The sequence below is a fragment of the Microtus pennsylvanicus genome, chromosome X, assembly GCF_037038515.1.
Source record: "Microtus pennsylvanicus isolate mMicPen1 chromosome X, mMicPen1.hap1, whole genome shotgun sequence".
NCBI classification, from domain to species: Eukaryota; Metazoa; Chordata; class Mammalia; order Rodentia; family Cricetidae; genus Microtus; species Microtus pennsylvanicus.
The window spans coordinates 86,446,308-86,587,154 of record NC_134601.1 but is presented as its reverse complement, the minus strand read 5'-3'; the positions used below and the strand labels follow the sequence as shown (position 1 = coordinate 86,587,154).

Below are 140,847 nucleotides of genomic sequence, written 5' to 3'. Positions count from 1 at the left end.
GGGGTGACATATTATCAGTGGCGATGGGGTTGCTTTTTGTTGCTGTTGTTTGGTTTGGGTTTTCTGAAAGGTGATGGTGTTTGGGGATTTGTTTTGTTTTTGTTTGATTTTCTTTCTGAGACAGTCTCCTGTACTCCAGGCTGGCTTCAAATTCCCCAGGTAGCCAGAGCTGGCTTTGAACTGATCCTGCTACTTTCACTTGCAAAACGCTGAGATCCAGACACGTGCCACTGACAGACACCATTTTGTTTTGTTTTGTTTTGTTTTTCTTGGGAGGCACAGCTGAGTTATCCAGTGTTGTTCCTTTTATAAAGATAGAACAGATTGGGACGTGTTAAGCAGCTGAAGAGGATGGATTCATAGACAGTGAAAATTGGAATGTGTAAGTGAGCAAAAAGATAAGGCTTAAAATCACATAACCCTAGGACAATTATATAAGTTAAACTCATGATGAGATATAAATAGCTGATCCATAGTCTTTTCTTGCTGAACTCCCCAAGTCTGTCTTCAGGGTACTGACTTGGGGTGTATATAACTAAGCAGTGGCTGTCAAGGCGTGGTCCCATCCATCACAGACCCCATCATTGCCTTGGCTCCACTCTGTCAAAAATAAAGTGTCCTAATATGTTGTCAGAACCGTGTGAAATCTCTTCCTGATACTGTTCTTAATATTAGGGAACACGCATTCTTCATACATTTTTCACACCAAAACTAGTTTATCACCCCAAACTCCTTAAGGTCTAAAAAATGGATGAGCCAGGCAAAGTTTGTGCAACCCCTTAATCTCAGCACTCGGGAGGCAGGGGCAGGTGGATCTCAGGAGTTCAAGGCCAGCCTGGTCTACAGCGCAAGTTCTGGGACAGCCAGGGCTATGCAGAGAAACCCTGTCTCAAAATCAATAAGTCAGAGAAATCAATAAGTCAGAGAAGGACATTGTTACTCTTCTGGTGGCAGAAAAGATATTTAAAAGAGATGTTTGTGCTATCAGACTGCTGAAAAATAGACCCCAAAGAATTAAAATTTTCCAAGGAATCACGTGCTGGCTGAAGGGAAAGGCTGAAGCCCTACTCCCAGGCAGAGGAGGAACTTACATTGTCTTTCTTCCTGTTACATTTATTTGGGTTGTGTGTGTGAGTGTGTATGAGTGTGTGTGTGTGTGTGTGTGTGTGTGAGAGAGAGAGAGAGAGAGAGAGAGAGAGAGAGAGAGAGAGAGAGAGAGAGAGAGAGAGAGAGAGTTGGTGGTGGTGTTGAGAAAGGATCTCAGTATGTACTCCAGGCCAGCCTCAAACACATGTCCTCCTGTCCCAGCCTTCCAAGTACTGGGATGGCGAGCATGTACCATCATGTCTGGCTAGCATGGTCTTTTTCTCAGAGAAAATTTTTATGGGGTAGAAAGAGGAGAGTAAAGGGCAGTAAACTAATTAAACCCTTTGTTGTAATAAATAAGATGATGACAGCTCTTAGCAGCTGTGTCCCATACATACCCAAAGACTCACAGACATGTATATTTTTTTACTTTTTCCTGGGAGGCTGAGTTACCAAGTGATGTCAAGCAAAGCACAATTATTCTCTGGAAAGTACACACATATACAAGTTGCCCTCTCTATTGAGTTTTCCTTGACTTGAGGAATCAGGACTAGAGAAAAAATAAGAAATCTCGATTTAAAATCTCTAAATTATAAGGAGTTTCACTCACGTGCCATCTTGCCTGCAGGCAGAGATAATTCTCTGAAACAGATACCTATCCATCTTCCTGTACCCGGACTTTTCTTCTTCTGAAAGATTTCAAAATCTCCTTTTGGTGTTGGGCAATCATAATGACATAATAACTCTCTCTCTCTCTCTCTCTCTCTCTCTCTCTCTCTCTCTCTCTCTCTCTCTCTAATTCAGACTATCTGAAGGAAATAGCAAATCAAAAACTCTGGGATTTGGGGTGCTTGTGTCCTCAGGAGCAGAGAGGAGGTAGTGGGTGTGGGTATGAAAAAAGAGTTAATGCAATGATGAGAACACAATGAAGCGCACTCGTGTGCATGATCTGGGACCCAAGAGAACCTGGATTTTCAGATTAGCAGCCTTCTATGGAGCCCCGTCTCTTCACATAGTCTCCCATCCAGCTGCCTGTTACTCTGGATCTTTCTCTTTCTCATTAAGTTCATCTAACCCTAATTTCACCTGGCACCTCCCTGAAGGTGGTCTCTAGCTTCAACTAAATCCCTTCTGAAAATTGTCAGTCCCCTCTCTTTGTTGACAAAGTGCTTTTGAGCTGTTCGACTTATCTACGTAAGCTGTTCGATCTCTTTACCTCACCAGAGCATCTCTGGATCACCTGAGGATATGGACTGTCTGAGAAAGAGCCTCGTGACTTAATTGCGTGGATAAACTATGGATGTTTACGGGGGTTGCTAAAGCCTTAGGCCTTCAGCTGGCCAGAATAAGGCGTTCAGCTCCCAAACAGATGTCCGTTAATTATGTAATTACTTATCAAGTGACAGAAAAGTACTGTCACATTTAGCCAGCTGTCTTCTAATAGGTGGCAGGCATTATTGTAGGCACTTCAAATGTGTTTTTTAATTCAGCTAATCCTCAAAATAATCTAACAAAAGTACTAGTTTTATATCAGCAGACAATAATAAGATAAACATTAAACAATTTTCTCCAAACCACCCAGGTAGAAAGTAGAAAAGTCAGGATTTGAACCTGAGTTGTTTGGATTTTGAGTTCAGATTTTTAACATGGCCATAAGAAATGAAAAATTCAATCTGTGATTTGCCTGAAGATGGAAAGCGGAAAAGATTGGAAGGGTAGGAGGAAGACCCAAAAAGGTGCAGTGGGGAGGGTTTAGTGGCACTAACTGCTCACTAGCCTGCTGGTAGAAATTGCCTTCCTCTGTGGCTCCTAGACCTTTTGGCTAAGATCGAGTGGAAACTGCCTCTTCCTGCCTGGACACTGTTCTCTTTGGTCTTTAGCCCAAATCTTGTGTCGAGCTTTGTCTTTTTAATAACTCTGAGAGCTTCAAGCTTATTTAACTTCTACCCATCCTTCAAAGTCCAGTGCAGTTTCTACTCGTCCATAAAAGCTTCCATATTGATCCAACCTATCTGTCCTTCAAAATGTCTTCTGTGCTTTGTGTGTTACGTCCATTTGTCTCTGACTCACATATGTCTCATCTTACCATCCAGACTGTAAACTCCCCGAGGGAAAGGGACTTAGATTTCTATTTCTCTTACATCTTGTAGCCTCCACAATTCCTCTCCTGGTGCACAGCAAATAATAGGCCCTCCGTCAATATTTGTCAGTTGACTGATTGGCTGAAAAGGTCAGCAACTACATCTAATCTTGGTGAACCTCCACATCATTTAGTGGAGAACTATGAACTCAATGTGTACTCAATAAACAACAATATTGCAAAATCTTTCAAAAAGGCTTTCTGGAGTGTCTGCAGTGGGCAGAGGCTAACGCTGTAGGACCAGCAAGGAAAGGCAGGCCAGTTTCTCATCAGAAGACTTGTTCTGAAGTCTTCTCTCGCCGCTGTAGTGCTGCTTACTGTCTCCTTTATTGGAATTCCTGCTGCTTTTGAAATCACATGCAGTTACCCCTTCCTTGTTTTGTCTCCCTCAATTTGGCTGTGAGCACCTCAAAGGAAATGACCGGCAGTGTGCTAGAAGCACTGTGAGGAAAGGACAGACACCTTGGAGTCTCCCTAGCCAGAAACTTCCTACTAGAGCCACAGCCCTGATGTAGTTCTTATTTAACATGACTTCCATTATTCAGGATTAAATGAGATTAAAAAAAAACACACACACGGGAAGAACCACGTAGTGATAACACATGCCTTTAATCCCAGCACTTGGGAGGCAGAGACAGATGGGTCTCTGTGAGTTCGAGGCCAGCCTGGTCTACGGAGTTGGCCAGCCAGGGCTGTTATACAGAGATCCTGTCTCAAAAAAAAAATACAGGAAGAAAAACAGGTTCAGAGGCAAAAAATAAGTTAAATTTTTGACTGCACATAGCTTAATATAGTTACTAGAGAGCCAGACAGAGACAAACAACTAAAATGCAAGTTTCAGCCTGAGGAGAGAGGAGGTCAGGACTGAAGATAAGCGTTTGGGAGTCTTGGACATAGACAAGTCAGTTGAAACACTGAGATTGAATCAGCCAAGGATGACTGGGGGTGTGGGGGTGTAGCTCAGTGACAGAGACTTGCCTAGCATTTGAGTCCAAAAAAAGACTGTCAAGGACAAGAGAAGACTAGAGCCAAAGACATAGTTTGAGAAGTTCTCCACTTGAAAAAAAATCAGTGAGGTTAAAAATACACTGGAACACACACACACACACACACACACAAGACTTGGGGTCGACAACAGAGTCAACAGAGAATGAGGCAGGAAAGAAAATAATGCTAAGAAAAAGTTAGCTTATCTGGTGATTTAAAAGGCAACCCTCTGGTACTCTTGTGGGGCTTGAAAGCATCGAACCACGTGCTAGACGAACATGCTACAGCTGAGCTATGCCTTCGCTACCAAATCCAGACCTCTGCTGGCCTAACAGCGATTCCAGTGAAGGGCTGATTTCTGCTTATTCTTGTTACCCCTATGTCCGATCACAGCTCCCCCACTGTACACACATGCTGAGTAAATAAGCATATGGGTGAACTGCACCCACAAACAGAAGACTGGCCTCTGGAAGCCCCAACAAACTGAGCTCAGTCACCAGTCCCCAGGATGCTGCTAAAACAGGGAAAGAGTGACCAGCAGGACCGTGAGAGCTATTCAATGTGGCCACACTGTAAGAGAAACAAACACATCAAGTGAAGCAATGAGCATCCCTCAGGGCCACCTTCTGGGGTCTTTTTTTTTTTTATTGAGAAAATGAAGAAAAAAAAAAAAACAAGTTTCCACCTCATCCCAGCCTCCCCTTTCCCTCCCCCTCCTCCCACCCTTCTCCCCTTCCTCCCACTCCTCTCCCCCTCCCTCTCCAGTCCAAAGAGCAGTCAGGGTTCCCTGCCCTGTGGTAAGTCCTAGGTCCTCCCCCCTCCGTCCATATCTAGGAAGGTGAACATCCAAACTGGCTAGGCTCCCACAAAGCCAGCACATTGCGTAGGATCAAAACCCCGTGCCATTGTCCTTGGCTTCTCATAAGCCCTCATTGTTCGCCATGTTCAGAGAGTCCAGTTTTAACCCATGCTTTTTCAATCACAGTCCAGCTGGCCTTGGTGAGCTCCCAGTAGATCAGCTCCACTGTCTCAGTAGAATTCCAAAGGAGAGCTAGGTGGTGGTGGTGCGTGCCTTTGATCCCAGCACTTGGGAGGCAGAGGCAGGTGATCTCTGTGATTTCCAGGTCAGCATGGTCTACAGAGGGAGGTCCAGGACAGGCCCCAAAGCTACAGAGAAACCCTGTCTTGGGGAAAAAAATTCAAAAGGGGACAAGAGGTATGCATAACTAAGCAGTGTTCTTAAAGGAGGGTCCTGTTCCTCACTGAGCCAGCTCCTGGGCTCCTGTCTGAGCCTATCCTTCAAAGTGCTCTGACAAGCTGTCAGAACTGTGTGAAATCGCTTCCTGGGAGGCAAGTTCCTCCTCTGGCTGCCACCAGGGCTGGAGCCTTTACCTCCTCAGCTTAGGATTCTGGAGAAATCTTAATTCCTTAAGGCTTGTTATTGAAATGGTCCAATGGGCAAAGAGAGGAACACAGTATCTTCTCTCCGGCCAGAGCGGTTGAAAGGAGAGAAGGGGGAAAGCTAAGCTAGTTGACCATGTTTCTCTGAAATACGAGGAGAACCAAGGATGACACGGAGAGCTGTGCAGATGAGGGCTCTTATTTATTTCTTCCTGGGAAGGGAGGCTACGACTCTCACAATTCTGAATAGAGAACACTTACAAAATATGAACACAAAAAGACAGAGAGAAAGACCCAGAGAGACAGACAGACTACCTGGAGGCTCCTGGGAATGAGGAAAAACGGGCAGATTTCCTGAGGGCAGTTACAACCTGAAATAAGCCAGCAGTGTGGGGTGAGTTTCTCATTTTTATGGCCCTTGCCCTAGGGCAGGCTGCAATTCAAGCCAGAGCTCTAGACTACTGAAGAAAAATCTTTCCTGCCTAAAGAACCAAAAAAAAAAAAAATTGAGCCTGGGACAAGCTTTAGAGAATGAGGGGATGTCCTATGAAGGAAAGAAACTCTAAATTAAATTATCTGGATACCTTTTTCTCAAGATTTACCCAGAACTGTAAGATGCATAGAGCCACTTCCAAGTTTGTTGCAGTCCACACAGTTCCAGATGACACCAACAAAGCAATACTGAGCTGACCTGCCACACAGCACAGACAAGGAGAGTGCTGTGTGAGTCTCACTGAGCTGAACATCTCCTGGAATAAGGGTATCCACATCTTCAGAGAAGGGAACAAAATCCAAGGGCTCTGTGCCACAACATTCACAAATCCAAGAAGACTTCAGTATTGTTCGGTGGATGGGGGGGGACGAAAGTGAGACTCAGTCTCAAGGGAAAACACAACTAACGGAGGTCAGTCTTGAGACAGTGATACTCAAAGAAAGAGAAATTCATTGGTAAATAAGGCTTTTTGCTTCTTTGTTTTTTAAGAAAAAGAAATCACAAGAGAGAAACAGAAAGCATGAAACTGAACTAAATGGAAATTCTAGACGTGAAAAATGTAATATATAAAGAGAGAAATGAACTGGATGAGCTTAATAACATGAAGAAATAGCAAGGGGGTCAGGAAACTTGAAGATAATAGAAAGTCTATAATCTGAGCCCATCCTGGTGGTGCATGCCTGTAATCTCAGCACTGGAGAGGCAGATCCAGAAGACTCAAGGGTATAAGGCCGTTCAGGGCTCTGGAAAGGGACTGAGGGCAAACAAAAGAGAACAAAAAAGTGTCAAATCTGATGGAAAACAGCTTGAAAAAAAGGAACAAAGCTCTCTCAGAAAGTTGTAGAATAGTATCAAAGGTCTGGATATGGCTACTTTTGCTTATTCTTGTTACCACTAAGTCCTACCCCAGCTCCCACTTATGTTGAATAAATGAAAGAACCAAGGCATGAATTGCACGGCCTGCCACAAACAGCAAGTGATGCGGTTACTAAACCTTCTGGGATAAAAGTCTCAACTCTAGAAGCCCCAACAAGCCAGGCTCAGCCACCAGTCCCAGGATGCCAATTCAAGAGAGAAGTAAACCGCAAAAGGCAGAGCAGAGAGTGTTCAAGGTGTCCGCATTGTGAAGGGGCTTACTGGGGTTGTGACAGGAGAGTCCAGTTTGAATAGAAGGCAAAAGGTATGAATAACTAAGCAGGTCCCGGACAGAACTAACCCACCATTGTCTGGGCTGCGGTTGGTTGTCTGAGCTGGGAAATCTCCCCGCCCCCTTCCTTAAAAGGTGTTGCTGGCGACGTGAACGCACCCAGCACCCACCTTGTTTCTTGTCCGCTCACTTTCAGGGTTTTCTCTTTACCTTCAGTCCGCAGCAATTTGACTATAATGCAACTAGAGGTGGTTTTCCCCCATATTCTGTTTGAGTTTTGCAGGGCTTGAATTTGCAAATGCCTACTTTTTGCCAAGTTAGAGAAGTATTCAACCTGCATTTATTTCTTCAAGTAATTTTTTTTTAACCATTCACACTCTATCTGGTAGAACTGTCCCACGTGTTTTGTTTTGGTAAAGTTGGAGAGTTAAATACAAGGCCTTAAACATGCTAAGTAAGTGTCATACTACCAAGACAGCCTTGTTTAGTGTGCTCCCAGCCCAGTGAAATTGTCTCAGAAAAACAAAACAAAATAAAATAAAGAAAGCAGGGAGGGAGAGAGGCAGGGAGAGGGAAAGAATGATCGACCCAGATGACCAAGTGTTTGTCTGTCACGGAGTATACAATTTAATGGAGTTCACTAGTAGCCAACAAGTAGTTTCAGTATGATAAGGAAATCTGGAACGAGGTGGGAGAGTGTCAGATCCTAAAGAAACTCTGAAAAACCAGCTCTCTGTGGTCCTATTAGCATACCAAAGTTCAGGCTGGCCTCCAGGCTCACTCAGCACCTGGGGCTCTCCTCAGCTCTTCTCACCCTGCCCCCTACCCTAAACTTCTCCCGCTCATGGGCTTCCCACCAGCTTCTCATTCCCATATAGCCCGGCATTTCAGCCTTCTCTTGGTTCTCCATTGTCTTCCTCTTTTGCCTGCCCTCATGCTTGTCTGTCTGTCTGTCTGTCTGTCTGTCTGTCTGTCTGTCTGTCTCTCTCTCTCTCTCTCTCTCTCTCTCTCTGTGTGTGTGTGTGTGTGTGTGTGTGTGTGTGTTCTTCTCTTGCTCTCTGTCTCTCTCTGCTCATGGCCTGGCAGTCTGCTGGCCCTGTTCTGTCTACTACTTTCTGTCCTGATCCAGACTCTCTCCCAGATGCCTCTGGCTGTACTCTCCCTCATCTCTACAGTAAAAACCGGCCCCTTGACCACACCGTGAAGCAGTCATGTCCTCATGTTATACAGAGAGTAAGGTATAGAAAAGAGGATCACTCAATTGTCTGGACAGGGAACAGGAGGAAAGGTTTACATCTCAAATGGACAAGTGTTGGACAGCTAGAATCAGTCCCCATGGAGATTGTCATATATATATATATATATATATATATATATATATATATATATATTATACAATCTCCATTATATATATTATAATGGAACATTATATATATTTGTTCTGGGAAATAGCAAAATTTGTTTTGTTTTGCTTTGTTTTCAAAACTCTGCTTCATCAAGATGTGAAAAAATGAAAAGGCTATGGAAGCTCCTTTGATTCCAGATATGGTGAGGGGGAAAAGCCACCAGGAAACTCCCCAGGAAGAGAAGGTCAGATCATCTTCGTGGCCTCGGCCTTCCCCCGATGGCTGGTGGATGAGGAAGGTAAATATCTGCTCTAAGCAACACACAACTAGACACGCACAAGCATAGAAGGAAACCATCAAGAGGTGAAGAGCCACTCAGCTGGCCAAGATGAAGGTGTAAGTCTAAACAAGCATTCTGTGTCGCCTTAGATAATGAGGTCATGCTGGGGACCGCAGCTGCAGGATCTGGCCTGACTGACAGGCAATTCTATAAATGTACCTATTTGTCTCCTTATCTTTTCTGGTATAGTTTGTATAACTTACTAAAGTACTGATAAAGTTTTAATGAATCCTTTTAGGTTGCAAACCTTGATTTGTCATTGTTAGTTGTTTAAATCTAAAATGTCTGAGCTGAAAGAAATAAAGCTCACATATTCAATCCTGGAAGAGAGAGAGAGGAGGAGGAGGAGGAGAGAAGAGGAGAGGAGAGGAGAGGAGAGGAGAGGAGAGGAGAGGAGAGGAGAGGAGAGGAGAGGAGAGGAGAAGAGAAGAGAAGAGAAGAGAAGAGAAGAGAAGAGAAGAGAAGAGAAGAGAAGAGAAGAGGATCTAACTCAAACTTGGGACAATCTAGAAGGCATAACCATAAACTTTAAACATAAGATTTAAAACCTTATGTTTTAAACTTTTAAAAATCAAAGTTCCTTCCCCTAGTGTATGAGTAGTGCATCTATTTATTTATTTATCTGTCTATTTATTTATTTGTTTGTTTTTCTAGCCAGGGTTTCTCTGTGTAACAGTCCTAGCTGTCCTAGAACTCACTCTGTAGACCAGGCTGGCCTCGAAATCACAGAGATCCACCTGCCTCTGGCTCCTGAGTGCTGGGATTAAAGGTGTGCACCACCACCACCTGACACAAATTATTATTTTAGGGCTAGCAAGATGACTCAGTAAGTAAAGGTGCTTGCCACCGGGCCTGGTGACCTGAAGGGAAGAACTGGCTCCATGAGCTGTTCTCTGACCTCCACATGTGGTGCACACACACACACGCACACACACACACACACACACGTAAATGAGTGTTCTCTGACCTCCACATGTGGTGCACACACACACACACACACACACGTAAATGAGCTGTTCTCTGACCTCCACATGTGGTGCACACACACACACACACACACACACACGTAAATGAGTGTTCTCTGACCTCCACTTGTGGTGCACACACACACACACACGTAAATGAGTGTTCTCTGACCTCCACATGTGGTGCACACACACACACACACACGTAAATGAGTGTTCTCTGACCTCCACATGTGGTGCATACACACACACACACACACGTAAATGAGTGTTCTCTGACCTCCACTTGTGGTACACACACACACACACACGTAAATGAGTGTTCTCTGACCTCCACATGTGGTGCACACACACACACACACACACACACACACACACACACACACGTAAATGAGTGTTCTCTGACCTCCACTTGTGGTGCACACACACACACACACGTAAATGAGTGTTCTCTGACCTCCACATGTGGTGCACACACACACACACACGTAAATGAGTGTTCTCTGACCTCCACTTGTGGTGCACACACACACACACACACACACGTAAATGAGTGTTCTCTGACCTCCACATGTGGTGCACACACACACACACACACACACGTAAATGAGTGTTCTCTGACCTCCACATGTGGTGCACACACACACACACACACGTAAATGAGTGTTCTCTGACCTCCACTTGTGGTGCACACACACACACACACACACACACACACACACGTAAATGAGTGTTCTCTGACCTCCACATGTGGTGCACACACACACACACACACACACGTAAATGAGTGTTCTCTGACCTCCACTTGTGGTGCACACACACACACACACACACACACACGTAAATGAGTGTTCTCTGACCTCCACTTGTGGTGCACACACACACACACACACACACGTAAATGAGTGTTCTCTGACCTCCACATGTGGTGCACACACACACACACACACACACACACGTAAATGAGTGTTCTCTGACCTCCACTTGTGGTGCACACACACACACACACGTAAATGAGTGTTCTCTGACCTCCACTTGTGGTGCACACACACACACACACACACACACACACACACACACGTAAATGAGTGTTCTCTGACCTCCACATGTGGTGCACACACACACACGTAAATGAGTGTTCTCTGACCTCCACATGTGGTGCACACACACACACACACACACACGTAAATGAGTGTTCTCTGACCTCCACATGTGGTGCACACACACACACACACACACACGTAAATGAGCTGTTCTCTGACCTCCACATGTGGTGCACACACACACACACACACACACACGTAAATGAGTGTTCTCTGACCTCCACTTGTGGTGCACACACACACACACACGTAAATGAGCTGTTCTCTGACCTCCACATGTGGTGCATACACACACACACACACACACACACGTAAATGAGTGTTCTCTGACCTCCACATGTGGTGCACACACACACACACACACACGTAAATGAGTGTTCTCTGACCTCCACATGTGGTGCACACACACACACACACACACACACACACGTAAATGAGTGTTCTCTGACCTCCACATGTGGTGCACACACACACACACACACGTAAATGAGTGTTCTCTGACCTCCACATGTGGTGCACACACACACACACACACACACACGTAAATGAGTGTTCTCTGACCTCCACTTGTGGTGCACACACACACACACACACACACACACGTAAATGAGTGTTCTCTGACCTCCACTTGTGGTGCACACACACACACACACACACACACACACGTAAATGAGTGTTCTCTGACCTCCACTTGTGGTGCACACACACACACACACGTAAATGAGTGTTCTCTGACCTCCACTTGTGGTGCACACACACACACACACACACACACACACACACACACGTAAATGAGTGTTCTCTGACCTCCACATGTGGTGCACACACACACACACACACGTAAATGAGTGTTCTCTGACCTCCACATGTGGTGCACACACACACACACACGTAAATGAGTGTTCTCTGACCTCCACTTGTGGTGCACACACACACACACACACACACACACACACGTAAATGAGTGTTCTCTGACCTCCACATGTGGTGCACACACACACACACACACGTAAATGAGTGTTCTCTGACCTCCACATGTGGTGCACACACACACACACACACACACACACACACGTAAATGAGTGTTCTCTGACCTCCACTTGTGGTGCACACACACACACACACGTAAATGAGTGTTCTCTGACCTCCACTTGTGGTGCACACACACACACACACACACACATGTAAATGAGTGTTCTCTGACCTCCACATGTGGTGCACACACACACACACACACACACACACACACGTAAATGAGTGTTCTCTGACCTCCACGTGTGGTGCACACACACACACACACACACACACACACACACACGTAAATGAGTGTTCTCTGACCTCCACATGTGGTGCACACACACACACACACATGTAAATGAGCTGTTCTCTGACCTCCTTGTGTGGTACACACACACACATGTAAATGGATACAAAAAAGGAAGCTACAAAATCTCATTTTAATACCTACTTCAAGTCAGATACCTAACAAAACACTAACAACACAGAACTGATGAGACATCCAGCCTACAGAATATATTTAAATTTATATTTATGAAGTATCAAATTTATATTTATGAAGCCCTACAGTAATTTGAAAACCAGCTTATTAGTAAATGGAAAAGACAAGAACACAAAATTTTATGTATGATGTGATTACAACAGTCATTCAAAATCCATATGGAATGAACAGCTGATCCCAGAAGGGAATACAAAAACTCTGGCTGTGGGGCTGGAGAGATGGCTCGGGGCTTAAGCGCATGTACTGCTACTGCAGAGGACCTGGTTTTGATTCTCAGCATCCATGTCGGAGAACTCATAACTGCCTATGAGTCCAACTCCAGCTGGACCTGACCCTTCTGGCTTCCAAGGGCACTTACAATCACATGAATATGCATACACATAATTACAAATAATTTTTAAAATACTGACTGTAGTTTTCAGTGGGTAGTGTATTAGTATGAACTTTTTAAGTACATTATAGGTTTTTCTTAGTCAAGATGTACTACTTGTGCCAGGTTGTGGTGGCGCACACCTTTAATCTCAGTACTGAGGAGGCAGAGGCAGGCGGATCTCTGTGAGTTCAAAGCCAGCCTGGTCTACAGAGTGAGAGAGGACAGCCAGGGCTACACAGAGAAACCCTGTCTCTAAAAACAAACAAATTAATAAACAAATGGATAAATAAATAGACATACTACTCATACAGTAGGGAAGGAACTTTGATTTTTAAAAGTTTAAAACATAAGGTCTTAGGATAAGTGGAAGGGCCCTGGTCCACCAAACCACTATCACAAGTAAGTGGTGCTGTGTTTATGCCTTTCTCTTTAACTTATATCTTTTTAAATTTATTTATATTTTCTATGTGCATTGGCATTTTGCTATGGGTATCGGGTTCCTTGGAGCTGGAGCTACAATGTGGGTGCTGGAAATTGAACCTGGGTCCTCTGGAAGAGCAGTCAGCACTCTTAACCACTGAGCCATCTCTCCAGCCCCTTTAACTTGTATCTTAATGGCCTGGTATCACTTACAGGTTAACTGAGTGCATGATTTTATTGAAGGATGCTGTAAAGCTGAACCCAGCGGGGAAAAAAAGAAAGGGGATCAAGAGTGGAAATGGCCAAAAGCAGAGGGAGAAAAGGACTAAGCAGAGATCAGAGAAAGTAAACATGAAAGTGCAGGAAATGGAGGCCGGGGGTGGAAAAACAAGAGGATAGGTACACTTTCTATGCCCATATGAGAGGAGCTAGTAATGAGTGTTTATTACAGGCATAGCTAGCAAGTTTCATACCATTTTATTGTTGTCTGTATTAAGACTATATGTATCCATGCCTTTAAACCTCTTCCTATTCCTCCCAGGAGCAGGCTGTGTATTTCTTCAGCCCACATGAGCTGTCATAGCTGCCTGATACTACTAGATCTGGACATTGTGGAGCCCACTCTGGAAGCAAATTGTATAGCCTTGCGTGCCTGTGTGCGTGAACTAGAGATTTTGCAGGCTATCTGGAAGAGCCCGGAAACCTCTGGTGATAAAGGAGATCTAGCTGGGGACTCAGGGAGCCCCAGAGGCATTTACAGACAGCAAAAACACCCGTCAGTTCCCTCTGGATCTCAAGCCCGTTTATGACACACAACCAAACTAGCTGAACAATGCTGACTCTTAGCCAAGACCATTTCTGTAAGATGTTTATACTTTTCTGTTGACTTTGGGACATACTCTGTCATCCTCCAAGCTTTCAGTGAACTAATGGAATGACTGCTGGGGCTTGGTTTAGTAAATGTCAAGTAAAGGTGTTGGGGTGAATTTCTACATAGACTAGTTATTTCCCAGAAAGACAGATGTTCCAGGAACCTTGTCTTTTCCATAGATAACACATGTTTTGACCCATAGAGAAGCCAGGAAAATAGAGACAATCCTAAAAGACCAGCACGTACAAGGACAAAGACAAGATCTTAGTGTCATCGCCCTGACCTTTAGAGGGTATTGCAATTGCCTCAAAGTTCTGATGATGCAACTTATAAAATAATTTTACCCTTACCATCCAACCGTGGCCTAAGTTAGATTTAAAAAATCTCCAGCTAAGTACGTTGATACATGCCTGTAATCCTGGCACTGAGATATGGGCAGGGGATAGGGAGTTCAAAGTCATTCTCAGCCATAGTGAGCTTGAAACCAGCCTGGGTTACAGAAGATTATATATCAAAGAAAAAAAGTCTCCAGCTTCTCAGTTGCGCTGGCCACATTTTAAGTATTCAGTGGTGATATGTGGTCACTTGGCTATCTCCTTGGATAGTACAGATATGGCATTTTCATCTTCACAGAAAGTTCCACGGAAAAGCTCTGTGAATCTAGATGTCCAAAGTTATGTTAGGACCAAGTCTCTGCATTTGCATGATGAAGGAGTTTGTTTTTCTCACTTAGGTTGTCTGTTTGCAACTGGTGTTGCAGAGTGATAAGGAGTCAAGCAAGGCATCTTAACAGATGAACCCTCTTCCCATAATGTAAAAAGTGAGAATTCATCCGGGAGTGGTTAAATAAAATATGGCAGATTTACTAAATGGTATAGAACATAAAAGTTAAGGGGAACAAAGTATATATATTAATAAGGATGGACCTCAAAAGTATCTGTATGGGAGGGACACAACTTGCTAAATGTAATTATTGATGCAAAGAAAAACACAAAGCAATGGCTATAGTTCGAATGTGTTGGAAACGTATTGCCTAATTCAACCAATTCAATAGTTTTCACAGATGAGACTTGAGAAGTGATAGGTAGGGAGGCCTCTGCCTTCACGAACGGACTAAAGCCATTATCATGACAGTCTCTTTGACACTATGGGAACGGCAACCTTAGGAAGGCTGAGTGCCTTCCCTGTCCCTCTTGAGTGCCCTCTAGTCTTGTGACCCCTTTCGCCACCTTATGGTGCAACACAAAGGCCCTCTCCAGGTGCAGTCTTTGATCTGGGATGTTTCAGCCTTCAGAACTGAGGCCAAAGCTTCTACTTCTTAGAAATGACTGAATCTGGGATGTTCTGGTACAAGCTACAGTAGAGAATGTACTGAGACAACATTGCTTCATTTTCCCTGTGCAAGAGTGAAAGTGGAAGAGCTGAGTACATGAGGTCCAGAGATCCATCCAAAAATAAAAACAGGTACACTCGGGACAGGAGTTTCTTCAGGGAGGAGCGGACAAAAAGGTCTGCGGGCTACAGGGCCAAAGGGACTTTTAGTTTTATTCTATAATGATCAAAATTGTCAAGAAAAACTCATACATGCATACTTGCGTGATTACCATTATCAAAACGGGACCCAAGCTGGTGTGAGCACAAATACGTAAAAGTGTGATGAGAAAAACAAGGGAAGCTCGCCAACCTTAGTGGTCGTTGTGTTAAAGTGCAGGATTGGAGTTAGATTCTTCATTTTCATTATTTAAAAAGAAAAAAGAACCCTTTTCAGTTTGTACTGTAATGTTTATATAATAAAAAAATTTAAAGAAGAAACTTTATGCTACTAACATAGTTATCTTACCATAAGAGGTACAGCTCTGTTCATATTTAATTATTATTTTTATTGGGGGGATGCAGAGAGACCAGGAGGACAACTCTGTGAAGTCACTTCTCTTCTCCCAACTTTATGTAGGTTCTGGGGATTGAACTCAGGTCGGTGGGCTTTCATAGCAAGTACTTACCTTGTTGAGCCATCTCACTGGCCCTAAGTACAAAGAAGAGACTGGCTCCTGGCACATGGTTAGTGCTAGAAATATCAACTCAACATCATTCAAATAAAACAGTTTGTATCATCCTTGGTGACAGGCTCCAAAATTCAATTGGTCAAAAGAAAACCTACTCAGTAGCTAATCTGTACTAGCAGGCACAATGGAACACTACAGCTCCTAAAGCCAAAGCTTCCATTGGGACATTTTGAGACTTCCTTTTTAGACATACACAGACCACATGACTGGTTATGGGCTTTGCAACCAGTTCAAATAAAAAATAAAATCTCTCCTTTGTGGCGTGAAACTCAGTTTCAAAAGAAACTGCGTAAAAGAAAAAAATCTGGATTTACCTGCACCCTACCTCCATAGGGACATGAGGTAAACTTCCATGCAGGCAACAACACTAGCCGGGCTTCTCAACTTTCAAGCCAGAATGGTAACCCAGTCACCAGGCCACCTGTTCATGTGACTCCCAAAACATATGGATCCTGACTGGGCCAACACTAGGTCTGGACTTCCCCAGAGAATAAATGGAAGTTGGCCTCTGAAGTCCTGTCAAATGCCTGACTCTGAGAAGAGATATTTATGGAATATATTGTAAGGAACATTCTATCCACACACTCCTTTAGGTGGCATTTTAAGTTGTGTCCTCAGACCAAGTTAGAGCACCAGAAGGTTACATGCTTGAACCATCTGAGCTCAGTCCCAGCAGAAGTGTTTTAATGTTATGCCCTGGCTTTCGACCAGGGTAGTTATGAAAAAGTAATATGGAAATCTCTTCTGCACATTATTAAACTGCTACTGAGGACATTGTCCCCTACGTTAGTCCCACAAGAGATATTTCTTATAGAATTTAGTGCCAGCAATGGCCCATTATGTAGCTGTTAAAAATTGTAATTATGGAAGACTAAATGTGAAAACCTGTTTATGATATATTCATAGAAAAAAGCAGGACACAAACTGGTACATAGACTCTAATTGCAGCCATGTGAAATTATGTGTGCCCATGGGCAAAGACTGAAAGCTGATAGGAAGGACAAAATTATACGAGGGCGATGGGACTTGAAGTATTTTTGTTTTGTAAAAACAATTTTGTTTGCTCTCGTTCTGTCTTTTCAATTGGGAAAAAAAAAGATATTAATGACAGAAAAGTCTCCTTCTCTCTTTCCCCCTTTCTCTCTCCCTATCCCTCTCCCTTTCCCCACCCTGTTTAAGGAATGCTTATCTTCTTTCTTCCTGACAGTCTTGTGTAATTTGTTGCACACCAGGTTCTTGTTCCTATGCCTCTGGTTTGCTGGTTAGAGGCTTAGGACTGTGGACTCTTCAAACCCCTTGAAAATTTTGCCTCTAGGAAGAGGCAGAATCTAAAGTAGTTTCCCCAGTTTGAAATCTACACAGAAGCCAGTGAGACCCTGGTTTGTCTGTTTGTTTGACTGATTGATTTTTTTTTTTTGAGACATAACTTCTCTGTGTAGCCCTAGCTTTCCTGAAACTCTCTGTGCAGACCAGGCTGTCCTCTAACTCACAGAGATCCATGCCTAAAACCAATAACGTTTTTAATTAAAAACTTCTAAGCCATGTGTGATAGCGCACACCTTTAATCCCAGCACTCAGGAGGCAGAGGCAAGCGGATCCCTGTAGAGACCAGCCTGGTCCAAGAGTGAATTCCAGGATAGCCAGGGCTGTTACACAGAGAAACCCCATCTCAAAGGAAAAAAAACTTCTGCCTATCATTTTCAATAAATCTTAACCAAAATTATGAACCGAAAATAATAAACTAGTCTACTCTCTTAACTGGTTCTTTTCCTGTAAGTTTAAAGCATGAGCATGTGCTCATGTTCGGTAAGCTCGTCCTGTCCTGTCTTTTCTGTATGACACATAAAACCCATGGGCCTCACACATGCTAGGCAAGCACTCTACCACTAAGCTATACAATTCAGTTTTTCTTTTTCCTATTTTTGTGTTTGTACCCACAACTATCTCAAGTCTTAAAAAGAAGGAAAAACAAGCCAACAAAATAGAAAAGAAAAAAAAAACCAGCCAGTGTCATTGCCCATACCTGTAATCACAGCATTTGAGAGGTGGAAGAAGGAAGATTAAGGTCTTCTTCAGCTACCCACTGAGTGGCAGGCCAGCCAGAATCATACGAGACCATCTCAAAAAGAATAGAAAAAAAAACTGCTTGAGGCTAGAGAGATTGCTCAGCCATTAAGAGCACTTGTTGTAAAGGACCTGGGTTCTGTTCCCAACACCCACATGGAGGTTCACAAGGCCCTTTTCTGACCTCTACAGGCACCAAGCACACATATGGTACACATACATGTGTGCAGGCAAAACACACATAAAACTAACAAACTAAATTTTTAGCAAAGGGAAAAGGAAACGGAAGGAAGGAAAAATTGAAAGCAAGAAGGAAACAGTAATCGCATTTAGCTTATTTAGTTGCGTATCTTAAGCTAAATAATTTGTGTAATACACTTAGGAAAGGCTCAATACTTAATATAATCCAGTAAACATTACTTATTAATATCGGTGTAACTTGCATTATTACTCAATTAGTTCTTAACATGACCAGGATGGCAACTATCCCTGTGGTTACTACCAAACTCCTAGAAAACCTCAAGTGAGGTTTTCGGAGCTAAATAGGGTACCAAGAAGTGAAGAAATGTCTGTCTTTGTTCAAATTAATAGAGCCAGTTTGGCAGCAGGCTTGGGGGTGGCGCCAGAGAAGAGTGGGCAGTGGCAGCAGTGATAGCAGTGATAGAGGCAAGACAGCCAAACCCCCATGACCTTCAAGGGAAAGGAAGAAAATGTAACAAATGGGATCCATTTGAGAGCATGGGCTGTGGGAGAACAGCCTTTGCCTCCCAAATCCTGCTGTGTCTTGTTCATCACTCAAACAGCCTCCTGTTGCTCCACTTTCCTCCTCTACATCTCTTCTATTCTCCACTGCCTCCTTGCTGACTCTACTTGACTGCTTTTGTGTTGTTTTTTGTTGCATTTGACTAGTTGGATTTTGCTTGGTTGGTTGGTTGGTTTGGTTTGGTTTGGTTCTGTGTTTGAGGCAGAGTCCCTCTGTGTATCCCTGGTGGGTCTGGAGCTAGCTAGCTAGATCAGCTTAGCCTTGAACTTGCAGTGAGTGATCTTTTTTGCTTCTGCCTCATAAGCACTGAGGTTGCTTGACTAACATTATTCTAACACTCCCACAGCAATGAGTTGTTACCCTGACCTTCATAGCTTCAAAGCCATGTTTTCTTTTTCTTTATCATTCCGCCAATCCTTTTGCTCACTATCCTCAAACATCTGGTTCTACAGCATATCATTTACACACACACATGTATGTGTATCTCCAGGGTTATGCCATGCACGGTGGTGCATGTCTTTAATCCAAGAACTTGGGAGCCAGAGGCAGGTAAATCTCTCTTTATATAGACAAATCTCTATAAGCTCCAGACCAGCCAGGGCTACACTGTGATACCCTTTCTCAAAAATAAAGATATGCTTTTATCTTGTGACAGCTTGACAAATTTCTGTTGATTGATGGAAGAGTTCGAAGTCTGATGAGGGAGACAATAATACTCCCATGAGATAAAAAGTCATGCAACCACAAGCACAAAATTAAAAAATATAAACCAAGTTTATAGAGGCTCAGGAGGTACAAAGTAAATAAGTGATTTGTCAGGTTGGGCTAGTTAAGAAAAGTTTCTAAGAACACTCAAGTGTTGACATTTGAGTTGGAGATTTAAGGGGGTAATGGGCATGAGTTAGTAGAGAGGTGGACCTTTTCAAACAAATAGACCAAGGAGACAATGCAAGACATAACTCAAGCCAGGACAGATTCTTGCCCCACCCTACCATTTTTCCATCTCAGCAACTCTACATGATCTGACACCACACCTGCTTCAGTTAGAGGAGCGCTTCCTGTAATGTAATGCCCACTAGACTCTTGGCCATCAAATTTGATATTCACAAAGCACTTATTAAAGACTCTAGGTGGGGCTGTAGGAGGAAGAAGCATATGCAGAAGATGTTTACAGTCATTGTGAGCAAGTATTTCCCATCTCCCTATCCCAGATCTCATGTAGGAGCATATGGCCTTCTGTATACAACAAAGGTTGTGCACAGGAAGGAAACAAATCAATGTTGGAGAAGGGCAAAAGAATATGGAGGGGCTAGGAGATAGTTCAGTGTTCGCTGTACATGCCTGAGGACCTTAGTTCAAATACTCAACATTCAGGTAAAAACAGGCCTTAAGGTATGTGTAGATACCCCCAGCTTTGTGAAGAAGGCAGACAGGAGAGTCTTCCTTGCTGGCTAGTCAGTCTTGCTAATCAGTTAGCTCTGGTTTAAAAAAATAAGGCGAAGAGTGAGTGATCGAGGAGGACACCTGATATCAACCTCCAGCCTCCACCCACATATATGCACAAATATGCATGCGCGCACACACGAATATATGCACATTAGTTTTTAAGAATATGGCAAATCCAGCCCCTCCAAATGTTTCTTCCTCTTGCAGTCCCTCCTGGAGTCCTTGATAAGTGCTTCGTGAGTATCAAATTTGACAGTCAAGAGTCTAGCGGACAAAAACAAGATGATTTCTCATACCCGGAGCAGGCTGATACCACCACATTGAACGCCCAGAGTGTCAAGACTGCTGAAATATCATGGTTGTGTCAACATTTTTCCTCACAGGAGGAGAATCTTTTTTTTTCTTCTTTTGAGACAGGGTTTCTCTGTGTAACAGCCTTTGTTGCCCTGGAACTCACTCTATAGACCAGGCTGGCCTCGAACTCACAGAAATCCACCTGCCTCTGCCTCCCGAGTGCTGGGATTAAAGGTGTACAACACCACCACCTGGCACAGGAGGCAGAGAATCTTAACCTGACAGAAAATCAGGCAGGTAAGATGCCTCAGTGAGTAAAGGCACTTGGCCCCAAGCACCTCACAACCTGAGATTGATCACAGGAACCCACATGGTGAAAGTAGAGACACCATAACACCACACACACACACACACACACACACACACACACACACACACACACACACACATTTAAAAAAACCTTCATCGATGACGAATGCCTCTGATCCCATCACTGGGTGCTGCAGCCTGCACAGCCTGGATGCCGAGACTGGCGGGCGGTGCAGGGATTGAGACACGGAGGCTTCTTTTCAGGTGGAAGAACATCAACCTTTATTTTGTCCTGAACTAAAGCCTTTTATACCTCTACTGCTTCTGTGGAAACCCACTGGCCAGAATAAACACAAACATTCTTGTTAATTACAGAACACAGGAAGTTCCACTGTTGGTCAGGGGGAGTAAGGGCAGCTGGATCACAGCAACTGGGGAGGCTGAAGCAGACAGATCTCTGTGAGTTGGAGGCCAGCCTGATACACAGAGAGAGTTCCAGGACAGCAAAAGCTATACACAAAAAAACCCTGGCTCAAAAAGAGCCAAAAGAAAAAAAACTATTTTTTTAGTTAACTGTATAGGTGCTGGGGGAAAGCCCTATTATACTAGGACTGGAAAGGTAGAAGCAGGGTGATCAACAGTTCAAGGCCAGCCTGGGTTTGTTGTTTGGGATTTTGTTTCCAAAAAACAAATGAGTAAGGAGAGGGAGAAAAGTATATACAGCAACAATTCAAACAGTAAACAAGTTATAGTCTCTCTAGCCTTGCTATCTAGCAGAAAAATTGCAATATGACCAGGCAAAGAAAAAAGTATTTATTTAAAAGTTGTTAAATACCTAAGTGTAATATGTAATTCTTGATCTTTTTGTTTATTCATTTGGCCAACGTTAACTGTGACCCAGAACTGAGATCACACAGACTTCTGCCCCCAAGGCCTCACAGTTTACCGTAAGAAACAGAGCAGCAGAGATGCCCTGCAGCTATAGAACAGGAGCTTGCCAGAGGTGCTTTAAAATGCACGTAGGGAACAACAAGCTATGCAGGAGGAAAACCTGAAACAATGGATGGGATTTTTCCCAAGATGGAAACTGGAGGGAGGGATGATAAGGGCCATCAGTTTCCTTGACTTGATTGCTGAGATCACCAGCATTTTCATCTATAAAATGGATATAACAGCAGTATCCACTTTGCCTGGTTATGTGAGGAGTAAGGGAGCTAACATTTGTGTGGTGGTTTGAATATGGATGCCCCCCACAGGCTCATGGGGACTGCTCTATTTGAAACTATTTGATCAGAAGAATTAGAAGGTGTGGCACTGTTGGAGGAAGTGTGTCACTGAAAATGCCACTTTGAGCCCAAGCTGTGCCTACTGTCACACTCTTTCTCTAGATCAACAGACAAGGATGCAGCTTTCAGTTACTGTCCCAGAGCCGCATGGGCCACCATGCTCCCTGCCATGATAATAATGGACTCCTCTGAAACTGGAAGCCACCTCCCAATTTTCATAAGAGTTGCCTTGGTCATGGTGTCTCTTTACAGCGATAGAACAGTGGCTAAGACAATTGGTAAAGTAATTAGAACAGTGACTGGCACAAGTTTTATTTCGAATTACCAGGTGTTTCTTAGAAACAAACTGTAGCAGGGGTAATGGCAGTGTTAGGCTAGTAGGGGTGATGAATGAACAGAGCTCCATTTAGGATGATGAAGCCATTTAAACACAGAGATTGTTGGTGTTGGTTGTTGGGGGTTTGGTTTGTTTCGAGAGCTCAAGTTGTCCTGGAATTCACTATGTAGATTAGGTTGGCCTCTAACTCACAGATATCTGTCCGTCTCTGCCCCCTGAGTGCTGCAATTAAAGGCAAGCACCACTGTGCCAAAGCCCTTAAACGCAATTATAATGCCTCCATTTGGGATTTGGAAGTAGCAAGTTACGGAACTGGAAAGGTGACCAGCAAGTGTGATTTGGAAGGCGGTGCACACTCAGGACAGCTGCTAACCAAGGTTAAGAGTAGCAAGAGGAGTGGGTGCAGGAAGAGATTTCTTAAAGAGTTCAGTTGGGGATCTGTTGAATGAGAAGCTGTTGAAGATCGGGAAAAGGAGACTATCAATATCTCATAGGGGGCCAGCAGAGCCGAGGGAGGAAACTGGCTAGAGATACGTCTGTGAACTGCACACGGAGGATGGATGGGGGGGGGGACCACCACCATCAGTTAACACCATTTCTTATGCTATACAAGTTCCCCACTCACCTCCCCAGCGTGAATGTATTTTATTTTCTAATCAGTTCCCTACTTGTTGATACTCATTCGGCTTTTTATAGGGACAATACTTTTCATTTTGCTTTCTGAAGACGGGAAAGTCTAGCGCCTCTCCAAACAGTCACTTGGGCGACCCTGAAACTCGAAGGAGAGGGTGGTAAAGGAAGGAATGAGGAAAATGATTTTTAAGAAAAGAGAGTCCGGGACGACCTCTAATTATTAAAGTTCCACCTCCCCCATATCCTGCCACGCGCCGCGGTCCTGCTGCCGATATCGGACTCCTGGTCGCAAGGTAAGACGGGAGATGTAGTCCTCGAGACCGACCTGGGTGGCACGACTGAGGAACTCTGTTTCCCAAGTGGCTCTCGAGGCGCGTGCGCAGATGGCTGCCCCAGCGAGTGGTAAACAGAGACGTCAGGCGGGGGCTGCTGCTTGGAGCAAAACAAAAGGGAAACCCGGGGGGCGGGGGGTGGGGGGGTCCGATAGGGGATTCTGTGCGGGAAAAAGGGAGGCTGGGACTGCAGGAACCTTGACCCTATCAAGAGTGACCTGGAGGGAAGAGGAGGGGGGAGGGCGAGCCAGGGGAGGGACAAGTGACGCTAGGGAGTGGGGGCGTGGGGGAGGGCAGCGATCCGGGTGGAGGAAATTTGGGAGGAGTGTCCGGGGGGCAGCAACTTGAAAGGGGGAGGGAACTGCACTGAGACGTTCGGTGATGGGAGCGCAATGTATGAGGGGATACGGTGCCTCAGGTTTAAAAGAGCAGGAAGCTGAGTGAGAGGGTGCAGAAAGTGCCTTCGCTAGGCGGAGGTTACAGGTGGTGCCTCAGAGTAGCGCTCTGAGGCTGCAGCCTGTAGTCGGAAAGGAGTTCGGAGAACTGAGTAGAACGGACAGTTTGGGGGTTAGAATCCTGAGACAAGGGAGAAGTTCTGGACTTTCTTAGAACTGGCAGGAATGTGCCTCCTGGCCCTCGATGCTTCCCCACTGAGGGGAGGCATGGTGAGGGACTGTGGCAGGCTCCACTGAACGCTGAGCTGCAGAGGTTCAACTCCACGTATGGATCCTGAGAATAAGAAGTCAGCCACAGAGGCTGCCGCGATCATAGACCTCGATCCCGACTTCGAACCCCAGAGCCGTCCGCGGTCCTGCACCTGGCCCCTTCCTAGACCAGAGCTCACTACGGAGCCACCCGAACCGTCCGAGGTGGAGCCCAGTCTGGGACAGAAGGTACACTCGGAGGGACACTCCGAACCGACCCTGTTGCCCTCACGGCTCCCAGAGCCGGCAGGGGGCCCCCAGCCGGGAATCCTGGGGGCTGTAACAGGTCCTCGGAAGGGAGGCTCCCGCCGGAATGCCTGGGGAAATCAGTCATATGCAGAACTCATCAGCCAGGCCATTGAAAGCGCCCCGGAGAAGCGGCTGACACTTGCCCAGATATACGAATGGATGGTCCGTACGGTGCCCTACTTCAAGGACAAGGGTGACAGCAATAGCTCGGCAGGATGGAAAGTAAGTATGACCCTTACCTTCACGCCATCCACCCTTGGACCCCTCTGGGTACTCTCACTCCGGGGCCCCAGTTACCGCCTCTCCACTCCGTTGGGAAGCCCAAAGATCCACCTTCAATCTTCAGTTAGACAAACATTTACTTAGTACATAGTATATGCCACGCTCTGAGCTTGAAGCGGGAGGATCAGCGATGAATAAGACACTGTCCCTGCTCTGAGGAAAATCGAATTCTCTACTCCCTCCTCAGCACTTTGGCTTGAGCTGCTCCAAACATCTATTCCCACAGAGAAGTCTTTATCCTATGTACAGCAGGAACTGTGTGGATTCTCCACCCGCACCTAGCCTTCCCTCCTCCCTCACCTCCCACCCAACACCTTTTGGTCCATTCCTGCGGGATTACTCGGATTCCCTGCTCGCCTTCCAATACCTCAGTGAACAGGAACTGTTAGAGGATTGCTCTGCCCAAGAGGGAGTGGGCGGTGAAGGGGGAAAAGAAGGGGTTGGTATCCACGAGGAAAAGTAGCTGATACTGTGCACTAAGGAAAAAGACTGTGAGCTGCTATCTGCCTCAGTTTACCTTCTACTGTCGAAAATTCTTCCTCGTAAGGAACTATCCAAACTCTCGGGGAAAGTCTTTGTTGTTGAGGAATGCTACTCGTGAGAAAGGAGGTCTCTGATTTTAGAGCCTAGGTTGGAAGTTCTCATGGTCTTTCTTGAAGAAACTGGGAAGGTCGCAGATGATAACTGAAATCTGCCAGAGACATGAGGCTCTAACCACACAATGAGGGAATCGGAGCGTTCAACCCATAGCAGTGCCGTGTACCTCTGTAGGTGGTTAGGGTTAGCGTACCAAGTACAGGGGACAGAATGAACGGAGGAGCTCTCCGTAGATGTTAGAGCGAGGGAACAGATCTGCAGTATGCGCAGGGGCCAGACAGAACAGAAGATGGGACAGCTGACTGAGACCCTTGGCACTATTTCTGGGTAGACTGCCATGTCACAATCTCAGGCTCACAAAGAGCTCCCCTCCTTGGACCCAGCCTGCGCAGCTGTTTTTCTTTTCTCTTAAGTTGACTTTCCAGGGTAGAATGACCAGGAGTTAGTTGCTTGTTATACTGTGGGAGTAATCCCTCCTTGTGATTTATGCTTAACACAACCTTTATAGTTTATGAAATCTTTTTTTTTTTCTTTTGGTTCTGGGAACTGAACCCAAGGCAGCGCGGTTGCCACTAAGCTGAATCTATAACCTGTGAAACAATCCGTGAAATAATTTCAGATTTTTTTTTTGTTAGTCTCGGTGGCAGCTTAAGAATCTACATCTTGAAATTCAGGCACTGGAAGTTAGGTGCTACTTTCATTGCCAGACCTAGTTAGATGGGGTCTAGAGCTTCCAAAAGCCCCCCCCCCCCAGCAGGAAGCTTCACACTTCCCTGGTGTTGTGCCAAGGTCACTCCCACCCCACCAGGGGGCGGCACTCACTTGAACAAGAACGCTTAAGTTGGTGGCTTAGTGAGCAGTTTACCCCCCCCCCCCGCTCCCCCCTCCGCTCCCCCCCCCCATACACACACCTCAAAGAGTTCTAGGCACCTGGGAACTGACCTCTCCTACCTGCTTGTCCCAAGGTCTGACAGAGAGGTGATGTGGATGGAAAGGTAGCTTAGTAGTTAATCCTTGCACAGCGTGTGTGAGTCTCTGGGCTTGACCCCAGCACCACCATACATGCACGCGCACACACACGTGCTCAGTTACTGAGTCGGTGTGGATGGACGGGCTCAGGGAGGCAAGAAGTCTTACCCTAAAGGACCCTGGCACAAGAAGCTGGTCAAGCCACGTTCTTTAAGACAAGGGTTACCATTCAGAGAGAAATGGTTTCTCTCTATATAGAGCCTCCGTTTCTTTCTTTTATTTATTTATTTATTGGTCTTTCGAGACAGGGTTTCTCTGTAGCTGTGGAGCCTGTCCTGGAACTAGCTCTTGTAGAACAGGCTGGCCTCAAACTCACAAAGATCCGCCTGCCTCTACCGCTGGGATTCTTCATGGTTCTTATCATGCAGCTTCCTCCTGAACTTACTTCTAAAGTAAAGAGCTCCACGTGGGAGGTCAAAAGACCTTTAAGGTGGAGGGATTATTAGACGACTGGGGGAGGGGGGACTGGGAAGGAGCTAGAGAAGTGATGGGAGGTGGGGCAGACAGCATATACCAGCCAGTAAAAGCAAGCAGCACCAGAGGCTCAAGAAGTATCAGTCTCCATCTTGTACCATGGACTACTAGGAGGAAAGGTATATTTTTCTAAATGTCACCAGCGAAGCAGAGTAAATAATAGGTAGGTTCCAATACCCAAGACACCCGAGAACTGACAGAGCCTCAAGGAAAATCTCACTATAGATATTTAGGGGCTACCTACCAGTTAGACAAGTATTGATTATATATTGTGTACTTGATACGCTGTGGCCTTGGCACTCTGAGGGGGCACTGTTGGGAACATTGGGACTGGGGGCTACTATTGGGAACAGTGGGACTGGGGGGCATTGTCCGTGCCTTTGGTATTTACAGTTCACAAGACTAATTACATGAACCCCTAAACCATGTCATATAGATTGGGGAAAACTGGAAAACAGATGAAAATATACTAGACAAGAAATTTGGGTATGGGGGATAAGCAAACACTTTTATTAAAAGGCATAGGATTTAAGCTTGGCCTCCAGTAGAATTTTGAGAGGGAAATGTCTTCCTAGGAAAGAGGGACAGAGAAATTACACCTCATGAAAGTATTGTGTGTGTCCCCATTGGCAGAAAGAAGACTGGGATTTTTTTCCTTCTGGTGTTTTGAGAAAGGGCCTCCCTCACTCTATAACTCTGGTTGTCCTGGAACTTGGATCTGTAGACCAGACTGGCCTTGAACTCACAGAGATCCCCTCTCTGCCTCTAGAGTTCTAGAATTAAAGGCCTAGCTTGGGATCTCAGTCTTAGAGAGTTATCTGGCTGACCTAAAGGGGGTCTAGAGAAGAAAGGAGTACCAGCTGAACTGAACTTCTAGCACTTTAAGCTTATTCAGAGAACCAGCCAAGGACAGGTCATACCCAGGCTGGTATGGCCACCATCCTGTACCCTCCACCATCTTGTATCCTCTACCCAAGCCTGCACATCAGGAAAAGAATGGTACTATGGAATGCTTTTTCCCAACTGAGTCTATTTTTTCCAAGGTCGAGTACTCCCCCGTGCCCACCAACCCAACCCTACACCCAGAGATCTGAAAGGAGCTATTCTAGGGTAGATAGCTGCTCTCCCTGGAGATTAGGTTGTTACTTTGTCTCCCTGTGAGAAGTCTGGGGGAGACACTGAGCTTGGGAAATGTGTATTTCTCCCCTGATTTGACTTTTGAGTCTTCTGCTGCTGTGTCCCAGCCTCCCCTTAGATAGGACTACTGGCTACCAACCTCCCCTACACATACCTCATGCCTCTTTTCTACACCTCTGTCCCATCCAGAACTCCATCCGTCACAACCTGTCCTTGCACAGCAAGTTCATCAAGGTTCACAACGAGGCCACTGGCAAGAGCTCCTGGTGGATGCTGAACCCCGAGGGTGGCAAGGGTGGCAAGGCGCCCCGCCGCAGGGCTGCCTCCATGGATAGCAGCAGCAAGCTGCTCCGGGGTCGCAGCAAAGGCCCCAAGAAGAAGCCATCGGTCCTGCCAGCTCCACCTGAAGGTGCCACTCCAAGGAGCCCTCTAGGCCACTTTGCCAAGTGGTCAAGCAGCCCTTGTTCTCGAAACCGCGAAGAAGCTGATGTGTGGACCACTTTCCGTCCACGAAGCAGTTCAAATGCTAGCACTGTTAGCACCCGACTGTCCCCAATGGGGCCAGAGTCTGAGGTGCTAGCAGGAGAGGAAATGCCAGCCTCGGCCAGCAGCTACTCGGGGGGTGTTCCTCCCCCCCTCAGTGAAGATCTAGAGCTGCTGGATGGGCTCAATCTTGCGTCTCCCCATTCCCTGCTGTCTAGGAGCAGTCTGCCTGGCTTCTCCTTGCAACATCCTGGGCTTGCTGGCCCCTTACATAGCTATGGTGCCTCTCTCTTTGGCCCAATAGATGGGTCTTTGTCAGCAGGAGAAGGGTGCTTTTCAAGCTCCCAGTCTCTAGAGGCCTTGCTCACCTCTGATACACCACCACCTCCTGCTGATGTTCTCATGACCCAGGTCGATCCTATTCTGTCTCAGGCTCCTACACTTCTGTTACTGGGAGGAATGCCTTCCTCTAGCAAGCTGGCTACTGGAGTTAGCCTATGTCCTAAGCCGCTAGAGGGTCCAGGTCCCAGTAACGTGGTTCCCAACCTTTCTGTGATGGCACCACCTCCAGTCATGGCAGGGGCTCCCATCCATAAGGCCCTGGGGACCCCTGTGCTCTCATCTCCTACTGAAGCTACCAGCCATGACAGAATGCCTCAGGATCTAGATCTTGATATGTATTTGGAGAACCTGGAGTGCGACATGGATAACATCATTAGTGACCTCATGGATGGCGAGGGACTGGACTTCAACTTTGAGCCAGGTATAGCAGCCCCTGATCACTACAGCATCTCTGTTCTTGAATGCTCAGCTAATTCTATGATCTGAGCCAGAAGGAGCATTAGAGCTGATAACAGGCGTTCCTGGAGAGTTGGAGGGAGGATGGCATATTAGCATAGCATCACTTCTAAGTGGGACTTCTGGCTCCTCATCACAGAAGGGGGAGGTGTGCGGAGGGAGGGGAGGAAGTATCTGCTTGGTATAAGTCTGGATAGTGCCCCCAAATGAATCTTTTATCTTGTCCTCCGTTTCTTTTTTTTCCAACAGATCCCTGAGTCACAACCAGAAGCTTTGTCCCCTGCTTCAGAGGTGGAGCCCGGCCTGTCCTTACCCACTTTTTCCCCTTGAGCCCTCACCTAGAATTTGGAACCCTGCTTTCTAGCTAGGGTTAGGAGGTCACACACATGAGTGCTGAGGGAATCATAAGGCTATGGCATATAGGGATTGTGGAGGAGGGCGATGGGAGGAGAAAGGGGAGAGGGCTTATTCTCACTGTGCCAATTAGGGGGCAATTATGGCCCTTTCTCAGGAGCCATCATTGATTTCCCCGTTCCCACCTCCTAGGCCTTGTAGCAGGGGCTAGCAATGCTGTTAGAACTGTGAAGTCACCAGTGGCCTTATTACCCCTGCCTTTGGAAGCAGGATTTTTTCTTTTTTTTTCTTTTTCTTTTTTTCTTTTTTTTTTTTTTGTAGAGAGTCTTACTAGAGCTGGGCCAGGCCAGGTTGGGCCTGGATTTTTATGCAGTGGGGTGGGGGGGTGGGGGGGTTAGGAGACCTAGAAGGGCCAAGTTTTGAGCACTGGAGTGGCTCACCAGGCCAAATCACTTTTGGAAGGATACAGATAACAGACAGGCTTTTTATAAACTTTTAAAGAAATATAAACACAAATATAGAGATTTTTAACAGTGGTGAGGTGCTAGTAATGGGGAGAATGCTTTTTTTTTCTTTCTGAAGGCTTTGGCATAGTGACATGATACAAACACTACAAATTCTAGGAGGGAGACACAGGAAGCTGGGGAGAGGTGGGTAGCAAAGGCGACTGGAGGGAAACCCTCCCTTTTGGACCAGGTCTAGAAAAAGTTGCATGCATATTTAGGTTAGAGTTTAAGGAAAGAAACCTAAGGCAAGCCCCTGCATCCTCTCCACTTGTGCCTAGAAGGTCCTGTTGTGGAGTGGGCACTCTCTGACTACCAGAGAGCATCCGAGGCCTGAAATTGGCTTAGGGCCTGGGAGGGGCGTGAAAGAACGAAGGATTTAGGGTAGTAAAGTTAGGTACAGAGACCTCCCTGTTCAAGGCTTGGGACAGCTGTCCCTGCCCTTCTTCCCAGTCATGGACTGCCAGGGTTCTGTGGAAGACTGTGTGGTGGCAGGCTGGGCTGTGGAGAGGAACAGGGAAGGGGGAGCTTGGGGAGTTTGGCTGAGGGTCTGGGAAATGAGCAGGGATGGGGGGAATGTGGATCAGGTTTACTAGCACCTGCCAGAGAGGCCATCTGGGGCTCCTCCACCCCAGCCCCCAAGCAGCCCCTCCCCCTAGCGTCCTTTGCATTGTCCCCTCCCCCACCCCTGCTGTGGGTTCCCATCATTTCCTGTGTCAGCGCCTGGCCTACCCAGATTGTATCATGTGCTAGGTTGGAGTGGGGAAGTGTGTCAAATCAATAAATGAGTTCAATAAATGTCTATAATCAGATCTGGTTTCTGGTTTCTGCAGCCTTGCTGCCCCCCTCCAATATAGGGGAGGGAGGCGGAAAAGCAAAGGGCAGTTAGTTGAAGGGCGGGTGGGGAGGGACTGCCCACAGGCTGGGAGGTGGGGGAATTTCAGCCTGGGAGGTAATGGAGTGTGGTGGGGGAGGGACACCTAACCCCAGCCGGAGTGGGCGGCTGCAAGATAGGCCTCCCCCGAGGGGAGGTAGTCTGGTTTGAGAAGACCCCACCCCCTTCTCTGGCCCTCAAAGGCTCATTGTACTAAAAGTCTAGTAACCAGACTTCACAGTCATTCCTCACCCCCCACCCCACAAGTGTTCACTCCAGCCCTCTGTTGACGCTCAGGTCCACCCTCAGCGTCCCTGGTGCCTGCAGCCTACTGAAGCCTTTGTGCAGATATGGGGAGAAGGAGTCTTTCTAGAAAAAGAAGGCCTCACATAAAATTCCACTAATTTCATGCTCTCCCCTGGTAGTTGCTCTCAGTTGGTCATTTATTGAGTTAACGATGTCTCTTGAGAAAGTCTGCTCTAGTCTTATAGAATGGTCTGCGGGTGGGAGCCGGCCCATCTTCATCTGATCGTCCAGCTTTAGACTAGAAAAGAGAAATAAAGCTATTAATATCGAGGCTCTGCAGGAAAGGTTTCTACTGTCTAGGGCCGAAGGAAGGAGAAGAGAGGTTGGAGTCAGGTGATGAACATAGACATGAGATTTAGACAGGAAATTCTGAGGGGTCAGCAGGGCACAAACCTTCTGTTGACTGCTTTGACTAGCGCTCTGCTGGGTTCCACCACCCTTGGGGGATCTTGCTGGAAGATTTACGGAGGATTCCATGGCTGCCAATCTCTTAGCCTCTAGAGTTCTAAGCATCTTTATTCGGCTTCTCTCCAGGAAGTCACATTGTGTGCGCAGGGACTCTAGAAAACAAGAAAAAGCAGCATCACCTCTGAGGAAGAGATATGGAACCCACCATGACCCTCCATCATTCCGTTGATTAGTCAGGGTAACTTGACCTACAGAGGAAGTAAGGAGAGGGTGGTGTTTGGCTGGCTCCCACAGGTGGTTGGGAAATGGAAAAGACCAAGGACATGGGGGAAGGAGTGACATGTATAGTTAGTTTAAACTAGACAACCCCCTAAAGAGTTGACCTAGACCCTTGTCCCCCTTTTCCTAAGCTCCTATGATCCCACCTACCCCAGTGTGCTAGCCCTACCCCCACATTCATACCCTCCCTTCCCTGATAGACTTCTCCACATCCAGCTTCGGCTGCCTTTATCTCAAAATCCTCTGGAGTATCAGGGTTACCAGTGTTGGTACTATGCCCAGCACACAGCTACATACACAGCTTCCTATGCCCTTCCTCCCCCATCACATGCCTTACCAACTAGTTCAGGTTCTGGATTCTTCAAGAGTGGCACAACAGCTTTGTAGGAATTCTCGATCCTGGTGCCTGTAAACATAGCATTGTGCTCTTTCCAGCCCCTGAGACATACCAAGTTTCTATCCTTTTTTTTTGGTTTTTTGAGACAGGGCTTTTCTGTAGCTTTGGAGCCTGTCCTGGAACTTGTTCTGTAGAACAGACTGGCCTCGAACTCACAGAGATTCGCCTGTCTATGCCTCCCTAGTGCTGGGATTAAAGGCATGCACCACCACTGCCCAGCAAGTCTCTGACTTTTTGAAGCCCATTATTTCAGGATTCTTCACTAAATATTTACTTGAGCTCGTGCACATTTCCCTCCCCTTTGGCATAAACCTACAAAAACCGTAGGATGAAGTAGGGCGACATGATATATATATGAACCTAACCTACTGCCATCAAAGCAATGTCCCTTCTTTGAGCTGATTAGACATGGTCAATTTGGATCTGGTTAAGGATACCCTATTTTATTTACTAATTTGTTGTCGGGGGGAGGGATAGGATTTCATATAGCCCAAGTCCACTTTGAACACCCAATGTTCCTGGCTCCAACCTGTGGGTGTTTTCTGAGGCAGTGTCTTGCTATATGGCCCAAGCTGGCCTCCAACTCTCAATCCTCCTTACCTCAGTTTCTAAAGAATGTATTTATGTTGTGTGGTGGTGCACACCTTTGATCCTAGCACTTGGGTAGCAGAGGCAGGCAGGGAACTAGGGAACTCTGCGAGTTCCAGGACAGCCAGAGCTGTTACAGAGAGAAACTGTGTCTCAGAAAAAGAAAAAAAAAGAATGTATTTATTTTGAGGCAGGGTCTTATGAAACCCAGGCTGTCCTCACAGTTGCTGTATGGTTAAAGATGACCTCAAACTTCTGATTCTCCTGTCCCCACCTCCCAAGTGCTAGGATTATAGGCATGCCCCACCACATAGAGTGTGCGCTGGGGATGGGACCCAGAACTTCATGCATGCTAGGTGAGCACTCTGCCAACTCAACTGAGCTACATTCCAGCCAGCCCTGCTTTATGTTTGTTGCTGTTGGCGTGTGTGTGTGTGTGTGTGTGTGTGTGTGTGTGTGTGGTGTTTGGAATGAGATTGTGCTATGAAGCCCAGGCTGCCCTGAATTGAATTTACAATCCTTCTGCCTTAGTTCCCCGAGTGCTGGGATTACAAGAGAAAGGGGCCTTATTTTAATCCCTTTTGTGGGACTCTATGGCGAATACCCCAAGCCTCTACCTGCTGCTCCACGCTCTACTTTACAAACGTAGTAGGTATTTCGTGCTGTAAGGAATTTGGTGGCGTAGTCCCCAGGTGTCTTTGTTAAGAAAAGTAACTTCATGGTCCCAGTTTCATCACACAAATCGATGGTGTCTAAAGGAAGGCCACGGGGTAATTGAGACAAGTAAGAAGAGAGAACGCGAGTAAAAAGGGCTAGTGACCCAGTACAGAATGGGCTGGAGTTGAGGAGGGCTCAGGGATGTGAGGATAGTTCTTGTTGCTGGGACGAAAGTTTAGATGCCGGAGTCAGCTTATGGCTTCTGACCTTCAGCCGCTGCTCCTCCCCAAAGTACTTACCTGTTTTACGCAACCCCATTTTCTTTCGAATGTAATGTAGCAACAGGAGAACAGAGCAGTTGCTGTTGACCAGAAACTCTTGGTTATCTAGAAGAGATGGGACAGAGGTATGCGGGCCCTTCTCTGGGTCCATCCCCTCTGTGATCTCTGCCGTCCTCAGCCCTCCCCAGGTCCATGCCCAGACTTGCTCTGTGCTTGTCCCTCACCTCCATGTTTGATGAAGATAAACATGCTATCAAGATCATCTCACTCTTCAAAGATCTCCTGGTGAGTCATGCAGAGGGCAGGTGTTCTAGTGGCCCCAGGCACCTGAGAGTGCCCATAGGGTTGGATGACCAAAGGGGCAGGTGTTTCTTACAAGGTGAAGAAGGCCCAGACCGGGCAGACAAGAGAGTGCTTTTGGCAGCTAGGGATGATCAGCATCTGGAGGGGTGGGGTCTGAGGCTGCAGCTGGAGGATTGTGAGGTCAGAAGGGGCACACAGACTAGGTGAAATGTGACCAAGAGGCGAAGACACTGGCTGGAATCTGTAAAAGAACTCTGAGGAGCTGGAACAACACGGCAAATGCAACTCTAAACTGGCCCCCAGAATAAGCCCAGAAATTTAGCAGAGAGAAGTAAGTTAGAAGAACAGTCCTCCCTTTCGTTACTTTGTAGCGCTCTTGCTAGGTACTACCAATTGTCTTTTTTTCCCTACCCTTACACCGTCCCTCCCAACTCCATGCTTCCCCTGCTTCCGGACCCCACAACAGACATTTCCGATGATCATTGGTAGAAACTTTATTTCTTGTTGGTTCCCGAACAATTGAATGGTAGGTGGGAAAGGGGAGAAAGGATCCTGTAACAGAGAAGGGCCATGCTGGGCATGGTCATACATGCAGATAACCGGCACACTCTGGAGGCTGAGGTGGGAGGGTTGCCTGAGTTATAGGCCAACCTAGCCTACATAGTGAGTCCCCAGCCACCCAGGGTTATAGGGTAAGACTGTCTCCAAAAACAGGGGAAGGTGCCAGAAGGGGGTGGGGGTGGGGCTTGTGCAGGGAAAGGGGGCAAGGGGCATTTCTCAAGTAGGGCATATTGAGTGGACGAGCAGCTACATGGGGGCATGAAATTGAAATTTAGCCACAGGGAGGAAGCAATGGGCATTGGATTCAGACTGGCAAGATGAGCAGGGGGAAGTTAGCATCACTTAGGGTTCCATCAAGGGATTGAGTCTTAGGCTTCAGGCTTCAGAGAATAACACGGAGGAGGCCAGTAGGGGCTATGCAGACTGCAAGGAGACCCTCCAGGCCCCTCTCCTAGGGCCCCTCCTTTGGGAGGAATCTCACTGACGAGGCAGAACCGTTCACTGTAGTCTGGCTGCAGACTCTCAGTCAGCCCTTTAGACACACCACTCCAGGCCTAAAGACAGATATCCCCAGGTCAGAGGTCAATTAAAGGCAGGAAGCAAAAGACCTATGCTTGGGGCCAAAGGAGCCCTCACAACTCTGCAACCATTGTGATTACAGAAAGGATACCCAAGTTCCAGGGCCCCTAATACCACAGTTGCCATCTGCATCAGAAATCTCTTTTGCTCTGTCTCTTTGCCTAGCCCACCACCCTCCACTTGGTCAGCCACATCCTGATGATGCAGGCCCCCTCCTGCCTCCACTCTGCCCCCCTCACAGTCTGTCTCGCTAGCTGCTAGCTGGCAGTTGGCAGCTGATAGCCTGCAGAATGCGTATGGCGGTGTTCTCACCGAAAAGTTCCCGTTGTATTCAGTAACCAGATCCTCTAGATTCTTGATGGTGGGAATTCGAGGCATTGCCCTGAGCAGAAAGAGGGGGGAGCAGAAGCATTAAATTAAAGCTCCTTTATGACCCTGCATTCAACTGGTCAGCGTGGAACCTATAGCTTCCTCTCCAAGCCCTCATCATAGCTCTTGATGCTCTCCCTCTGCCAATCCTGAAATAACCCCGCCACCCCCCACCTCATTTTCAGGGCTTCCTGAACTCTCACCGTTCCAGCCAACAATACACAAAGATCAGGGTAATAATCAATCCCATGGAGCCAACGGGGATGAGCACAGCTTCCAGGGCAAACACGGAAGGATTCTCTGTAGAAGAAAAGGAAAGGAAAATGAGCCTTGCGTTTGTGGCACTCATAAGACATGGATGCCAGGCACCCTGCCAAACACACTCCTTATGCTTACTTTCTCCACAGCTCCTGAAAGGGAGGAACAGTGTTTATCTACATTTTACAGACGGATAAACCAAATCAAAGAGGTCAGCCCTGATCCAAGGGCATCTCCACTATGCAGATTCTATGGAATGCTGTCCAGACCTCCTACACATTCCATATTCCCTTTGAGCACCCTTTGGCCTCCTTGGGGAGCCACTCGCCTACTCTGGCTGCACCCCTTCTCATCCCTACATAGAAAACGCTGCTTCATAATGATTGAGTTTGAACAGTGGGTGGAGGTAGAGGCTTAGGAATAGCGAGATAAAGCAAACAATAGTGGTAGTGTGTTACAAAGGTTGGAATACTGGGTTTATGATTTAGGGGTCATGTATTTGGGTCACTTTACCCTTTGCCGTTTGGCTTCCCCAGTGAATAGGTTGGCTCCATTTACTCCAGTGTTGAGCACTTCCACAGAGTGGGTTAAAGCGGCTCCGAACCCGGAATGTGTACAGTTTCTGCCCATCCACACTAGGCAGGGAGAATCTAGGGTTCTGATCCACTATTTGTTCCTGGGGAGAAGAAGGATGGGGGAAAGATGGTTGTCTATAAAGGAAGAGAGAATGGAAACATTCTTGCCTATACCTTAATGTCATCTTCTGATTCTTCCAATTTATCTTCGGGTTCTTCTGACTTCTGGTTCTTTCCAGTTCCAGGAAAACAAAACAAGAAACTGGTTCTGGTTCCTCCCAGGTCTACTTCGCTTCTTTCCTGACTACTCACAACGCGCTGGTCCCTTTCCTAACTTGGCTCAGAAGTGGATCTCCCCTCCAGATCCACTCACTGTTTCCCTCATGTCTGCATCAGGAAGAGGACGGGTGGGAGAGTCAGAGCGAAAGCTCACTGGCGGTGATAGAAGAAGAAATGAAGCCAGGCGGTGGCGCACGCCTTTGACCCCAGCACCCAGGAGGTAGAGGCAGGTGAATCTCAGTGAGTTTGAGGCCAGCCTGGTCTCGGAAAACCAAAGGCAAAAAGAGAAAGAAAGTATGGCTAGAGGAGCTGGGAGGCAGAGAACTGGAGCTTAGCATTAGGTCCTTCTATCTGGCTAGTTGAGTCCTTTCTCCTCTCTTGCTTGGCCTTAGCTACCGCATCCACACCCGCAAGTCTCTCACCGTCCAGCTTCGATCTCTGTCACTCCGGTACTGCACCAAGTGTTGCAAACAGTGTTCCGTGTATGTGCTTTTCCAGCTCAGCTCTAGCTGGGATTCACTCAGGTTGTAAAGTGTTAGATTCTCTGGAGCCCATGGGATCACTGGAGATATGTGTGCGTGTGGTCATTGCCCTGGCCTAGACAAGTCAGGATCTTGGAGGTAATTCTCCTTATCCCTCCCCTTCCCCCATCCCAAATCCCTATCTTCTCCCTTCTGCCCATGGCCAACAACGAGGAAGGAAAAAAATCCTTAAAGTTAAGTGCCCTCAAACTCCCTGGCCTCTTGGTTACTTCTTTCCTGATTACCAAGATTCTGCAGGTTTAGCTTCTGTTCAGCCTGCCTCTGGGGTCTCCGGGGGTCCTGGAGCTGGACCACAAATGTCTGGTAGAGCTGGATCTCCTCTTTTTGTATCTGACAGCCGGAAGTAATCTCTTCTGAGAACAGATAGTGGCGACACTCCCGGAATTTATTATCAAATCTCTGGTACCTAGAGAACCATAAGAAAGAAGGATGACGGGGCAAACGTGGGCGCTGCATACATCCATAGCCTAGCCTCATCTCATGGGAACTGACAACTTAGCCCATGAGAAACCAGTATGGTGCCTGAGAAGCTGGCTACCCTCTTTTTGGATTCCCATGCAGTCTCTCTCAGCTAGTCCACCTTCTTTTCTTTCCTGTGCTACCCACCCTCCCTTCTCATACCTATAGTGCAGAGTCAGGTTGGTTGGCTGGGGCTCAGAACTGCTATTCCAAGTACAATTCATATACTCGACATTGAACACAAAGCATTGAACCTCTGGGAGGGGCCGAGGAGGGACACTGATGTATCCATGGAAGAAACCTAATTTGGGAACAAAATGAAGTAGTGGAGTAGAAGAAAAGAAATCCTGATCAGAAGAAGCAGAGTGAGGCAGAGAGCCCTTCCCTAGGCCCTCCCCGCTCTATTCTTTAGAGTCATTATAATGGCCACTATCAGGCTCCAGATTTCTTCCATACAGTCCTTTCCCCATAGCTTTTCTCCTCTCAACAACCCCCTCTGGTCCTAGATTTCCTACCAGTTTTGGTGTCTTCATTTCCACTGGGCATGAGAACCGTGGCGCTCCACCCTTCCCCTAGCAGGAGCAGCTGAAGCAGTAAGAAGGATCTAGGTGGCAATAATGGTTTCAACATGGCGCTTGCTCCTCTTTCTCTCGGTGTAGTGGTGTAGTCTGTGTGGTTTGAACTGGTTTCTGAAAACCCCGCCCCACCCATACATTTCCTTTTGTCGTAGCATCCGGTGGAAAGAACCTTAGAAACCACGTCTGTGGGGGGGTGGGGTGGTAAATGAGTTCAGTGACATAGGCTAAGTCCTCTGGGAGATTGGGTTCTGCTGCAAGGTGATGTTAGGTCAAGATTAAAACTTGATCAACAACAGTGTCGCAGAGTTAAGAATCTTCAGGCCACCTAGGTCAAAGAAGGAGCTGCTGAATCCCCACCCCCCACTACACTCCATCATTCCCAATCACCTTCTCCACTAAGTTATCTTTTAGAGTAGAGGGTCTGAACACCCCTCATTCTGTGTTATGATCCTTCCTTGACTAAGTCACCCTTAAACCTCTATCAAAGTTCTACAGTCTTGGGAGGATGGAAAATGCTGGCTTGATTCATGTGGGCACATATATAGCTGTCTTTCCTCTGACCTAACCTGAACTAGAATAGCCACCCCTGGCTGTTGCCTGAGCTTGGTCCCTCTTAACACTGCTAGAGCTGGCTTCTCAAATGAAGGAACAACAGTACTAGCTTCAGGCTCCTCCATTCCCTGCACATCTGCTTCTCTTCCTGTCTTTCTTGTCCTGGTTAAAGGTATCATCACCTGCCAAACTTGAAACCTCAGGATCCTCTTCATATCCCCCTTCTCTCCCATGCTGAGAATCCAATCAGCCCTGGTTTTGTGGTATTTCTCCCAGCAGTTTCCTCTTTTCTGGTACCACAGCCACTGCACTAAATCAACCTCTCATTACCTCTAAGTCATGATTATCCCTGTCCCCTTTCTAAAGGGCCTGCTCTCTATCTAGTCCTTTCTTCATTCCGTGGCTAGATTTACCTTCCCTCAAAGCACAGGGTTGATTAGAGAAGCCATTTACTGAAATTGTTTATCCAGCCAACATTTATTGAGTCTTTATTATGTGCTAGGTACAGTGTTTATGTTCTGAGAACATAGGACAAATAAGATGTCATCATTTTAGAAGCTCATAGATAAGTGGGAGAACATATAAATAATACAATCTACTGTAATGAGTTCTCCAGAATAGATGTGGAGATTCTCTGAAACACAGTTGTACAAAGGTCGGAACCAGCCAGATGCTCTTTTCCTAAGCCTGATTTGCTACTCCATTTTCTCTCTGGTAAAATTACACTCATTTTTTTCAGATTCTGCTTTAAAAGCATCTCTTCAGTAAAGTGCCCTTGAACTACCCTCTTTCCATCTTGGTCAATTTAGTTACTTCTCTTTTTCTGGGAAAGGTGGGGTGGTGATGGTGAGACAGGGTCTCATGGACGCAGCTGGCCCCAAACTTGGTATGCAGTGAGGCCAGCTTTGAACTCCTGATCCCTCTGTCTCCCTCTCCTAAAGTGCCCAGAATTACAAGGAAGTGCCAGCATGCTTGGCTTGTGATCCTCACCTTAACCATACCTTCTAAAAACCCCTTTGGTCAAAGAAAATCACCAATTTGGAGTGCACATGTCTTTTGGGAGGCTACCATTTGGCCTATGACAGAGGGGGTTATTCACCTCAGTCTTCAGACACTATCCATAGCCTTTAGGATTAAGATTCCATATACTATACTAGCCACACTGCATGCATGTTTGCATACTCTTTGATTTAGCTACTGCCTAACATAGAGAAGGATCCCCTCTTAGAATGGCCAAAATCTACCACCAAACCTGAGTTACCAGGGGAATCAACAGGAAGCAATAAGAACTCTCATTCAGTGCTGGTGGGAATGGAAGACTCCAGGTTAATTCCCCCTTCTTGATTTTGTTTTGTCTTTTTGAGACAGGTTTCTCTGTGTAGCCCTGGCTGTCCTGGAACTCGCTTTGTAGACTAGGGTTGCCTCTATCTCAGAGATCCACCTGCCTTTGCCTCTCAACTAAAGGCATGCATTACCATGCCTGGCGGCATTTTTCTACCCTCCCCTTAAAGCTCTCTGTACTTATAAAAAAAAAAGCTCGCTGTACTTTGGGTGATAATGATGTACCAATGTAGAATATGAATTCAGCAGTTTAACAAAATGTACCACTCTAGGGTGAGATGAGGAGGCCGAGGGAGTGAACTGGAGCAGTTTCAGCTTCACAGCAATATTAAGCAAACGGAAGTAACTCTACCTTGCCAGGAACCTGAAATTGCTCCAATTTTTTCAAACAAAGTCTCAAATTCACTGTGTAGCTAAAGGTGATCTAGCATCCTGGTCTTTCACCTCCAGTCGAAAGTGTTGGGATTACAGGCATGTACCACTATCTTTAGCTGCCATTTCTGTCTTTGCAGGCCTTCAGAGGTGACTCAAAAGTCACACCAGTAGATTTTCCTCTACGCAATAAGATTATAGGTTTTTAAGGCGGCCTTTGTAATTCTCCTCCAGTGGCCCCACTGCTAAGGGTTTAGACTTGTGGACCCTTATCAGTATTTCACTTGCTACTTATTCATTCATTCGTTCATTCGTTAATTCATCTATCTATCTATCTATCTATCTATCTATCTATCTATCTATCTATCTATCTATCTTGCTGTTTATTTGTTTGAGACAGAGTCTCTCTATGTAGCCTTGGCAGTCCCCAAACTCTCTATGGGCCTCAAACTCAGAGATCAGTCTGTCTCTCTCTCCAGAGTGCTAGAATTACGGTCATTATATCACCATGACCAGATACTTATTTTGTGTGCATGTGTGCATATTTGTGAGAACAAGTAAGTTCCTTCCAGCATATGGGTCCTGGGGATTGAACTCAGGCTATCAGGCTTGGTGGCGAGCACCTTTAGTTGACGAGCCATTTTGCTGGCCCTGATTTTGGTACTTCAATTATGGCACTTTAATGTTTTTTTTTCTCTAAAAAAAATACCATAATAGACAGACTATCACCTATGTAATACTGGGCACACAAATTTTTTTTAAAGATTTATTTATTTATTATGTGTACAACATTGTGCCTGCATATATGCCCACACGCCAGAAGAGGGCGTCAGATCTCATTACAGATGGTTGTGAGCCACCATATGGTTGCTGGAAATTGAATTCAGGTCCTCTGGAAGAGCAGGGAGTGCTCTCAACCATTGAGCCATCTCTCCAGCCCCCTGGGCACGCAAATTTTCACTCTTTGAAAACCAGCTTCCTTGAGCCAGGTATGTTGGTACACCTTTAATCCCAGCACAGGAGAGGCAAAGGCAGGAGGATCTCTGGGACTCTATATGGTCTAGATACAGCAAGCTCTAGGACAGCCAGTACAACATAGTGAGACACCACCCCCCGCCCTCCCACCCCTGTCTCAAATAAAGAAAACCAGCTTCTGCCAGGTGGTGGTGACGCACGCCTTTAATCCCAGCACTCAGGAGGCAGAGGCAGATCTCTGTGAGTTCGAGGCCAGCCTGGTCTACTAGAGCTAGTTCCAGGACAGGCTCCAAAGCTACAGAGAAACCCTGTCTTGAAAAACAAAACAAAACAAAAAAAAAAAAGAAAAGAAAAGAAAAGAAAAAGAAAACCAGCTTCCTCATCCAGAAAATGGAGACACAAACAGTTCTTAAATCACGGGGAGTATGGATTAAAGGAGATAATGTCTAAAGCATGTGACATAGTAGGTGTCTCTCACTACAGCAAAAGTTCTTTTCTTTCTTTTCTTTTTTGTTATTTGTTTTTTTGAGTCGGGGGTTTCTCTGTGTGATAGCCTTGGCTGTCCTGGAATTCACTCTGTCACCCAGGCTGGCCTCAAACTCACAGAGATCTGTCTTCCTCTGCCTCCTGAGTGCTGGGATTAAAGGCGTGCACCACTACCACCTGGCAAGTTCTTTTTTAAATTTATTTTTAATTTTTTAAAATTTATTTTTAATTTAAAAAAGATTAATGGCTGGGTGGCGGTGGCGCATGCCTTTAACGCCTTTAATCCCAGTACTTGGGAGGCAGAGGCAGGCAGATCTCTGTGAGTTCGAGACCAGCCTTGTCTACAAGAGCTAGTTCTAGGACAGGAACCAAAACCACAGAGAAACCCTGTCTCGAAAAACAACAACAACAACAAAAAATTAATAATTTTTTAGATTTATTTTGTTTTTATGCATACTAGTATTGGATTGCATGTGTGTATATGTATGACATGCGTGCGTGGTGCCTGTGGAGGTGAGAAGAAGACGTCTGAAACTGAAGTCATGAAGGGTTGGGTGCTACCATGTGGGTGCTGGGAGTCCCATTTAGGTCTTCTGCAAGAGCAACAAATGTTCTTAAGCACTGAGCCATCTCTCCAGCCCTAGATGTATTATTATTATTTGGTTTTTCTAGAGAGGGTTTCTCTGTGTAGCTATGGAGCCTGTCCTAGAACTCATTCTGTAGCCCAGGCTGGCCTTGAACTCACAGAGATCAGCCTGCCTCTGCCTCCTGAGTGCTGGGACTAAAGGCGTGCGCCACCACTGCCCAGCTCCAAGATTTATTAATTTCTACTCACTGTGTTTGAGTGTTTTGCCTGCATGTCAGTCTATGCACCATATGCCAAAAGGTTCCAGAAGAAGGAGTCAGAACCTTAGGAACTGGAATTATAGGCTATTGTTAGGTCATCAGATAGGTGCCATGAATTGACTCCTTGCCCTCTGGAACAGCAGGCAGTGCTCTTAATCCTTCTGCCCTCTGCAGGTCCTCTTTTTTAAATTGATTATTTATTGAGACAGGGTCTCACTGTGTCGCCCTGGCTATCCTGGAACTCACAGAGACTGCCTGCTTCTGCCTCAGGAATGCTAGGGTTTAATGCCCTTTGCCACCAAGCCTGGCAAATATTCTTTTTTCCATTTATTTATTTGTTTGCTTATTGTATGTACGTACGTGGAGGTCAGAGGACAGGTTGCAAGAGTCATTTCTCTGCTTCCATCATATAAAAAGGAAGGAGTCTATTCTGGTACTATGCAGTGGCAAAGATCTTCTGCCTTCTGGCTGGCCTTTAAATTGGAAGTGCATGGACACTTTGTGGGTTCATAGATGCAATTTTTCATGATAGAAAATATCTGATACTTTGTATAAACACTGTTCTGTGAAGAACATGACCATTTTCTCCTCTTCCTTTTCCCTTTTCCTTTTGATAGGGCCTGGAAGCTTTAGGGGGCAGGTGGCTCTCTGGGCTTTCTGTGAGTTCTAGGCCAGCTTGCGCTATATAGAGAGTTCCAGGCCACCTGTGGTTACAGTGGGGTGACCCTGTCTCAAAAAGGAGGTGTGTGTGTGTGTGTGTCACTATGTAGTTAGGGCTGGAAGTGAACTTCCCGGTCTACTGAGTTGTGGGAATTACAGGTGTGCAACACACTAAGCTACACCCTTTGGTCTTTTTGAGATAGGGTGTCAGTATGCTGCTGTGGACGGCCTGCTGACATCACCACATCTGTCTCTGTGTTGGCATTTTTTGTTTGTTTGTTTGTTTGGTTGGTTGGTTTTTTGGTTGTTGAGACAGGGTCTCTCTTTGTGTAGTCCTGGCTGTCCTGGAGCTAGGCTGGCCTTGAACCCAGAGATTCTCCAGTGCTGGGATTAAAGGCGTGTGCCAGCAACCTGACTTTTTTTTTTGTTTTGTTTTTTGGTATTTTGAGACAGGGTCACATTACATAGACTTGGTTGCCCTGGAAGTCACTATAGACCAGGCTGGTCTCAAACGCACAGAGTAAGCCTGACTAAGGGTTAATAAACAACAGAAAACAAGATTAGAAAGTTTTGGTGTAGAGGGGCTGTAACTGCCGGGGGGGGGGGGGGGGGGGGGAGAGATGAAAGCAAGCATTTCAGCTTTATACAAATGTTTTCTTTTTTGAGACAGGATCTTTTGTATCTCGGTCCATAGGTGCTTTCTTAAACAATGGTAGTCTCTAATCTTTACGACTGTCGTTTAAACGAAGTATTAGCATACCCATTATCCAGATGTGGAAACTAAGAAACTCAGTGATTAGTAAAAGAAGCAGTTATTAACCAATCCAAACATTCCTGAGCACTTATTTTAGGCCAAGAACTGAGTGAGGCGACGGGAATCCAGTTCCAGTTAGAGCTCAGCCCAGCGGCAGCCTTCCCCATTTCAGTTCTGCACCTCCAGCACAGGCCATGCCGGTGGATTTTTAGTGGGTGAAATTGACTTTCCCTCCTAGGGCCCAAAGCTCCCGGGCTGTGCTCCGCCCCGCGCTGGCGAGGCCCCACCCCCTCTGCAGTCAGTATTGTCCGACGGTACCCAGCGTCCCTCGGCAGTTTCCGGCAGTAATCGAGAGTTTCTAACGTGCCCCGCCTCCGCCACCCCCCTTCTTTCGGCCTCAGTCCTCTCCACCGCCGCCCGGCTTGCTCCCTCCCGTCCTCGGCCCTCCGCCCCTTCCCTCCCCACCTCGCCTGGCCCTGCAGGCGCCTCCGGCGGTACGGGCTGGGCAAGATGGCGGCTTTCGGGATCTTGAGCTACGAGCACCGACCCCTGAAGCGGCTGCGGTTGGGGCCTCCCGATGTGTACCCTCAAGATCCCAAACAGAAAGAGGTGCGTTCACAAATCCAGGTTCCCGCGGGGTCCGGGCAGGTGATTAGTATAGGAAGAGACACTGACAGTTCAGGGAAGGGGGGGCGGGGCGATTAGGTGAGAGCAAAAGTCCCAAAAGGGGGAAGAGTAGAGTGGACTGGTGCCGGAGTGTAGGGGCTGCCGGCAGTTCCGGTTGGTGTGCAGGCAATGGCTCGCGAGCCACACCAGAGGTGCCCCCCTCCACACTCGTGCGGGCGCTCACACACAAACCTCAGAAAGTTGTTAGGGCCAGCTTGGTGAGGTGCCTGCAAGGGAAGAGTGCTGTTGAGGTCTCTCTGGGGGATGTGGGAATCTCATTGACTGTGGGGGTGAGGGTGGGGTCCGAATGAACATTAGGGCTGGGCTTTAAATAACAACCTCTTCTACTCGGAATCCTCCTCCCTTTCTTCCCTTCTGCCCTTTTTTACACCCTCTTCTCCAAGGCTAATGGGGGTGAGCTAAAATGCTGTTTTTCTGCCTTAGGATGAACTGACGGCTTTGAATGTAAAACAAGGTTTCAATAACCAGCCTGCTGTCTCTGGGGATGAACATGGCAGTGCCAAGAACGTCAACTTCAATCCTGCCAAGGTGAGAGAACCCTGCCAGGCTGAAGGAAAAGGGTGGAAAGCATCTGAGAAAGAGCAAAGGTTCTGGGTTGGGAAAACTTAAAGGGATAACCTAAATGGCAGAGTTCATAACCCAGGGCAGCTGCCAACCTGGTGCTCCCTACCACAGTGGCACCTGGCTACCCCTTCTTACCGCACTGAGGTACACTTTTCTTCCTCTAGATCAGTTCCAACTTCAGCAGCATTATTGCCGAGAAGTTACGCTGCAATACTTTCTCTGACACCAGTCGCAAGAAGTCCCTCATGAACCAGAAGGACAACTTCTGGCTGGTGACTGCACGATCTCAGAGTGCTATTAACACCTGGTTCACCGACCTGGCTGGCACCAAACCACTCACAAACCTAGCTAAAAAGGTGAGGTGCTGTTTCTCGTTCTTAGGGTCAACGTGGGGAATGTGTCAGGTACCTACCTATGTTCTGATACTAAGCTACGTGGTATCAACTCCTGGGGTAATAGAGACCTCACTGTTTGTGATGTCCATCCAGGTCCCCATTTTCAGTAAAAAGGAAGAAGTGTTTGGATACTTAGCCAAATACACAGTGCCTGTGATGCGGGCTGCTTGGCTCATTAAGATGACCTGTGCCTATTATGCAGCAATGTCTGAGACTAAGGTTAAGAAGAAAAATACTGCTGACCCTTTCACGGGTAAGTGACTGCATACCTGGTGTGCCACTGATGGCTTCAAGGAGTGACAGACGCCTTAGTCTATATTCCTTGCTTCTGCGTGAATCTCACACTCACTCAGTTGGTAAGCATGGAGTGATTTGCTTATCTACCGTGGTCAGGTACTGGGCTGTAAAGATGACCAGCATATAATCTCTGCTCTTTGGATCTTAGTGGAGATGCGAAGGCATATGTAGCATAATTTAATATAGAAAGTGGTGAATGCCAACAGAGTAGGCAGACGATTCTCTGCGACTTCAGTGGACATAGTGATTACTTGCTTTAAGGAGGTGGCATTTGTCTCCAGGGTAAGAAGATGAATAGAGCTCGGGATTGTGGTGATTGTGAGTGGAAGCAGGGGAGACAGGAGTATTCGAAGCCTAAGAATACTATCAAATAGCTCCCTTTTCCGTATTTTCTTTAGAATGGACTCAAATCATTACAAAGTACTTATGGGAACAGCTACAGAAGATGGCTGAATACTATCGGCCAGGGCCTGCAGGAAGTGGAGGCTGTGGTTCTACTATAGGACCCTTGCCCCATGATGTAGAGGTGGCAATCAGGCAGTGGGACTACAATGAGAAGCTCGCCATGTTCATGTTTCAGGTAGGCGCAAGGGCATGTCGTACATGGCATTGACTTACACCTTACCCTGTGTTGTCGGTATAGAATGGAATTTGCCCATTGCCTTGCCCTCACTGTGGTTCTCTTCATCCTTCCATTTCCTTTATCTGCCTTACCTCTAATAGTTCCCTGCTATCCATAGGATGGAATGCTGGACAGACATGAGTTCCTGACTTGGGTGCTTGAGTGTTTTGAGAAAATACGCCCTGGAGAGGACGAATTGCTTAAATTGCTGCTTCCTCTACTGCTTCGAGTAAGACCTAGACCTAGAGAGGGAGTGTTTGAAGGGATCCGAGGAAGGGTTAGGATCAGAGCAGTGTCTCTTGGAGAAAACTAGGGGCTCTGTTGGTCATGTCTTCACAGTACTCAGGGGAATTTGTCCAGTCTGCCTATCTGTCCCGCCGCCTTGCCTACTTCTGTACCCGGAGACTGGCTCTACAGCTGGATGGCATGAGCAGTCACTCATCTCATGTTATATCTGCTCAGTCAACAAGCTCTCTGCCCACCACTCCTGCACCTCAGCCCCCAACTAGCAGTACACCCACGACTCCCTTTAGTGACCTGCTTATGTGTCCTCAGCACCGGCCCCTGGTTTTTGGCCTCAGCTGTATCCTTCAGGTAGGTACTAAAGGGCCGAAGAAAGTGTAAAGAACTAACAGCGCTCATCCTGGAGAATGGGGTGAGTCCAACTCAGAGGTGGGAGCTGGCACTGAGGATTCAAGAATTAGTGTTTCTCTGCTTTTTTGTTGTTTGTTTTTCCGAGCTGGTCCTGGAATTTGTCCTGTAGACCAAGCTGGCCTTGAACTCACAGAAAACTGCTTGCCTCAGCCTTCCAGGTGCTAGGATTAAAGGCATTCACCACCACCACGTGGCTGTTTCTCTGTAATAGGACGATCCCTTTTAGAGGTTTTGGAATTTTCTCCCAGAACTAAGTAGTAGGCCCAAGGCTTCTTAGGAAAGCGCTGAGAAAAGTGTTCACAGTCCCAAACTTAGAAAGAAGAGGCAGGAGGATTGTGAGTTCAAAGTCAGCATAAGCTCCATAGCCAAATGAACCCTTGTCTGAAATACTATACAAATAATTAAAAAGAGGAAGGTGAGGAGGAGGGGATGATACTTGCCCCAAGGACTCAGTCATAGTAAACCTAATTCAGATGGGAAACCTAAGGGAGGTGACTCGGAAGTGGGGATTCTAGAGAGGCATCCATGCTAACTGGGTTTGACTTATCTGTTCGTCTGGCAGACCATCCTCCTGTGTTGTCCCAGTGCTCTAGTTTGGCACTACTCATTGACTGATAGTCGAATTAAGACTGGCTCTCCACTTGACCACCTGCCCATTGCTCCCTCCAACTTGCCCATGCCAGAGGGTAATAGTGCCTTCACTCAGCAGGTAAGTTTAAACACTACCTTGGTATTTCAAAGTTGCGATGCGATGCTAAATTGTTTTTCCAGAAATAGTGGTTTGGGGGCTGCTACTGTTTTATGTTTCTGCTTTGTTTTTTGAGACAGACTCTTGCTAAGTAGCCTTTGCTGACCTGAAAGTTGCTCTGTAGACCAGGAAGGCCTCGAACTTAATGGTGATCCTTCTGCCTCTGCCTCCCAAGTGCTAGATTACAGGCAGGCATATACTACCATGCCCAGCTTTCGGCTATTCTTCTTTTAGCTTTTTATGTATCTGTTTCCTTAAAGCTTTTTTAAAAAATTATTGCAGGTGCGTGCAAAATTGCGAGAGATTGAACAGCAGATCAAGGAGCGAGGACAAGCAGTTGAGGTTCGCTGGTCTTTTGATAAGTGCCAGGAAGCTACTGCAGGTGGGTGTCAGAGGGCAGAAGCTAGGAAAGGATGGCGATGGGTGCCTAGACATCTGAGACTCCGAATGCACGAAACCTCTGGCTAACTCCCCTCTGCTGTTTGTTTTGTCCTCAGGTTTCACCATTGGACGGGTGCTCCACACTTTAGAAGTACTAGACAGCCATAGTTTTGAGCGCTCTGACTTTAGTAATTCTCTTGACTCCCTTTGTAATCGAATTTTTGGACTGGGGCCTAGTAAGGATGGTCATGAGGTGAGTAAGAGAAACAGAAAGAACAAAACCCTTGCAGGAGAAGCAGTCTGGATAAGGGTAAGGTTAGTAACACATTGATAGTAGGAGACCCCTGAACTGATGATCTTCTTGGTGCCTGGTCCCAGGATGTTTTTAGGTGGGGCCTATGTTTTTGAAAGAGGAACTCAGTTCTTTTGTCCCCAGCCTTCCGTTACTTATCCTCATCAAATCCTTTGCCTGCAGATTTCCTCAGATGATGATGCTGTGGTATCATTATTATGTGAATGGGCTGTGAGCTGCAAACGCTCTGGTCGGCATCGTGCTATGGTAGTAGCCAAGCTCCTGGAGAAGAGACAAGCCGAAATTGAGGCTGAGGTTAGAGGCTAAGAAAAGGGAGTGAGTTGCCCAATGGAAAGAATAACTAGGTTTGGACACATTGGAGTGATTGATTGAGATAGAAGTGGGACTGGGACTGGACCTGAAGGATTGGAAAGAACCCATAGAGAGCTCTCGTCTTGGCACGTACCTGTAATTCCACCATGTGAAAGGTTTATATAGAGGATCATGGTTACAAAGCCAACCAGGCCTAGCTAGAGGGACTGTCTCAAAAGTTAAAAAAGCTGAGTGTGGTGGTGGACACCTTTAATCCCAGCACCTAGGAGCCTGAGGCATGCAGATCTCTGAATTTGAGGCGAGCCTGGTGTAATTTGGAACAGCTAGTGCCACATAGACTCTGTTTCAAAACAAAGTTTTAAAAAAATGCTGGGCCGAGCCATGGTGGTACACACTTTTAATCCCAGCACTTGGGAGACAGAGGCAGGCAGATCTCTGTGAGTTCGAGGCCAGCCTGGTCTACAAGAGCTAGTTCCAGGACAGGCTCTAAAAGCTACAGAGAAACCCTCTCTTGGGGAAAAAAAAAGCTGGACATGGTCTTGCATGGCTTTAATCTCAGCACTCATTTGGGAGGCAAAGGCAGGCCAATCTCTTATGAGTTTGCGACCAGCCAGAGCTGCATAGTGAGACCTTGCCTCACGAAACTAAATAAGCAAATAAATAAAAGTGGTAGAGACCTTACAGGGAACGTTAAGGACATAAGGCACAAATAGAAAAGAGCTGATGGATTAATTGGTTAGAGAAGAGATCAAGGCTGTAGTTGGGAGGTGGCAAAGGAAATGAGAAGTATGGGATGGAGGCAAGACAGGTGACTCTCCTGAGGTTACACAGTCAAGAGTGAAGAAGCAGGGAAAAGTCACTCCTCACTTTGTTCTCTCATCTTGCAGCGTTGCGGAGAATCTGAAGCAGCTGATGAGAAGGGTTCCATCGCCTCTGGTTCCCTTTCTGCTCCTAGTGCACCCATATTCCAGGATGTCCTCCTGCAGTTTCTGGATACACAGGCTCCCATGCTGAGTATGGATACCTATAATCTAGTTACCTTGCCTAAATTCAGTTATAAGCTATGTACTCAGAAAACTTGAGGAAGGACCTTCTGGCACTGGACAGTAGTGGTGCACACCTTTAATCATAGCACTAGGGAGGTAGAGGCAGGTGAATTTCTGAGTTCAAGGTCAGTCTGGTCTACAGAGCAAGTTTCAGGACAGCCAGGGCTACACAGAAAAACCGTCAAAAAAGCAAAAGCCAGGCAGTGGTAGCACACGCCTTTAATCCCAGCACTCAGGAGGCAGAGGCAGGCAGATGATCTCTGAGTTTGAGATCAGCCTTTTGTACAGAGTTCCAGGATAGTCAAAGCTACACAAATTCTGCCTCAAGAACACAAAAAAGGACCTTCTGGTCTATACTTCTGTCTTTGACTCTGAAAAATTACTTTTAGGCATAATTCTATTCCTTGATGGTCTCACAATTTTCATAGAATAGAGAAATGCAAAGAATAAACACAAGAACATTTGAGCAAAGCATTTTTCCTATATGCACAGGAGCAATGATAGTCTGTTCATTCTGAGGTGGTGGTGGACAGCATGAAGTGATGTAGCCACCTGTTTTTTAAATATTTGAGTATGGTTACTTTTCCTGCATGTATGTTTGTGCACCATGTGCGTGTCTGGTACTTGCAGAGGCCAGTGGAGGGCTTTGGATGCCCTGGAACTGGAGTTTATAGACAGTTGTAAGTTGCTATGAGGGTGCTTGGAATCAAACCCTCTAGAAGAGCAGCCAGTGAGTGCTCTTAACCACTGAGGCATTTTTCCAGCCCCACCAACCATACTTTGTATGTCTAGGCAGTTTCTGGATTTTTTTCCTCCTGTTCTTGCCTCAGGGATATCTCTGTAGTATTCTAAGAGCACCATTACTGAAGCATGTCCCTATCTCTTTTTGTCCCGTCTTGTGTTCTGCTAACTTAGCTTTCCTCATTCCTTTCTAGCTGATCCCCGCAGTGAGAGTGAACGAGTGGAATTCTTTAACTTAGTACTGCTTTTCTGTGAACTGATCCGACACGATGTTTTCTCCCACAACATGTACACCTGCACTCTCATCTCTCGGGGGGACCTTGCATTTGGAGCCCCTGGTCCTCGGCCTCCTTCTCCCTTTGATGATCCTGCAGATGACCCAGAGCGCAAGGAAACTGAAGGCAGCAGCAGTAGCAAGCTAGAGGTGTGTGTCCTTTTCCTTGCTAGTAATTATTACATTTTGACACTCCCATTTTCACAGCTTCTAGAAGCTTCCGAGCATCTCTTTTACCCAAGAATGGTATTAGAACTTCGTGGTTTATAGAATAGTCTCATGTCAGTTTCTCACTTGCTCTTCACGAAAGGTCGGTGACGTACTCCTGCCTTCCTTTTAAAGCCGATGGAAACTGAGGCTTTGCTTACTGGTTAAGTAACTGGACAAGGTTTGAATGCAGAACTTGGGCTTTCCTCCTGCCTCCTTGATTCAGTTCTCAGTGAACTTCCTGGACAGTGAAGAAGCACTCCGTGGGACTAAAGCAGGGAGTTGTTTTTGCATTTAAAGCTGCATTTAAGAAATGCAGTTTGTTGTGTGCCTGCAGGATCCAGGGCTCTCTGAATCTATGGACATCGACCCTAGTTCCAGTGTGCTCTTTGAAGACATGGAGAAACCCGATTTCTCAGTAAGATCCTGAGCATGGAAGAATCTAGCACCTTGGTTCTCCCCTTACGCCTCCTTTGGGAATTTCTTTGCCTCCTTTGCTTCTCCTGAACGTGCTGCCTTTCGCCCTCTTAGTTGTTCTCTCCTACTATGCCTTGTGAGGGGAAGGGAAGTCCATCCCCTGAGAAACCAGATGTCGAAAAGGAAGTGAAGCCCCCACCCAAAGAGAAGATCGAGGGGACACTTGGGGTTCTTTATGACCAGCCACGACATGTGCAGTATGCCACACATTTTCCAATCCCACAGGTACTGTTCTCCAACATTTGTGATGGCTTGTTTTGAGCCCAGATTTTCATCCAAGGAATTTGCTGAGGGGCTAGACCTGTTCCCAAGGGTGTTGGGTGTGTTTGAGAAGGGGCTTGAACATGGGAGTGTTGAGAGATACAAAGCATGCTCTTAAGAGGAGGGCAGGAAGCCGGGCGGTGGTGGCGCACGTCTTTAATCCCAGCACTCAGGAGGCAGAGGCAGGCGGATCTCTGTGAGTTCGAGGCCAGCCTGGTCTACAGAGTGAGTTCCAGGACAGGCTCCAAACAGGCTCCAAAGCTACAGAGAAACCCTGTCTCGAAAAACAAAAAACACAAAAACAAAAACCAAAAAAAGAGGAGGGCAGGAGACCTGTGATGGAGTCTGACGGTGCTGCTGGGTGCAGGAGGAGTCATGCAGCCATGAGTGCAACCAGCGGTTGGTCGTACTGTTTGGGGTGGGGAAGCAGCGAGATGATGCCCGCCATGCCATCAAGAAGATTACCAAGGATATCCTGAAGGTTCTGAACCGCAAGGGGACAGCAGAAACTGGTGGGTTTGAGCCTCCTTAAACAAAAGTCTCCCCCAAAGAATGCCCTAGTCAGTCTTCCTATGCCCAGAGTAGGGCACTCCCCAGTCATGTCCCAATATTCCGTCTCTTGGAGTCTCCTGAGAGCTCTAGTCCTTTTGAAACTTCCCCCTCATTCCCCCCTCTACAGACCAGCTTGCTCCTATTGTGCCTCTGAATCCTGGAGACCTGACATTCTTAGGTACCTCACAGTAAGCCCCTTACTGCCCTCCCTCCGCCCCTCCTTAACCTAGCACCTCCCTGTACACGTTCCTCTGAGGTCCACATAGTCTGTGGTCCTTTATTAAACCTGTGCTTCATTGTCCCATTTGTCCCTTGCCCCAGCCCTTCCTTGACCACCCTTCCCTTTTCTCTTCCTACCCTCATTCCCCCTTCCCCTCCTCCCTCCCAGCACAGTCCCTTCTCCACACCTCCCTACCCGACCCCTCGTCAACTAGTTTTCTTTATTGTCCTGACTCATTGCTTTCACCTGTCCCCGCAGGTGGGGAAGATGGGCAGAAGCGCCGCCGCAACCGGCCAGAAGCCTTCCCCACTGCTGAAGATATTTTTGCTAAGTTCCAGCACCTTTCTCATTATGACCAACATCAGGTCACGGCTCAGGTGTGGGCCTAAGCCAGCCCCCTTCCCACCTTCTGGCCTCCTGTCTTATTTTCCTTTTTGTCTTATCTTCCCCCCACTAAGCAGGCTAAGCCTGCTGGTCTCATCCCCTTCCGCCATCATCCTCTCCTCTGTCCCTAGGTCTTCTTTCCTTCTATTCCTGTCTCACTCACACTGCCCTTATCAGGTCTCCCGGAATGTTCTGGAGCAGATCACGAGCTTTGCCCTTGGCATGTCGTACCACTTGCCTCTGGTGCAGCATGTGCAGTTCATCTTCGACCTCATGGAATATTCTCTGAGCATCAGTGGCCTCATCGACTTTGCCATTCAGGTGGGGACGTTGGAGCAGAGAAGGGAAGAAGAAGGAATCCATGCTCGATAGGGTCCCAAAGACAAAAGTAGAGGCTCCAGGCAGTTTCCCGGGCTCTTCAGATGGCCCAAAGACAGCACAGTGGGAGTGGAACATGAGCTAAGAGGGCCAGAATAGAGACTTAAGTGCTCCCTGGGGAGCCCAAGAGACAGATTAGAGCTTTGGGTACAGAGCATCCTCTCCCTGTGGAGTTTACAGCATGCTGGCCTGGAGACTGCTTAGAGATACTGCTAGCGGACACAGGACACTGGCACATGGGAACCTGACCCTTCTCTGCTGAAGTGACTCCGGCAGGAAGGGGCACAGGCTTGGCCATGGCAGCTTCCTTACAGAAAATGGGTTACGTCCAAAGAAAGGGGCCTCTTCTCATGGTTCATCTCCATTTCTCTGATAGCTGCTGAATGAGCTGAGCGTGGTTGAGGCCGAGCTCCTCCTCAAATCCTCTGATCTGGTGGGTAGCTACACAACCAGCCTATGCTTATGTATCGTGGCTGTCCTTCGACACTATCACGCCTGCCTCATCCTCAACCAGGACCAGATGGCACAAGTCTTTGAGGGGTAAGCAGGGTTTCAAAGTAACTGAAATGTGTGGGATTCTGGTGAATGCCAGTTAGAAATGGCCTAGGAAGGACATGTGGGGCCACACAGTGGGGCAGAGTCTGCTACCAAGGTAGGGTAGAATAGTTTTCCCAAGACTCTTAAATTGGTTTTCAGGAGCCCCGTCCCCTGTCTACCCCTGTTGATCCTCCCTCCCCTGCTCTGTGACAGGCTCTGTGGCGTGGTGAAGCATGGAATGAACCGCTCAGATGGCTCCTCTGCAGAGCGCTGTATCCTTGCTTATCTCTATGATCTGTATACTTCCTGTAGCCATTTAAAGAGCAAATTTGGGGAGCTCTTCAGGTAAGAGAGGTGAAGAGATAGGAGAATGGGGCTAGTCCTGCCTCCTTCCCATTACCGCACACCTCAGCACCCAGCTGTCTGTGCGGGATCACTTATGCACTGTGTCCTTTACCTGTGACTTCCTTGCTGAAAGTGAACCTTCTTCCTCCTTGCCTTCACAGGCCACTCTTTCTTAATCACATGTGGTTTCCTTCCTGCCATGTCTGCTGTGGCCCAGCTCCCTTTTTCTTCTCCCAAGGTCCTCCATCCTTCACTCCTTTTTCTTTTCTCCCCTATCCTGCCCATCCCTGTACCCTACCAGACCTACTTCAGTACTGCTATTTCCTTTCCCTACCCCTGCAGTGACTTTTGCTCAAAAGTGAAGAACACCATCTACTGCAATGTGGAGCCATCAGAATCCAATATGCGCTGGGCACCGGAGTTCATGATTGACACTCTGGAGAACCCTGCTGCTCACACTTTCACCTACACGGGGCTAGGCAAGAGTCTGAGCGAGAACCCTGCTAACCGCTACAGCTTTGTCTGCAATGCTCTCATGCACGTCTGTGTGGGGCATCATGATCCTGATAGGTATGGGGCATACTGCGTTGAGGAATAGGCATCATGCCGCCACCTGATCTGAGAGATGCTGACCTTCCATTGTTACTGGGGCAGAGACAGAAAGTTGTGAATCTGACGTTTTGTAGAGCAAGACTTTTCCTGAGGGCTTTTGTACTTCTCCCTAGGGTAAATGACATCGCAATCCTGTGCGCGGAGCTGACCGGCTATTGCAAGTCACTGAGTGCAGAGTGGCTAGGAGTACTTAAGGCTCTGTGCTGCTCTTCTAACAATGGCACTTGTGGTTTCAACGATCTCCTGTGCAATGTAGATGTAAGCCTTTGGGTGGGGTCTTGCTATTTGGTAGCGATCTGGCCACACTCAAGACCATAGAGGGTCAGAGTTGAGTCGAGTGGAGGCATGGCACACTGGCGAAGTCTCCTTCCTCCACACTGAGTCACGGTGTCTGGCCACTTTTTTCAGGTCAGTGACTTGTCTTTTCACGATTCCCTGGCTACTTTTGTTGCCATCCTCATCGCCCGACAGTGTTTGCTCCTGGAAGACCTGATTCGCTGTGCTGCTATCCCTTCACTCCTGAATGCTGGTAAGGTTCCAGTTCAGAACTCCGAGAATGTCAGTTCCCCGCCCTGTGCTAATACGTACTCCATAACCAGCCTCTTCTTGGGGAACGCCCTGCTGTAGTTCCTTGGCCAGCGCTTGTTGTACTTCAGGCTGGAAGGCTCCAAGGGCCTATTTTGAAATTGCAGCCCCGATAACACCTCCACACTGTGTGTGTATCTGGAAATGGAACCCAATAACTCCCTCATGTGAGCCTGAGCTTCAGCCCAGCCTCTGAACCTTTTTGGCTTTTGCCCCTTCAGTTGTATAACATTTCTGTGCTCTGCTGCTCCTTTCACCTCACTTGCATTTCATCTTATTCTTCCTCCCAACACATATACACATGCATAGAGTTTGGCTTCGTTCTTTTCAGATCTGCTGTCTGTCTTTTAGCTTGTAGCGAACAGGATTCTGAGCCAGGGGCCCGGCTTACTTGCCGCATCCTCCTCCACCTGTTCAAGACACCACAGCTCAATCCTTGCCAATCTGATGGAAGTAAGTGACTCTGATTGGAGCCAGGCAGCTAGAGAAACTGTGGCTCTCCCAACCCGCTGCTTTTTCTTCTGCTTCCCCTGACTGTGGCTCCCTTACAGACAAACCTACTGTTGGAATCCGGTCCTCCTGTGACCGCCACCTGCTGGCTGCCTCCCAGAACCGCATCGTGGATGGAGCTGTGTTTGCTGTTCTCAAGGCTGTGTTTGTACTCGGTATGCAAGGGGGTAGGAAGAGAGACTTGCCAGAAGTGTGTATAGGGTGGAGTGCCAGCAAAACTACAGGGACAGTCTTTCTCCCTCCCAAAGGTGGTCTCTCTGGCCTTTGGAGAAAAGGGGAGGGAGATAAATATATTTCTGTTTCATAGGGCAGCATTTGGGGAATTTCTGCCTCTGTGGGACAGGGCAGGTCTCCACACACCATTCTGATCACACTCTGCCCTCCCTATCTCCCACCCATGAACCACAGGGGATGCGGAGCTGAAAGGTTCAGGCTTCACGGTGACAGGAGGAACAGAAGAACTTCCAGAAGAGGAGGGAGGAGGTGGTAATGGTGGTAGGAGGCAGGGTGGCCGCAACATCTCTGTGGAGACAGCAAGTCTGGATGTCTATGCCAAGTACGTGCTGCGAAGCATCTGCCAACAGGTTAGTCTCACCTTCCCCCACTCCACCTAAATGCTTCCATGTAGTATAGCCTTGTTTCTAGCCCATGAGCACACTACCTCCCTGCTATACATCGGGTCCTTTACCTGCCCCTGATACAACTTCCTGGGATTGCCTGCAGTCTTCTAATTATCATTCTCCTTAGGAATGGGTAGGAGAACGCTGCCTTAAGTCACTGTGTGAGGACAGCAATGATCTACAAGACCCAGTGTTGAGTAGTGCCCAGGCCCAACGCCTCATGCAGCTCATCTGTTACCCACATCGACTGCTGGACAATGAAGATGGAGAAAACCCCCAGCGGCAGCGCATTAAGCGTATTCTCAAGGTAGGTCAAGCTGCTGGGTTGCTGGGAGCAGCAGCAGGATCCTACTGGGAAACGGTGGAACTGTTCAGTAGGTAGGAAGATGAATGAGCATGCAGGAGAATGGTAGCAAGGAAAACAGCTCCAACATGGTCTTACAGAGCAGATCTGCGGTCTGGTCTAGACTCAGGAGTTAGGCTGTTAGGTGATGACTGCACAGTCTGCAGTGAGTACAGCTCGCCTGTGGCAAGAATTGCCTCAGGGAGGCCCGATTCTGCTTTGCATGGATGGCACTTTGGTTGTGATCCAGTAAGTGAACAGGAATCGCTACTGTGGTTGAAAATGTACTTCATGCTCCGGTACTCTGTGCATGGCACTGTGCATTCATTTCTTTCATTTGATCTTTATGGCCCTGTGAAGTGAATAGGAATATCCTTATTTAACCAGTGAGGAAACTGAGGCTAGTGAGGTTGCTTCACACGAGCTAGGAAGTTTAGGGCCAGGATGAGGACATAGGTGTGCCTGTGTCCTTTCACTTCATCGTACCGCTTGCTTCAGACATATGGCTGATGGGGGGGCGGAATAAGGCCATGGAGGAAGAACTAAAGGAATGAGGTAGGTCTCTTTAGCTGGAGGGAGATTACCTACCAGTAGCTTTCCAGTCTCTAAAGGACTTTGTGTGCCCTGTAAAGGCCCTGTGGGGGCTCTGAGGAGCTGCTGTGAAACACCAGAGTCAGGTTTCAACCTTAACATTAAGGATTTAAAGGTTAGGCATGAAGCAGAACTTGGTGAGGTGCTAGGACAGGAATCTAGGGGGATATGGAGTCATTTTTAACCATATGTAAAATATGCTTGTTTTCAGTGATTTTGGATTCTTATTTAAATGTAGTCTTTCCTAAAGACAGGGACACAGAGGACCCTTTCCAACTTCTAGGAATCTGTTATGGGGGATTAGGAATTAGCCCTAAAACAGTAGGTCGTCATCAATGATGACTAGTGTGGGAATGGATTTTTAACCACCAGAACTTGGACCAGTGGACCATGCGCCAGTCCTCCTTGGAGCTACAGCTGATGATCAAGCAGACCCCCAACAATGTAAGTAATGTTTCCCAGGCTCACCTGCAGTTCCCCGTGTCAGGGATATCGGTCATCATAGAAGAACTGAGGTCCTACCCTCAAGCTCCTGACTGAAAGAGATAAGAGGCCGTGAGAATGGCAGACACATGGAGCTGTTGATAAGGGAAATGGGTTGAGAGTGTTGGTGCTTTCAGCTGTGAAAAGTATGCCTAGGGTAGGAATAGAGCCTGTTTCTGTGGCCACGGATGTAAGGAGGTTTGCAAAGGAGCAGACAGTGGCGAACTGTAAGAATACAGAGGTACAAGAGGGCACAGCGGACAGTTATGTCCCTACTGTGGACCACCACAATGCTCTCTCTCCTTCAGCCTCCTCTCCCATCTCTCCTGCTGTGTTCCCCTCACTACTAGCTGCCTCTTTAGCACTTTTACACCTTTTATCCTCTCCAGGAGATGAACTCCCTCTTGGAGAACATTGCCAAGGCCACAATTGAGGTTTTCCAACAGTCAGCAGAGACAGGGTCATCTTCTGGAAGTACAGCAAGCAACATGCCCAGCAGTAGCAAGACCAAACCTGTGCTCAGGTGTGTAGAAAAATATTAGAATTTATCTCAAAATGGTGATGCTGGGCGTGCACAGGGAAAAATGATTGTTCAACCTTGCCTACCTGGCTCCCCTGAAACCCATGTCCTCTGTCTTCTAGCTCTCTAGAGCGTTCTGGTGTGTGGCTGGTAGCTCCTCTCATTGCCAAACTGCCCACCTCAGTTCAGGGCCACGTACTGAAAGCTGCTGGGGAGGAATTGGAGAAGGGTCAGCACTTGGGTTCCTCTTCCCGAAAAGAACGAGACCGACAAAAACAGAAGAGGTAAAGAGACTCTGTGGGTAAGGACTGAAGAGTAGGAAGGAGAGGAGACAGCAGGCCAGGGAAGGAGAAACTTTGGGGCTCAGGGTAGAGAATAGGCCTCATGAGAAAGTGACACTTGGGTGGAGTGTGGTAGTACATGTCTCTAATCCCAGCACTTGGGAGGCAGAGGCAGGTAGATCTCTGTGAGTTCAGGGCCAGCCTGGTCTACAGAGTGAGTTTCAGAACAGCCAGGGCTACATAGACCTGTTGCGACAAAACAAAACAGGAAAGGAAGGAAGGTATAGTTGTTATTTTACTCTTAGTCTTTTCGGCTTTTTTGCTTTTTTGGGGGCCCACCACTCAGCTCCCAAATAAATCACATGGCTACCTAGCTCCCAAATAAATCACATGGGGGCTTAGTCTTTCTTATGAATGCTGGCCTTAGCTTGACTTGTTTCTTGCCACCTTTTCTTACCTTAAATTATCCCATCTATCTTTTGCCTCTGGGCATTTATCTTTCTCTGTTTCTATATACCTTTCTTTACTTCTTACTCCGTGGCTTGTTGCATAGCTGGGTGGCTGGCCCCTAGTCTCTTCTCTCCTTTTCCTGCTCCTTGATCTCTCTTCCCAGATTTCTTCTCCTATCTATTCTCTCTGCCTGCCAGCACCGCCTATCCTTTCTCTTGCCTAGCTATTGGCTGTTGAGCTCTTTATTAGATCAGTCAGGTGTTTTTGACAGGCAAAGTAACACCTTCACAGAATTAAACAAATGCCACATAGATGCAGCACATCTCTGCATCCTTAAACAAATGTCCCACAGCATAAACAATTGTAACACATCTTCAAATAATATTCCACAACAGGAAGGGAGGGAGGAAGGAAGGAAGGAAAGAAGAGAGAAAGAAAGAGAAAGAAGAAGAAAAAGAAAGGCAAGAAAAGTGGCAAGGCAAGAGCTGAGTGGCATGGCTTAAGCAGGAGGTCACACCTTAGAGTAGAATCTAGGGTGCCATGGGTAAAACCATGTTTGCTGCCAGCCCTGAGCTCGTTTCCTAGGGTCCACATGGTAAAAGATAAGAACCAACTCCTGCGAGTTTTCCTCTGACCTCCAAATATGCATCATGTCATGTGTACAAGGATAGCTACCGGGAAAACCAAAAAATAAAAGATACATAGAAAACAGAAATGTAAAAAAAAAGTTTTAAGAGTAGAATCTGGGACAAGAAAGTTGGGAGGTGCTTGACCCGCAGTCTCCTGTCTGCCCTTCCCCTCCACGCGGCTCTAGCATGTCCCTGTTGAGCCAGCAGCCTTTCCTATCACTGGTGCTGACGTGTCTGAAAGGACAGGATGAGCAGCGTGAGGGACTCCTTGCCTCCCTCCACAGCCAGGTGCACCAGGTATGGCTATCTGGGCCATGGAGGTGGTGGCATCGGGGTGGGGAAGGATGCACCTGAGAGTCCACTACATGCTTGGACCTTTCATTATTTTCTGATTAAAAAAAAAACATTTGGTGACTTGGATTAGAAAGGAGAAGATTCCTGGGTACATGTTAAACTCGTTTCTATCCTAGATTGTGATTAATTGGCGAGAAAACCAGTACTTAGATGATTGCAAACCAAAGCAGCTAATGCATGAGGCCCTCAAACTGCGGCTCAACCTGGTAAGGGGGAATCTAGGGTGAAGGAAGAAGGGGTGGAGCTGGAAATACAGTTAAGAAGCCCCAGGTTGGGGAGGACAGGTTTGAGAATGGAGGCACTAGGTTTTTTGAGGTCTTCCAATATTAACCCTGTTGTATTTCTAAAGGATGCAGGACCTTAAAATGGTTAGAGGAACTGAATCCCTGTGGCCAGGATCCAATAGACTGAATACCCTGTGTGCTTGCAGGGACCCTGCCTCAGTATTCGACACTCTGCCTGAGCCCTAGAAATACTAGAAATCTATTTTGGAATGGTGAATGTGATTATAGAATTTATTTAGTACAGATCCCATCTCTTTATGAGTAAGGAAACAGATCCCAGTATCTCAAATTCAGCCACTGACCCAAGGTTGGATAGTAAATCATAAGTACAAATGACGGGACAGGGCATCAGGGGTCTCGGCTCCCACCCACCCAGGTTCTAACCTAAGCTTTTCTCAAACACTTATCACCTTGAACCATCTGACTGATTTGTGGTCCTGGCAGGTGGGAGGCATGTTTGACACAGTGCAGCGTAGCACCCAGCAGACTACAGAGTGGGCTCAGCTCCTCCTGGAGATCATCATCAGCGGCACTGTGGACATGCAGTCTAACAAGTGAGCATCCCCAACCCTGCAGGCCATGCCCTGGAGTCTCTAGCGCATACCAGCTGCAGGAACCACTGACTCCATGACCCTGGGTTCCCCACACATTCTCAGACCCCTTAGGATAACATGAGTATCCCTTCCTGCCTGTGACCTCTTGGGCCATTTTTTTTTCTTAACCTCTTCTCTGGTTTTTCTCCCTACGGCCACAGTGAGCTTTTTACTACTGTGTTGGACATGTTAAGTGTGCTTATCAATGGAACATTGGCTGCAGACATGTCTAGCATCTCGCAGGGCAGCATGGAGGAAAACAAACGTGCATATATGAACTTGGTGAAGAAGCTTCAGGTGAGCAAGGGAGACAAGAACAAGGTTTGGGGGTGCTGGAAGCTCAGTGCCTTCTACTCTCCTGCCTCGGTTTACAGTGTAGCCTGGGAGTGGGGAGTGAGATGACTTGTTTTAGTCTGAGCCCTCTTTCTTCCCATTTCCTGTCTTTTTTTTTTATCTGTGCAATAGGGATTTACTCAATGCCATTACTTTTTTTGAATTTACTTTGTTTGTTTGTTTGGTTTGAGACAGGGTCTCATTTGGTAGCCCAGGTTGTCCTGTAACTGACTACATAGCTCACACTGCATTTGAACCCATAGTAATTTTTCCTGCCTCAGCCTCATGAGTGCTGAGATTAGTTTTGGTTTTTGAGATGGGTGGCTTTTTATATAGCCAAGGTTGGCCCACAAACTCAAAATACTATTGCCTCAAGCCTCCCAAATGCTGGTATAATAGTTGTACACCACCATGCCCAGCTCTGAGTATCTTCTTTTGTGATAATTTATTTAACTTTTATTTTATATGCATTGGTGTGAAGGTATCAGATCCCCTGGAACTGGAGTTACAGACTGTTTTAAGCTGCCATGTGGGTGCTGGGAATTGAACCCAGATCCTCTGGAAGAGCAGCCAGTGCTCTTAACCACCGAACCACCATCTCTCCAGCCCCCTGAGTGTCTTCTTTATGTTCTGTGCTACTCCTTGAGACTTCCTGTCCCTCTTGTTCTGTATCTTTGAACTCATGACCTATTTTCCTGTTCCTGCAGAAGGACTTGGGAGAACGCCAATCCGACAGTCTGGAAAAGGTTCACCAACTGTTGCCACTACCCAAGCAGAACCGAGATGTCATTGCCTGTGAGCCACAGGGCTCCCTTATTGACACCAAGGGCAACAAGATTGCTGGCTTCGATTCCATCTTCAAGAAGGAGGCATGTTCTCTTGTCTCCCGTGACCTCTACCTTACCCCCTACACCCCATGTTAATTCTGATCTCACAATTCCAGCTAACACACCAAGTTCAGGAGCCCATTAGGCTGTCCCCAATAAAACCTACAAACCATCTGGGACTTTAAGAAAATCACTTAGCTTTCCTTCCCCTTTATGTCCCCTTCTTTTGGAGTCTCCCTTTTTTTGGACTCTGCTTTACTTCCAACTGTCTCATCCTGACCCTCTCCCATTTTCCTTCCTCTCTGCCCACCTGTTCTCTTGTCCTCTCACCACCCCACTGACACCCTATCCCTTTTCTCGTGTCTGTTTGCCCAGCTCAACTTCCTTTTTTTTCACGTCAGTTTCAGTATATGGGTTAAAAAATTTATGTATATGGGTGTATGTATGCCACTTATCTGTGTAGGTCCCCACAGAGGTCAGAAGTTGGAGTCTCTGGAGCTGGAGTTATATAAGTGGTTGTGAGCCACCTGAGTGGATTCTGGGAAACACACCTGGGTCCTATGCAAGAGCAGCAAGGGCTCTTAACCACTGGAACATCTATCCAACCCTTAGTTTCAGAATTTTCTTGATTAACCGTATTACTCTGCATAGAAGAGGAAGAAAAGGGAATGCAAACTTTAAATGCAAAGTGAAACCCCTTAATATTCACATTCTCTTGATTTTTCTTTATCAGTCTCTCTCTTCCTGCCCTCCCTGTCTCTCTACCTCTCCTGTCTTTTTCTTCTCTCTCTGATTGCCTTTTTTTGCCGTCTTTAGTTTTTCCTTGTCTCTTTTCTCCTCTCCTCTCCCTTCTCCTCTTGCCCCTCCCTCCTCCCTCTCTGGCTTCTTCCTATCCCTCTCATCTTCTGTCAGCCTCTGACCTCCCCATCATGTTTCCCTGTCTGCCCCTTCAGTACCTCTTTTTCTCCTGGCCTCGCCCTTCCCCTTCACACCTTCCCCCTGCAATTCAACAGTGTCCCAGCAAAAATGTTCTCTCTTGCAGACATCTGTATCAGTGTTTGTCTTTCCTCTTCTCATCTTGTCCCTTGATCTACTTACAACTCTTTCCTTGTTTGAAAACTTGTCCACAGATATTTTTTTTTTTTTTTTGGTTTTTCGAGACAGGGTTTCTTTGTGGCTTTGGAGCCTGTCCTGGAACTAGCTCTGTAGACCAGGCTGGTCTTGAACTCACAGAGATCCGCCTGCCTCTGCCTCCCGAGTGCTGGGATTAAAGGCGTGCGCCACCATCGCCCGGCTTGTCCACAGATATTTTACCCTTTCTTTAAGTTCTCAAGTCCTGCTTCCTGTTTTCCAAGTCTCAACGGCTCATTGTTTCTCATTTTCTGGAGCAGGGTCTACAAGTTTCTACCAAACATAAGATCTCTCCCTGGGATCTTTTCGAGGGCTTGAAGCCGTCCACAGCGTCGCTCTCCTGGGCCTGGTTTGGCACAGTCCGAGTGGACCGCAGAGTGGCGCGAGGGGAGGAGCAGCAACGGTTGCTCCTCTACCACACACACCTGAGACCTCGGCCTAGAGCCTACTACTTGGAACCACTGCCACTGCCCCCAGAAGATGAGGAGCCACCAGCCCCTGCCCTACTAGAGCCTGAGAAAAAGGCTCCTGAGCCCCCCAAGACTGACAAACCAGGAGCTGCTCCTCCCAGCACCGAGGAGCGCAAGAAGAAATCCACCAAGGGCAAAAAACGCAGCCAGCCAGCCACCAAGACTGAGGCCAGTTCCCCATCCCTCTCCAACCCCTCTTCCTGACTTTGTGTAGTCGGGGTTAAAGTTGCTGGTTTAAGGGAGGTATGGGGTGTATGGAGAAGGGGTGCCATTAGAATCGTGATAACAGTGACTGTATCAGTACCGCTCTCCGTACACCCTTCTCCCTCACCCCCTCCAGAACTGCTATAACCCACTTACCTTTGTCCTCTGCACCCATGCAGGACTATGGCATGGGCCCAGGTAGGAGTGGCCCCTATGGTGTAACAGTGCCTCCAGACCTTCTGCACCATGCAAATCCTGGTTCCATATCCCACCTTAACTACAGGCAGAACTCCCTAGGCCTGTATACCCAGAATCAACCGCTACCTGCTGGTAAGTGCTACTCACTAGGAATGGTGGAGTTGAACATTCTTTTCTCCCCAGGGGAGATGTGGATGGCTTGAACTGTTTTTGAAAAAAGTTGAAGGGATGAAGATCTCAGAGAGGACAATTTGCTCTCCTTTCCAGGTGGCCCTCGTGTGGACCCATACCGTCCTGTGCGATTACCAATGCAAAAACTGCCAACTCGACCACCTTATCCCGGTGTGCTATCCACACCGGGTATAACTGCTGTCATGGGCCTAGAACCCACATCTTATAAGACCTCTGTGTACCGGCAGCAGCAACCCACAGTGCCCCAGGGACAGCGCCTTCGCCAACAGCTCCAGGCAAAGATAGTGAGAGGGGCAGTAGGGAGGACTGTCAGGGGGAGGGGTTTTAGTGGGTCACAGGCCTGAGGAGATACTTGGGACCTTCACAAGAACATGCAGGGTAGGAGGTATAGAAGAGACACGGCAGAAAGCATTTCCTGAATTTGACTTCTCCGTTTCCTCTTTAGCAGAGTCAGGGGATGTTGGGACAGTCATCTGTCCATCAGATGACTCCTAGTTCTTCCTATGGTTTGCAGACTTCCCAGGTAAATGCCTGGGACTATGAGCATCAGGGAGAGGGCAGCAAGCTGCTGAACACCCTCATGCCCAACTCTGTCTCATCCTTCCCTCTAGGGCTATACTTCTTATGTTTCTCATGTGGGACTGCAGCAACACACAGGCCCTGCAGGTACCATGGTGCCCCCCAGCTACTCCAGCCAGCCTTATCAGAGCACCCACCCTTCTACCAATCCTACTCTTGTAGATCCTACCCGCCACCTGCAACAGCGGCCCAGTGGCTATGTGCATCAGCAGGCCCCAACCTATGGGCATGGACTGACTTCCACTCAAAGGTACCCGAAGTAGTGGTGAACTGGGAAGGGACACTGAGGTATAAGCAAACATCTGATTTGGGAAATCCCATACTTGAGGTAATAGATGGGCCTGAACTTTGGGAGCCACGAGGAATAGTAATCTTGTCATATAACCATTACCACAAACAACTGGAGTTGGAATGGACCCTAGAGACCAATAGTCTCCCATTTGCAACCTTGTCACTTCCTTGAGGATCAGAGAGAAGAAACAAATGTAGCTAGCTTTGATAAGAAGGGATCTAGAGGGGCTGGAGAGGTAGCTCAGTGGTTAAGAGTACTGCCTGCTCTTCCAAAGGTCCTGAGTTCAATTCCCAGCAACCACATCGTGGCTTACAGCCATCTGTAATGAGATCTGGTGCCCTTTTCTGGCCTGCAGGCATGCATACAGGCAGAACACTGTATACTTAATAAATAAATAAATCTTTAAAAAAAAAAGAAGGGATCTAGAGGTTTTAGACATAGGAAACAATAAGGAGTCCTAAGTCCGGTATTAAACAGTTAACTCTAGGGCTAAGGATATGGTTTAGTTGATAGCATGTTTATCTAGTGTCATGAAGTCCTAAGTTTGATCCCAAGCACAACATAAAACCTGGTGTATTGATGCACGCCTGCAATACCAGCACCTCAAGAGGAGGCTCAGAAATTCAAGGTCATCCTTGGCTACATAATGAGTTTGAGGCTAGCCTGAGCTACATGAGACCCCTGTCTCAAGGGAAGAAAAAGTAGTTGAACTCTAGAATGGTCTAACAAATGAATTTCATGGATAATTTTAGTTGACTCTTAGTTAAGACTTGGGTAACTGTCACAAGGCTCTGCACCTTAGGATTCAGAACACTCTAGAGTGGACTGATGAATTGCCTGCTGTGTAGCCAAAATTGTGTTAGGACTAGAGTGAAGAAAGATAGTAAAAAAAAAAAAGTACAAGGTTCCTCACCCCAAAGATTTTTTTTTACCCTAGTTGAGAAGTAGAGGTCTTATGTAGAAGATACCGTGCAGAAGAATGTTTAGAGAATGGTATGAACAAAGTCATAATAAGGTGTTCAGTTGTGCCAAGAAGTAAAATGGGACTTGAGAAGAGATGGGCTACTGCCAGTGTAGATCAGAAGCACTAGAAAGATCCGTGGATTCGAGCTGGTCATGGAAGGATAGCTGTGATTGGGATGTGTAAAGAAGGGGGAAACAAAGGGCATTCCAGGTAAAGGAAGCAGCATGAGCAAAACCATGGGAGTGGGTTGAGTGTCTGAAGACAGAAAGGAGCGGAGCTTACATGTAATGTGAAACTTGTTCAAGGGAAGGAGCAGGAGCTAGGTTAGAGGGGGCAAGTTGACATATGACATTACATTACAGCATTGAGACACAACCCCAGAAAGGACTGCTTTGCTCAGGGGAGTGATAGGAGCTTGGCGTAGCCACAGATCACTGTGGACAGAGTGTAGGGGAAGGTGGGAGAGGACGAGCGAGGGAGCCCAGCTGCAGATTGTCAGGGATGGGCAGATTTGGGTAAAACGGGCATATGGAGTAGCAGAACAACTGGGGGTGTTTCTGGGGCACAACAGCAACCATAAACCCCTTGATAGGTGTTTATAGAATGCTTATCATGTGCAGCCTGTTTTTCAGAAGAGAAAAATAGCTAAAAGAGAATCGAAAAATTCCTGAGCATTAAGGTTATGAGACAGTAAAATGGAGTATTGTCTTTGTGTTTTATTCCCTGACCTAGAAATCTGTCAGACTCCAGAAGGGCTCCTCTAGTTAGTGCCAAGAGGAATGAATACAATGACTTGTTAGTTTCTTTCAGGTCAGGGACCCAGGGTTTGTACCACCCCCTTTCTCTGGCCTGTGCTTTGACCTCTGGACCTCTTGTCTTTGGAGGTTTTCACACCAGACACTGCAGCAGACACCCATGATGGGTACTATGACTCCATTGAGTGCCCAGGGTGTCCAGGCAGGCGTCCGTTCAACTTCCATCCTGCCTGAGCAGCAACAGCAGCAGCAGCAGCAACAACAACAACAGCAACAGCAGCAGCAGCAACAGCAGCAGCAGCAACAGCAGCAGCAGCAGTATCACATCCGGCAGCAGCAGCAGCAGCAGCAGCAGCAGCAGATCCTACGGGTAAGGCCCTGGGATTGTGGCTGAGTCTTAGGCGCCCAAGAAGGAAAGGGTATATTCTTCCCACACTGGCCCCAAGATGAAACATGATGTAATGTGCTAGGCACCAGCAGAATGGGTATGGTTGTACTTTTTGTTTTCTTTGGTTTCTTTAGGCAGGGTCTCATACTCCTTCCTCAGCTTCCTGAATACTAGAATTTCAGGCCTACACCACCATATTGGGTTTGAACATGGTACTTAGGTGGCTTCCTTTCCCCTCTTTTTCATTTCCTGAGTATCATAATGAAGGGGAAATTGGACACTGTCTGCCAAATACACTGTTTGGGTTCTTTCAGATGTGAACCCAGAATTCCCTCACTGTTCCTTGGCTCTAACTTCCTTTTCCCTTCCTGCTCCCATTTTTTCAATACAAAGTCATAGCTTCCTTGCTCTCCTTAAAATTATCTCTTGTATGCTTATAGCAACAGCAGCAACAGCAGCAGCAGCAACAACAACAGCAGCAGCAACAGCAGCAACAGCCACAGCAGCCTCAGCAGCCGCAGCAGCCGCAGCAGCCACAGCAGCCACACCAGCAGCAGCAGACAGCTCCTCCCCAACCCCAGCCCCAGTCCCAGCCCCAGGTAGCTGCCGAACTACAGCCACAGGCTCAGGGATGGCTACACAGGATGGGCACACAGCCATCCTATGCTAGGAACAGTGTGTGACAGGGTAGCGTCGGGAGGTCAGGCACAACACTAATAGGTTTAGAGGTATGGGTGAAGAAGGAGGTGGAAGATTGGAGTTCCATCTTCCACTTTCCATTTCCACCCAGTTCCAGCGCCAGGGGCTTCAGCAGACCCAGCAGCAGCAACAGACAGCAGCTTTGGTCCGGCAGCTTCAACAACAACTCTCCAGTAAGCCTGCCTCCTTCCCAAGAAGAAGCTGGGGAAGAAGTGGGGATGGGGTCGGCAGAGGTGGCTGAGATGCTGGCTTCAGGCCCAGATGGAGTTCCTTCCCCATTTCCCTTTCCCTTCTTCATGAATCTGAGCCCTGATTGGTCTTCCACCCCCTGACAATCTCTCATTTTTCACAGATACCCAGCCACAACCCAGTACCAACATATTTGGACGCTACTGAGTCACCTGGAGGAACTGCTTGTACACTGGAAGTGGCCCAGCCTTTCTGCTTAATTCCCAGTCCCGTTCCTGGGCGAGCTCCAGTAGTGGTTGGAGCCCTTCCCTCAGGCTCCATTTTTAATGAATTTTTAGTATTTTTGTTAATGTGAAGCATTGAACTGTCGGGTTTTGTATATTATTTATATAGAGACCCCAGAGCTGTTGCACCCAATACATAGAGCTTCTTTGCAAAGGAGGTGTGTGGATCTGCACATACAAGAGTCTCCTGAGAGTGTCAGGGAAAGGATGAACAACTCAGCCTTCGTGCCTTCCATATTACCACCCCCCAGCTCACTCTACTCTCTCCATTTCGGAATTCTAACTGCTATCCTTTCTTCCTGCTCAAGCAACCTGCAGTGAGCTCCAAACCCTCAGTCCTTTAGGGCGGCTTACCTCCTCAGCTAAACAGTACAGCTTCTTCAGAGCTGTCTTCCACTGCGGATAAAACACTAGAAGAGGGGTTCGTTAGACTGGAGAGAAACCGGTGGAACCCTGTCATCCTTTCACAACACCCCGGATACTTGGTCCCAGACAAGCTGAGAGTAGGAGCAGAGATGCCAGACCTTTCCTTTTGTCCATGATAGTGTGGTCCCCATCATACACCAAGCTAGCTAGAGAACTTCCCTAAAGGTGACATTTCTGGGCTGAGAAGTTGCTCTCCAGGGGTGTGTGATGTCAGATAGGTGACAGAAGTCCGGAGTATCTCTAGCGGGAAGAGAGGCCAGCAAAAGGCCACACCTGCTTCTCTGGCCTGCTGCTAGAACTTCATGTTTTTACACAACCCACCTTGGCAGTTTCCCAGGGTAACTGTTGCTCGCTCCCAATTCAAAACTTCCTTCCAAGTCACTTTTGGGACAAGGGCTGGGCCGTTCTCACTGTCTTTGTGGTCTCTCTGCCTTGGGCCTTAGACCCGAGGCTGTGCTAGAGACCCCAATTGCTTTATGACAGTGCTGATTTCTGGTCTACCCAGCTGGGGCTGGAAAAGGACTACACCAGCCAGGTGGTTGAGTGACATCTGGAGGGGACCCTCCAGCTGTGATTGCACCCTATCACTGGGAAGTGTTCAGAATGCTGATAAAAGCGGGAGTGCCAGTCAGTCAACATCCAAGTTCATTTTAAAAGTCCCTCTGAGCCCACAAAGCTCTCCTACACATGGGATTTATCCAAGTTGTGAGTAAGGAATGGGGCTCCCAGGTATGGTAAAGCCAACACATGTGAAGCATATTTTTCCTGACTCTTTCTATCCTGGCATAGATAGTCCCGGAGCCCTAGTGGGTAGAAGTTTGGCTGGGATAAAGGACATTCAGCAGGGATTTGGGTGCTAGGTACATTACATACAGAAGCTAGGTAAAGACATTGGCCATTGGGGTTGGGGTAGAAGCCACAATGGTCAGGCAACTAGTATGCTGGCCGTCGGAGTCTAATCTGCCTTAGTAGAAGCAGAAGTGGATGACATTGACCTCTGGGAGGGTAACAGGATGAGGGTGAAGTAGCCCCACCGGTGCTTGCTGCCTGGGTGGTGCTGAGGCTGAGGAGAGGTGATGGCTGCCAAGTGAGGTCTCTGTGGCAAGAAACGGATTTTCTGCATACAGTACCTCAGTTTCTCCCTGTGTGTCAAGGTCTCAAGCTTTGCAGCTAAAAGTTTGGACTTGCAGTCCTGGAAGATCATCTACCTGTCTGATAGCTTGGGATATGAGGTGTGGAGGGGGTAGGGAGAGTGCGAGCAGAGCTTGCTTGAACATGGAATGGGGGTATTGGGCCATGCCCCAGGACTTGAGCCATCACTGGCACAAAAGGAGTTAATGCCAGGGACCGCGCCCCCCGTGTCCGGGCACGCGCAGCGCGCCCCCTCGGTGCGCGGGCACAGCAGCCAGGCTGCCGGAGAGCTGATCTCGGGGATTCGGGTGCGGAGCCCTTGGCCTGGAGGCGATATGGGTGGTCCTTGGCCGGGTTCAGTCGTTTGCAGCCGCCTGGGGAACAGGTGAGGCCGCCTGCTCCGGTCTCTCATCCTCTAGCTGCCCATACCTTTCCCCAATCCTGTCCCCTCCCAATCCCGGGTCCCTCCACCTCCCCAGCCAGTGGCTCCCATCCTTCTCAACCCCATGTTCTCCATAGGTACCCCTGACCTCCCAACCCTCCCTCGCTTTGCTTTTCTCTTCTACCTCCTCCCTAAATCCTGCATCCCTATCATCCTCCCGCCCATGGTCTCTCTATTTCTATGGTCCAGCCTGCATGCTCACCAAAATACCCCTAACGAGAGCCCCCAGCCCCATTCTAGTATTGCACATTGCCAATACCCCCTCCCCTGCAGTGCACCCCCATCCCCCTTCCATCATAGCATCTTATAGCCAGGTTCCCTCCCCCACTCTCTGCAGCCCCCCCACCCAACGGAGGCCTTTATTCTATCCTCCCCATTCTAGGGCAATTTCATCCTCCAATACCATTCCAAACCCACATAGCCCCCAATTCTGCAGTTCTCAACACTGGTCCATTCCAACACAATGCCCCTTACCCAACACCGCTCCAGCCCCCAAAGTCCCCTTAGATGCCATTCTCATCCCAGCATTGCTGCCTCCCCTTGTCTTCTCCCAAATTGCAAGTTGGACCAGAATGGAGATCTTGGCCTTGGGAACTCACAGTGGGTCCTAGGGTACAGAGGGCATTTGGGGGTCGGTTGGTTTGTCTAGGTGTTCACCAGAGGGAGGGGCTGCAGCGAACTGACTCAATAGGGGAATTTGGCATTTGGCGCCGAAGGGTTACTGGAAAAGAAGGCCTCTAGAAAGGGTTAATGGAATTTATGAGGTGGGGGCAGCATCTAGGGGGTTAACGGAGGGGGGGTGCTGGCAGGGAAGCCGTGTGAATGAGCGGTCTGTGCCCCAGAGTTGCCATGGAGACGGTGAATGGGGGGATTGTGTGAACTCAGCTGCGGACTACCCCCCCCATATACACACCCACCCACTCCCTCCTGCCCCACCTCCCTCTACCCCTTCCTTCCCCTTCCCCTCCTCCTCTCCTCCTCTTCACCCGGGTGCATTCTGGGCAGTGTCTGGGATCTCCCCACCCCATACTTTGCTCCCCATTTCCTCTGAGCCCCCATCCCTTTAGTCACTTTATCTGCCTGCCTGCTTTCCTGCCTCTCTCTCTCTCTCTCTCTCTCTCTCTCTCTCTCTCACACACACACACACACACACACACACACACACACACACACACACACCACACACACATTCCCCTCCCTTGGTGGCCGTTTGCCGGTCGGTCGTTCCCAATTTCCCTCCCCCACCCCTTCAGCCACTTCTTAAAGGAACATGCCTGCAATCTTGGAAGGCGGGAGAAAAGGGGGGGAAAACTAAATGTGTTTCTGTGTGTGCGTGTGTACAAGTGCGTGCTTGCATGCTCATTGTGTGCATGTGTGTCCATGCGGGACACACATGTCCGTGTGCCTGTGTATATGTGTTGACTGTAACTGTGTCAGAAGACCTGTGTGTCTGAGTGTGTTGCTATTTCTGTTTCTGTCTCCACCTATGTGTCACCATTATGCCGCTTGTGTCTGGATATTTACCTATGCGGGTATGTGTGATTTTGTTTCAGTAGGTCTCTGTGTGTGTGTGTGAATGTATCACTGTGAGGCTCTGGCTGTGTGAGGCAGTCTGTTTTGGAATGTGGGACTGAATGAGGGGATCTCTGTGGGTTTGGAATGTATGTCTCTACCAGTGAATATTGCAGTGTCTGTGATCCTGGCTTGGTCCCTCACTCCCTCTTTGAGTCTTTGTGAGTTTATTTCATGAGTTCCAAGTGTATGTCCCTACACCCTGTTGTTTATTTTACACTAGACTAGCATCCACAATGCCTAGCGTGCTCAGCAGACGGATTTTTGCCTTTGGTTCTAGCATTGGCTGTGAATGAAGAGCTAGACAGCAGCAATGACAAAGGTTTAAGGACTTGGCAGCTGCGGAGGCTGGGGAGAACAGTCAAGGAGGGGCGAGGAAGGGTCTTTGGACTTAGGGAAATAGCTGTGGTGCTCCCTGCCCTGCCTGAGGGGAAAGGGCATATCTCGGTGGGACCCTCTGCCTGGCTGCAGCTTTTATTTTCTTGTCCTGGAATGAAGTTGGCAGCCATACTGGAAGCCGTACTTCCAGCTCTTCCTATCACTGCATGCTCTGACTCCAGAAGACCATGGTGAACTCCACTAATGATGGAGCCAGAGTCGGGAACTGAATTTGCAATGGCCACAACTGTCACTCTGTTCATCTCCTTAGATTTTTTTTCCCAACCATGGCCAGGCACATAAAATAGCTTTGAAAAGCAATGGGTCGTCTGTGAGTGCCCGGAACCCTGGGCATGTGAGACCTCTAATTGTGGGAAAATAGGCTATGCCCACCAGGGTCCCAAAGACTGATTGTCCAGCCCTCACAGACCATCTTGGATGACACATGCTTCCCTCTTTCCACAGGCCTGTCTGGCCCTAAGGGAGCCCTCTTTCGAAGTGGTGGTGCTTGGACGACCGGCTCTCTGCTCTCTGCGTTGCTGGGCACCTGTAGGTGTCCCTCGAGAGCTCAGTTTTGAGGTTCAAGTCAGTGTGGCCATGAAGGGGCTGCCTATTGGGCTGATGCTGTGACCCCGGAGTCTGCCTCTCCTGCCAGTACCCCTGCCCGGAACATGTGGCTGCAGCTTGGCCTGCCCTCGCTGTCCCTGAGCCCCACGCCCACAGTTGGCCGGAGTCTGTGTCTCACGCTGTGGTTCCTCAGTTTGGTGCTGAGGGCCAGTACACAGACCCCAGCACCCACAGTCAATACTCACTTTGGGAAGCTAAGGGGTGCCAGAGTACCATTGCCCAGTGAGATCCTGGGTCCTGTGGACCAGTACCTGGGGGTACCCTACGCAGCTCCCCCGATCGGCGAGAAACGCTTCCTGCCCCCTGAACCACCCCCATCCTGGTCAGGCATCCGGAACGCCACACACTTTCCCCCAGTGTGCCCCCAGAACATCCACACAGCTGTGCCCGAAGTTATGCTGCCAGTCTGGTTCACTGCCAACTTGGATATCGTTGCAACTTACATCCAGGAGCCCAATGAAGACTGCCTCTACTTGAATGTCTATGTGCCCACGGAAGATGGTGAGTGCTGCGGCCAGGCATTGTGCCCTCCTTGCCTCCCGCCTGCCCTGTTGTGTTTGTGGCTTGCATGTGGTTGTGTGCCCTGCAGCATGCGTCTGTCTGTCTGTGAAGATGCTTCTAACCATCACTCCGCTTGGCCTTTCCCCTCCCTGTTCTTCCTCTCCCAGCATTGTCCGAGCTCCCATGTATGAGTGACACTGGTGCCAGAAGGGGGCTGGCCAGGCCTGAGAGCTTTGACAGGTCTAGGTCCAGTGCTGGATGGGGGTACCCTGGGGGAGTATGGGTGACTGCTGGCAGCTGCCCGCGGGAGGATGCTGGCTCCACCAGGCCCCCCTGTTGCCATTTCCACCTGCTTCAAAAGGTGGTAGGTGTGTGTGGCTGAGGGAGCTGGGTGTGTGTGGGGGACAGGGGGGCAAGCCTGGTTGGAGATGCTTAGGTGCCTCCTCTTCCACTAGCTGATGCCTCCTCCCGCGGGGGTCACATTAAGGTAAGTGACAGAAACAAGGAGATGGTGGGACAGGCTCTCTGCCATGCGCCGCCGCTGCAGAGCAGCTCAGCTCCTGGGGCCTGGGTGGGGGGGATGCATGCCCCTGGGCAGAGGCCTCCTGTTATTTTTTAGTTTTTTATTCATTTTACAGTAAAGCGGATTTCCAAGGAATGCGCCCGAAAGCCCAACAAGAAAATTTGTAGGAAAGGAGGTAGGTAGCGAGCCGGCGGGGAGGGAGAGAGAGAGAGAGGGAGGGCTGCTTGCCCACCTGCCCCTGCCCCTGAGGACCCAGCCTTCCTTCAAGTAGCCCAAGTTGAGAGGGTTGTAAGCAGACTTAAGGTCCCAGGCTTAAGGTTCCACCTCCTCCAAGGGCCCTGGCTGTTTTGCCTAAGGCAGGTTCAGAACAGAAGCAGAAAGCCCATCGCTTCTAATCTTCCCAGCTTCCCTAAGGAGTGTGCCGAAGATAGACCCAGTGCTTCTTTTGGTAACACCTCAGAAGAAAGCCGGCAGTCAAGATGGAGCCAGAAGCTCCACCTTCCCCTGCAGCCAGTGCAGATATGAGGACCATCTCTCCAGTACTCAGTCCTGGGTTGAAGGTCTATACTTGAACCTCCCCCACTGAAACCTAGGAGAAACTCGGGTACACAGATTTAGCTGCTCTTGTGTAGCGCCCTCCCTGCCCCTGCCTCACCACCTCTGACCAGAGCTGAAGGAGTCAGGCTACTCCCGTGGCAGAAACTGGAAACCTCGGCACACTGGAGACTCTAAAGAAAGCCAGTTTGAGATTCACCCTCCTGATGAAGGGATTTGTTTCCCCATATTGCAGTGTTTCCTGTTTGCGCACCACTTTATGTTTTCTGCCAGGGTTCTTATATTTACCTCATAGATTCCTCTCCACATTAGGGAAGCAAGCAAGGCAGGAAGCAGTATTCCGATTTTACAGATGAGGAACCGAGCCCAGGGGAGTGACTTGCTGCACAAGGCCCTGTTGCCAGTCTAGAGCAGATCTGAGGCCAAAACCTAGGGCTCTTAGCCCTCAGGGAATGTTCTTTCCACTGTAGCCCATGGAGGTAACTTCCACCTGACCAATGCCACCTCCCTAAAGCATAGATCAGAAGTGACTGGGTTGGGTCAGTCGACTCTGGTAACAGCCTAAGGAACAACGACAACCACAACTCAACCCTTACAAGCCTGGCCTTTGTTTTCCTCTGATGCTCTAGGGCAGGGTTTCTCCCGTGTCATCATGATTCTTGGGATGGAACAATCCCTACTGAATGAGAATCTCTAAGGACAACCGTAGAATCAGCACATTCTATAGCTCCTGATGTGGAGGGCTTTTGATGCCCACTGGAGAAGGGAGTCCGACTAGCTGCCCTTAAGAACAGTGTTTTACCTCTCTTGACATCCAGCCCAGGCCCCTCCTGCGCAGTAGGAAGTGAGCAAAGGCTCTCATGCAAATGAAGGATTTCTCTAGTACAGTCTGCCCCCAGCAGCAAGAACGCTGGCCTAGGAAGCACAACCCCTGTGACCTAGCCTCCGCTGCCAACTCATATGTCACTCTTTTGATTCTCTCTCATTTTTCTTTGCTTTGCTGTGTTTTGTTTTGCTTTTGGAGGCAGGGTCTTGCCATGCAGCTTGGGCTGGCCATGAGCTCTTTATATAGCCCAGGCTCAGAGGTCAGTCTTCCTTTTTTTTTTTAAGAGCCTCCATTTCCACATGGAAAGGCAGAAAGACCATCGTGGCTGTAACCTTCCATTAACCTGCACGTGTATTTAGGGAAAGGGTTTCGAAGCTGCTCTCCTGAGGTACTACTTAGTGGGGTGCAGTGGGATGAGGAAGAGATGGTATTACTATTAGCCACTGCTTAGGAAGGTCTTTCAGGGCTCCAGGAAGAGCCTATAGCAGGCCAAGCTCTTACTGAGATTTTGGCCAGATTGCTGACTGGAAGCCACCACGCAGTGTGAATATTTTGCCAATTTTAACTGTGGACGATGGGCAAGGTGCTGTTGGGATGTGAACGGAGTTTAATCATTGTTTGGAAGACGCTCCTAGGCTGGTATTACAGCTTTGCTGGATTTCTTAAGTCCGTAGGCACTGGGAAGGGGGCTTTAGACAGGATAGGGCAGGTCATTTGTTTAGCTGTTCAAATTAGTTCCCTATCCTGGGTCTGTTAGCCATCTGAAAAAGCTACAAATCTTGCCTCTTTGGGCATACAGGGTGCGTGTGTGTGTGTGTGTGTGTGTGTGTGTGTGTGTGTGTGTGTGTGAAATGGACAGGACAGCTGGGGTGGCCTCTGTAGGATCCTACCTGGTGCCATGTCTGGGAGTGGTACCTGGTAAAGCCATGGCAGCAAGGAATTGTTCATCAAGGACATGCTGAAGGAGCAAAGACATCTGTACAGGGGAGACTGGGGCAAGGCTGGGGTGATGTAACAAGCCAAGAACCCCCAGAGCTTCTCAGAAGGAGTTCCCGAAGTGAAGGGTATCCTGGGAAGGACCTGCCCTAGCCCTGCCTCCATGGAGTTGAAAGGAATTTATGTTTAGGAAGGAGTGATTCTGCTGGGTGGCTGATTCACTGTGCGGCCATGTCTCATTGAGATTCTGAGGGCAAGACCAGCAGGTGCTGAGCTAACGTGTTAAGACAGTAGGTGCCACCGGAAGTTCAGGAAGCCAGAAGTTATTTCTACTAGAGCTGGGTTTTTGCCTGAGTTGGAAAAGCATCTTGTAGCATAAGGGTTGTTACTGTTTTGATCGATAACTCTAAGGATATTCAGTCACCAGAGTGCAGACCAACAGAGAAAGAGGGCCCTCTGCTTGCTCCAGGTTCAAGGTATCTGTGATCATGGAAGCAAGAGGGTAAGGTGTGGTACCAGCAGAATTACTTCCATTTTGACACTGACCAGCAACCAGGCAGTAGTAGATCGTGTCTTTTTACAGCCATTCTAAGATGTTCTTCTAGTCTCCTCAGAACTAGAAATGGTGCCAGCCAACCCTCCCAGGTCCTAAATCTCTTCCTTCCTCCTCTAGTCTCTTTCCTCTCCTCTCCTGTCATGCTCCACCTCTTCTCTCATCTATTTCTTCGTTCCCTTTCCCTCACCCCTGAGAGGTGGCATGATGCAGTGGAAAGACCATAAGGGCTTCGGAGTCAAGCAGACCTGGGTTTGATCCACACTCTAGCACTTCCTAGCTGTGTTATCTTGAGCAAGTCACTTTACCTCTCTGAACCTCAGTTTCCCCATCAGTGAAAGAGGAATAAAAATGATGCCGACCTCACTGGGATGTGAGGATCAAGCAGTAGAAGTAGAATATGTCTGGCGTGTGGTAGATGTTCAGTACTCAGCATATGGTAGGATCCATTTCTCTCTCTCTTTCTCTCTCTCTCCTCTCTCCCTCCCTCCTCCATTCCCTTCTCCTCCCCTCCTCTCCTCCCCCTCTGGCTCTCTCCTAGAGCAACACTTGCTGCTCTTAAAAGTGGTTCCTATTTACCATTATCAAGAGCAGGGGATGCCCAGTGAACAAGGCCAGAGGAAAAATTTCATCTCCCATCTTCTCCTGCGGGAATCAGGGTCAGCTGAGGCCGGGCTTGAATCTGCCCACTGGGACCTGGGAGCTCAGACCCGGGGTCCCGGGTAATCACTTCCGCCCTAAGTATATCACATAGATATCCGCAGATGCTGGCAATGTCACTCCTCACCTTCAGGACCTTTCCCTGCCCTCCAGCTCATCCTGCCTGTGCCTACACATGCAGCCCTTCCATCCATCCGAAATGAAGTTTCCACAAGTGGGCCTCCGGCTCTGTGCCCCAGCCCACCTGCTGCTACCTCCTTCCTAACTAAATAAACTTGGTTGGGGACAGGGAGGCGGGGCAGGGAGGTGTAGGGAGGTCAGCACAGCAGAGGCCTGCAACACCATCATCCTGATGAAGGTCTGGGCCTCAGCCCACCCATTCCCTCAGTTCTTGCCATCCCTCCTGCCTGTCCTGGGCCCAGGCTCAGAGCTGGCTTGCTGGGCCACACTGCAGTCATGCTGTTTTTGAATTCTCTCTCTGTTTTGTTCTCTGTTCTGTGCTGTTGTGTCTCCCCGTGTCTGGTCCCCAGGATCCGGCGCTAAGAAACAGGGCGAGGACTTAGCGGATAATGACGGGGATGAAGATGAAGGTATTTGGGGGCTGCAGGGCGCGGCGGCTGGTGCATGGCACAGAGCCCCTCCCCTTCTCAATGGGGAGAAGCCCCGTCTGTCTGTCTGTCCGTCCGTTGGTGTGTTTCTGTTCCTGTACAAAGCCGCTGGGCTGTTCCTTCGTCTTTGGCCTTATTGGCCACTGGGACTTCTGGGGTAATGGATAGATACGGCTGGCAGGAGCAGGAGACTGACCATAAGTAGAGCCATAGGGAGGGCGTCTTCCTGGCCCTGGCTTCTGCCCCTCTCCCATCTTCTATGATTCATGGGCACCTGCCCATATGTGGTAGCAGAAATGGTGAAGGGCAAGCAGGGCCAGGGAGGGTGGGAGGAGGCACAAGTAAAACTGGGCGGTGACAGGGTGTCTGGGATTCACTAAGGAGGCCTCTGGGTCTCGTGAGGAGCCTAGCTCCCGGGAGAGTGGCCCTGCTAGGATACACCAAGGGGCAAGGGAGGGACATTCAAGGCTAGCACTTTCCCAGCTTTCTTCCCCAGAAGAAAGATGGCCACAGGGCCAGAGGTTGCAGTAGGTTGGGGACAGAACCAGAAAAACTGTGGCCTAATGAGCCAGGCTGTGGCCCAGATACCACAGCCATCAGCAGATGAACTAAGGTTCTCGAGTAGTGATGGGACCAGCCTTCCTCCATGAGGTAACAAGATTGTTTGTGCTGCAGCCGAGAGCAGTCCCTTCTCCACCCATGCTCTGGGCCTGCCCCTTTGGAGGCCCTGGAGGGGCCAGGCAGTTCAGGGGATTCACTGGTGACTGGCAGGGCTGTGCCGGTGTGGCAGAGAGCGGGCCAGCTCACAGACTGACAGGTGACAGACAAGCCAAGGTCGGGTCTGGAGCCTTCTCTTGACTGCTCCAGCCCAACACGGTGCTGACTGGGCTCGGGAGGACCCCTTGCTGAGCCCTCAGGCACTGGCCTGAATAGAGACTTCTATATCTTAACTCATGCCACGTTCTGCTCCACCCCAGTGTTTCCAGCTAAGTTTGCCCAGGAAGAATGGGGGATACGGGCATGTGGTTAAGAAACCATGTCTATAAGGTTCCCCCACCCCATCTCTACCATCCACTCCCCCCCTTTCCCCACCTTCCTGTTCTCTCCCTGTGCCACCCCTTCTCCCCACCCTTTTCGTCTTTGTCTGCACTGGGGGGGATCCAGCTGCTGCCAATGGCCGTTTTTCCATGTAACTGGTCTAGTCCTGGGGGTTTCAGGGCTCCCCAGCTCCTGCTTTCTAAAGCCATGTCAGGTCCCAGGACTCCTGGGTGCGCAGGGCAGGAACTCACCTGGTGCTGCTAAGGGATTACCAAGCCCTTGTTATTCCTTACTATCCCAGAAGCCAGCTGTGGTCACCCAGGCCAGAGGAATTATGCCCACAGGGCCATTTTCAGTTGGGGGGGTGCTTGAAACTCAAATCTTTCAAAATATTATACAGGTTCAGCTCTCTGGCCAGTACTTGAACTCTGGGCCTAGCAGCCCCGTGAGTCCTGCCCTTAGAGATGGCGGTGGTGTCCTGGCACCTGGAATAGCTTTGCTGCCCGCACCCCCCCCAGGGCTGGCGGGGGTAGGGGAGCAAGGGCATCCTACCTAGCCTGTGTCTCACCCCTTCTCCTTACAGACATCCGCGACAGTGGTGCTAAGCCTGTCATGGTCTACATCCACGGAGGTTCTTACATGGAAGGGACAGGCAACATGATTGATGGCAGCGTTCTTGCAAGTTATGGCAACGTCATCGTCATCACCCTCAACTATCGGGTCGGGGTGCTAGGTATGGTTCTCTGCCAGGTGCCTAGAAGGAAGGCTGGCTTTGAAGGGAGGGGAAAAGAATTTGGGGGAAGTTGGTTCTCTAACTGCTGTTAATGACCAGTGACCAGGGGCTTTCTTTCATCCCCAGGTCCCATTTCAGAATATTTAGATGCCAATGGAAATTCAATTCAAATTTTATACTTTTTTTAAAAGGTGGGGTTAGACAGGGTATAGCTTAGGCTAGTCTTGAACTCCTGATCTTCCTGATTCCACCTCCCCAGTGCTGAGATTTTGGGCATGGGCCACCAGGTATGGTTTAAACTTTGCACCAACTCTCAAGTCAGGCCTCTATTACCAGACCTCTGCTTGGCTGGGTTTTGTAGGCCCTGTTAGTTTTCTGGAGTCTTATCTTCATGGCTACCCACCCAGCCCCACAGTCCTAAGTACATATGCACATACAGATATGCCTTCTAATCCACCCTGTAACCACACACCCTTATACACTCACACATCACGTCCATCCACCCACTCCCACGCATACAAATACTTTTCGCTCCCTGAAGCACATGCGCAGACAGCTCCAGCCTCCTCCTACACAACCCGCACAGAGCGAGACACATCCAGTCTCGCTCACACATATCCATAGACCCACACACTATATGCTCCACATGCACACCCCACACAGACTTCTCCCACCTTTCCTATATATACACACGCTCTTAAACATGCTGCGCTGCATCTTTTAGCCACAGCCACGCCATAAATACCATACACTCCCAGAGTCGCAAGTTTTGCTGCCCTTCTATTGCACCTTACATAAACACCTAGACTCTGTACATCCACACCCAGATTCCACATAGTTATGTATACATAGCTATGCCCTCCACTAGCCCTACATACACACCACATACAACACATGCACAGCACACATCTGTATCCTCCCACACGGCTCACTTGTGCATTCACTTCACACATGATGTGCTTCACATATGCATACACCTCTCTTTCCCCTACTCTACATAGCACAAACCAACATTCTTTCTCTTTGCATGCATTTAGCTTCCTACGTGTCCACAGCACCCACCCCACAAATTTACAGCTACGCGCGCGCACACACACACACACCCTCTGCTTCCACACCAGTTACCATTCCAATTCACTAGACATATAACCCCTCATACATGCACACCAAATAGACCCCTCCCTCCACATACCTAGTTGGATGCACATGTCTACAGTCTTTCCACATATTCTCTGCCAAGATATACCCAATACATACACATGTGCTCACCCCTTACCGCTCAAATACTCATACATCCTTGTACCTAGAGCTGCATCTGCACACACACACTTCTATCTACCCTAGCCACATTCAGACTCCCTCGTGTACATACGTGTACACACACATTTATCTCTTCACTCTTACCCATTATGTGTGCCTATCCATACCCACACACATGTATTGGCCAAAGCCTCTCCCCATGTACCACCGTGGATCCTACCTACCACATACTCTGGCTGTTTGGGTGCTTTAGGCTGTTTCTCTATCTTGTTTATGCCTCCTTTGATGACTGCCAGGATCCATCGGTAGCCAAGGTCTTGAGGTAAACAAACACCCAGAGGAGGTTACAGAGCATATAGGCCCTTGCTCCCTTTTAGATGATCATCCAGCTTCCATATTCTGGTGGTGGCATGAGGAAGCCATCTTCTTCCCTGGGGGATTGTGTCCTCAAGAGTTTCTGTGGGGGTCTGTGGGCCCAGATGTTGAATCAGCAGTTTGTGTGCTTGCTGGGCAGGAGCTTGTTTGAATTTGCCTATATTGCTTTGCCAGTTCCAGGCCCAGCGGCCCCCATGGCCCTGCATTTTGCTTCTGGGCGGGGTTATATGCACAGAATGGCAGTCTCCTCTTGACTTACCCACAAGTCTGTGTGGGATATACACCTATTTGGTGTCGATCTGGAGAAATGAAGCTAGGTGTGGTGGTGCATGCCTTTAATTCCAGCACTTAGAAGGCACAGGTAGGTGGGTCTGTGTGAGTTCAAAGTCAACCTGGTCTACATATCGAGTTCTAGAACACCCAGGCCTACATAGTGAGACTCTATCTCAAAAACAAAACAAAACAAGAAACAAAGGAAAAAAATACCAAACCTCTAGGGAAATGATACGCCTGAAAAATGCTTTAGATTGTGTCTTCTTCGGTGGCTCCCTGGGATCTTGGGTATGGAACACGTAGGGCACCTCTTTGGTCTCTTCATGATCTGATGGGCTTTAGATTTCATGCTTCTTCCATGTCCCCCTGTCTTCCTGTACTGCCTCAGACACCATGGCAAGGCTCCTGTGTCCCATTGAGAAAGGGGATCTAAGTGTCATTGTACCACAGAGGTGACTGTAAATTCACACACTAGGGCCACACAGTTCTGAAAGAGCAACAAAGGCACAAATGTAACCGCAGACAGACAACATACATCCACACACAGTAACCGCAGACAGACAACATACATCCACACATAGTAACTAGTAGCCCAAAGCAATTCGCTGATTTCTTTCCTCTAACTAAAAGAAAATACTCGATTCAGTGGCTTTCAGGAATTCTAAATACGAGAGTGCGTTTTACAAGGTGTCCTGGGATGTGCAGAGAATACTAAGCATATGAGCTGATGCTATGTTAGCAGAGCGGCAAGGAACGGAAGAAAAGAAAGGACTGGAGGAGAACGAAAGTGAGGTGAAAGTAAGGAAAAGAATAAAATGACAGATGAGAGAAAAGAAGTTGGGAGTGCCACTGGGATGTGAGGCAGAGAGGAAACACCAGCTTTCGGTAGGATTCAAGGTCTCCATGGAATCAGCCAGGAGCTGTGGGCTGCATGAACGGTGGCTGGTCGGGAGCCCTCTGTGTGCTGTCCTGGTTGGAATGTCCCTCTTGTCTCCTCAGCCACTCTACTTTTCAGCTTCTCTATGAGAACTCCTTACACTCTCCTGAGATTATGGATCTTCATCAAAACAATACAGACACACACATGTAATTTTTGTTTTTAAAGACTGAGTCTTGCCAGGCAGTGGTGGCACACACCTTTAAGAGGCAGGCAGATCTCTGTGAGTTGGAGGCCAGCCTGGTCTACAGAGTGAGTTCCAGGACAGCCAGGGCTGGTACACAGAGAAACCCTGTCTCAAAAAAGCAAAAGCAAAACACCCAACTAACCAACCAACCTAACCAAACAAACAAACAAAAGACTAAGTCTCACCGAGTAGCGCAGGCAACCTTAACCTTGAGACCCTCCTGCCATGCATCTAACTACTGGGAATAGAGGCACACATCACCACACTCAGCACACTAGTAGTTAAAAAGAGGACTTGGCAGTGCCCCCTGAAGCTCAGCCATGGCACTCAGGCTAAGAACACTGACTTTAGCACCTCCTCTCATCTGGGTAATCAGAGAAGTACATCCTTGAGCTAAGCAATTAGTGTTACAAAGAACACTACTCCACACTTCGACAGAGTTCTGGGCTGAGATCCGGTCAGGAGTTCCCAACCACTCCCTACATCCTCTTCAGTGCCTGTTCTGGAACACAAATATAATCAATAAGCCACTGATTGCCTTCTGGGTACATACAAGATGTTTTTGTCTCTTGGCACTCGCTGTAGAACATGAGTTTGTTCCTGATGCTTGGGGAGCTTGCTGTGTAGCTGAGGCCCTGTTGTTTTATTTTCCAAAGTATATTTAAAAAAAAAAGCAGGTGGCCAGTTTTGGACTCCAGTTACATGCATTCACTTGCCTGCCCTCCCACTAGCATCTCCTGAGCACTGAGTACAGCCAGTCCATGGAGAAGCTTCCCTAAGAATCTTGAGAATGTCAGCAAGTTAATTCCGGGAGATCTCCCCCAACCCCTGACCTGCCAAGCCAGAGGGGTAGCTGTTATTTGAGACACTCCCACTGGACTTGGGGCCAACAAAACAAAAGGAATCCTCCAGGATATAGGATGTGGGTATATCTAGAAGTAGTGGATATACTGAGAACATACAGACTTGCCAAGTTTTATTCGGGGTTCCAAAATTCACTTAATTCCACATCATTGCTCAGGTATCTTCCAGGCAAACTGACTGCATGGTGAGTGACAGTCCTGGAGTGACACAAATACCTAGTTTTGATACAATCTGCCAGATTCCTCCATCTTCTGTTGACAAGCAGCTTATGTATACTGCAGTATAAACTTGGGTTCAAGGAGGCTGACTCAGATTTATTTTGACAACTTGTGGAGTCGGGTATTGGAGTCTTTATTCTCACACAGTTTCTGTGAATGGCCACAATTCTAGGAAGCAATCGATGAGTGGCTTCTTTCTTAGACTGCAAGGCTTTGTGCACTCCTGGTCAGTCATTCTTAACCCATCACCTTCTGAGCCTGCTGGCTAGGGTACTAGAAGAACTCTGTGCAGTGAGGATCAATGGCTGGCCCCAGCCACATACGTCACTATTCCTTCTCTGGAAGCTCATGAGGTGTGAGGGAACAGAGGTATGGCCAAACCCTCTACTTGGGCTTTTCAGGCAGATCTCTGACTGTGTGAATCTGTCTCCCTCCCTCCCTCTCCCTCCCTCCCAACTCCCTGCTTTCTCCCTAGGATCTTGCCCTGTAGTCCAGGTGGCCTTAAACTCACTCCATGAGGCCTTGAACTCAAACTTCTCCTGCCTCTGCCTTCTGAGTGCCATGGAAGTGTGCCCCAACCATGCACAGCAAGGACAGACAACTTTAACATATCTCACTGAACATGCCTTGACAAAGACTGGAGCCAAATCGGCTATTGTCTAAGTGAAAGAAAGGGAAAAATGATACAGGGGAGTGAGAGGAGAGAAGGCAGACACATGATAAATTTTGCTAGCACACCTCAAGGCTTAGGTAGTTGAGATGGGTGTTGGCTGGCATAGGGTTTTTTGTTGTTTGTTTGCTTAGTTGGTTGTTGGGGTGTTTTTTTTTGCCACCACCCCCAGCCCAGTATAGGTTTTAAGATTCACCGGAATCACTTGCATTTTTGAATGGGACTTCCCACAACAGAGATGCTGCCCACCCAGCCCCATCTGAAGGAACTAGAGTCCTTCCACTTACTGTTGCTCAAGCTTACTCTAATCTCCTCTCCTTTTCTTATCTGGAACTTGGGGTTATGAAAGACATGTTCCAAGGTTCTGGGGGGAATTAATAACTACTTACATACTTAATTTTACCAAAGGAAATTAATAACACCCTCAAAGATGGTAAAATGATTTTTTTTTTGCAGAAGCTAGGCATAGAAAGACCTGGGAAAGACAGAGATGTGGTTTCTGCCTGCTTGGCTCTGCTCTATTTGAATTAAGCTTTTGCCTGCAGACTGCCAGAAATGCCAGCCAGCTCTCTGCGAGCTGTGGGCTCTTCTAACATGGCCCTGAACCAAGCTGATTCCAGGTGCTGCGAACAGGCTTTTAACTGCAGAGTCAAAGAATACTGATCCAAGTTTGGATTTCCAGTGTGTAGGAGCACAGCAATTACACCCACCTGGAAAGGACCCTTCCAGAAGCCTAGGGCAGGAGAAAATAGACGGAGCCTTCCAAGGAACCCAGGGATCAAGGAGGAGATAGAGGAACGAGGCAACAGGATCAGCCTAAAATGGGAGGGGGTGATATAGGGCATCTCTGTGGGATAGCCAGCAGGTGGGCGGGAAGGTAGTCTCCATGGTAACAAGTCTCCACAGCAGCAAATCCCAGCAGGTGGGTGGGAAGGTAGTCTCCATGGTGACATGTAGTCTCCTCAGCAGCAAATCCCAGTGGGTGGGCGGGAAGACCTGTTTCTGTGGTAACGCAGTGCACTGACTTCCTCGTCTCTCCACCAGATGAAAAAGATGATCTGACCCAGTGGCTTCTCAACTTTAGCAGGCATCAGCAGCACCTGGAGAGCTTGTTAACACAGACCGCTGGGCTGCATCCCCTAGAGTTTTTGATTGCTTAGGTGTTGGAGGAAGGGAAATGAGGACCTGCCCTGAGAGTGATGGGAAGGGGGCCTTACCAAATCCCTGGGAAGAATTGGAGCTGGACAGATTTGCACGGGGTGGGCAAGGGGAGCTTAGGGAGTGCTGCCTGTGTGCTCCTCACTTCAGAGAGAGAAAGAAGGGGAAAATGTAACTGTAGCTCTACCATGTGCTTGCCTTCTGCTCATTTTATCCTCGTTACAACCCTTTGAGGTATTTTTATCCCCATTTTACAGAAGAGGAAACTACAGCCCAGAGATTTTAAATAACTTGCTGAAGGCCACATGTCTAAGATGCTGAATTTAACCAAGGGCTGTTTGGCTCCAGGGTCCTTGCTTTCTGCACCGTATCTTGCCTGATGTCAGGATCACACCCCCAGATACTACATCAGGGCAGAGAATGCTGAGTTCTGGCCACTTGCAGGCCCTTCAGTTGTTTCCTAGAGGAAACAACCACTTCAAATGCTCTGGCCCCTCTGTCCAAACCGGATCATGGGAGGGAAGCAGGGGCTTTACCCTGCCTGTATTGGTGATGCTGGACCTTGCAAAAAGAAGCAGCGGTTTGTGTTAGCATTATTGAGGTGGGAAGTGTTACATGGCTGCATGCATCCCCTCCATGTGACACTTTCCCAAATCCATTCCGTGCCATCCTAACCTAAGTCCTGCATCCCTTCACCTTCATTCTCCTCTGCCTTCTGTTGAATCTAGGTTTCCTAAGCACCGGGGATCAGGCTGCCAAGGGCAACTATGGGCTCCTTGACCAAATCCAGGCCCTCCGCTGGGTGAGTGAGAATATTGCCTTCTTTGGAGGAGATCCCCGTCGAATCACGGTCTTTGGCTCGGGCATTGGTGCATCCTGTGTCAGCCTCCTCACACTGTCTCATCATTCTGAGGGTGAGTAGCTCTTGAGGACCAATGTAGAAGAGTTTGATGCTGGTACACCTTGAGTTTCAGGTATCCCAGGCTCCAGAATGCCTGGCTTCAGATCCCAGATGTGCCCAGGAGAATCAACCAGGCCTTTGCCACCAGTTCCGTGTCCCTTGAGGGGGAGGGGGTGGGAAGGCAATTGTTCGTGCAGAGAGAGCTACTTCTCCTCATGCGGAAGAATAATCTCCATTTGCACCCTGAGAACGATGTGCGGCTCACATGGGAGGCTTATTTGGGAGAACGGGAACAGAACGCCTCTCTGAAGGGACAATAGTTCCTTACAGGCGAGGAAATCTTTCCGTATGAGGGGCATGTTACTTCAGAGTCAAAATCTAAGGTGAAAATTGGTTTCTAGGTGTAAGAAACACTCATTGTCTACCTTTCTTGGGGAAAAAGTCTGAACAAGAGGAGAAATGGTCTAGTATGAGAGATGGGTCTGAAGTGAGACTCTGGCCTAGGACATCAGCTGCTCTGAGGGAAGCAGACCGTTGTTAGACCAGAGACTCCCTCCAGGGCTCTACCCCTCACTTAAAGAACACTCACTTTTACCCTGTTTCTGATGTGGGTCCCTCTCTCTGCCAGTGACTTTCCGAAGGACTTGCATAAGCCCTATTTTGCTAGGCAGGGGAATGTTCTCTTTCCATCTAGACTATAGAGAACAATATATCTCTGAGAGGCAAAGCTGAGCTTCTTATGGAGAAAAATTGTCCTTGAAACAAGTGCCCTTCTCTAAAGTGAGGAAAAACGTGAGTGAGAACACATTTTTATAGTTGAGATTGACCCCGTGAGGGAGCACTCTTTCAAGAAGCCTGACCATCTTTTGAAGAAGGCTTGTCTCTGAATGCGAGGAAGCATTGTTACTACACCAGAAGCTATGTCCCTGTGTCCCTCTAGAAATGACACTGATGGAAAACTAAAGTGTCGCTTGCATCTGCAAAGAGAGGGAATGGGAAGTCGGGCGTGGTGGGGCATACCTGCAATCTCAGTGCCTAGGAGACTGAGGCAGGAGGACTGCCGCAAGTTTGAGGCCAGCCAGGGTTACCTGCAGGACTTTGTCTCAGAAAAAGAAGGCACACACACACACACGCACGCATGCACGCGCATGCACACACAGACAGGGAGAGAATATGAATGAATGAATGAATGAATGAATGAATGGAAGGAAGGAGACCTGAGTTACATCCCCAGCACCACCAGAAAGAGTATCTGTTTCTAGGTGAGAGTAGAGAGAACAGAGTCCTCTTTTTTTTCCCCTAGAGGAGGGTGAGATGACTGGCTGTAAGGGTGCCCGTGTCTGGAGAGAGGCCTGGCACCTCTTCTGACTGGAACAACACTGTGCTGTGTATCTTAAGGGGGATTGTGGCTCTAGAGACCTGGCCTCTTTAAAGATTTGTTCTCTCCGGGTAGAGGTGTGGCTCAGTGACAAAGCACTTGCCTACCCCGTGGGATGCTCTGGGTTTCATCCCCGCACTAATAAATGTATCATGGAGGAGATCTGAGAAAATGGCTCTCTCCCCCCCTCTCTCCCCCTCCCTCCCTCCCTCCCTCTTTCTCTCTCTCGCTCTCTCTCCCCCCTCCCTCTCTAACCCATACTTCTCTCCTCCTCTCTGCTCATGCAAAAGCATCTTTCCTTTGGCCCTGAGTATGTGAGAGCCAAATTCTCCCTTGGGAGTATTGCAGCTAGAGAAAGATAGTTCTTTCTTTTGAGAGCTGGAGGAATCTTCTTTTTGAATTTGGGGGATGGGGTCCCTCTAGCTATGGGGAATCTGGATGTGATATGTCCATAGCTTCAGCAAAAGAGGATCTGTGGAGAATCCACACTGCTAGGGCACGTGCCAGGAGATTCTCAGACCCCAGGGCCTTTGCTCTTGGGATTCATCCCTCAACTCCCAGAATGTGGGGCTCTCTCCTGCCTGCATTTCTCATCTCTCATGAAAAAGACCCCTTTGTGGTGTAAGCGCCAGCTCTCTGGTGGTGCGTTGGCACAGAACTGGGCCCAGCTGGGCAGGAAGCAAGAGAGAGAGACAACGAGTGATAAAGAGAGGAAAGAGCATAAGGAGGCCCATTTCTGGGCCCCAAGGGGTTAATTCTTCCTGGCATTTCCTTTAACCCCCAAGTTGCCAGCCCCTATACCAGGACTGGGAAACTGTGTGTATGTGGCAGGGTGGTGGGGGGAGGGATCCACAGGAAGGGAATCAAAGGAGCTCGGCAGCCCCACTCTGGTTCTGCCCTGCCATCTCCTCCTTCCTAGCCAATCCACAGCAGAGGGTGACCTCAGTGAGAAAGGATAAAAGGTGTTTTATGCTCATATGTGACATGACAGCTCTGACCCAGTGCCACCTGTATTCTATAGGGCTTTTCCAGAGGGCCATCATCCAAAGTGGCTCTGCTCTATCTAGCTGGGCTGTGAACTACCAACCAGTGAAGTACACCAGTTTGCTGGCAGACAAAGTGGGCTGTAATGTGCTGGACACCGTGGATATGGTGGATTGTCTTCGACAAAAGAGCGCCAAGGAGCTGGTAGAACAGGACATTCAGCCAGCCCGCTACCATGTGGCTTTTGGCCCTGTGATTGATGGTGATGTCATTCCTGATGACCCTGAGATCCTTATGGAACAGGGAGAATTCCTCAACTATGATATCATGCTAGGTGTCAACCAGGGTGAGGGTCTCAAGTTTGTAGAAGGGGTGGTAGACCCTGAGGATGGTGTCTCGGGCACTGACTTTGACTACTCTGTCTCCAATTTTGTGGACAATCTGTATGGCTACCCTGAGGGTAAGGACACCTTGCGGGAGACCATCAAGTTTATGTACACAGACTGGGCAGATCGTGACAACCCTGAGACCCGCCGTAAAACCCTGGTGGCGCTCTTCACTGACCACCAGTGGGTGGAACCTTCAGTGGTGACGGCTGATCTGCATGCCCGATATGGCTCACCTACCTACTTTTACGCCTTCTACCATCACTGCCAGAGCCTCATGAAGCCCGCGTGGTCAGATGCAGCTCATGGGGATGAAGTGCCCTACGTCTTTGGTGTCCCTATGGTAGGTCCCACTGACCTTTTCCCCTGCAACTTCTCCAAGAATGACGTTATGCTCAGCGCTGTTGTTATGACCTATTGGACCAACTTTGCCAAGACTGGGTGAGTAGAAAATGGGGTGTCTTCTTTGGGACCCCAGCATGCTCCTCTGCCTAACCTCTTCTATTACCTCCCTTCCTGTGCAAGTCCCTAGATCTTGCTTGGTGACACCTTTATTCCCCTTCTTGTCACGGTTCTGCACTATTTTCCCTCCTTCAACTTTTTGTTGAAGGAGGTAGTAGAGTTCTTGTTTAGCATGCCCCAGGCCCTGGTACCCAGCACCACCAAACAATAATTGTGTCTGTTGAGGCATCTGAACTGAACAGGAAGGCATTACTGGTAGAATCGTGGGAGTCAAGGTTAGCTGGCCAAAGGCAATATGAAAGGGGAAGAACGCGCACTTGGAAAGAGTCTTCCAAGGGCTCTTGATAAAACTGGGCAGCTGAAAGGACTGATAGATACTCAATGGCGTGTGAGAAGACAAAGCATTAGCACAGCCTGATGGCAGCGGATGAGCTCAGGGAAGAATGAGAGGTTTTCATGCTGCCTGCCATGGGAACTAGTTCAAGCCCTGGGGAAGAAAGGAGTGGGGGCGGCGACAGGACCCTGAAAAACATGGGAGCGGTGGGAAATTTTAGAGCGGTGGGTGTGAAAGGAAGGAGGCTGGGCCTTTTCCTTTCTCCAGGTAGCATGGTGACCCTAGGTTTCAATGTGGTATTTCAGGGATCCCAACAAGCCGGTACCCCAGGATACCAAGTTCATTCACACCAAGGCCAACCGCTTTGAGGAAGTGGCCTGGTCCAAATACAATCCCCGGGACCAGCTCTACCTTCACATCGGGCTGAAACCAAGGGTTCGTGATCATTACCGAGCCACCAAGGTAGCCTTTTGGAAACACCTGGTGCCCCACCTGTACAACCTGCATGACATGTTCCACTATACATCCACGACCACCAAAGTGCCGCCCCCGGACACCACCCACAGCTCCCACATCACTCGCAGGCCCAATGGCAAGACCTGGAGCACCAAGCGGCCAGCCATCTCACCCGCCTACAGCAATGAGAATGCCCCTGGGTCCTGGAATGGGGACCAGGATGCAGGGCCACTCCTGGTCGAGAACCCTCGAGACTACTCCACTGAACTAAGTGTCACCATTGCCGTGGGGGCCTCCCTCCTGTTTCTCAATGTGTTGGCCTTTGCTGCCCTTTATTACCGTAAGGACAAACGGCGCCAGGAGCCCCTGAGGCAGCCTAGTCCCCAGAGGGGAACTGGTGCCCCTGAATTGGGAACTGCTCCAGAGGAGGAGCTGGCAGCATTACAGTTGGGGCCCACTCACCACGAATGTGAGGCTGGCCCACCCCACGACACACTGCGCCTCACAGCATTGCCCGACTATACCCTGACCCTGCGGCGGTCCCCTGATGACATCCCACTCATGACCCCCAACACCATCACTATGATTCCCAACTCCCTGGTTGGGCTGCAGACCTTGCACCCCTATAACACCTTTGCCGCGGGGTTCAACAGTACTGGGCTGCCCCACTCACACTCCACTACCCGTGTATAGCTCTAGCGCGGAGCACAACCCATCTCCCAGCCCCCTCCCTCCCAGCCCCACAAACACACATGCACACACATACACATATATGTACACGCACGCACCCACACCCTACAGCAGACCCATCTGCACAAACACAGACAGATGTGGACATGCACCCGCATGTACAAAAACACAAATCCAGAAGTGAACCTGAACAGGCCCTTCAAATGGGGACACATATGAGTCCTTGGTACCAAGGGCCCATGGAATAGCAGCTGGAGCCAGATCCCTGAACCCGACCAGACACTCCTGGGGCCCTGGAAAGCCACAGCCGGACACTCCCTTGGTGCTCGCCTTCTTGGAACTGCACCGTCTAACCAACTGCAGACTTGGGAGCTTTCAAGAGCAGGATAGCTCTTCCTCCCCCAGACTTGGTCTTTTCTCTGGGTCTTGTTTTTGTTGATTTTTAAAAAAATTGGAACCAATGTTTTTCCAGCCCGTTGAATGCTAAGCAGCTCTGGAAGGGAGGGCTTGAAGATCAGGACTCTCTGGTTCTGGGACTCCCAGTGTTGCTTCATACGACCAGACCAAGGAAAAGGACCCTCCAAGACAGTAACAGATGGGAGCAAGACTATGGGGTGAAAGGAGGAAGAGGCTAGCAATGGATGGGGCTGGAGGGCCATCAAGGACAGAGCACCAACCTGGCTGTGGCCCTGTAGAGGACTGCAGCATCAGCCTGGCTAGACCAGGGGAGCCTAGGTTCGGTAAACTAAGTACTGTGGAGGCCCGGATCTTATTGGACCTCTGGGTATATAATCTGGGTTCTGCCTCTGCCCTTGGGGAAATGATATCAGAAATTTGCCCCCTTTTCTTTACAGTCTCTTTGTGTCTGTCATTTCTCTTTCAAAACAGCGGTGGTTTTTTTTTGGTTTTTGGTTTTTGGTTTTTTTGGTTGTTGTTGGCTTTTTCTTTTCTTCTTCTTTTTTTTTTTTAAAGAAAAGTTCTTAAAACACTAACGGAAACCCACGGAGTTTGTCCTTTGTAAAAATTTTAAACACAGTGTCTTGATATAAAAATAAAAAATCCAGTTAGCACTCCCAACCTGCCTCCCGTGCACAGGCCTGCCCGAGCAACCCCTGGAAGCCAGGCGCCTGCTCAGGCTGGAAGCGCAATCCTCCAGCAGCCTGAGACCTCCTGCCTGGTAGCTCCTGCAAGTCCGGGCTGTGCTCTACTTGCCCTGGGCCCCCTGCCTAAAGCCTCTCTGATGCTAATCCATGCTGCTCTACCACCCTCCTGCCCGCAGCGCTCAGAGTTCCTGCAGCTGAAACCTGTCATCGCCTCGGGCCTCCTAATGAAACAGCAAAAATAATACTTCCTTACTCCTCTGCCACCAGGCCACCACCACTGCTGCCACCACCTCCTCCGATGCCACCACTACCATGGTCATCACCCTGCCCCCAACTCGGACTGGGGGCTAGGGGGAGGCTTGACCTCTGACCTGCTGAAATTCTTTCTCCTTTGGAAATGCAGTACACGTGGCCTCTGCCTCCATTGACTTACAGAAGGGCCAATCTCCTTCCCTCAAGGGATGCAGGTTTCCTTTTCTGTGAACTGGAATAGCAGAAGTCATCAGAGATCAGTTTCTCTCGGGGACTGTCACTAGTGGCTCCCTGACAACTCTGGGGGATGGAGTCAGGAAGAGGTCCCATAGGGTTAGTTAGCATCATGGGGTTTTCTATTGTCCTCTGTGACTCGAAGGGCTGAACTTGAAATCTGTTCATCAAGTGTGACAGTTGGGCAAGGCTGCTGATACCTCAGAAGCCAGGAATAGAATTTGTTCAAAGTGACCCTGAGAAAATCAGGAGATGAGCCATCCCATGGCAGGCTGATGTGCAGAGGGAGCAAGGGCGGGTAGTGCACACAAAGACCCAAAGCCAGGACTACTAGGCTAATGTGGTGCCTGGCACTGGAGCGGGGGCAATGGTTAACAGAAGGGCTGGGAGAGGAGTGCGTTTTGAGTGATTTCATGATTGGGAAATAGCTTCTTTTCTTTATTCTGTTTGAAACAAAGATACTAGCATATAGTAACAAAAACATCAGGGAGGACCTGGGAAGTGATCATAGAGTGACTCTTAAAAAATAAGTCAACCCAGAGGTGCATAGTCCAGCCCACTTACACCTGGGAGGAGGAATAGGAAAGGGAAGGTCAGGAGTTCGAGGTTATCCTCAGCTACATAGTGAACTTGAGGCATGCCTGGAATACCTGAGGCTCTGTCTTTTTTTTTTTTCGTGTGTGTGTGTGTGTGTGTGTGTGTGTGTGTGCCATACATATGCAGGTTCCCTGGAGGCCAGAAGAGGGTATCCAATCTCTGGGAGCTGGAGTTACAGGTGTTTGCAAGCTGCCAGACATGGGTGCTAGAAACCTAACTCAGGTTCTCTAGAGGAGCAGGAGGTGCTAATCACTTAACCATTCTTCCATCCCCAAGACCCTGTCAAGAAAGAAGAACAAAAGTAAATGAAAAAGAGACCTAGAATTTGACCCAATAGTTTATGAGCCTGTCGTCAGTGCCGTGGTGCAGTGCTTAGGCACCCAAAGCAGCAGCAGCTCTAGCTTTGGTGAGCACACTTCAAGTTGGTGGGGAAGCAGGAAAGCTCTGTAGAAAAGTGACATCTCTAGGCCAAATGCTCTGCTGATGGGTTGCTTTGTTTGCTTTGATTTTGATTTCTTTTCTTTTTCTTTTCTTTTCTTTTTTTTTTCTTTTCTTTTCTTTTTTGAGACAGGGTCTTACTATGTAGCCCTGGCTGGCCTGAAACTTGCTGTGTAGACCAGGCTGGCCTGGAACTCACAGACATCCACCTGTCTTTGTTTCTGGAGAGCTGGAATTAAAGGTGTGTACCACCACATCCAGCAAAATGTTCTCTTTTTAAAGATTTTATTTTTATTTTTTTAGATTTATTTATTTTATTTTATTTTATATGTATGAATGTTTTGCCTGTATATATGGATGTGCAACATGTGTGTGCCTGATGCCCATGGAGGTCAGAAGAAGGGATTGGATCCCCTGCCTGGAACTGGAGTTACGAATGATTGTGAGCTACTACGTGGGTGCTGAGAACTGAACCCAGGTCCTCTGCAAGAGTAACAAGTGCTCTTAACTATTGAGTCAGTGTCTCCAACCCCGGATTTTAGTTCTATGTATATGTGTGTGCACATCAGATCCCCTGGAGCAGTAGTTACAGGCAGCTATCAATCATAGGTCAAGTGTGCTAGGAACTGAACTCAAGCCCTCTGCAATCATAACACATGCCCTTCGCCACTGAGTCATCTCTCCAGCCCCCCAGGTTGTTTTTTATGTTTGTTTTGTTTTGTCTTGTCTTGTTTTGTTTGAGACAAGGTCTCTCTATGTAGCCCTGGCTGTCCTGGAACTTACTCTGTAGACCAGGCTGGTCTTGAATTTACAGAGATCTGCCTGCCTCTGCCGCCGAGTGCCGGGATTAAAGGCAGTGTGCACCACCATGCCCGACCCTAGGTTGCTTTTTTTTACTATAGAAAGAAGGAAACTGATGAAGAACATCCAATGGTTTGCCAAATACCTACTATGTAACAAGTGTGTTCTGAGCATCTTTAAAATGTGACTCCTGAATAAAGAGCGAGCTGTGTTCTTTTATGGCCTGTGTGCTGCACTCCTTCTGAGGATGAGAGTAGAAACAAGACTAAGAGAAGACCAACGAGTGGCCAAGGTGTGTTGAGGAGGGGCTCTGGGTACCCTAAAAACCCTCAGCGTAGCTGCCGAATAGAAGGACCATGCGGTATCTTTCACCCTCTGAGAGCCTGGCTAATGCCACCTTTGGGGGCCATTTTGTCTGCATTTTCAGGTTTAACCTTTAGATGCCCCATTTCCGGTATTCCCTTGAGTCCTCTCATAATAGAGAGGCTCAAAATTAGGGTGATTTAGACAGCATTTCTTCTCACACCCTCAAGATACCATAACAAAGTCAAGGACCCCACCCCCCAGTGAGAAGCTTCAGTTGCTCCCCACACCATTCAAAGGCTTGAAGAGATAAGGCGATTTCCAAGCCAGACGGGAATTTAAGATGACTGACAGCCATCCTAGACCCATGGTGTTTTCATGGTCTGGGCCTCATTGCTGAACAGCAGCCCTGAGCCCACATCTCACAGATCATTGGTATTTAAGTATAGGGCACTGGACACAACTATCTTAGGATCTATATTTGCAGTGTGTATGAATACTCAGAGGTTTAAAATGTCCATGCAAGAATGGTAGCCATGACTGGAGGGGCTGTCGCTGTGCTATCTTATATAACTATCAGGGCTGAAGACACTCATCTGGGCACATACTATTAGGAACCAGGGTGAAAGGAAAACAGCGTAGCCCCCGGAAGCCTCTGGCTGCTCAGAAGTGCTCCACGTCACGTCACAGTTTGCTCGGCAACAGCCCACACAGCATATCTGCAGAGCACCTGACGGTGGTTTTGAAAACCCCACAGAAAATGCAATGGATATGTTCTTCAGCCTCGGGGTGACCTGTTATGAGGAAAGGTGAATCCCACAGTTACAGATCAACAAATGTGGAACCCATGGAAGGCAAATGAATGCAAGGCCCCTTGGGTATCACTCACAAAACAAAATAAAGATTGCTCAGCCCTACAGAGTCCAGAAACAGAAATCATTTCCCCACTCGGCTCACCCCTTTCGCTGGGGAGACCGGAAAAATCCATGAAGAAAAGGTCATGGCCACATTTGCCTGAGATTAGACAAAGCATTCTTGGGGCAAGACAGAAAATTTCTGAGTGGGTAAAGGTAGCTGTGTGGGGGTGGGGACACGACTCTTAACTGCTCAAGCGATCATATGCAAAAAGATTCTGTTTTGGTCACTAGGTCAGTTTTACCAACTAACTAACTTTACTAGAGGTAAATTCCCTTTTCCGAAGTCCGAGATGTAGCAGCGTAAGTGAAGGATGTGTGAAGTGTCACTCAGGATAGCCCTCAAAATGAGAGAGGAGCAGCTCGTGTCCTCTTGTGTCCTCTTCTGTCCTCCTCAGATCACACATAGTACCCGCTCTTCAGTTCCAGGCACCAGACTTCAACAAAGATGACCACAAATGCTTAGAGCAGAGTGGTGACAGCAAGAGGACAAGAGTGTGCCTGGAAATGGGTGTCTAATGTGAGCAAAGTATTATGGGATCGTGGGGGAGAAATGTAGGCCTGGTATATTGGTTTGGTTTGGTTTGAGACAGGATCTTCATAGGTAGCCTGGAATTCTCTCTATAGACCAGGCTGGCTTCAAACTCACAGAGATCCACCTGCACCTCCTTCCTGAGTGCTGGCTTGAAGCTGTAGGCTTGTTCTGTGGATGTAAGTCCAAATGCCCCAAGAGCTGATGGGCGGACGTTCTAGGAAAACAGATTTGGATTTAGCATTAAAAAGCTGCTCTTTTAAATAAACAAAAACCTGCTATTTTTGCCTTTTAAAAATAATTATTTATTTACTTGCTTATTGTTTTGTGGGGGTTTTTGTTTTGTTTGTGGGTTTTTTTCTTTTTTCTTTTTCTTTGCTCTCTGCATGTAGCCCAGGCTGACCTCAAATTCTCTGTGCAGCGAATATGACTCCAGTTTCTGATCCTCCTGCTTCCATCGCCTGAGTCCTGGGACCACAGGTGTGTGCCATCATGTCCAGATTTGGCACTGGTAGGAATGGAAGCCAAGGCCTTATGCATGCTCACTAAGCTCTGTACCCACCGAGCTCCATTGGCAACCCTGCTTTTTCCTTTTTTTAATAAAGAAAAATTGTGATAAAAGTTTCAGTTCATGATTGCAGTCCCTTGGAGTCTTTTGGAATTTCTTATCAATGGTTTTGGGGGGGGGGGAAACGAATGCCCTAAGATCTTAACATGCGCGCTTTGATGTGTTAATAGCACTCCACAATTAGAGTGGACTGCCCGAAGGGCAATAGTCCCTATCACCAGAGACAGTCAAGCTGTGACTGGACAACCACCGACCAGGGCTGATGTGGTTGATTGAAGGGCTGACCAGGTAACCTCTAGGCTCACTGAGATATTGTGATACTTCTTCATCTGAAAGGTCCCATGAGAAAGTATTCAGGAAAATATTTCTGGAGCAGAGGGTCAGAGTGGGCCAGAGGCAGGGAGATTGAAAGCAGAGGGTTAAGAGGTACCTTCTCAGCCGGCTATAGCTAGTTTTCACCTCTCGTCTCTATTTGAATTCCAAATTCATGCTGTATGGCCTCACTAGGTTAGGCAAACTCTTCGCCAAGGACTGATCTTGCCCCTGCTTGAGTAATTCCAGGGAAGAGAAAGTCTCCTTAGCACAGTCGGACCATTGCAGACTGGATCTTCTCAATCTGTTCTGGAGTCCCGGATTGGAAGGAGCCCGAATCCATTTTCCATATTCCCCACACTCTGGCTCTTAGTGATGCCTTTGCCTCAAGCAAAACAAGGTGAATCTTCTGTTGTGCAGGGTTGCAAGCTGGTCCCTGACCCAGCACACTGTCAGTCTGTCCATCTCTTCCCCAGGATAAGCAGCTGGGATGCAGTCCTCTCCCACCCCCGCATTCTCTTTTCCGTACTTTGCTCCAGATTGCTAATTTCTCTCTGTAATGTTCAGGTCCAAGCTCAGAAGGATATTGGATCCTCAGTGGCCTACTGTGCACAACAGAAGGCAGAGCTGCACCCTCCCCCCCTTGGAGAGCTGAACTGATTAGTGTCTGACGAGCTAATGCCCAAAACTGATGAGCACACAGTCACCTCCAACACTTGAAAGCATGCACGGATGGGAAGTCACGTCTCTCCTACCAAGTGCTGAAGCATTTCACAAATTGGGTTCTGAAGATTTACATTTCATTTCATGATGGCCTTTTGGGAGCTTTCTGAAAGCAGGTTCATGGCATTTAGTGTGCGTGAGTGAGTGAGTGTGTGTGTGTGTGTGTTGCTGGGGATTGAACCATGGGGTTTGTGGCTGCTAGGCAAGGGCCCTGCCTCTGAGGTACATTCCTTAGCTTTTCAAATTTGAGCAGCATGCCATCAATACCTCATCCAAGTCATTAATTAAATTACTGGGCAGACGTGGAGAGTGTGGAGAGTTGGCTTAGCAGTAAGAGTGAGTACTGCTCCAGCACTCAGGAGGCAGAGGCAACTGGATCTCAGTGAGTTCGAGGCCAGCCTGGTCTACAGAGCTAGTTCCAGGCCATCCAGGACTGTTACACAGAGAAACCCTGCCTTGAAAAACCAAAAGAAAAAAAAAAGAGTGAGTACTGCTCTTACGGAGAATCCACGTTCAGGGCCCAGCACCCACATCAGGGGGCTCACAAATACTTCAAGAGTCTCACACATAAAGAAAAATGAGTCTTTAAAAGGGGGTGAGGTCTGGAGAGATGGCTCAGTGATTAAGAGCTCTGGCTTCTTCTCCAGAGAACCCAAGTTCAGTTCCTAGCACCCACATGATGGTTCATGACCATCTGTAACTCCAGTTCCAGGGAATCTGATGCTTAATAGAAGTGTACAGACATGCATGCAAGCAAACACTCATACACATAAAAATAAATCTTACTTTTTAAAAAATAAGCAAAATCATCAGGCAGAACCAGCATTGGAGGATCTTGTTTCTCAACCCAGTATGGGGGGGGGGTGCTGAGGCAGGAAAATCTTGATTTCAAGGTCAAGGTTACAGAGTGAGATGAGCCAAGGACTACTGTCCAAACTGACACAAATTCGTTAGTCACCAACTGTGAATGCACATTCTTGCCTGCTCTACCCCAGAGTTCCTCCTTCTCCACCAGAACATCTCATGCCAATCATTCTTAATCGAAACCCGATTGCACTGAAACACCGTTGGAAACAGGCAGAGGGAGGATGGGGAGTAGGAACAAAAGGAAAGCAACCTGGCCTTTGGATGTCCCCCCTCCTCTCCAGGCCTCAGGATGAGCCCTCATGGTATCAGACTCCAAGAAGGAATTTCCAGACAAGAACTCAGGCGCAGACAGATGGAAGAACTAGACAGGGGCTTAGCAATCCTGCATGCAGATCTACCTCCGCCTCCTCCCAGCAGGATAACCCTGGGCAAGTTGCTTAACTTGTCCGTTTGTTCATCTGCAAGCTAGACAAGATAACACCTACCTCACAGGGCTGTCATGAGACTGAAACGTGAAAATGTAGTGGCTATGCTCTGTAAAGTGTAAGAGCTTTGCAAACATAACATATTGTTCTGATGACGTGGTGGGCCCCGGCTGTTTTCATCAGAATAGGGTACAAGAAGGTAAATAAGACCTGGTCCTTATATATTACCTAAGCAAATAAGAAGGTAAATAAGACCTGGTCCTTGTTTTGTTCACAAGTCAAAAGATAAAGGACAAGAACAGGGCACAGGGCACACGTCGTTCTGACAAGAGGGACGATCCTCCTGGGTGCGGTGACACATACCTATAATCCCAAAGCTCAGGAGGCAAAGGCAGGAGGATCATGAGTCTGAGCCCACAAAAGCAAAAGCAAAACGAAATGTGCGGGCAGTTCATCAGACTCAGGGACAGAAAAGACAGACTTCCGGGCATCCTGATAGGAGCTCCAACAAATGGAACAGATCGAACAAAAGAAATGACTGAGGGGCCAGGCGGTGGTGGCGCACGCCTTTAATCCCAGCACTCGGGAGGCAGAGGCGGGCAGGTCTCAGTGAGTTCGAGGCCAGCCTCGTCTACAAGAGCTAGTTCCAAAGCTACAGAGAAACCCTGTCTCGAAAAAAAAAACAAAAAACAAAAAAGAAAAAGAAAGAAAGAAATGACTGAGGGAAGATAGTATTTCCAGGAGAAGAGTCCAGCAGCGAGAAGTTCTCAAGTGTGACTTGAGGTGCTGGGAACAGTCATGGCTGACAGAAAGAGGCAGTGGGGTGGGATGGTCATATCACAGTGTTCTGCCCTTCACAAGAAGTGGGTGGCCTGCCGGGCGATGGTGGCGCACACCTTTAATCCCAGCACTCTGGAGGCAGAGGCAGGCGGATCTCTGTGAGTTTGAGACCAGGCTGGTCTACAAGAGCTAGTTCCAGGACAGGCTCCAAAGCCACAGAGAAACCCTGTCTCGAAAAACCAAAAAAAAAAAAAAAAAAAAAAAAAAGTGGGTGGCCTAACGTGAGCAGAAACACTTAGTTCTCATGTTTGACCAGCTGACTTCCTTGCAGGATTCTAGGGAGCAAAGGCATCTAGAAACGCCCCCTAGAAGATCACTTTTCTCCTTTTTAGACACATTTTTTTGTTATTATTTTATTGGTATGGGTGTTTGGTACATCACTTTTATGTGGGGTGGGGCTGGCTTTTCAGACTACGGCTGAGCCGCACTGTGGGTGCTGGGAATTGAACCCAGGTCTGCTGGAACAGCAGTCAGTGCTCTTAACCTCTGAGTCATCTCTCCAGCCCCTCCTTATCTGCAGCCGAGAAACGGGTGTCTGGGAAGAACAGGAGCTATGGCCGTATTTCAGGCAATCGGTGCTCCAACAATTGAATAGATCTAACAGGCAGAGGTGGCTGAGAGAAGACAGCACTCCTGGAGAAGGAGTTGAAGAAGCTTCAGCTGGAAGTGGCTCCCTGAAGAACGGCTATCCATCACACCTGAAAGGCTTCTTATTCTCCAGTTCTGTATGGGGAACATTGAGTAGGAAACTAGTTCAAGGGCTCTCAAGGTCCATTTTCCAGATGGGGCTTTCAGAACTACTGTTGGGATTTAGCGCCACCTGGTGTCCATGATGTGCTACAGCCGCCACCTTTCCGAAGACTTTTCCAGCACTCAGGGACAAGACAGGCTTCCTTCCCTAAAGGCCTGTTATAAAATGCCGTTTGGGGTCTGTGGAATGGAAGAGGAGAAGGCAAGTGCCGCTTGGAGCCTCGAGAAGCTCTTTTCTATGTTGTCAGGGTTTCCATTTCCCCAGAGTGCTTCTGGAGATGTGTATTTTTCCGGAGCACTACAGGATCGGGTTTGCCAGACTCTCTCATATGAGGACGAGTATCTGTAAATCTCTCGGCCAGACCAGAGAGCGTGCCCTGAGCCTTTACAGTGATTAAAGGGGTCCCGTTCTCCATGAACTCAGGCTTACGTGATGCTTCCTTCTAATTAGGTTAGCCTTATACTTAGGGCTCCTAGAGCCCCACTGAAAGGTTGAAAGAGAAGCTGTGCCTCAGAAAACTGAACTGAGAGATGGCAGCCCTGCTTTCTCTCAAAACCCATTTTGGATCGGGTTCCTAATGAGCTGTGAAACAGGAAAAAGAAAGTTAGGGCCCAACTGTAACCTCAGATACAGAAGAGGCTGCCGCAGGAAGATCACAAGTTCAAGACCAGTTTGGACAACAAAGAAAACTCCTGTCTCAAATTGCAAATATCCACTAGCATTGTCCTGGCAATGCCTCATAACGTGGTATTGGGTAGCCCACAGGAGCAATAGCATGGAGGGGATGAGCGGAGTGGTGCACCAAAGACTAGGTAGTGAAGACATTACTCTCTCTGTCAGTCTCCATCCCAGCTACCCTTGAAGTTTGTTTCCGTCATCACCCATCCCAGGCTTAGGCTTTTCTGCCTCTTCTGTTTGCTTATGAATCGTGGGACAGCTCTCAGTTTAGAGCACCAGTGAAGAGGGCACATAACTGCAGAGGGTATTGAAAAACAGCAGAAAGAAAAAAAGAAAAAGCGTCATCTCGACTTTAGACTGTTTGGACTCTTAGATAACTGCCTTTTAATTTTTCTTTCCTGGCCCCCACAATGCAAGCAGGGCTCCGCGAGTAAAGGTCCCTTAACTATACTAGCCGAGAGGTGAACACATACATCCCTTTTTAATCCTTCCATTAAGATGCTTTTCGAGCCCAGTGTGGTGGTACACACCTTTAATCCCAGCACTCGGGAGACAGAGACAGGGAGATCTCCATGAGTGAGAGGACAGCAAGGTGTTTTATAAAGAGAGTTCCAGGACAGCCAGAGCTGCATAATAGAGACTCTCTGTCTTTCTTTTGTTTTTTTGAGACAGGGTTTCTCTGTGTAGCCCTGGCTGTCCTGGAACTCTCTATGTCGATCAGGCTGTCCTCAAAACCCAGGGATCCATCTGCCTCAGCCTCTGGGTGCTGGGATTAAAAAAAAGTGCAATACCACAGCCTGTGGGGGGCGGGGGGGGGGAGACTTTTTCAAAGTAACATCTGTGAGCAATTTCATAAATTACATAGATTGACATATTTTATCTTGTAAATAGTAAAGTATCTTGTAAATTGTAAAGATTTTTGACCCTGAATTAACTACATTGTACCCAGCAATGAAACGGATACCAAATGACAGCCACTTAAACTGGAGAGGGCTCAGACATTAGACCTCACTACCTGGAACTAAGCCTTACAAGGGCCTTTGGGATTCAGAGTATTAGGCAGAATCGGCTTTCCCTTTCTGCTCTCCCAACTGTAAAGACCTGGGTGGGTGCCTTCTGTCTGGCTTGTGCTGTCCTTCGGCGGTTTCTACCACCATCCTAGCCTGGGCTTCGCCCCACCCCTTTTCAAACTGGCTGAGGAAAAAAGGAAACCAGAGAAAACCCCGCCCCTTCACAGAGCTGTACAGACGAGCGATAACTAGAACAAATGTGCTTGCGAATTGGGGGGAAAAAAACACTTGGAATTCACACAGCTTCTGAAAATCTGGCCCCATAATGGCCGTCCCTACTGTTGTTCTCGGCTAGTCTTTCGTTTTAGTGCCCTAAAGTGGCCATGTGACCTTGACGGCGAACGCCATTTTCCTGCCAGGGGGCCTGCGCGTTTAAACCTCCGCTAGCGCCCGCCCGCGCCCAAGCTTTTCGGATCTCAGCGGCTTTAGACCTCCTCCCAAGACCCCCTTTCCGGTCTGCGAGGCCCAAGAGACTCCCAGATCATTGGTGGAGAAAATATGATTGACACGATCTGCGTGTAATGACTGACCGGCTCTTTCCCAGCTTGGATGACTAGTTCCGCTCTCTTTCCCAGAGTCTTTTTGATGACTCATCCCTCTGTCTTCGCACGAAGGCCTTTCCTGGCCCCGCCCCTGCCGCCCGCCACCGCCCGCCCCCCCCTGAAGAGAAGGAGCAGCGGGAATCCGCGCACACTCGTGTGTGTGTGTGAGTGTGTGTGTGTGTGTGTGTGTGTGTGGTGTGTAGTTGAGGCACACAGAAGCTGAAAACGCTCTTTCTGCACCAGAAAGAGGCTCATTTCCTTATAAGGAACTTAACCCCTTATTTTCCCTTGAGGTTTCTCTTGCATTTGTTGGAGGCCGGAGGGAGAAAAGATTGTGGGGGTTCTACCCCAGCTTCCAGTTCAGCCCCAGATCATAGGGAGGGAGGAGCCTGGGAAGCTGCAGTTAGGTGGAGGCTTACTGATCACCCTGTAGATCTCTGGGGACATGCGTGTCAGGCACCTAACAGAGATTGCAATCCTAAAGAAGAATCCAGCCTCCTGCTGATAATAGGAAAATAGGGAACCCAGGCCGAGCTAAGAAACTGACCTGGACCCAGATGAAAGAATGGATGGTCACCTGAGCTGGGGGTCCTAGCCATGTCATGTTCCTGGGTGTCCCCACAACAGGTTTTCCTGGCCTGGGTTAAAAGAAGCCCGGAGCTCTGTAAAAGGAGCTGGCTACAGCTGTCTCCTTCGGGCTGCTTCCTATAGAATCGTTTGCTCTTTTCTGCAGTCACTCCTTTGCCAAGTTTCCCATCCCACAGGTAGATCTCACTGAAAGTACCAGCCTCACCTAGATTGTAATAAGCTCCGTGCACAGTAGGTACACAGTAGGGGTGCAATAAACACCCCTAAGCCTGAGCATCGCATCGAAGACTGGAGACTCGGGAACCACAAGGTGGGCAACGTGCTCTGAACTTGAGCATACATTGGTGCTGGGGGATGCGAGAGATTGTGTTTAGGTATCTCCCGTAGAGGAGACTTTTCCAGCTTGAGGGCATGAAGCCGGTGGTAAGAGGTACTGGCACTAGCACCTTCCTTTCTAGGCTGCAGCCCCTGCTCTCCTTGTCGAGGCCCCTTGACTAACTCCCACCCAGAGTTCATTTGCCTTGTCCAGGCTTGCCCCTCTGACCTCTGCCTGGAATGTAGCCAAGGAACAGGAAAGAGGCAGCATGCTTTTTGCCCCTGCTGGGGTGAGGAGGAAATGGAGACACAAATTCTATCCCTCCTCGTCTGCTTCCAGTTTCTCATCTTGACTGTAAAGGATTTCTCCACTCACTGCCCTGCCTGCGTTAGTTAGTTTACCTGCGGTACTTGCTCCTATCATCAGTGACACTGAAAGCTCTGGCAGCGTGCACATTGTTGGGGAGGCTGGGGAGCAGGTAAGTGCGAAATAGGTAGGTAATCATAGCCGCGTATCCGGGAGTAGTGCCAGTGGGAGGCAGGCAATCATGCTAAATACAATGATTGTGGCAGTTGTCAGTCTAAGAGGTTTCTAGGCAGATTGCAAACTGCAGAGCCATTGGCTTTTAGCTGCAAGAGAATTCCTAGAGGAAGCTGGATTCATTTTACAGATTTACTAATTGTGTGTTCGTGTATGTGTGTGGGTGGGTATATGCATGCCATTGCACAGGTGTGGAGGTCACAGGACAACTTGGGAGTACTTTGCTTTTACCACACAAAGCTCAAGGGTAAAACTCAGGTTGTGTGGCTTGGTGGAAGGTGCCAATGAGTCATCTTCTCAAGATGTGAGATTTAAGAAACAGCCCCAACGGAGGCTGGAGAGATGACTCATTGATTAAAAGCACAGCCTTCCAGAGCAGCCAGGTTCAAGTCCCAGCACCTACATAGCAGCTCACAGACACCCATTAACTCTGGTTCTAAGGGATCTGATGCCCTCTTCTGGTCTCTGTAGGATTTGTATGCACATACAAGCAAAAAAAAAAAGGCAATTCACACAAAAATTCTAAGGGGGGGGTGGTCGTGAAGAGAGTAACAATTAAGAACATTTGTTTTTGCAGAGGAACAGGGTTCAGTTCCCAGCACCCACATGGCACTCACAGGTGTCCATAACTCCAGTTCCAGGGGATTCAGCACCTTCTTCTGAATTACGAGGGCACCTGACATGCATGTGGTGATCAGACATACATGCAAGCAAAATAGTCATGACGTAAAATAAATAAATCTAAAAAAAATTAAAGAAAAAAAAAGAAAATAGGACAATGACAGACCCAAAAGGCCTTAAAATGTTTGCAATCTGAGGGAGAGGTGGGATTAGCAGGAGTTGTTAATCCCTTAACCTTTCTCAACATGTATTTGTTGAGCGCTAATCCTAGCTATCCTCCCTACTCGCAATGTATAAACAGCAATGCTAGCAGACGGTTACTGGATATATATTCTGTGTGCCAGCTATTGTATTATGTGCCTTAAGGACAAAGCCTTGTCTTATGGTGACTCAATTTACAACACTTGGGACCATCCAATGTGGAGAAACCACTACACAAATGGTAGAAAATTTGTCTTTTCCCAGTCTACTGAAAGATCGTGTGATCCTCTGTCAGGGCGCTGGGCTGGGGTGTAATCACCCAGCAGCTGGAATATTCTACTAAGAGACTTGTGCCCCTTTCTTCTGCTATCAGACTAAACAAGGGACACCACACAATACCAATTTCCTGGTGATCCCGTGCTGGGAGAAGGGGAAAACTGAAGCCCTGATGGCAGCCAGCAGAGGAACTTGTTTATCTGGAAGAGAGTTCATATAGTTCTGGCAATTTATCAGACCATCTTATTGACTAGACTGAGCCCTGACCACACCTTGACAGGGCTCCTTGCCCTCTATTAAAATTTGAATTTCAGCCGGGCGGTGGTGGCGCACGCCTTTAATCCCAGCACTCGGGAGGCAGAGGCAGGCGGATCTCTGTGAGTTCGAGACCAGCCTGGTCTACAGAGCTAGTTCCAGGACAGGCTCCAAAGCCACAGAGAAACCCTGTCTCGAAAAACCAAAAAAAAAAAAAAAAAAAAAATTTGAATTTCATGCTAGCACCCCAGAAAATGGACTTGGGGGTCATTGGGCCCTTTATTTGTTTCGCTTCTCAATATGGCCACAATTGACTAAATCTCCTTTCTCAGTCTTTCCCTACTACTTGTCTCTACTTGCTGTATTGGAGACAAGCGGCTAAGTCTATATAAGAACTACTGTTAGCAGTCGAACTGAGCCCAGCTCCCAATCAGCTGAATGATCGTGATTTCGAGGGGGAATAGTATTCCACAGTATATTGAATTACCATGTCCGGTAGGTTCAGTATTTTCTTTTCTTTTTTCTTTCTTTCTTTCTTTCTTTCTTTCTTTCTTTCTTTCTTTCTTTCTTCCTTTCTTCCTTTCTTCCTTTCTTCCTTTTTTTGGGGTTTGTTTTGTTTTGTTTGTCAAGACAGGGTTTCTCTGTATCTTTGGAGCATGTCCTGGAACTAGCTCTTATAGACCAGGCTGACCTCAAACTCACAGAGATTTGCCTGCTTCTGCCTCCTGACCGAGTGCTGGGATTAAAGGCGTGCGCCACCACCGCCTGGCTAGGTTTAGTATTTTTAACCTAGGATATTTCCAACTTTATGAGGCTGGTCTTGAACTTCTGATCCTTCTGCTTCTGCTCTGAATGTTGGGTTTACAGCGCTGTGTCACCATGCCTACCTATGCATCACTTAATTCTCATGGTGGAGCTAGGGATGTAGTTCCGTGGAGAGCAGCTGCCTAGCCCTAGCATGTGTGGGGCCCTGAGTTCATTCCTCAGCACCACAACAAAATAAATAAATACCTCAGTCACCTTATGGTATAGATATTATTATCTTGCCTTTTTGACTTGAATTTCTCTGTGTAGGCCTGGCTGTCCTGTAACTCACTTTGTAGATGACCAGGCTGGCCTCAAACTCAGAGATTTGCCTCTCGAGTGCTGGGATTAAAGGTGTGTGCCACCAAGGCCATCTTATCCTTCTTGTTTTTAAAATGTTTATTTCATTATTTTTATGTGTCAGTTTGTGTGTGTATGCTGCCTTTGCATGTGTGCCTGCAGAGGCCAGAAGAGGGCATTAGATTTCGTGCCACTACAGTGGTTGTGAGCCACCTGCAGTAAATGCTGAGCCATCTCTCCAGCTCTAGTCTGTCCATCTAGAAGATAAGTAGGCTGTGACTCAAGGCGATGAAATGACCTGTCCCGCGATCATACAATCGGTTGTAGTCAGAAGAGTTGGGATTCAAACACTGGTAGTCACAATGACTATAATCAGTACGTTCACCCCAGTCTTCTAGTTGGACAGTTACAGAAACCGGATTCATTTTGTGCCAAGAGAAAGCAAGCAGGGTTGGAAGTTTTTTCAAAACATAGCCTCTCTGTGCAGCTTTGGCTGTCCTGCGACTCGCTCTGTAGACCAGGTTGGCCTTGAACTCATAGAGATCTGCCTCCCTCTGTCTTCTGGGAATAAAGGCGTGCGTCACTATCACCCAGAGAATTAGAAATTTAAGAGCACATAGATGGACCGGGCTAGGGTAAAGCAGAAGATCCCAGAAGTAGCAGCAGGGACTCTAGTTGGCTGCTTGGCACTCAGGTAGAAGAGGTAGGCACCTGAGGGAGAGAATGCCCAGAGGGAGCCTAGACAGGCAGCTGGTTGGCAGTCACAGTATCTGGCAGCCAGTGACAGAGGCCCAGTCTTGGGGTTTGGGCTTCCAGAACAGGATGCCAGATGTCAAAAGGTCTGGCAAGAACTAGATGAAACATTATTCCTTTAAAGACAGAGGTACTCCGCAAGACACCAAGGTAGGACTCTGGAGCTGGGAACATCAGAATAGGTGCCTAAAGCAGGGATTTTATTCAATAGACAAGAAATAACCCAGTTATTAGAGTTAAGGACCAGCTCCATTATGTCTCCTTTCCAGATGTTTTTTAAACGATTTTTTTTAGGCACTTATGTTCCAAATGCTATGCCGAGTACCAGGCCAAGGCACACTCCTGTAAAGGAGTAAAACCTGTAAAACAGGCATGTACAAGGCTTGTGTGATAAGTTCTCTATTAGAGGCACAGGCTGCGGGGGTAGGGCAGGGAGATTCATTTGTTGAGAGAATTTAAAGAGACTATATTGATCACAAATTGGAGGCCAGCCTAGGTTAGATGGTGAGAGCCTGTAACCACACATAGTAGAGGTGGTAAGATGGCTTGGCAGGTGAAGGCACTTGCCACCAACCCTGAGGACTTGAGTCCTTTCCCCAGGCCCCACATGCTAGAAGGAGAAAACTAACTCTGCAAGTTGTGCTCTGACTTCCACCCATGCATTGTAACACACACACACACACACAGACATACACACACACACTCATACACACACATAATAGATAAGTAAACATGGCCTGGCCCAGCAGCAGCCAGGGGCTGGGTTGATAGCCCTGGCTCCTGTTGCTCTCTGGGGCTGTGCAGATGCCTGGGGTCTGGCAGTCACCTGAGACCATGTTGGTGTTTGAGGGCCTTACTGCTGCCGGGGCCATACTGATCTGGGTGGCCTGCCTTGCCACCCAGATCAGTATGGCCCCATGGTGACATCCATACCGGAGCCACTGCCAAGGGTCATGTCAGTCAATTCTGGGTCTGTGTTCCTGCTGCAGCTAGGGTCTGTGATAATGTCCATGGCCCATGTTACCACAGGGGGTCATGCGAATAAAGCATGTTGAAACCTTGGAGCTGTGCTGAGCCATCCCTGCCCTTCACTGGCCCTAGGAGAGCTGGCCCTGCCCCTTGCTGGACACTGCAGCAGGAGAGCTGCCCCTCACGACCCCTCCCCTGCACAGGGGAGGGACGACCCCACCCCTCATGGTGGTTGTGGGAGAACTGACCCAGATGGCATGAGCCTAGGAGAACTGGCTCTGTCCCTTGCCTGAAGGGGCCTTCACAGTGTGTGTGTGTGTGTGTGTGTTCTGTTTTAGGATTTTAAAGAAGAGAAATTTTTCTTGGCCCAAAGTGTGCAAAAATAAGGGCCAAGGCACAAAAATGTGAAAAGTAGTACCCATCAACCATTTGGCGATCAGTGAAGAGTTCACACTGGGAAACTGGTGTCTGACAGGGAGCAGCGGGGGCGCATGAGTCTGAAGCAGTCTGAGGGCTGCTGAAGATCTTGGGTTTCTTCCAAACATAAAGTAGAGTCAGGTGTGGTCTTTATATTGGCAAATGATTGGATTGCATCTGAGTATTTCAGGAAGACCACATAGAAAACAGTATCCAGAATCATTGGAAGCAAGTAAGCCCCTCAGGATGTTACTGCAGTTGTGGAAGGATGAGTATAGTAAGGGGCAAGCAGGATGTGGACAGGAGAGATAGCTCAGTGGTTAAGAGTGCTGGCTGCTCTTCCAGGGGACCCAGGCTTGATTTCCAACATCAACATGGCAGCTCACATGTGGGGATTCGCCATTGTCTGTAACTCTAGTTCCAGGGAATCTGACTCCCTTCTCTAACATCCATTGACACTCGATATACATGGTGCACAGGCCTAACGCAGGCATGACACCCATACAAAAAAGATAAATACAAAATGTTTAAAGATCTAGTGAGCTGGCGCAGCAGAAAGGGCACTTACCAACAAGCCTGTGCCACCAAGCTCTTCTCAAGCTGAAAACCTAAGTTCCATCTCTGGAACGCACGTGGGGGAAGGAGAAAACTGACTCTTGCGAGTTGTCCTATGACCTCGACCCTGTGACATGTACTCATGCGCATGCACATACATACATACACATTCCTAAATACATATATATATAATAAGATCCTGACAAGAGAAGATTCGTTTAGGGAGATGTTTCTGAGTGAGAATGGGTATAACTTGATGATTGCTGTGATCAAGAAAGGGGTTATTAACAATTTGAAAGACTTTTTTCCCCTGGAGAAACTGCTAATATAGTGACATCCGTGATGAAGAGATTAGGCCTCTAGGATATAGAGCAGGTTTTCTATGGGGCGATGAGGAGGCAGTTTGTGTTGTGTGAAGCTGGAAATGCCCAGAGTGTGCTGGAAGGTGGTTGTGTTAGTTAGGATTTCTGTTGCTGTAAAGAGACACCATGACTATGGCAACTCTTAGAAGGGACAACATTTCATTGGGGCTGGCTATGGTTTCAGAGGTTTAGTCCATTGTCATTGTGGGACCTGGCAGCTTGCAGGCAGACATGGTGCTGGAGAAGGAGACGAGAGTTCTACATCTGGATCTGCAGGCAACAGGAGGCAAACTAACTGTGTTCCACACTGGGTGTAATGTGAGCAAAAGAGACCTCAAAGCCCACTACTACAGTGATCCACTTTCTCCAACAAGGCCACACCTACACCAACCAAGTCACACCTCCTAATGGTCTCAATTCTACCCAAAGAACTACAGGCAACCAAGGAACGCTGAGAGCAGGAGAAATATTCTTCCCCAGGGAAGAGTACACCAATTGGTTATCCAATACCAAAGGCTCGGCTCTGAAAACATACAAGTAACATTATATAGATTGAGCATTTTTTTTTTTTTTGGTTTTTTGAGACAGGGTTTCTATGTGTAACAGCCTTAGCTGTCCTAGAACTAGCTCTGTAGATCAGGCTTCACTTTTCCTCTTCTCCCAGCATGGGATTATCAGGAAATTTGCGAGTCTTAACCAAATTCTTAATTTTTCTGCTTCCTTCAGTATCTGGCTACAACTCTCCAAATTGATTTTCCCAGTATTGTTACCGCCCTCCTGACTTGTACCACTGAGAGCTAAAACCTGACTGCCCAGATCCTAACTGAGTCTCTGGGTTGTCTTGCAGATGGCTTTTCCAAAGCCAAGTCTAAAGAAGGTCCTACTCACAGAAGCAGGGTGACTTGCTCTACGTTTCAAAGGGCTAGTTACCACAGCAGACCAAGTTCTGGTACCTCTGATGCCTGCTGCTATATGAGCAGCAGAGGGAAGCCTCAGCCACAGGCCTTTCCCAGGACATCCAGATCTCCCAAGCCATGCAAACTGCAGACCAGAAAGCAATTAGGATTGCCACACCTGTCCTCACATCTCTGTCAAAAGATGCTTTAAGCTGCCTGAGCTCAGTTGGTAATATCCTTGCTTTGCGTGAGGACCTAAATTTAATATCCAGCAGGCTCACAAACAGCCAGGTTGAGTGGCGCAAGCTTGTATTCCCAGCACTGGAGAGGTGGAGACAGGAGGATCCCTAGAATGTTCAGGCTAGCCAGGCCTAGCCTAATTGGTTAGCCTCGGGTCCCTGGGCGCCACCTTGTCTCATAAACAACGTGAGAATGAGAGAAACGGTTGAGCAGGTAAAGAGTCCTGCCGCCAACCAATCCTAATCACCTGGATTTGATCAGTAGTCCCACACGGCAAAAGGAAATAACCAAACTCCAGCAAGTTGTCCTCTGACCTCTGTATTTGTCCCATGGTGTGTGTCCCACCTCCCAGTGAAAAAGTTAAAATGAAATAAGGAACAAATAAGGTGATTGGCTCCTGAGGAACAATATTTGATTTTTTTTTTTTTTTGGATTTTTCGAGACAGGGTTTCTCCGTAGTTTTTGGATTCTGTCCTGGAACTAGCTCTTGTAGACCAGGCTGGCCTCGAACTCACAGAGATCCACCTGCCTCTGCTTCCTGAGTGCTGGGATTAAAGGCGTGCGCCACCACCACCCGGCTAGGAACAATATTTGAAACTAACCTCTGGTCTCTCCACATACACAGGTGTGCACTGGCGATGCTTCAAGATCAGTATGTGGAAATCTCGTTCCCAGAGGTGGCGCGTGACTTTAATCCCAGCATTCAGGAGGCAGAGTCAGGCCTTTGTGAATTTGATGCCAGCCTGGCCTACAGAGCGAGTTCCAGGACAGCCAGGGCTACATAGAGAAACCCTGTCTTGAAAAACGAACGAACGAACGAACGAACGAACGAACGAAAGAAAGAAAGAAAGAAAGAAAGAAAGAGGAGGAGGGGAGGGAGGGAGAGAAAGCAAGAGTTGTAGCTTAACGGTAAGTAAACACTTGCCTAGCTTGTGGGAGGCGATCTGGATTTCATCACCAGTGCCACAAAGAAAAAGAAATGTCAATAGATTACTTGCTGGACTCAAATTATAGTCTGTCTACACCAATCTTTTTCTTCTTTATTGTTTTTAAGCTAGGGTTTCTCTGTGTAGCCCTGGCTGTCCTGAAACTCACTCTGTAGAGCAGGCCTCGCACCCAGACATTTACCTACCTCTGCCTCTCCCGTGCTGGAAATAAAGGTGTGCATGCCCGGCTTCCAACCATTTATTTTTCAATATTATCCAGGTATGAATACAGGGCAAATTCCCTACCTCTGAACTATATCAACAACTCTTTTATTTTGAGACAGGATCTCACCACACTATGTTGCAATGACTGACCTTGAACTCCATAGTCCATTCTGACTTTAAACTTTCCATCTTCCTGTTCTGGCCGCCTCAGTAACTAGGATTAAAGGTCTGTACCACTAGGCTCATCTTGGCCCAATCGTTTCTCTTTTATCTTCCTAGAAATCTCTCTCTCTCTCTCTCTCTCTCTCTCTCTCTCTCTCTCTCTCTCTCTCTCTTTCTCTCTCTCTCTCTTACGGGTTTCTCTGTAGCTTTGGAGCCTATCCTGGAACTTGCTCTGTAGACCAGGCTGGCCTTGAACTCACAGAGATCTCCTGCCTCTGCCTCTTGAGTGTTGGGATTAAAGGCATGCACCACCACTGCCTGGGGAAATCTTACTTTTAAAGCCAGGTGTAGTGGTACATTTCTTTAGTTCCTGAACTCAGGAGGAAGAGACAGGAGAATCTCTGTGAGTTCAAGACCAGCCTGATCTACATAGAGTTCCAGAACAGCCAGGGCTACATAGTAAGGCCCTGTCAAGAAGAAGCAGAAGAGGAAGAAGGGGAGGAAGGGGAGGAAGGAGAGGAGGAAGAGGAAGTAGTAGTAAAGAGATGGTCTCATTGGTTAAGAGCATTTGCTGCTCTTGAAGTCTTGAAGAGGATAGAGGTTCGGTTTCCAGCACCCATATGATGACCCACAAATGTCTGTAATTCTAGTTCTAGGGAATACAATACCTTCTTTTAGCCTCCCTGGGCACTAGGCATGAACCTGGTATGCAGACATGCATGCAGGCAAAACACACATACACAGAAAATAAAAATAAAGCCAGGCAGTGGTGGCACACGTCTTTAATCCCAGCACTCAGGAGGCAGAGACATGTGCATCTCTCTGAGTTCGAGGCCAGCCTGGTCTGCAGAGTAAGTTCCAGGACAGCCGGATGACATGGAGAAACCTTGTCTCAAAAAAAAGAAACATTTTTTTTAAATAAAATCTTTTTTAAAAAGGAAATCTCCCTTTTTTGAAAGCCTGCTGGCTCACCCCAGCTAGCAAATTTACTCTGCTACCAATCTTAACACATGCTCAGCTGTGCCTTAGTGAACTAAATGCAGCTGGGCATGGTGGCGAGGGAGGCTGGCAAGGTCCAGAGCACATGAGCTACAAAGCGAGTCTGTTTCAGATAATAAATAAATAAAACAAGATTGGCACAAGGATGAGATGCATTTGTAACCCCAGCACTTGAGAGGCAGAGGAAGGAGGATTTCTACAAGTTCAAGACAAGCCAAAGCCACATAGAAAAATCCTGTCTTAAAAAAATAGCAAAATGAAGAAAGGGTAGGGGAGGGTGGACAGGGTGGTTGATGAGAGTGGTCAGCATGCAAGGCAGACATATGTTAAATCATAAAAAAGACCACAAAAATGTAAACTAAAACGACAGCTCTAGGCTGGAGAGATGGCGCAGGAGTTAATAAGAATCGGTGCTTCTCTTGCAAAGGAGCTGAGTTTTGTTCCCATCACCCACATCAGGAAGCTCACAAACACCTCTAACTCCAGCTCCAAGAGATCTGATATCTCCATAGTTACCTGTACTTACTTGCACCCACCACACACACACACACACACACACACACACGCATGCACGCACACATGCACGCAGCTGGGGGGGAAATCTGCCAAGCATTGTGGTAGCTGCCTTTATTCTCAGCACTCGGGAGACAGAGGCAGGTGTATCTCTGCCAGCCTGCTGTACATGGTAGTAAGTTCCAGGCTGGTCAAGGCTGTACAGTGAGACTGTGTCTCAAAAAGAGTAATTCTTTTGCGGTACACTAAATTTCAGTGGCTGTTAGACCCATCTAGAGAATGGTTGGAAATGTGTATTAAATTATGAAAGGAAAGCACGGGCCAGGAATTTGTGAATCACCTTATAGAAATAACAGTTGATGTGGAAGATTGTGGCTGAGCCTCTGTGGGACTGAGAACTGGACCTCGTAGAATATTCACCATTGCAGGGGTAAGAGGAGGGGGGCAGGAAATTAGAGGTGTCTTTGGATTGCTTGCTGCAGTGGTTTTCCTCTAATTGCTCAGTCCCTGCCACCTCTGCAGCGGTGGATGCAAACGACCTCTTCATGCCCGCTTTTAGAAAGCCTTCTCCGGTTTCCATGGTATTCTGCACTCTTCGATCTTAACTGATTATGCATAGATGTCACAGCTGAAAGCTTCCTAACACTTCCTTCCTCCAACCCCCTCATTTTACAAACGTGGAGACTGAAGAGCCAGAAAATGGAAGTAGCTCTACCGAGGTTTACAGGCAGCCTCCTTTGTCCTTCCCACCCCCTCTCGCTGCCTGTGGCCCTTGGCTCTTTGTTTTCCTACATACTCCTGGCCTCTTAGGAGCTCATCTGTGTGCACGCTTTTAAGCTTCTAATTGCCGAATGGAAATTTCCCACCCACCTCTCTTCAGAGCTGCTATCTCGCCCTTCCTGCAGCCAGCTAAGTGGTCCTCGAACATCTCACACCAGGATGACTGGAAAGCATTTTTTCCCATAGGGCAGAGGGTGAAGCCTTCCTCACTGGCTCCACTGTCTTATTAGCGCCTCTCCATTCTTCTAGTTGGCTAATTCTTTGTCAAATCTTGTCGGCTAATCCTACAAAAGTGTTCACACGCGAGGACTGGCCTGTGGATCAGTAATGGAGTGCCTGCCTAGCATGCACAATACCAGCACCACGAAAGGAAATGCCCACGGCAAGCTGCATGCCATGGAATTTGCCTGTAATTTCAGTACTAGTAAAGCTGAGGCAAAAGGATTGTGAGTTCAAGATCTGTCTGAGCTACAGAGAGAGACACAGAGCAAGATCCATGCATGCCAAAGCTGCGAGAGACCTCAGTGATAAGGACTCTCCCACACTTCACTCGTTCTTCAGATGATAAAGGCACACAGCCTGGCAAATGGAAGTCTATCCCAGAATCCAGGGCCACTGAAACTGGTGTATTTGGGGTTTCTGATGGTGGTGGTGATGGTGGCGGTGGCAGGTAGTGGCAGGCGGTGGTGGTTATTTTGTTTTGAGACTGGGTCTCTTATAACCCAGGCTGGCCTCACATTTACTACATGGCCAAGGATGACCCCGAACTCGTAATCCTCCTGCATCTGCTTCCCAAGTGCGGGCAAGTCTAGTGTACTTTGTGCCTCAGTCTGCTTCATATTGCCCCTTGCGATCCTCCTGGCTCCGTCACTTCTTTTCCACCTGGTTGCCACTTGCCTAGATTAGATCTTCTAACCTCTTGCTTGGGTCGCTGACACCGCCGCCTACCTACCTTCGCTTCCTCTCATCTCTTCCAACTCCAGCTTGTCCTGCCAAGGTAATCACCCTAAAGCATCATGTACCTCATCGAAAAGTTTCTAGTCCTTCCTTCTTGCATATTAAATAAACTTTCCAAAATTTCAAGCCAAGCTTTAGAACTCCAAAATCTGGTGCCCACCCACCCTTTCATGCCTCATTAGCAGCACTGGCCTTTTATGTTCCTAAGGCCTATGGGCAGCCATGCCCAATATTCTGCGTTCCTTAACCAGCTCATGCAGTTCCACGCTCTATTGCTTTTTTACATACCGTTCTCTCCACTCAGAGTGATGTCTCTTTGAGGTTTATTTTTTTCCTTCTACAAAGTTCTTATCTCCCAAGGCCCAACTGAAAACTCCTAGGGTACAGACTTCAGCTAATTCTGCCCCTCAGGATTAATTTCTGCACGAGTCTGGGATGTAGCTCAGTTGGTAAAACGCTTGCCTGGTGTTAATGAAACCCCCGATTCAGTCCTCAGCACAGCAGAAATGAGCCATGGGCGTGGCTGTGTTCCCAGCACTTGGGAGACAGAGGCAGCGGGATTAAGAATTCAAGATTATCCTTGGCCTCACAGCCAATTTGAGGTAACCCTGGAATACATGGGACCCTGCCCCCAAAATGAAAAAAAAAATGTTAAAAACAAAACAAACGAACAAAACCCAAGGTGGTTATGGTGATGTGTGCTTTGAATCCTAGCTCTTAGGAGGTAGAGCTCTGTAAATTTAAGGCCAGCCTGGTCTACACATCAAGTTCACCTGTATGCCCATTACAGCCTTCTTCTGGTTTACATGGGCTCTGGAGTGCACTCAGGCAAACACACGTACAAATAAAATAGATATAGAAATACTTTTTAAAGGGCTGGAGAGATGGCTCAGAGGTTAAGAGCATTGTCTGCTCTTCCAAAGGTCCTGAGTTCAATTCCCAGCAACCACATGGTGGCTCACAACCATCTGTAATGGAGTCTGGCGCCCTCTTCTGGCCTGCAGGCATATACACTGGCATAATATTGTATAGTAAATAAATATTTAAAAAAAAAAGAAATACTTTTTAAAAAACCACACTGGGTGAGGAGCTGGAGAGATGACTCAGCACTGAAAAGCACTTACTGCTTTTCTAGAGGGCCCAGATTCAGTTCCCATACTCACATGGTGGCTAATAACCATCTTTAACTCCAGTTCCAGGGGACCCAAAACTGTCATGACCTTCAGGGGCTCCTACACACACACGGTGCATAGGCATACGCTCGGGCACACATGTACTAAATATTTTAAAACAAACAAAATACAAGGGATTGGAGAGATGGCTCAGAGCAGTTAAGAGCACTTGCGACTCTTGCAGTTCAGTTCCCTGCACCTACATCAGGCAGCTCACAAGTGCCTGTCACTCCAGCTCCAAGGGGTATGACAACCTTCTATGGCCTGCACAAGTACACAGTACACACACAACACACCCTAAATAAAAATAATAAAATGGGCCGGGCGGTGGTGGCGCACGCCTTTAATCCCAGCACTCGGGAGGCAGAGGCAGGCGGATCTCTGTGAGTTCGAGACCAGCCTGGTCTACAGAGCTAGTTCCAGGACAGGCTCCAAAACCACAGAGAAACCCTGTCTCGAAAAAACCAAAAAAATAAAAATAAAATAAAATGCGCCTTTAAAAATGAAAACAAACAACGAATTAGGGACAAGAAACTGTGGTGCAAGAGTGAGGACCCGTGTTCGATCCTCAGAACTTAAATAAAAAAGTCAGGTATGAATCAACCTTCTAGCAAGAAGGAAAAGGGGCTCATAAGACTCACTCCTAGTGGGGGACTATTGGCCACTGGTTTCTTCTGGAGACAGAGCCATTTTTCATTGGGTGTGTGACTACTCATAGGCTGCCCATGCTCTGGTGGATGGCCCTATGCCCATGCATATGCAGGCAGCACTAATTAGACTTGGTAGATCATTTTATAAAGAGCATATATGGGCCGGAGAGATGGCTCAGTAGTTAAGAGCACTGGCTGCTCTGTCAGAGGACCTGGGTTCAATTCCCAGCAACCACATGGTGGCTCACAGCCATCTGTTATCTGATTCCCTCTTCTGGTGTGCATGAAGACAGAGCACACACATATATTAGATAGATAGATAGATAGATAGATAGATAGATAGATCTTAAAAAGATTTTTTTAAAAAGGATATAAATATGGCAGTAGGTGTGTTGAGAGGCATGGGGGTAAGGAGAATGGGAAATTTGGGTTGGATATGATTAAGGTATATTGCAAACATGAATGAAATTGTCAAAGAAAAAATGAAAAAATGTTCTTTAAAAAAAAGCAAGAGCCAGGTGGCGGCACATGACTTTAATCCCAGCACTACGAGGCAGAGGCAAGTGGATCTCTGTGAGTTCAAGGCCAGCCTGGTCTACAAAGGGAGTTCCAGGACAGCCAGGACTGTTACACAGAGAAGCCCTGTCTGAAAAACAAAACAACAAGCTTGTTATAATGGCTCACTTGTAATCCCGGGTCTGGGTTAATGAAGATAGGAAGAGCTCTGGGATTCACTGGCCAGTTAGCCTAGTGTAACTTTTGAGACTCAAGTTCCAGCGAGAGAAGCCACACCCACTTCTTCTCCTCCCCCCCCCACAGGCTGATCTTCAGCTTCCAGTCTGAGTTCCTTCCTTTTCCCCTTTCCATCTCCCTCTCAAAGAGATAGCTTCTGCCTCTCCCCACTTCCCCACTTCTCCCCTTCCCCCTTCTGTAGCTCTCTCCCTCTCTCTCTCTCTCTCTCTCTCTCCCTCTCTGCTCTTCTCTCCCTCTCCCTTCCCCCTCCATAGCCCACTAAATAGATATCCAACTTCAAAAATAATAAGGTAAGGGGCTACAGGGATAGTTCAGTGATTAAGAACATTCCTACCCTTCCAGAGGACTCGAGTTCAGTTCCCAGCACATCTGTAGGGTGGCTTATGACTGCCTATAACTCCAGCAGATCTGGCACCTTTGGCTTCCATATGCACCTGTACTCATGCACACACAAACACAAAAATTAAATAATTTTAAAGATAATTTTAAAAAGTTAGCTGGGCAGGGGTAGCGCACAACTTTATTTCCAGCACTCAGGAGGCAGAGGCAGACAAATCTCTTTGCATTCTAGGCCAGCCTGGCCTACAAAGTGAGTTCTAGGACAGCTAGGGCTACACAGGGAAACTGTGTCTTGAAAAACCAAAAACAAACAATGAAAACAAGAGCTGAGTGCAGTGGCATACGCCTTTAATCCCAGTACTCACTTAGGAAGCGGAGGCACGAGGATGTCTGTGAGTTCCCGGCCAGCCAGAGCTACATACTGATACCCTATCTCAAAAAAAAGCTAAAGACAAAAATATATACATAAATACATAAATAAATACGTGGGGGTGGCTCCTGAAGAATGGCATTTAAGAGTGACCACCGTCCTCTATACAAACAAGCATGCATACCCACACACACACCAAAAGAGAAAAGAAAAAGGAATTAGCTTTGGTGGCGATAGATACATTTGACAAGACTGCCATCATAATTAGGGGTCCAGTCGACGTGAGTCTGAGTTTCCCTCCCCTCCCCTTTGCACAGTTGGTCCCAAGCATACATGCATAACTGCTTGCCAGTGAGATTTGTCTCATTTGTGTTTGCACACCTCCCCCCCGCCTCACAGCCCTGAGATCCTGGCACACAAAGGGTACTTAACAAGTATTTATTGAAATGAGCACTCTGCAACCACGTCTTGAAATATCAGCTCATTAGGAATGCAGCAAGGCCGAGTCCTGTTGCTGATCACGGAGCGACATGTTGAGAGAAGAGAAGTCATGTTGGCAAGTCTCCAACAATGTGCCTCCGAGCAGCCACAATCACTTTCAACCTGACAGTTTGCTTGAGGGTGATGAGGTAGGAGGGGTGACAACTCAGATAAGGCTTTTTTTTTTCCATGCATGGAAAAGCTCAAAACTGTAATGATGTTAGATCCAATTTGATCTTCTGCTCTAATTATGAACAAATTTCTAATATTTGTTGTCAGAACTTTCATTAGGGTATAACGATTGAACAAAACTATGGGCTTCGTTCCATTATGAAATTTCTTGCAGATAAGATTCCTGTCCACATATCTGTTCCCATACACTGTGGTCACGCCCATCATCCTCATCCGGGGGGACCATGGGTAGCTGGAGAGAGAGGGGATGAGCACCAAGCAGGAAAAGAGGCAGAAGCAGAGCTCCCTGGAGCTTTAAAGAAGACTATGAGGACCCAAAAAAGAATCTTCCCCTGGGAAGGGATTGCTGACTGAGAGCCTGGATCGCTTCTCTCAGAAGATGAATGGCCATGGGTGATGTTGGGCAAGCGCTTGGCGTGTGTGGTGCACCTTCCTGGCCTCTGGGTTGCAGGATCTGTTTCAGGCCAATCAGGACACCGCTTTGCACTCAAGCTGTTGTACGGACCATTCTAGTTCTAGAAACAATGTTTTGTATGAGGGCGAGATAAAAGGATGGCTGCGAGGAGCTGGAGAGATGACTCAGTGGTTAATAGCACTTGTTGCTGAGCAAGCCATGGGGAGGAAGCCAGTAAGCAACACTCCCCCATGGCTTCTGCATCAGCTCCTGCCTCCGGGGTCCTGCCCAACACCCACATGGTGGCTCACAACCATCCATAACTCTAGTTGCAGGGGATCTGACACCTTCTTCTGACTTTCTCAGGCATCAGGCACACACATGATGCACACACAGATAGACAAAATACTCATATACACAAAAATAAGTAAAGCTTAAGCAAAAATTTTTAAAATGTTTCAAGTCTCGTGCTAACAGCTTAAGGACATCTTGAAGGCCATAAGTGTTTTCTTTGTTGGCCACTTTCATTCACTGTCACTCATCAACCTTATTCTAAACACCAGGATGTGCCAAATATAGAAGTCCCGATTCAGAGATGAATGGGCCTTTTGTCTAAAACTACTTTTCCTAGTGGAGGAACCCAATAGGGTGAACTATGATAAGTGCTATCACGTACATACACAGAGAGGAGAAGAGACGTAGAGAACTAGGGGGAAACAAACTCCTAGCTATGCATGGTGGCTCGTGCCTGAAATCACAACCCTCAGGAGGCAGAGACAGGATGATCACAAATCCTGTAATAGCCCAGGCTACATACTGAGACTCTGTCAAAAAAAAAATAAGCCCATACAAACCAAAGCCTAAACTCCTAAATGTGGTGATTTGGGAGCAGGGCAGGCAAGGAAGAAGGCTGCTATAAAGATCTTTCCATATAGCCCAGGCTGGCCTTGAACTCTTTTTTATGGCTGTGTGGGGTACAAGCATGTAAGTACAGTTCTGGAAGAGGTTAGAAAAAGGCTTCAGATCCCTTCGAGCTGTAGTTATAGGCAGTTGTGCCATGAAAGCAGAAGCAGGGCAAGTCTGCTGTCTCACACCTTTAATCTCAGAGACAAAGGCAGGCAGAGTTCTGAGTTTGAGGCCAGCCTATTTCACATAGCTAGTTCTAGGGCAGCAGAGACTACATAATAAGACTCTAGTGAAGGAGAGAAGGGCGGGGGGGGGGTGCGGGGTGCAGGAGAGAAAACCAGTGAACAAGCAGAAGGGAAAAGAGAGGCAACCAGTTGAAGGGGAGGGGTCAAGTAGAGAAAGGCAGTTACGAAGGGGAGTGAATGAGGCATTTATATGAAGATACATATGTGTGCTGGTTAGTTTTATGTCACCTTGACACAAACTATAGTCATCTGATAGGACGGAATGTCAATTGAGAAAATGCCTCCAGATGATAGAGCTATAAGCAGGAAGCCTATACAGCATTTTCACAATTAGTGATTGATGTGGAAGGGCCCAGCCCTTGGTGGATGGGGCCAACCCTGTACTTGTGGTCCTGGGTTCTATAAGAAAGCAGACTGAGCAAGCCAGGGGAAGTAAGCCAGTAAGCAGCACCCCTCCATGGCCTCTGCATCAGCTCCTGTCTCCAGGACCCTGCCTTGCTTGAGTTCCCAGCCTGACCGCCTTCAGTGGACTGTGACTTGGAGATAAATATATATATATACCAGACAAACCCTTCCCTCCCTAAGTGGCTTTGGTCATGGCATTTCATCACAGCAAAAGTAACCCTAAGACATAAATATAAAATTGCCACTAAGAAACCTATTGTTTTGTAAACAAACCTAAAAGAGTAACAAAAGAAAAAAGAAATTGGAGCCATCATACTATGTATCCTATAAAAGTACAAATATTATAGATCAGCCCAAATATATTAATAAATCAATAAAAAGAAAAGAATGGACCTGGCTTACATAAACTACCATTAAGGGCTAAAGCAAAGTTGCTTACCAAAATGCTTCAGGGTAAAGGACTCTACACTTGTGAGACTGGCCAGAGATGCGGCCCAGTGGTGGAAGGCATATGTAGCGTGCACAAGGCCCTGGGTCAAGCCTCAGCAACAAAACCCAAGTTGTATAAATGCACATATTTCTTATAGTGTTGTGGAATACTTTCATAACATACCACAGACATCATCTCAGTTACTTTTCAATTTACTGTGCTAAAATGCCCTTACAAAAGCAATTTATGCTTTATTTTGGCCCACATTTTAAGGTTCCAGTCCATAATGGTGGAAAAGTTACAGCAGCAAGAGCTTGAAGTACCTGGTCAGTTGCATCCACAGTCAAGAAGCATAGCAGCAATAGGTTAGTTACTACATTGGGCCTGTCAACAGCAGTCATGGGTAGTCATGGGTGGGAGAGGGGCTCACAAGCCCCCCCTTCCCTGCTGAACTATAGGATACTGAGTGATAGTGGAAGAGGGGGAGTCTTCGTCTGCTGTTGTGTACCCACTAGTTATTCCACCAAGATCCAAGGATGGTTAGTTTCAATGCCACTGTCACAGAGATGGCCCTGGTCACAAACAAACATGAATGTGGGAAAGAAGCTTGTAGAGAGACTTGCCACCACCGCCCGGCTTTTAATAGTCTTTAAATGTAAAAAGGACATGAACTGCTGGGAGGTGGTGGCACACGCCTCTAATCCCAGCACTCAGGAGGCAGAGGCAGGTGGATCTCTGTGAGTCTGAGGCCAGCCTGGTCTACAGAGTGAGTTTCAGGACAGGCTCCAAAGGTACACAAAGAAACCCTGTCTCAAAAAAAAAAAAAACAAAAGAAAAACAAAAACGAAAACAAATGAACTAAAAGGCATAACTAAGTGAAAAAACTGATCATGTTTTGGGGAAGGAAAGAAGAGAGCAAGCAAATGTGTGTGCTCAGCTCCCTTTCTCCTTTTTTCTGCAGCTAGGGTCCTGTCCCAGGGGATGGAGCCACCCACATCTTCCTCCTTCGATTAACGTAATTAAGAAAATTTCATGCAGACATCCCCCAAGGCTCATCCCCCAAGTGGATCTGGGTCTCTTTAACTTGACAGTTGAGATTAACCTTCCAGGTACTATGCTGTTAAAATTCACAAGGTGTATCAGAGCGATGATCTGGAGAAGAAAGGACTTGCCCCCTGCCCTGTAAGCATGACAAGTAGCGTTCAAGAGCCCATGAAAGGGAGAAGGAAGCTCACTACACCATGTCTACACGTGGGCCATAGCTTACAAGCCTGCACTCATACATCAATATTTTTTTATAAATTCACATCAATTCGACTAAACCAGGTATCTCATACCTATAATCCTCACACTCAAATTCAAGATAACCCTCATGTACATAGCAAGTTCAAGAACAGCCTGGGCTACATGAGACCCTATCTCAAAAACAATTCAATAACACTGTGAATATCCTGCTATCACAAACCACACTCCATAGATGGAGGGGGGAAAAGAGAGTGGGTTAAAAAAAAAGTCACATTTTTACGTATTGCTGAAATCTGAAAATACACTATTATTTGTTTGTTTCTTTGTTTTCTTTGGTTTGGTTTTTCAAGACAGGGTTTCTCGGTATAGTCCTGGCTGTCCTGAAACTCATTCTGTAGACCAGTCTGGCCTCGAACTCACAGAGATCCGCCTGCCTCTGCCTCCTGAGTACTGGGATTAAAGGTGTGCACCATCACCACTTTTTTTGCTGTTGTTTTGACCGCTTATTTCTTTTCAAGACAGTATTTTATTCTGTAGACCTGGCTGGCCTGACCTAACTAGACCAAACTTATTGTTATCCTCCTGCCTCAGTCTCCTCAGTGTTAGGACTAAAGGCACAAGACAGCACACTCTACCCTTTGGTTTGCTGTTTTAAGTGTTTATCAGCACTGGATAGATTTGCACGAGCTGGATGAGGATCCACTAGGTGCCTGGTTTGAGACCAACCTAGACTACATGCGAATAAGTCTCAAAATCATTGTATAGTTAATACTTAGCATGGATTAACCTCATCACACACATACACACACAATTAAAAAAATTGTTTTCGAGACAGGTTTCTCTCTGTAGCTTTGGAGCCTGTCCTGGAACTAGCTCTTGTAGACCAGGCTGGCCTCGAACTCACAGAGATCTACCTGCCTCTGCCTCCCGAGTGCTGGGATTAAAAGTGTTTGCCACCATTGCCTGGCTAATTAAAAAAATTACATTTAAACTTTTGTTTCTATGTATGTCACAGTGCACATGTTAAGGTCAGAAGACAACAGGATCTGGCCTTCGCCTTCCACCACGTGGGTCTGGGAGACTGAGCTCAGGTCTGGCTTGGTAGCAGGTGTGCCTTCACCTGCTAAGCCATTTTACAGCCTCTTCAAATCCAAATGGATTTTTGAGACAGTGTCTCATGTAGACCAGACAGACCTTGATCTTGCTATCTAACAATTCCCTGTCTAACTGAAGATGACCTTGAAATTCTGATCCTCCTGTCTCCACTTCTCTCCAGTGTTTCGAACTGCACCATCACCTCAGGTTTATGCAATGCTGGGGATCAAAACCAGGGCCTCATAAGTCTATCAGCTATTCTATCAAGTGAACTACATCCTTAGCTCCACCTCTCTACATTTAAAATTTTAAACCAATGAAAAGCAAACAACAACGAAAACAAGAGCTGAGTGCAGTGGCGTACACCTTTAATCCCAGCCCTCACTTAGGAAGCAGAGGCAGGAGGATGTCTGTGAGTTCCAGGCCAGCCAGAGCTACATAGTGATACCTTATCTCAAAAAAAAAAAAGCTAAAACCAGAAATACATCTATTGTTTGGGGAGTGGGATTGCCGCAGCAGCAGGGATGAACGCAGCTGCACTCTCTTGCCTGAAGCATCCTGAGGACTTCCTTAACCCTTTAGGGGCCTTGAGTTAGGGATCCTTATCTTCAACACAAAAAGAATTTCAGAATGAGCCAGTATGAATCAAAGTTGGAGTGTATTAAAAATGGAAAGAAAGGTACTCAGGAAAAGAATAAGTCATAGGTGTGGAATTCTCAAAGGAGAGTCAGTTTATTAAAAGATTTGTGTGTTCTCAAGTACGTGTATGTGGGTGTGTGTATTCTTTCACATATGCATACATGTACTGGAGGCTGGAGGATAACACTGGCTATCTTCAATCATTTTCCATCATACACACACACACACACACACACAAACGTACATGTACATATGTGTGTGTGTGTGTGTGGAGAGAGAGAGAGACAGACAGACAGACAAGGTCTCTCCTTGAACCTGGAGCTCCCATTTCCACCAAACTGGCTGGAACACAGGGATTAAGGAAGAGATGTGGGGGGCTGGAGAGATGGCTGCTTTTGAGAAGGATTCAAGATTCGGTTCCTGGTACTCACGCAGCAGTTCACAACCATCAGTAACTCCAGTTCTGGGGATCTTATGCTCTCTTCTGGTCCCCATAGGTACTGCACACACATGGTGTATATGTAGGCAAAACACATAAAATAAAAATAAATGAAATGCATGTATACAGAATATAAATTCAAAAAAGAAATAAAATGCTCAGGGGAGAACTGAGACACACTCAAGTATGGATATAATCTTTGGGAGAGTCTCGCTGAAGTGTCTCATCAGGAGCCATATGTACCATTGCGTTGCTCTCAAGTTATATCTCAAAAGATTGCTGGGAAACTTTCCCCTCTATTCTTTCTCTTTTGTAATATTGCAGGGTGGCTCCAGAGGTGACTTGGATGGGATTACAGAAGCCACCAGGGTTGCACAGGGACTTAGGACACTTCTGTTACTGTAATGGGGTTTCTGGTGAAGTTGGGTTTAGAACTGGGAAAGGAGAAAGGTCTTAAACAAGTATTAGTAATTATGTAGGGATCCTTGCTTCTCAGTTGGAGAAAGGAATGAATGTGCAAGCACACACACACACACACGACTCCTGGATAAGGGCTCCTTTTCCCTTCATGTCTATAATTTCTTCTATTCTCCTATCCTGCCTCAAAATAAAATGCATACAGCATAATTAGATTTTTTTTGTTTTATATGACTTTTAAGTATTGTGACTATGGTGGTTTTAATTTCTTTCTCCTTTCCCTTATTTGTTGTATTTCACTTGTTATGTGTTTGCATGTATGTGAATATTTGTCTGCCATGCTGCATGTGTGGAAGTCAGAGGGAAACTTCCGGAAACAGGCTCTGAGACCCAAACTCAGGCCCTCAGCAAGTGCCTCTTCCTCCTGAGTCATCCCACTAGCTTCCCTATGATTGCTTATTTTTTGTTTCAAAAGGCTTTTTTTGAGACAGGGTCTTACTCTATAGACTTAGTTGAACTCACACTCTCTGTGTAGACCAGGCTGGCCTTGAATTCAACAAGGATCCGCCTGCCCACCTGCCTCTGCCTCTGCCTTCTGCTTGCCGGGATTCAAAAACTTTTAAATTTCACAATAGTTTGGTGCCAGTAATCCTAGCTATTAAGGAGGCTGAAGCAGGAACAGCATTTGAGTTCACGCGTTCCAGACCAGCCTGGGCAACATAGTGAGGCCCATTTCCAAACCAGAACAAAACTTTCAGAAGAAAGGAATGTTAATAATTTTACCACAAAGAAATGATAAATGCATAAAGTGACAAATGTGCTCAATATCCTGTTTAATTATCATACAATGTGTAATGTGCTAAAATGTCACACTACACCCCATCAACACGAACAATTTTTCTTTGTCTCCTATAGTTTGGATATTTGCTTTAATTTGGGGGTTCACTATTCCCAAAGGCCCATATGTTAAAGGCTTGATCCCCAGCTCGGTGCTTTTGAAAGGTAGTTTGATCTTTATCCACGGGAAGGCCCGGCTTGCAGTTGTTGAGTGTGTGCCCTGGAAAAAGAAATAGGATGCTAGCCCCTCTTTCTCCCTCTCCTTCTTGCTCTGTCTGATTTCCAGCTACAACCTTGAAGGGCTTTGCTCTGCCACATACTCCCACCACAATGTGCCGCTGCAGACTGAGAGTGATACTGGTCTCAGACCGATGCCAGCACACAAAAGAGTTCCACAATAGCCCGGAATGGAGTATAAGAAAGGTTTATTTATGGCCAGGTGGTGGTGGTGCACACCTTTAATCCCAGCACTTTGGAGGTAGAGGCAGGGGCAGGTGGATCTCTGAGTTTGAGGCCAGCTTGGTCTACAAGAGCTAGTTCCAGGACAGGCTCCAAAGCTGCAGAGAAACCCTGTCTCAAAAAAAAGAAAGAAAAGAAAGAAAGAAAGAAAGAAAGGAAGGAAGGAAGGAAGGAAAAGAAAAGAAAAGAAAAAAGGAAAAGAAAAGAAAAGAAAGGTTTATTTATTTGGGGATAAACTCACAGAAAGAGTAGTCATCTGAAGTCCTCTGCAGTACTGGGAACTGGAACCAAATCCAGTAGCCAAGAGACCCACACATTTTCTGTCTGCATTTATAGTACATGAGACCACACCCAAAGTGGGCCGTTATCTTAAAGGCTATTGGCTTAAGGAGTTCCCACAACAGACTGAACCTTCTAAATCTGCAAACCAAAACCAACCTTTCCTCTTTAAGAGATAATTTTCCTCAGGATCAGGAATTCAAGCCTAGCCTTGACTACATGACAGGTTTGAGGATAGCCTGAACTATGTGATACTTTCTAAAACAAATAAAAACAACCCCTCCCCCAAAGAAAAGAACAAAAAAGAGTTGATTTGCCTTAGGTATTTGTTAGAGTAATAGTTGAAAAACTGAGCAGCACATAATCAATTAAAAACAAAGTGAAATTTAAACCGGGGTCAATGGTACACATCTATAATCCCAACACTGAGTCGTAGAGGTAGAACATAGTGATGGAATCTAAGACCATTCTTAGCTACAAACTGAATTGAGGCCAGCCTCGGGTACATGAGATCCTGTCTCAAAAAAAAAAACAATCATGTTTAGGAAAAAAGGGTTCAACAGTTAAGACTGGGTACTGCTGTTCCAGAGGACTCGAGTACGGCCCCCAACACCTGCATCGAGTGTTAACTCCACCTCCAAGGGGTCCAACACTCTCTGACCACCAAGGGCACCCCTACACGTGAGTTATTCACTCACACATATAAATAAAGATAACACAAATAAATCTTTTGGGTTTTTTTTTTTTGTTTTATCGACTCAGGCTGGCCTCAAACTCATTGAGATTTGCCCATCTCTGCCTCTCAAGTGCTGGGATTAAAGGTGTGTGCCACCACCACCTGGCTTGCACCTGTTGTAATAGCTGCTGTGGGCTGCGTTCCCGCCCAGCTCCGCATGGCTAGCTTTATACCCACAATAATTACACGGAAACTGTATTCTTTTAAACACTGCTTGGCCCATTAGCTCTAGGCTTTTATTGGCTAACTCTTACATATTGATCTAACCCATTTCTAATAATCTGTGTAGCCCACAAGGTGGCTTACCAGGGAAGATCTTAACCTGCCTCTGTCTGGAGTGGGAGAATCATGGCGACTCACTCACTCGGCTTCTTTCTCCCAGCATTCTGTTCTGTCTACTCTGCCTACCTAATTTTCTGTCCTATTAAAGATGAAGCAGTTTTTCTTATTAATTAACCAATGAAAGCAACAGATAGAAAGATGACCCTCCTCCATCATGCACCACCACCGACCAGCAATACAAATAAATCTTAAAAGAAAATAATTAAAGGGTAAAGAAAAAAGAGCAGAGAAACAAAATCAATAAATAAAATAACAAGACATTTTCTCTTTCAAAGTAAGTTAAAGGGATGAAGACATATGTATCTCAGTTGGTAAAGGGTTTGCCTAACATACAGGCAAGCGTGAGTTTGACCCCCAGCACTGCATAAACTAGGTATGGCGCCTAGATTTCCAGTACTTGGGAGGGTCAGTGATTCAAGGCCATAATCCCCTAAACAGAAAATTGGAAATCAGTCTGGGATATCTGAGACCCTGGGCTATTTGAGAACTGGGCCTAAAGGCACAGATTGTAATCTTACCTGCTTGGGAGGTAGAAGCAGAAGGACTGCCTTGCAGGGCCTCCCTGGGTTATAGAGTGAGTTCAAGGCCAGTCTGGGCTGATTGTTGAACCCTTGTCTCCAAGTACTAAATAGAGTTGTCGATATAGCGGAGTGTTTGTCTAGCACATGGGCAGCCTTGGGCTCAGTCCCATTCCCCACCCTCCCACAAAAGCATTGAACCTATAATAGGGATGTCTGCCGTTACACCAACTAACCAAGAGGCTGGGGCAGGAAGGTCAAGAGCTTGAGGCCAGTCTAGGTTACAGAGAAAAAACCTCATTCCAAAACTAAAAAAAAAAAAAAAGTACATTGTAAAAAGCTGAAGTCACGAGAGTGGATGGGACCACTTAGGACCTAGATATGGTGGTATATACTTGCCATCCTTCCACTCAGGGCACTGAGCAGGAGGATTAGAGTTCCAGGCCAGCCTGTGATATAATAATGAGCCCTTGTCTCATCCTCCCTACCATCCAAAAAGTATAAAAAGCAATAAGAACAAGAGCAGAGGACAGAGACTGGGACTCGGAAGAGCATCAGCATTTAGGGGTCATGGTGAAAGGAAGGCATGGAGCAGTCAAAAACATTAGCAAGATAGAGCAGGACAAAAGGCATAGAGAACTAGCCAGCTGTACCTACAAGCCTACAGTCTTATCACTCAGAGACAGGGACTAGCCACAAGTTCCAAACCAGCCTTGGCTACATAATAAGACTCTCTCTCTCTCTCTCTCTCTCTGTCTCTCTCTCTCTCTGTCTCTCTCTCTCTGTCTCTCTCTCTCTCTCAAACAAAGTCATAAGAAACTACAAAATCATAGGTCATAGTGATGCACACCTTTAATTGCAGGACTCAGCAGACAGAGGCACACAGATCTCTGTAAGTTCAAGGCCAGCCTGGTCTACAGGAGCTAGTCCCATGACAGTCAGGACTGCTCCACAGAGAAACCCTGCCTCAAAAATAAAATAAAATAAAATAAAATAAAATAAAGACAAAAGAAACCTACAAACCCACTAAAATTTATGTTTAAGAGAAATATTTAATGACATTGTGATGAAACGCCATGACCACAAGGAAATTGGAGAGGAAAGGGTTTATTTGGCTTAGATGGTAGTTCAACATCAAAAGAAGTCAGGACAGGAACTCAAGGAGGGCAGGAACCTGGAGTCAGGAGCTGATGCAGAGGCCATGGAGGGGTGCTGCTTACTGGCTTGTTTCCCATGGTTTGCTCAGTCTTCTTTCTTATAGAACCCAGAACCACCAACCCGAGGATGATACCAGCCGCAATGGGCTGGGCCCTTCCTCATCAAGAACTAATTAAGAAAATGCTCTATAGGCTTGCCTCCAGCCTAGTCTTCTGGAGACGTTTTCTCAATTGAGGTTCCCTCCTCTCAGATGACTACAGCATGTGTCAATATTGACATAAAACGAGCCGGCACAACATTCTGATATGGCTGAGATATAATAGCAAGTGAGAAAGCAGGATTCAGAGTAACATACGGTGCGTGACGACAACTTCCTTTTCCGACAGTGGTGCTGGATATGGAGCCTAGGCAAGTACCTCGCAACTGGACTGTACCCTTAGCTCTAAAGGTGTATGTGGATATTCGTCACTTAAAAAAATGTTTTCAAGGTTTCACACCTAGTATCTCAGGGGAGGAGAATTGTTACAGACTATTTTTATTTTCATCCTTGTGGTGGTTTGAATGTGATTGACCCCTATAACCTCATAGGGTGGCACTGTTAGAGGTGTAACTTTGTTGGATGAAGTGTGTCACTGTGGGGGTGGGCTTTGAGGTTTCGTATGCTCAGGGTACCACAGTGTCTCAGTCAACTTCCTGTTGCCTGCAAGATGTAGCACTCTCAGCCCCAGTGCCACATCTGCCTGCATACTGCCATCCTCCCCATCATGATGATGATGGACTGCACCTCTGAAACTCTTAGTGAGCTGCCCAAATTAAATGCTTTCTTTATAAGAGTTGCTGTGGTCATGGTGTCTCTTCACAGCAGTAAAAACCCCAACTAAGATAATCCTTATGGAACTTTTAAAATATTCTCTAGGTTTTTTTTTTCTGGAAAGCCTATGCATTAGTTGAATAACCAGTAAATCTAAAATTAATATTTAAAAAGGGTGGGTAAAGAAAGAAGGCTGGAGAGACGGCTCAGCATTTAAAAGCACTAACTGATCTTCCAGAAGACCTGAGTTCAATTCCAAGCACCCACGTGGCTATCAGTCTCTAACTCTATGTGGTGATTTGAAAGAAAATGGCCCCCGGAGGGAGTGGCGCTGTCTTAGTTAGGGTTTCTATTCTCGGCTCCTTCTCCAGCACCATGTCTGCCTGCAAACTACCATGTCCCACCATGATGATAACAGACTAAACCTCTGAAACTGTAAGCCACCCAATTAAATGTTTTCCTATATAAGAATTTCCATGGTCATGGTGTCTCTTCATAGCAACAGAAACCCCAACTAACACAAATTAAAAATCTTTTTTTTTTTTTTTGGTTTTGCTTTTGGTTTTCTGAGACAGGGTTTCTCTGTATGGCCCTGGCTGTCCTGGAACTCATTCTGTAGACCAGGCTGGCCTCGAACTCAGAGATCCATCTACCTCTGCCTCACAAGTGCTGGGATTAAAGGTATGAGCCGCCACTACCAGGCTGAAGTAAAATCTCTAAAATAAATAAAAATAGGAAGGAAATAGATTGGGATATGAACAGGTGCTAAAACTTTTGTTTGGTACATACCTAAAGCCCTAGGTTCTGTCCACAGCAACCCACAAACTAGGTGTAGTGTGCATGCCTGTGATCCCAACAACTGGAATCTAAAGGCGGGAGGATCAGAAGTCCAAAAGTCCAAAAGCTCAAAATAATCCTTAGCTCCATTATGGTTCCATGCCAGCCTGGGCTACATGAGATTCTGCCTCAATTTTTTTTTATTTTTTTTATTTAACTTTATTTTATATGCATTGACATGAGATCCCCTGGACCTGGAGTTACAGACAGTTGTGAGCTGCCATGTGGATGCTGGGAATTGAACCTGGGTCCTATAGAAGAGAAGTCAGAACACTTAACTGCTGGGCCATTTCTCCAACCCCTCAAAAAAAATTTTTAAGGAAAAGAATTTACTCAGTATGGTGATGGCACTTGTAAAATCTCAATACTTAGGAGACTGAGACAGGAAGATAAGTTTGAGGCTAGCCTGGACTACATAAAGAGTTTGCGGCCTGAGTTACAAAGTTAGACTCTATCTCAAAAAGTAAAATTAAATTGAGACTGGAGAGATATCTCCGCATTTCCGAGCACCGGCTAATCTTCCAGCAGACCTTGGTTTGATTTTCAGCATCCATATGGCGGCTCACACCCGGCTGTGAACGCCAGTTCCAGGGGATCTAGCGCCCTTTCCTGGACGCAGACACCAGGCAAGCACATGCCGTGCAGACATACATGCGGGCAAAATCCACCTAAGCATAAAATAAAAGAATTAAATTAAAATGAAAAGTTAAAAAACAACAACAAGAAGAACTTTCCAAGGAAATAGGAGTGGCCAAACACCGTAGAGGGCTGGGGAACCTCATTTGAAGTATGGCTAGCGGAGGACCTTGTAACCAGGTGGCTGCTGAAAATGATTTCAGTAGAGAGAGGAGTGGGAGCAGAAGGCACGTGGAGTGGAACCGAAGAAGGACTGGGAGATGGAAAACTAGGAACATCTCAGGCCCGTGAGATGGTGCAGTGGACAAAGGCACTGTCTAACGAGCCTGGTGGCCCACGTTTGATTCCCAGGACCCACACAATGGAAGGAGGGAGCTGACTCCCACAAATTGTCCTCTGACCTCCATGTGTGTATTGTGGAACGTGTACACATACATGTGCGCTAAGTAAAAAGGAATGAAAATGTTAGTAATAAACAAAAAGAAATAGAAGCATCAAGCATAGAAGAAGTGTCTTTCAAAAATACAGTTGAGAAGGTTTGGAAAGAACTCGATGGTGGAATGTTTGCCTAACGCACTCAAGGACTCGGGTTCCATCCCCAACACCAAGCTGGGGTCGGGGAACCACAAAAAATGAAAGCAAAAGGGTAGGAGTTCAGCTCAGTTATCAGCCAGACTGGGAGTCACATATGGTGTCCTTGAGACGCTACAGAGAGACAAGTGATAAAGGATTTCTGACACCGTGGAAGGGGTTCAGGCGCAGGACAGGAAGAGCGGCCCACCTCAGGCCACCAGCATCAGCAAAGGCTCCGCTACACTCAGAAACAAAGCTGCCACTGACAAAAACTGCAGAAAGTCTTCCCAACTCTTGCCCTCAAGGACGGCAAGTCAAACAGCTGCCTGTTCACTGGCAATGCATCTGCTTGGTGCCATCCCTTTGCTTCTGAATGAAATTTCCTTGAAAAAAAAAACAGAACAAAACCAAAGCATAAAACCCACTACAGTGCTGCACACACAACCACGTCATTCAGAGTGCCAACTAATCTTCAGAGAAAGAGGCCCAAAAGCTTGTGATGGGTGTGAAGTAGCTACGGAAATGTTTGTGACTCACTCATACGGTAACAGTGATGGCTTCCTTGTCAATACGAGAAGACCAGTCCCATAGGTGATATTGTTTCTCTAGGAATGAACCAAAGCTTGGTGTATTCTGTGGCTCAGCCCAGCCCTGACACAGTGGGGTGAAATGTCAGCAAAGAGCAGTTAATGTTTATTGTAAAGCACTCACTCAGCTTCAGAAATCAATAACGGCCTGACTTTCTGCAGAGTGCCCCCACACTGGCAAGCCAAGTGCCACAGAACACTCATTTTTCTTAGGAGACAATAAAACAGCTCAGTCATCTTCGACTTTTGTGGAAGAAAAGCTGCACAAATCGAGGTACCTTCAGAGAGTCTGAAACCATTTATACCTGAAATGGGACCACCACAGACTGCTGGATAAGCTTGCTTCTGGGGTGAGCAGAAGGAGCAGGATCCTAAGGAGCCAACAAGAAGAGGTTTTCACCTGAGGAAAGTTGGGGCAGCAGAGTCACCGAGGAGAAGCAGTCTTCGCTCAAGAGTGAGGCCAGGGTCAGGGTAGAAGGATGGAGATAGTCTTTGGCCTGGAGGCCCGAGAGAAGTACTATCCCATTTAGGCTTTGGCTCAGAGCAGACTAAGGACAATAGGCTAAAAAGGTGTACAAAGGGAATTAGGATGGAGCATGCCGGTAGCCCAGCGCCTGGGAAGCTGAGGCAGAAGAATGCTGAATTCAAGGCCCTCACAATGAAAGCGCACGGAAGCTGGGTGTGGTGGCACTCTCCTGTACCCCAGCATTTGGGAGGTGAAGGTGTGTGGGCCAGGAGCTCTGGATCCCTCTCCGCTAAACACTGAGTTTCATGTCATCTTGGGCTGTGTGAGGCCCTGTCTCCAAAAGCCAAGATAAATTTAAAAAAGAAAGCATACAAAGCTATATGCTATTTCCCTTTGAGTTGCTCATGCATTGTATAGGCCAGGCCCAGATAAACTGGCTTTATGGAGGCACCAAAGCATTACAGAGGGACGTCAAGGTTGGATGAAGTCTACTGCAGATGCTTCTCTGGACAAGGTGCTGGAATTCTCCATGGTGGAATTGTCCAGGAGCCTCAGCAACGGCATGCTCTAGCTCCTTGACCCTGATAAAACTGGTGGACATGTATGGAAAGAGGTGGGGAATTTCAAGCAGAGGGCGATGGTGTTCCTAGGTTCTGCAGGTCAAAAGACCCTATGAATCAGTCCTTACATTTGCACCGTCTTGGCTGGGGCAGGAAGAAGGCAGCCCTCGTTTTTTACCTGGACATTCCACCATCCCTCCCATGAATAATGTTTGCCACCTGAGGTCTGGGCCCAAGGGTGCTGTCGGCGCTGCCCTATCTAGTGATCGGGAAGTACTGACTGATTCGTGGAAGTAGCAGGCGTGGTGATTGTCGCTCCCGAGGCGCTAGGGGAGTCTGGGGTAGGCATTGGTGGGTTCTCTTGGCAAGCTTGACTAATCGAGAAGGGAGTAGGGTAGTCCAAAGTTTCTTTTAACAGGAACGGTGACTACAAGGGATCTACTTATGGTATATAGTTTATATGCTTTATTATTAATTTATTATTTTTATGTGTATGAGTATTTTGTCTAACTGTAAGTCTGTTTATAACATGCATGCCTGGTGCCCACAGAGGCCAGAAGGGAGCTTTGGATCCCTTGGAAGCCATGGAACTGGACTTACAGATGGTTGTGAGCCACCATGTGGGTCCGGGAATCAAACCCAGGTCCTCTGCTAGAACAAGGGCTCTTAACTGCTGAGTCATCTCTCCAGTCCCCTATGTTCCAATAAATCATCAGTCTGAGGTGTGGGTGATGGATGGGTAGATTTCTCCATAGAACACCCGGGGGAAGAAAACCTACAGGGGTACGCCCTCGTGTAGATTGAATGATGACTGTGCACACACAGACTGGAAATGGAAGGGAATGTACTTTATTCACAGCTTCATGGGCAGGACAACAACTTATCAGTTGCTTGACCAACACAGAACAAGCTCAATTCTTCTGTGTCATTTGTGCCTCGCCCTTCAGGTTTGACACTTGGCCTCATTTTCTCAGGTCTGAGACTTGGACTTCTCTGTGATTACTTTGCCCTACCTTCTAAGTCTCTTGGGTGAAAAATCTAGCATGGAATTTAATGTGGGTGCTGTTCCTACCCCCGTGTCTCTCTACGGGTTCTACCATGTTCTACATCAAGGGCATAGAGAAGAGGGTGTGGATACTGATTAGTAGGGCCCATGTTAAGCAATATTATGATAGGAGCCCCAGAGTTCCAAGTTTCCCATCTTTTCTTTCCTCCACTGTACATTTTATTTGATTATTTCGTGTGCGTGCATCCGTGCCACCGCATATGTGTTTGTCTGTCCACCAACCCTAGACCTGAGCTCGGAGCCAAAGGAGACCTATCCTCCTTGTCACTTGATGTTCCTCGTGTCTTTAGTCACAGCGATGACAATCGGACTAGCACAGTCTCTGGGGAAACCTTTAGAAAAATATTGACAATTACCTCCAGCTGGCCTCCTAAGAACATGCATTTCTGGTGCACAGATTCATCCAAGTGATGACATAGCCTTTTGCAAGGACGTGTAAATAAATAAGTAAGCACGTAAACAATAAATAACCATGACAATTGGAACTGCACAGCCACCTCCGTTTTCCCCAGGAGCCCGGGCTGAGGTGGGAACTATTGAAACGGTATGCAGATTTTCTGGGTCAACCATCTCCCCCATCCCATGAGACCCACTTAGGAAGCTTTTGTCTATGTGTATTGAAAACTGTCATTTGTACTGAAAAAGTGTACCTTTGATGCCTGAACCATACAGCAACACTGTCTCATTGATCAAAGTCACCCAAAATGGCTCATTCTGTTTGGTAATGAAGCCCAGGGACATCCGGATGATGGACTCCATGTGTGAGGCAGTGCAGCTGTCTGCCAGCTGAGACTGCTGTTGCTGAGGCAGCCGGCCACGCTCCTGTGACGTCATGAGCAGATCTCTCTCACTGCTGTTTATGAAGCCCAGGCTTCTGAACTATGACGGTGTTGCTGGCCAGATGTACCCTACAGAATACAATCAATTTTCTCCATCCTTTGTACCAGTCTTGGGTGGGACAGGGATGAGAGCCCTTGTTTGAGCTGACAACGGAGCAGTGCTGGAGACAGCAGGCTCATTGTCTTCTGGGCCTCTTACCTTGTGTGTGTCCAGGATCCAATGAGGAGCACCTTGAGCGGACTACGGGAACTCACCAGGCTGACCTAAAATGCTTCAACACTGGCCCCCAAACATTCATTAGGAGAAGAAAGTCTGCTGAGGAGCCAAGGGAGAAGCTGCCTTCAGCTGCTTGTAGGGAGTTGATAGACAGGCCCTGCGCTGGAGCCCTACTCCCCCCTACCCTCCCCCTTTCCTTCCTCTCTTGTGCAGCTTCTCAGCAAGGAAATGAGCTGAGTGGTAACAGGGCTTGGACAAGCTGGTTCCAACAGCAATCTTTTAAAATATTCATTTACATCAGGTAGTGGTGCATGTGCTTGGAAGGCAGAGGCAGAGGCATCGCTGTGAGTTCAAGGCCAGCCTGGTCTGCAGAGTGAGTTCCAGGACTGCCAGGGCTACATAGAGAAACCCTGTGTTGGAAAAAAAAATTACTTTTGATTTTTTTTCTTTTGTTTTTAGTAACATCTTTTCATAGCTACAAACTACTCAAATAGACTTCCTGTGGCCCAGGAACTGCAAGCCTCTCAGAGAAGCCCTGCCCGAGTTCCTAGGAACCTTGAGTATGCTGATAATTGACCTGGAGTTTCCCTCTCAGGAGTTCTGCCTGCTCATCGAATAGGTCTGCCCACCATTTCTTAAAACATCCACAGCTTCCTGTCTCCTGAAATGTCCAGCCCCTCTGTGTCCTGTAACGAGTGCGGTCCTGCCTCTTTTGTGAATTCTACCCCTGGGAGCTATTCCCTGACTGTTGATCTCTCTGCCTATTTCACCCCTCCTTCTAGCTTATCGGGGACTGCTTCTTACTCACAGTCTTTTGTGTGTTTTGTTTGGGGTGTGTGGGTGCTTTGAGACAGAGTCTCACTATGTAACTCTAAGAGGCCTGAACATTGCTATAGAGACGAGACCCAGAGTCTTCTGCCTCCACCTCCTAAGTACAGATCCCTACTACAGAGGTCTGCAAACACGCATCTCCATGCATGGCTTTTATTTTGGTTCTTCTTTCTTTTCTTTTCTTCCTCTTTTTTTTAAAGATTTATTTATTATTATATATATATAATATTCTGTCTGCATATATACCTGCCCACCAGAAGAGGACATCAGATGGTTGTGATGGTTGTGAGCCACCATGTGGTTACTGGGAATTGAACTCAGGACCTCTAGAACAGCAGCCTGTGCTCTTAACCTCTGAGCCATCTCTCCAGCTCCAAGATTTATTTTCTTGTTGTACATAGTGGCACACACCTTTAATCCCTGCACTGGAGAGACAGAGACAGGCAAATCTCTGAGTTTCAGGCCAGCCTAGTCTACAGTGTGAGTTCCAGGACAGCCAGGACTGTTACACAGAGAAACCCTATCTTGAAAAACAAAACACTGATTTTATTTTAATTTATATTTATTATTTATTTATGTATCTATCTTGTGTGTGGGTGTTATGTCCACATATATGTCCGTGGATTGCATGCATGCCTGATACCTGTGGAGACCTGAAGAGGGCATCAGTTCTCTCTTGGAACTGGAGTTAAAGATCACTATGTAGGTCCTGGGAATTAAACCTTAGAGTCATCTCTCTGGCCCCAATTTAATATTACTTTTTTGCTAATGTTAGCAAATTTAATATTACTTTTTTTGCTAGTTTGTTAGTCTGTGAAGTCTGTGCCATGTGTGTCTAGGTGTCAGACAGTTATGAGTTGCCCAATGTGGGTGATGGGCACCCAACGTAGGTCCTCTGAAGAGTAGTAATTGAGCCATCTCTCCAGACCCTTACACCAATTATTGTTGTTGTTGTTGTTGTTGTTGTTCTTAACTAGTTTATGTTGATGGACATTTTGCCTGCGTGTCTCTGGGTAACATGTGGGTTCCTGATGCCCATGGAGGTCAGAATAGGGCATCGAATCCTCTGGAACTGGGAGTTACAGATGGTAGCTGAAATATGGGTGCTGGAATCAAACCCAGGTTCTTCAGAAGAGCATCCAGTGCTCTTAACCTCTGAGCCATCTTCCCAGCCTCTTAGGCCAGTTCTTGATGGAAACTGCAGAGCGCATCAACTCTGGTGTAGTGCTAATGCCAGAGTGCCTAGGTTCAAATCCAGCCTTGTTACTTACTAGCCGAGAGACCTTAGCTATGTTACTATGTTACTGCTCCTCTCTGTGCCTTAATTCCTCAATAACACAGTAATATTACTTCACAGAATGAGTTTGGGGCTCGAAATAGAACTTGCAAAAACAGTTTGGACACTGCCATTCAGCCATTAAGTACTCAAAAAATGCTACCCTTCCATCCACTCCAGCCCATACTGAGCAAGAATCACTAAGAATCAAAATGACATTTATCACCCTCGTGACACCCCAGGGATTTTGGCTTGGTGTCATATACCAACTTCCATAGACACTCACTAAAGGAATTCCCTAGATGTCTTTAAATTCTGCCAGTGCTCCGAACCACTGGCTGACTGGAAGACAGCTCCTTGCTGTCCCAAGGTAAGCCTTGCTCATCTCTGCTCTGTGCCTTTTCTCATGCAGTTCCTCCTCCTTGGAATTCTAGCTCTACCTTCTCCCTTCCCATCTTTTCCTTATCTGTTCAAACCTTGCCTCATCTAAGAAACCTTCCCTGACTAGATCAGTTTCTTCTTACTAGTTTTCTTTTTTATCCTTCTCTCCTATTTTATATCCCAACTGACTGCAGCTTCCCACCCCCTCCACTCCTCCCAGTTGGCCCACTTATATCTCTCCTCTCCCCCAGATCCACT

At 47.5% G+C, this 140,847-nt stretch overlaps 5 protein-coding genes across 17 annotated transcripts; 3 read left to right on the top strand and 2 right to left on the bottom strand.

Annotated features, from left to right (window-relative positions):
• The first annotated feature begins 23,765 nt into the window (after positions 1 to 23,765).
• Positions 23,766 to 31,140, top strand: Foxo4 (forkhead box O4). The gene is made up of 3 exons (XM_075957135.1): positions 23,766 to 24,893; positions 28,380 to 29,436; positions 29,721 to 31,140. Exons 1-3 carry the CDS (start codon positions 24,441 to 24,443, stop codon positions 29,726 to 29,728), a joined length of 1,518 nt encoding a protein of 505 aa, XP_075813250.1. The 5' UTR covers positions 23,766 to 24,440; the 3' UTR covers positions 29,729 to 31,140.
• Positions 31,141 to 31,626: 486 nt separating this feature from the next.
• Positions 31,627 to 34,810, bottom strand: CXHXorf65 (chromosome X CXorf65 homolog). 2 transcript variants are annotated; one of them, XM_075957139.1, is made up of 6 exons: positions 34,343 to 34,810; positions 34,137 to 34,223; positions 33,798 to 33,932; positions 32,533 to 32,601; positions 31,902 to 32,068; positions 31,627 to 31,746 (listed from the first exon to the last, which is right to left on the bottom strand). In XM_075957139.1, exons 1-6 carry the CDS (start codon positions 34,365 to 34,367, stop codon positions 31,654 to 31,656), a joined length of 576 nt encoding a protein of 191 aa, XP_075813254.1. In that variant the 5' UTR covers positions 34,368 to 34,810; the 3' UTR covers positions 31,627 to 31,653. The 2 variants fall into 2 exon arrangements, with proteins under 2 accessions (XP_075813254.1, XP_075813253.1); XM_075957138.1 differs by having other exon boundaries at positions 34,137 to 34,810.
• An 87-nt stretch (positions 34,811 to 34,897) lies between these two features.
• Il2rg (interleukin 2 receptor subunit gamma) lies at positions 34,898 to 38,720 on the bottom strand. The gene is made up of 8 exons (XM_075957136.1): positions 38,559 to 38,720; positions 38,206 to 38,344; positions 37,809 to 37,990; positions 37,465 to 37,604; positions 36,702 to 36,864; positions 36,134 to 36,230; positions 35,874 to 35,943; positions 34,898 to 35,536 (listed from the first exon to the last, which is right to left on the bottom strand). Exons 1-8 carry the CDS (start codon positions 38,671 to 38,673, stop codon positions 35,351 to 35,353), a joined length of 1,092 nt encoding a protein of 363 aa, XP_075813251.1. The 5' UTR covers positions 38,674 to 38,720; the 3' UTR covers positions 34,898 to 35,350.
• A 6,174-nt stretch (positions 38,721 to 44,894) lies between these two features.
• On the top strand, positions 44,895 to 69,447 carry Med12 (mediator complex subunit 12). Of its 10 annotated transcripts, none has more exons than XM_075958706.1 (46): positions 44,895 to 45,216; positions 45,718 to 45,822; positions 46,023 to 46,214; positions 46,347 to 46,506; positions 46,949 to 47,130; positions 47,291 to 47,401; positions 47,512 to 47,766; positions 48,389 to 48,535; positions 48,857 to 48,956; positions 49,072 to 49,208; positions 49,431 to 49,562; positions 50,468 to 50,594; positions 51,562 to 51,791; positions 52,186 to 52,266; positions 52,380 to 52,550; positions 52,954 to 53,098; positions 53,266 to 53,316; positions 53,617 to 53,735; positions 53,920 to 54,063; positions 54,497 to 54,660; positions 54,871 to 55,002; positions 55,345 to 55,572; positions 55,728 to 55,872; positions 56,023 to 56,143; positions 56,551 to 56,652; positions 56,751 to 56,864; positions 57,118 to 57,293; positions 57,457 to 57,636; positions 58,636 to 58,707; positions 59,136 to 59,269; positions 59,389 to 59,550; positions 60,812 to 60,923; positions 61,097 to 61,186; positions 61,709 to 61,818; positions 62,019 to 62,154; positions 62,898 to 63,059; positions 64,409 to 64,786; positions 65,002 to 65,152; positions 65,288 to 65,487; positions 65,658 to 65,735; positions 65,824 to 65,878; positions 65,954 to 66,041; positions 67,932 to 68,172; positions 68,631 to 68,789; positions 68,981 to 69,062; positions 69,242 to 69,447. In XM_075958706.1, the coding sequence occupies exons 1-46, from the start codon at positions 45,118 to 45,120 to the stop codon at positions 69,283 to 69,285; spliced, it is 6,504 nt and encodes a 2,167-aa protein (XP_075814821.1). In that variant the 5' UTR covers positions 44,895 to 45,117; the 3' UTR covers positions 69,286 to 69,447. The 10 variants fall into 10 exon arrangements, with proteins under 10 accessions (XP_075814821.1, XP_075814820.1, XP_075814819.1 ...); XM_075958705.1 differs by having other exon boundaries at positions 65,288 to 65,496; XM_075958704.1 differs by having other exon boundaries at positions 52,168 to 52,266; positions 65,288 to 65,496.
• Positions 69,448 to 71,148: 1,701 nt separating this feature from the next.
• On the top strand, positions 71,149 to 96,048 carry Nlgn3 (neuroligin 3). Of its 3 annotated transcripts, XM_075956612.1 has the most exons (8): positions 71,180 to 71,304; positions 73,777 to 74,439; positions 75,078 to 75,137; positions 79,023 to 79,082; positions 80,722 to 80,871; positions 87,542 to 87,727; positions 90,114 to 90,903; positions 91,564 to 96,048. In XM_075956612.1, the coding sequence occupies exons 2-8, from the start codon at positions 73,983 to 73,985 to the stop codon at positions 92,405 to 92,407; spliced, it is 2,547 nt and encodes an 848-aa protein (XP_075812727.1). In that variant the 5' UTR covers positions 71,180 to 71,304; positions 73,777 to 73,982; the 3' UTR covers positions 92,408 to 96,048. The 3 variants fall into 3 exon arrangements, with proteins under 3 accessions (XP_075812728.1, XP_075812729.1, XP_075812727.1); XM_075956613.1 differs by lacking the exon at positions 75,078 to 75,137 and having other exon boundaries at positions 71,149 to 71,304; XM_075956614.1 differs by lacking the exons at positions 75,078 to 75,137; positions 79,023 to 79,082 and having other exon boundaries at positions 71,157 to 71,304.
• The last annotated feature ends 44,799 nt before the right edge of the window (positions 96,049 to 140,847 follow it).

Bases quoted from the DNA above. Each gene is read 5' to 3' on its own strand.
- Il2rg (XM_075957136.1), bottom strand. From the start codon at position 38,673: ATGTTGAAACCATTATTGCCACCTAGATCCTTCTTACTGCTTCAGCTG. The intron at 38,345-38,558 runs GTAGGAAATCTA...TTCCCAAATTAG, and splicing joins AAATGAAGACACCAAAACTG to GTTTCTTCCATGGATACATC. The intron at 35,944-36,133 runs GTGAGAGTTCAG...CTTTCTGCTCAG, and splicing joins GTGTATTGTTGGCTGGAACG to GGCAATGCCTCGAATTCCCA.
- Med12 (XM_075958696.1), top strand. From the start codon at position 45,118: ATGGCGGCTTTCGGGATCTTGAGCTACGAGCACCGACCCCTGAAGCGG. The intron at 48,957-49,071 runs GTGGGTGTCAGA...TTTTGTCCTCAG, and splicing joins GTGCCAGGAAGCTACTGCAG to GTTTCACCATTGGACGGGTG. The intron at 61,187-61,708 runs GTAAGGGGGAAT...TGGTCCTGGCAG, and splicing joins TCAAACTGCGGCTCAACCTG to GTGGGAGGCATGTTTGACAC.
- Nlgn3 (XM_075956612.1), top strand. From the start codon at position 73,983: ATGTGGCTGCAGCTTGGCCTGCCCTCGCTGTCCCTGAGCCCCACGCCC. The intron at 74,440-75,077 runs GTGAGTGCTGCG...TTCATTTTACAG, and splicing joins CTATGTGCCCACGGAAGATG to TAAAGCGGATTTCCAAGGAA. The intron at 80,872-87,541 runs GTATGGTTCTCT...TGTTGAATCTAG, and splicing joins CTATCGGGTCGGGGTGCTAG to GTTTCCTAAGCACCGGGGAT.
- Foxo4 (XM_075957135.1), top strand. From the start codon at position 24,441: ATGGATCCTGAGAATAAGAAGTCAGCCACAGAGGCTGCCGCGATCATA. The intron at 24,894-28,379 runs GTAAGTATGACC...TGTCCCATCCAG, and splicing joins ATAGCTCGGCAGGATGGAAA to AACTCCATCCGTCACAACCT.
- CXHXorf65 (XM_075957138.1), bottom strand. From the start codon at position 34,269: ATGGACCCAGAGAAGGGCCCGCATACCTCTGTCCCATCTCTTCTAGAT. The intron at 32,069-32,532 runs GTAAGGCATGTG...CTTGTTTTCTAG, and splicing joins TCCAGAACCTGAACTAGTTG to AGTCCCTGCGCACACAATGT. The intron at 31,747-31,901 runs GTTTGTGCCCTG...TCTCTTTTCTAG, and splicing joins GTCAAAGCAGTCAACAGAAG to TCTAAAGCTGGACGATCAGA.